Source organism: Apis florea, unplaced genomic scaffold (genome assembly GCF_048593485.1).
Source record: "Apis florea isolate Af1SG1 unplaced genomic scaffold, ASM4859348v1 contig_1630_pilon, whole genome shotgun sequence".
Taxonomy (NCBI): domain Eukaryota; kingdom Metazoa; phylum Arthropoda; class Insecta; order Hymenoptera; family Apidae; genus Apis; species Apis florea.
In genome coordinates this window covers 23,562-167,740 of record NW_028256425.1, presented here as the reverse complement: position 1 = coordinate 167,740, position 144,179 = coordinate 23,562, and the positions used below count along the sequence as shown (strand labels likewise).

The 144,179-nt window shown below is 30.6% G+C and overlaps 4 protein-coding genes and 1 long non-coding RNA gene across 15 annotated transcripts in view; 2 read left to right on the top strand and 3 right to left on the bottom strand.

Moving 5' to 3' along the window:
- Nucleotides 1-2,851, bottom strand: part of LOC116414616 (uncharacterized) — an 8,295-nt gene extending 5,444 nt beyond the window's left edge. For both annotated transcript variants that reach the window (XR_015291865.1, XR_004225148.2), the window contains exons 1-2: nt 2,083-2,851; nt 1,914-2,023 (exon numbers count right to left, since the gene is read on the bottom strand). This is a non-coding gene — a long non-coding RNA (uncharacterized LOC116414616). The remainder of the gene's footprint in view (nt 1-1,913; nt 2,024-2,082) is intronic.
- LOC100867446 (uncharacterized) overlaps nt 1-6,859 on the top strand; it is a 9,997-nt gene extending 3,138 nt beyond the window's left edge. The window contains exons 3-7 of one of the 2 annotated variants that reach the window (XM_086907405.1): nt 1,946-2,262; nt 2,888-4,527; nt 4,599-4,994; nt 5,444-5,829; nt 6,170-6,859. In XM_086907405.1, coding sequence (XP_086763531.1) covers nt 1,946-2,262; nt 2,888-4,527; nt 4,599-4,994; nt 5,444-5,829; nt 6,170-6,520 — 3,090 coding nt within the window. In that variant the 3' untranslated portion in view covers nt 6,521-6,859. Of the gene's footprint in view, nt 1-1,945; nt 2,263-2,887; nt 4,528-4,598; nt 4,995-5,443; nt 5,830-6,166 lie in introns of both variants that reach the window. The other variant, XM_012488316.3, reaches the window with a different exon arrangement.
- Nucleotides 6,860-7,271: 412 nt separating this feature from the next.
- Nucleotides 7,272-9,459, bottom strand: LOC100871336 (co-chaperone protein HGH1 homolog). Of its 3 annotated transcripts, none has more exons than XR_015291863.1 (7): nt 9,193-9,459; nt 8,822-9,050; nt 8,514-8,747; nt 8,144-8,428; nt 7,854-8,015; nt 7,524-7,776; nt 7,272-7,370 (listed from the first exon to the last, which is right to left on the bottom strand). XR_015291863.1 is itself a non-coding variant. In XM_003693373.4 (6 exons), the coding sequence occupies exons 1-6, from the start codon at nt 9,275-9,277 to the stop codon at nt 7,671-7,673; spliced, it is 1,101 nt and encodes a 366-aa protein (XP_003693421.2). In that variant the 5' UTR covers nt 9,278-9,459; the 3' UTR covers nt 7,405-7,670. The 3 variants fall into 3 exon arrangements, 1 of the variants encoding a protein (XP_003693421.2); XR_015291864.1 differs by having other exon boundaries at nt 7,272-7,366; XM_003693373.4 differs by lacking the exon at nt 7,272-7,370 and having other exon boundaries at nt 7,405-7,776.
- Nucleotides 9,460-10,239: 780 nt separating this feature from the next.
- LOC100867095 (calcium-independent phospholipase A2-gamma) lies at nt 10,240-15,357 on the bottom strand. Of its 4 annotated transcripts, none has more exons than XM_086907485.1 (8): nt 15,033-15,357; nt 13,598-14,000; nt 13,139-13,505; nt 12,831-13,043; nt 12,383-12,591; nt 12,087-12,285; nt 11,794-12,000; nt 10,240-11,711 (listed from the first exon to the last, which is right to left on the bottom strand). In XM_086907485.1, the coding sequence occupies exons 2-8, from the start codon at nt 13,904-13,906 to the stop codon at nt 11,458-11,460; spliced, it is 1,758 nt and encodes a 585-aa protein (XP_086763611.1). In that variant the 5' UTR covers nt 13,907-14,000; nt 15,033-15,357; the 3' UTR covers nt 10,240-11,457. The 4 variants fall into 4 exon arrangements, with proteins under 4 accessions (XP_086763611.1, XP_086763606.1, XP_086763593.1 ...); XM_086907480.1 differs by having other exon boundaries at nt 14,985-15,043; XM_086907467.1 differs by lacking the exon at nt 15,033-15,357 and adding an exon at nt 14,647-15,021.
- Nucleotides 15,358-30,466: 15,109 nt separating this feature from the next.
- Nucleotides 30,467-139,442, top strand: LOC100867325 (octopamine receptor beta-1R). Of its 4 annotated transcripts, XM_086907442.1 has the most exons (6): nt 90,460-90,783; nt 91,291-91,359; nt 105,626-106,480; nt 112,439-112,739; nt 132,877-132,988; nt 138,026-139,442. In XM_086907442.1, exons 3-6 carry the CDS (start codon nt 105,854-105,856, stop codon nt 138,234-138,236), a joined length of 1,251 nt encoding a protein of 416 aa, XP_086763568.1. In that variant the 5' UTR covers nt 90,460-90,783; nt 91,291-91,359; nt 105,626-105,853; the 3' UTR covers nt 138,237-139,442. The 4 variants fall into 4 exon arrangements, with proteins under 4 accessions (XP_012343769.2, XP_086763577.1, XP_086763568.1 ...); XM_086907451.1 differs by lacking the exon at nt 91,291-91,359 and having other exon boundaries at nt 90,436-90,783; XM_012488315.3 differs by lacking the exons at nt 90,460-90,783; nt 91,291-91,359; nt 105,626-106,480; nt 112,439-112,739 and adding exons at nt 30,467-31,161; nt 33,523-33,760.
- The last annotated feature ends 4,737 nt before the right edge of the window (nt 139,443-144,179 follow it).

Sequence of the window (144,179 nt, the reverse complement as noted above, 5' to 3'; positions counted from 1 at the left end):
TCGAAGACAAAAGAGCAGATTTTTCTCGGGTATCCGTGGTCCCAACAATTTTTAATCATCACTTTCATTCCATTCACGATTCACGAAGCGTGACTAGGCTGGACTATGTATTCGGAGCACTGAAAAATTCCCCTTCGTTGCCACGAATAGGTATGCGGATTTTTCTTATTGCCCCGCTTTTATGCTCTCTTCTCTTCCGCATCGTTTCGTTGCGCCATCCGCGATGATGCCTCGCCGAGGTCAGATCATCGCCTCAGATCATTGCCTCAACACGATCCACAGAATTATACGATCTTGAAATTGAGAAAGGAATTTCTTCCATAGTTTTAGAATTTATCATCTTTTCTTAGATAACATGATTACTCCAGGTTTGTTAAAAAAAAAGTGCAATCGCATTTCTGGTTTTGAAACGGCGACGAAGCGATAAGGAAAATGGGAAAGTGGGTTTATGGGGGAATTTGTAACATGGAGGAAGAACGAGTTCATGTATGTGTCGATGCGCGGTATACATTTAAGAAAGAAATTTGGATATAAGATCTGGAGAAAGGGAGTACATTGGATCGAAGAGATAGAATGTAATGTAGGATAGACTCAAGCATTATTGAAATAAAATATATACATTTGAAAATAAAATATTTTGCAGTCGTCATTGAAAATAATTTTAATTAAAAATATCGTGATTCCTATTAAAAATCGAGAATTTGAATAGAACGGAGCAATAAGAAAATAAAGTATGATTAAAATGATATATTATCTTATTTTGGCTAAATGTTATTGAAAATAATCATCGTGTATTGGTTCGTTTCAGATATATGATGTACGTAATATATATGATTTCAGATGACAGATATATGATTTTTCTTTAAATTATTTTATATTTTTTTATCAATGTTAAATTTAAACCATATTCGTTCCATCATCCGCAAATGTCTGTTCCAATATGTAAATTAGCTTCGTTGTTACAGTTACGGATAAAGTCTGTTGAACTGGTAAAAAAGTGTGTCACATTGCGTCTTTTAGCGCACTTTAAAAATTCATTTTTTCACTATCTAAATTATCATATATTGAACGATAGATGTTAAAAAATATTCTCTTTCTTAAGAGCCATTAACATTTCTGTCCTTTAGAAATGAATTTTTCAAAAGATATCATAAATGTTCATGATCATGGCACTTAATCAAACGTGTTAATTCTAATTATCATATTTTTCGCTTCTTCCGCGAAATATCTTAAAAATAATATTCGTAAATCTTTATATGTAATTCTAAATGCAAGGATATCTAATTTTTTCGTTAATAATTTTTCATTTCACTTTTAATAAAAACGTGCAACAAACAATTATACGCATCGTGAAACGATTTTACAATGATTCTGCTTATCTCTCATGTTCGATGAAAATTCTTGATAATACCATCGATTCATCTATATAATTTACGCGATATTTATATCTTAATGAACTTTCATTATGCCGCTATTTAAATTCGCGCGCCTCGTTATCTTTTTAATAGATCCATTATCATTTTTCACTGTAATGATATCTGCCTGATACACGATAACCATTATAAGGATAACTAATTTGGTGTTTTTGATAATAGCCATATCATAACATGTAATAACAATAATCATTGCTACATTTTTTAATTCATTGTAATATTTTTAATTCCCCTTTTTTTCTTTTTTACTTTTTTAAACATTTCGTCCGTCTTTTCATTTTAATTTCAACATATAATACGACTAACAAATACATGTATCGATAAATTTGTAAGAAATCATATATTTATACGAAATACTTGTAAAAGTAATATCGTTTATATCGAGATTCTATTTTCAAGTAAGGAACATCGTATGTTTATATTGCTGAGGCTAGAAATGAGACAAATAATATGTAAATATTAAAAAATCTTATCTCTTACTTCAGAAATTATTATTATACTCGTTCGCTCAGGTGAAATACATGGGAGCAGCTCCAGTAGGTGGTCGTGTAGCCAGCGTTCGAGGTCTCCAAGAGCCTTTGCGTCAGCTTCTGGAAAGGATCGACGAATCCGTGAGAGCGGAACTCGAGGTTTCGAGACGAGGGCTTACTTTTCGCATCAATGACGCCTGCGAGAAGAACAACCCCTTTCGCAGAATCGCGGTGTGGAGCGCGTTGAGGCTACGCGGTAAACGCATGCAATCGGGAGAGCTGCATCACGCTTTCTTGCCGTTGGTAGGCGATCACGAGCAGAGCCAGACAGGCGAGGAGAAGCACGCAGACTTGTACAGGTGAGCATCGCGATGGAAAGCGTCTCGAGGAGAAATTAATCGCGCCGTGGTTAACTGTAATTAATTTTTTTCGTGTGTTAGTACGATGACCTTGAGAAGAAGTATAATCGTTTGGAATTATAAAAGTGAGGAGAAATTTTTATATTATTGTTATGGTATTGTTCTATATTTAAAGATATTTTTATTTTTCGTTAATTAACATCAATTAAGCAAATATTTTACATTATATATCGAATAATTGAAATTTGTTTAGAAGACAATAACGTCCATTGAGTTAAACCTAAAATTTGCTACGAAAATGTTTCTTTCATTCATATTTTTATATCGAAACAAATATTTTTATACAATTAACTATAATGTTAATAAAATGATTATTGAGCATTAACTTACTAATGGATCAATAATTGTCCATTAATTATTAAACCGACCATTGATTCGATTATCGACTACCTATCGAATTGACCAAGCACGAACAATCAATTGACCAATGATTAATGGATCGATAACTAATCGTTGACTTGTTATTGATTGATTGATACAATCAATTCAGTAACCAAATGACTAATTAATTCCAAAAAATATTTTGTTCGAGAAAAAGATCGTTCACGAAGTGGATCGTTTCCAGAACAATGCGTGGATTGAAGACGACAGCGGAAAATTATCCACCCATATTCGCTGTAGTAATGCGACGACCAGGTGCGACGAGATTATTAGAATGTCACGCGTTCGCCTGTAAAACGGAAGACGACGCAGTGGCCGCAGCAGCGACCCTCTACAGAGCCCTTCTGGCTGATCTCGATGCGAATCGACGTCGACCAAGGCACGCGAATGGCGTTGGGTGTGTGAGCCTAGCTTCGATAGCCTCCAGTGACAGAAAACCCAGTCTAAGCAGCAGACTCGGGATCAGAACGAACATTTTGCAAGCCGAATCTGTTAAACCGACGCATCCTGTAAGACCTCCACGAACGAAGAAGACCTCGGTGTCCAGCTCGGTAACAGAGGATGAAACGTCGAAACCATCATCCGAATTACAAAAAGCACCGAGAAGGAAGAAAAAGAATTCGGACGTGAAAGCGGAAGATATTTTGGAGGCGCGAGGAAGAAGAAGAGAGACTCCGAAAGAAAAAATGATTCCAGTGGTTCAGAATTTCAATTCTATTCAGAAAAACTTCGATTCGAGGATATCTGAAAAGGAGGAATGGAAAAACTCGAAGAACAAGATATTCGGGACTAAATCGGATTTAATAATGTCAGAAAAAATTGAAGTGGACAATTTTGATAAATCCTCGAGTAAAATTTACGATATTGGAGCTAATGGATTGTACGAGATTGTTTCCAATAGATACGAGATATGTCCTGTGAGTGGAAAAACAGGGAAAAGTGAGAGTTGTAAAAAACAGAGTCCCGACAAGGAATCGGAAAACGTCAAGGAGAAGATGTACGAAAAGACACGTGATTCCTACGAACCGACCACCCCTTCGAAAGATATCTCCAAGAGTCAGGAGACGTGCTCTTCGAATAAATCTGCTAAATCAAACGCTTTGATCCACGACAGGATCGATCCTAAATCAACTTGCAAGAGCGAAGAAAACTCGCTGTACGAACGGGCGAATAAAAGAGGTAGCAAGGAGAGACTGTACGAAGATCATTTCAAAGACGTTGACAAGATATATAGCGTTGCTCAAGAGGAAATTCAGAGTGGTAGAAACAGTAAACTTGAGAGGGGGAAGATAAAAAGTTCCCAGGAAGACATTTTCTTCGGCAGATCTTGTAAAAGCGACTTTTATCAATTGAGTCAGGAAAATTGCGGGGATTCTGTGTCCGTGGAACGAAGAAGATCGAGGGATCAAGAGAGATGTACATCCGGAAGACGGGTGAGCAGAGTGGTCACTATGGACAAGCCTCTGAGGAAACAGTTGAGCGATTCCACGTCGAATCTAGATTTATCGGAGGGTTATAATCAGTCGAGGGTCAGGAAGAGGAGCAGAGCTGGTAGCGAGCCACCCGTTAGCAGATCCGAAGACGCGACCAAGAATGTTCAAGAAGGCAAATTGAAGAGATCTCAAAGCGACATAGACGTGGATCGAGGAGATTTGATGACCAGGGTCGAGTTACCTAGAAGAGGAAGCTTCTTGAATCCTGGAAGCGCTAGGAGGCCTAACAGCATCAAGGGTGGCACTCCTCTGGGATTCACAGAGCTGTTCGACGAGTTTAGAAATCAGGAAGGTCTGACCAGTGTTGACGACATCTTGGCGGCTATTATCGGTAATTATTGTTTGAAAATTCATAACATTGTGTTATCATTTATTTTTGTCTTTTTTGTCTTTTTCATTTAGATCCCGAAGGGATGTCCTTCAACGATTTGAAACCATTGTATAAAGAGTTCTTGTTGAAATTGGCGGCGACATTGACACAGGATGAGTTGTATCAGAGATCAGCGAGCATAATGAGAAGACGTCGAAGACCGCAACGAAGACGATCGAATCGACGAACCTGTTTACTTGGCAGGGCTATCAAGAGGTCGGTGTCGAGGCTTAAAGGTGGACCGACAGAATTCACTTCCGTGATCTTCCCTGCAAAAAGATTGAATGATAGTTTCGGTAGCAGTTCTTCCTGCGATGTCAGAAACAATCATAGAAACCGTGTATTGGCTAACAGGTTGGCGAAGAGAAGGTCTTCTTGGAGAACGAGTAAAAATGGTTGCCACACTACTTCGGAGGACAGCGATACATGTAAACAAATAATTTAATTTTGTTATTTCTTTAAGGAAAATAAGTGTTCCAATAATTGCCATTTTATTCGTATTATTTAAAGATAAAATTTTCTCATTTTGAGAAACAATCGTACACTTAAATTGTATTTACATTTTTTAAAATTTATTTTATCCGTCTATTAAAAGATAGTAAACACACAAATATTTATTATATACATTATTGTATAAGTCTCAATTCTAATTTAATTATTTATCAACTAAATAAAGTGGCAATTCATTGAAAATTATTTTGAACGCTTATATTTTATAGGATAATATGAAAAAAATGTAGATATTTAAAAACAATTTTGAACTCTATGAAAGAGAATTACGTATGAAAAACTTATGGACCTTGAAAATGAATTACGATTTAACGTAGATTCAAAAAAAATGTCACAAAAGATTTATCAAAGTGTTGAAATTCTTCAGGTAGAAGATTAAACAGAAGCGCAGGCGTTGCCGCGAATAGAAGCAGCAGTGGTTACGTGAGTTGCAGCGAGTGCAGCTACGATTCTGAGTCTTGCACCTGCGTATCGGCGGACAAATGTTACTGCTCGTTGTCCAGAAGAATTCCGGAACAGTCTCATGTACCTCCAAACACGGTGGTGTGCTCGTGCGACACCGACAGCTGCTCCGAGAGCAATAAGTGTTACTGCGCCCGACAACCGATTCGTCCGACAATACTGGAACAATTGAGGCAAAGGGGTATCGTGCCCTATGAGAGTACCTTGAGCCGAACTGCAAGTCCAGACAGAGCACGAGCGACGAAGACAGGGAGAGGTCGAACGCCTTCTCAAGGTTTGGATGTACTCAAGGTATATCAAATTATATCAAAATTACATTAAATGTATTAACGTAATTAAATTTTTGTACGAAGAGCTTTAACATACAGCTAGATTTTTTTTATTCGTTTGAAGAAAAGTTTAGATTCGTTAAAATTCAAATTTCAAACGGAAATAATTCAGATGTTTGGAATTTCGAGAAAGAAATCTTGAGAACTTGAAAAATATTACCTACTTTAAACTCGTAAAATTTCAACTACAAAGAATTCGTTTGGATATTTTGATACCTGAAAAAGAAAATGAAATCGATTAATTAAAATTAGATAAAGTAATTGAATTGTAAATTTATATTGTTAATTATATTTTCTAGAAGCAGTCGTCATCAAGCTATGGCAGTTCGAACAATCTCGCCCTGGATTACGATCTTTTCAATCCAGATCGGAAATCTCAACAATCCTCGGACAGTGAAAAGGTGTTAGTCGTTAGTGCCAGAGACATGCAGGGTCGTTTGGTATACGTTGGTGGCGCGGACAGGAATAAGAAATGTCATTCCCATTCTTCCAGTCGATCTGGAGCGCATCACGAAGCCCTTTCCATCAAGAAAAGCGCGGAAATCGCGGCAGTCTTCGGGGCTGATTCGAATAGGATCGGTAGACGAGCTAGTAATGCCTCCAGCATTAAAAGTTCTGTTAGTCTCGAGGCTGGACTAGGATATTTACCATAATGATTCTTAATGTTAATTCTTCCTATTTTGATCTAATCGAAAATATAAAATATTTTTTTAAGTTATCGAAAATTAATAAACTGGTAATTAATAAATGGCAATGATGTAATTTTAAATAGGAAGATGCCAAAGAGAAGTATATAAAAATGAATAATTTATGGAATGAATTTTTTATCTGTATGTATAATTATAAATACATATATAAGTTATTTTTTTATTTTTATTAAGAAAGAAACACCAGTTAGTAAAAAGGTGTAAATATTGTATGACATACTTGACTTAAATGGAAATATATTAGATTATATTTAGAAAGAAATAAATAAAAGATATTAAACTATATATTACAAAAGTGTAAATGCTAGTGATACTATTCTATTTTTATCATTATGAATATTTGTCATTATTAGAAAAATATTTGAAATTATTTGAAACGTGTATCAAACAGCTTTTATATAATTTAATTCAAAAAAATCGATGATGATAAATGCTCCAATATATCGATATTGGACACACACACACACACATATATATATATATAGTTATTAATTAATAACAATACCGTGATTTACATTTAATTCGGAGAAATACATCTGAAATATACCAGTCTTCGTAATGGTATCATATTCTTATTTTTGCGAGACTTGATCTGTGCAAGAATTATTTTGAATCGAATAAATTAAAATCATATCATTGTTCGCATTAAAATGTAAAAAAAATGTAATAAAATAAAATGTAAAAGAAAAGAGAAAAGAAAATATCAACTTACTTTATTATATTTATATGTTATTTATAATAACATGCAAATATTTTACGAGTATCTATTAACTATACTGATTTTCTTCATTTCTTTCTTAATTGTTTGGAATATGTAAAAAAAAAATTAATTTTATTAAAATTTAGTCTATCTTTTTATTTATAATTTATGATTAAAATATGTGATCGATTATTTGTTTGTTCAAATTTTTATCATTCGTCTAATAGTTATATAAGAATTAATACTTACTAACTAAAAAATAAAAACAATCGATACAAGGGAACAGTGCAATATCACGCGCAATCTCGTTTTTTACGAGATAAATTATTTTACATTTATAATATGTACATTTTGTGCAATGTATATGAAATAATTCGTATTATTGTATCAATATCATCATGTACTATTAATAAAGTCTTGATCCATTTTATAAAATTTTTCTGAGTATTTTGTTGGAACCTCTATATCTTTTAGATTATCCAAACCTATTTCTTCTTCGGTTCTAAAATTTACATAACATTTGTTATTATATATGAAATAAAAAAAATTTAAAAGAAGAAAGAATCAAGATCTCAGTACCTAATCAAAATATCTACAACATTTTCACAATTTAACAATGCATTTTTATTTTGCTCCCATTTATGATACTCTCTGAGTATGATGTAAGTATTTTGCGCTCTCAATATTTCTCGGCCCCTTTTCGTTGCACATAATTGAGCTAAAGCTTCCAATAGCATGATCCTAAAAGAAATAAAAAATAAATAAAAAAAAAAATAAAATAAAAAATAAAAAAAAAATAAAATAAAAAATAAAATAAAAAATAAAATAAAAAATAAAATAAAAAATAAAATAAAAAAAAATTTTTATACCTAATATCTAAATCTGGCTCTCTCTGTTTTGTTTCTGATAAGTATTGCAGACTAACTGGTAATTTATCATTATCATCATCATCAAATTCTTCTGGCCCAGCTAGTGGTAATAAAAGATATGATAAAATATCTATTTCAGGATTCAACAACCATTCATGATTTTCTACATCAAAACAACAATTTTTTAAGGTGCCAACAATTCCACCTCGTCTTATTATACTATCTGCATATTCTGTGAAAGGAAGTAATCTCTGAATGACATTACGATCTCTGTCCATTAAGTACCTATGTTGTATAATAAAATTAAGATAAATAAAATTGATAAATAAATAAAAATTAGATAATAAAGAAAGATTAATTGATGATTTACCTTCTTACACGTGGAGATTGACTAAGATTGCTGAAAACAGGTCCTAAATAATGAAGTTTGGCACCAACATTATTATATTGTTTAGCAGTAAATGCTGCCACAATACTATCCCAAGTATAACCACTATTTTCAAAAAGTGTTATAATTCTATCCACTAAATGCAATGGTCTGGTCATATTGGAAAGAATCATACAACACGGATCTGCTAAAATACTTTCTTTGTCCATTATAAATCTATAGAGAAAATTAATAAAAATATTCATAAAAATAAGAAAAATATTATTTGATTTAATTAATGATATGTCTACCTAATACAAACATGAATTAAATTGTAATTATATTTTTCATTCTTTGGTTGAGTTTCTGAAATTAATAAAAATGCACTCGTTCCTAGTTCATCTGCAGTTATATTTATTAAAGCTAGAGTTGCGTCTTTTGAAATTGCAGTAGAAAAATCTTGAGTCAAGGCAATTAATTGTACTAATAAGTCTGGAAGTTTTAATAACAATTCTCGTCCTTCAATGGAACCTGTTATACCTGTAATATGATAATTATCATGATGGAAATTAATAAAATTAAGAGGATAGAAAAAAAATTGAAATTATAAAACATTTTTATAATTTTAATATATTTAATAATTTTTTTTAATAATTTATTATATTTAATAATAAATATTTACTGAGAACATGTTCTAGGGCAGTAGCTTTTAAATCTAATCGTGTATTTGGATTTAAATATTGCAATATTTCTTGAAGAGATTCCATTGTAAATAAATAATTTTTTGTAATCAAAATATATACACGATCACAAATCAATTACACAGTACACAACAAACTGAGATTTTCTAGAAAAAATCTGATTAGAATAACAATTGAGAAATTAACATTATCTTTCTAGCCGTAAATGAAACATACATAGACAAGGAATCAACGCCATCTCCAGAGCCGTAAATGAAACATATATAGACAAGGAGAACAGATAATAAGAGAAGGACAGAGATAGGATAAAAATATTGAAGTCAGCGCCATCTTCAGAGTGCCGCAAACGAAACTCAGAAAGAAAGGACAGAAAATAGTAAGATAAAGACAGAGATAGATTAAGAATTGATCGCTAGCGCCATCTTTGAGTGTTTCTAGAAAGATGATTTTTGAAAAGATACCTATAATACACAAGAGATGGCGCCAGCGATCAATAGATTAAGAATTGACCGCTGGCGCCATCTTTGAATGTTTCTAGGAAGATGATTTTTGAAAAGGTATCTATAATACGCAAGAGATGGCGCCAGCGATCAATAGATTAAGAATTGACCGCTAGCGCCATCTTTGAATGTTTCCAGGAAGATGATTTTTGAAAAGATACCTATAATACACAAGAGATGGCGCTAGCGGTCAATTCTTAATCTATCTGTCTTTATCTTATTATTTTCTGTCCTTTCTTTCTGAGTTTCGTTTGCGGCACTCTGAAGATGGCGCTGACTTCAATATTTTTATCCTATCTCTGTCCTTCTCTTATTATCTGCTCTCCTTGTCTATATATGTTTCATTTACGGCTCTGAAGATGGCGCTGATTCCGATATTTTTATTCTATTTCTATGCTTCTTAAATTTTTAAGATAATATTTAATAAATTTTTATAACATGAAAAAAATTACATATTATGTCTATTCTATATTTTATTTCTATATATACTTTTAACAAATGACAAATTGAAAATTCAATAACACTGAATATGTTTAATTAACTATTTATAATTTATTTTTTTTGGTATTTTTACAATATAACATTTTTTTAAATGAAATTGATAATAATTTAACTAAAATTTTCAAAATTGTATAATGTTTCGAGAATAGAATAATATAAAATAAAATTTAACTATTAAATTATAGATATAATCTATAATATAATATAATTATATAATATAATTATAAGATGTTTTATATATATAACATAATATATAAATTTTCATTTAAAGATTTTATCACATCAATATATTATCATCCATATAATATGACTAGCATTAGAATTAATACATTATACATGAGGTAGAAATTATTTGAATATTTACAAACTTGTTAATTATACAAATTATAAATTAATTGATACAAACTTTTTTTTTTGACATTTGCAATTTATGTTAAAATACGGTGCTACTGTGCTACTGTGCTATTTATAATAAACAATATAATCATTTATGAAAGTTAATTAATGAAGAAAATATAATGTCTTTGTATGCTATTAAATAGAATAAATATTAAATTAAATTAAATTAAAATAAATAATAAAAAATCTTATTAAATTCTTATTTAAGACATTCATTTCAAGCTATGGTTACTAATACATATATTATTTTATGTATATAAATATGCATGTATATATGACTAAATAAAAAATAGTACACATTCATTGATGAACTTTGAAATTATATTTCAAAGTGAAATAAATTAGTTTTTAGCAAAAATTAATATATGTATTTGTATATAATATTGTATATAATGTTTATTCATTATATTAATATCATTAAAGAATAAATAGAATAACAACTATTTTACATATTTTAACTACAAGATTGTTTTAAATATTTTTTCAACAAAGTTGAAGTTTTTATCCTAAAAACTCTTAGTTTTTAGAATGTCAGTAGAAACGCAATTATAATATAATAAAGTATTATTATAAAATAAATTTGTGTCTTAACTATAGTACTATACATACTTTGCACATATCACCGATTTTAAAAATTTTTTAAATTTCAGATAAAAATTCTATATTTGTAATTTATATTTGAATGAAGAATTATCCATTGTCTCCATTGTTTCTTGTTCATTCATATTATTTTGATCATATACTGTAAGTACATCTGATTAATATAAAAAATGTTTAATAATATTTAATCTATTTCTATAGTTTTATATATTGTGGAATGCCTATTAATTTGTCAGATATGATAATTTAAAAGTTTGACATTTTTCTTTGTAATGTAATCCAATCCACAATTTTTTGTTGAAATCTTCTTTTTTGTAATAAAACTTCAGCAGCTTTTTGAAATTTTTCTTCATTTCTACGGATGTACATTTTTGCATCCTGTTCTAATTGACTGATCTTCTCAGGACGTATTTCTACCATTGATAACATCTCCGTCAAATATGGATTAAAACGAAAATAAACATATTCTGGTAAGAGGTCGTTCAACATCGTATGTACAGCTGCACAATGCATCGTTATTAATATTTAAATACATTCAGTATGATGCAATGAAATAAATATTTCAATAAGTAATCCTAATACCTTCTGTATCAGTTGCACTATCTAAAATTTTATAAAATTTTTCTTTCCAACTTGAAATCGCAATTTCCGCCGATTTTTTGCTATTTCCACAAATATGACTCGGCGTTCTTCCAGTTCCAAATGAAACCACGCATTGAATTGGACTATTTGGCCATAATTGTTTAGCTTCATGTAATGCAACTGCACAAGGATTATTTACTAAAATACCTATATAAAATTAAAATATTAGTAAATTATTTATTAAACTTTTAATATTAACATCAATATTATATAAAATTATATAATATCTATACCTCCATCTTGATGAAGATATTCACCACATTTAAATTCTTCAAAATAACTAGGTGCTGCGGCAGATGCTCTAATAGCTTCCCATAATTTATGTTTATGAGATCCTATATATAAACTTTCGACTCTGTGAGGTAAAGTGTAATTTCGAAATACATAAGCCATTACGCGCTCATGATTTACTATAGCAGATATAGCTGAAAACTAAAAAATTTTTGTATTAAAGTTAACAAATATTTAATTTTTAATATTTTCAATATCATCTCAATTATTTTGCTTATAAATAGAAGATAATATATACTTTTGGAGAAGTAGAATCGCGAGCAGTTTTTATAAGAATTTTTTCTCCTAAATGTTCTTGCAATAATTTTTCCCAAAGAGCTGTATCATAATATCCATGGCTCCATACCAAGTTGCTTGTACCTTTTATAGCACTTTGAGTAAATACTTTGGCACTTAGTTCTTTGTATAATTCTGATATCTCATATAATGATTTTCTTTTATGTCCTCCTATAAATAATGTTGTTATTAAAATGTTAAATACAAAATTCTAATAAATTTTATTATTTCATATTATAACTTTTCTTTTATAAATGTTTTTACCTTGAATAAAAATTAAATACGAAACTAATAAAAAAAAAAAAAAGAAAGATTCATAATTTCATCATAGTAAAATAATTAAAATTAAATTATTTACATAATTAACTTTGAAATATTATATATATACAATTATATATACATATACATACCTAAAACAGCAGCAAGAATAGCTCCTGTACTCACACCACATATATAATCAAACATTTCATAAGTTTTTTTACCCGTTAGTTTCTCAAGTTTTTTTAACATTTCTATAACTAATACTCCACGCATACCTCCACCATCAATAGAAAGAATTCTAATACCTCTGCCAGGCAATGGATCAGTATAACCTAATACTGTTAATGCTTCTCTTATAGGTACTGAAATTTCAAAACATTTAAAATGCTAAAAATCTTATTTATACATTTTCTTTCTTTCTTTCTTATTAAAAATTCTTATTTAAATAATTTTATACCTCTTATTTGTTCATCCTTAATTTTTTGTCGAGTTCTAAGCAATATTTTAATTGCTCCTTCCTTAATAGCATAATGTCTAGCTTCTGAATATTGATCAATATGTAATAATAAATCTTCAATTCTCCTCAAACATGAAGCATTTGATTCAGCAGTTGCGATAGCATTCAAAACATGACGTGTTCTAGATGCAATACTGTGTTTTGGTATATTTTTATGAAGATTTATTTTCCATTTTGGTGATACAACTAATCCAGCTGTTTTACTTTGAGCGGAATTAAATATTAGTGCGTTAAGAAATTGAGAAAGAGATTGGGATCCTATTTTAGCTTGAAATTTATTCTCACTTGTAGTATCTTCATGAGTTTGCTGTAAAAGTTATTAAATATAAATAAGAAAATTATTTTTAAAAAAATCATTTGAATCTACATTTTTCATATTATTTAAATTATTGGACTTACTTTTTTACATTCACTAGTATTGGTAGTTAATGTCTTTTCTTCTGAAGTTTCTAATATTACATTTTTTTTTTCTTTTTCACTATTATTACATTTTTCTACATCTGATAGTTTTGTATCATTTATGTTTTTTGAAAATTCAATTGGTGATAACTTTTTCAAAGTATTTATTTGCGAATACGTTACTTTTTGTAAAAAATCTAACCAATTTTTGGATAAAATAATTTGTAAACTTTTGTCATAACCAGATTTATGTAAGAAATCTTTCAATTGCATTAAAAGTTTTGTATGATTTTGCATAGACATTTTCATTTTCCATAAAGAGGCATTTTTAATACGATTTAACAATTTATTTTTATTAACACTTCCACTATAACCTTTACCCGCAGCACTATCTGTCAATTGTCTGAAAATACAAAATACACGTTTATCATTCCATACACTCATTCCATACTTTCACTTTGAAGTAAGAAATCATTAAATTTAAAAAAAATTTTCATTTATCTTATACAAATATTTTATTTCATCTTATAAAAATATAAATAATCTACAACAATATTTAAAATATTATATTATAATTATAATAAATAAGTTTCTATCCAAATACTCTTATATTATATGATTATTTAAATCTAAACGTTTTAATATTTGCTTAATTTCACATCGACTATTCCCGAACAAAGTTTATTCAAAGTGTAACTATTATTAATTCAAACGTAAGCTCAATATATACATATACGTATATGTATGTAATGTTATATTTAACATATGCTTACATATAAATATATTTCGAAATATTTAATTAGAAATTAATTTAGAGATAACTATAAAAAAGGGGCATTATAAGAAAAAAAAGATTATAAAAAAATATATTATTTAATATCTCAACGTTAGTTTTTTGTAAGATTTCATTGAAAATTGAAGAAATCAGTGAAAATTAACATAATATATACGTTTAATTTCTTAAACGGATATAAAAAAATTATTTTTTATCAAAGAATGACATACAAAATTAAGATGATAATAGAATATTTTATTATATTATCGTTTACCTCGATAAAAAGATTAATCTTTGACATTTAATACTTGTATTTCGCGTCATTATTTATTTTATTTTATATTTCTTTTTTCACTTTTTATATTAATATTATAAAATTTTGCGAGATAAATTAATTAAATGAATTATGAAAAATTAGTGACAATTTTTTAAAATGTTTGTAACAGTTTTAGTTTTTAATTGATTTTCACTATATTTTATAGATCATTTAAAGATAATTGTTAAGATTATAATTAAGATAATAATTATAATTAATTTTTTTTTTTTTTCGTCTTTGATTTTTCTTTGTTGTACTCAACACTTGTACTTTTCTTTGTGGTACAAAGTACTTACATAGATACTAAATTATCTCGAACACTAAATACACACTAATCTAAATACCTTTGATTCAGCTTTTATAAAAGAACTGATGACGTAGTTGACAACATTCATTTTGTAAATAAAATCACTGTTCCACCAATGAGATTTGTTGGTAGCTGTGTATAAGATACTACTTTAGTAGGTAATATGATTAGAACAAGTGTTGTATATTAATATTAACTATATTGTTCACATCTTTTGTATTATCATTTTCATTGCATGTAGTAAACATATCAATAATTACATGTATAAAGTTGAAAATAAAGAAAAATAAAAATATTTTTTCTTTTAGGAATGTAAATATTTATATAATATTCTGTTCATTAATTAAAATTTCTTTGTTTATAAGAAGTGTTTTAAATTGTTATTTCTGTATTTGTTTCCTTTGTTATACTATATTTCATTATTATAATGAGAAAAAAAATTATAAATTATTTAATCCTGATACATATACTATATAAATTTTTCTTCTTATATGTGAACATATACACAAAAATTTTGAATCTAAATTTTTTTTAGGTTATATTATATTATTTCTGAAGTATATGATTTATTAACGATATATCATATCAAAGAAAGTATTATAGAACATACACGATAACTTGAAAGTAGACTAACAGTTATGAAATGACTTTAAGAACAAATATAGATAAAGAAATTAAGTAGTGGGAAAAGGACAGAGATAAAATAAAAATTATGAAATCAACGCCATCTTCAGAGTGCCGCAAATGAAACTCACAAAGAAAAGACAGAAGATACTAAGAAAAGGATAGAAATAAAATAAGAATGGATCACTAACGTCATCTATTAAATTCCAAAGATATCTCTTCAAAAACAAGTAAATTAGAAAGGTAAGTTAGAATTAAGAATCGACAATTATCGCCATCTCTTAAGTATTTTTGAATATATCAAATGCTATTGAATTCTGCTCATACTTAATAGATGGCGCTAGTGATCAATTCTTACTCTATCTCTATCTTTCTTCTATTATTTTCTGTCCTTGTGTATTGAGTTTCATTTGCGGCACTCTGAAGATGGCGCTGACTTCAATATTTTTATCCTATCTCTGTCCTTGTCTTACTATTTGCTCTCCTTGTCCCTCTTTACTTTCTTTTGGCGCGGATCACAAGATACGGAATGCCTATTGAACATATTTTCATTATATATATTTTTTTAAATATATATATATAAGAGCATTTCAAGCTCAATGCTTTATAAATTATTTTAATTTTCAAATAAAATATATATTTATTCTTAAATTCAATAGCAGAATATTTTATAAAATTTTTTATTTTAGAAAATTGTTGAAATATAATATTTTAATGTTCAAATATGCAAAAAATATTTATTTCAAGAATTTTATTTTAATAGTACTGAATTGCGATATAAATTCTATTGCAGATTTTATGTAAAAAAATTTTAACTATATTAAGTAACTATGTTAACAAAGACAAACAAATTTTATCAAAATCTATAATTTGACTAGACTGATAGATTGTTTGGTAACACTTTTTTTACTAACAAGATTTTTCAACTTATTTTTCAAGGTCAGCGTTGCAAGCGAGGGTGGACGATGGCAGAAAATGCATCGATTATGCATTCGTGACCCTTATTCCACTCGAAGCAAAGGTGACTTTGCCAATGATGAGGCTAATCGGAAAGAGAAATTTTGCCAGTCATATCGGATCAACTTTGTGCAGAAACTGCATCAAACTTCCTTCGTATTCCGAGGCTGTGGTTATTTAACGTTGGAGATCCATCCGTTTTTCAGTTTATCAATGTAATGAATTTGTAATGAATTTCAAAGCCTTTGCGTGGGATGATAAAAAATTTTCGAAACATGCTCGGATATATTGGAACACGCTAGTACTCATATTTTTAAGAAGATGATTTAAAAAGATGGATTTCTATGAATGTTTAAAGATATTAAAATTGATTCGAAACTATTTTTTTTCTTTTCAATTCTAATTTTGAATTGGAACTGGAAAATCAGATTAATATAATATAAGTTCATTTTTTCTGAAACAAGTTATATGTATGCACAGAAGATATTCATATATATATATATATTCATGAAATATAATAATTCTGAAGGATTGATTGAATTTAAAGATTAAAATAAATAGAAATATTTATACAAAAATTATACTCGTTCATTTAATTTTACTTAGATAAAACGAGATGAAGATGAAATGTGATGGAGATTTTTAATCGCTTCATCTAGAATAAAAATTAAATCGCACAATAAAAAAATATTCATATTATATTATACATCATAATGATAATAAATCATTTGTTATTTGATATGTTTTATTTTCATTAAATTATTATATTTATAATATTCTCGATATATCATTAAAAAAATATCATATCCATCATTTTAATCCATGATTATATTCGTTGAATTTTTATGATCGATGTAGAAATAATTCTCCTACGAAATCTATTATAATAAAATTTTACATTTGTAAACCATTATATATTGTGGAAATATTTCTTTTTTAATTTTATCCTTTACGTTCATATATTCAGCTGATCCAAAAATATTTGATTCACTTTTATTATTCAACAAAGGAATTCTGATTAAAAATTTAATTGACAGAAAAAAAATATACCAAATAAAATAATTCTTTTTTTTTTTTTTTAATAAGAGTTAACACGAGTACAAAGAAAATTAGAAAAATGATGAAAATACGGGTATGATATATTTCTTTTCTTCCAGTTGTGTTTCCCTCCTTAATGATGCATATTTCACACCCAACTATGAAAGCATTCGTGTTTTCTGTCCTAGTTGACCGTTGTTAAGGGGATTATTAGTGGTGTGCAACGTTTAAGCTGAAAATTATAGTCATCTTTGTTTGTGAATCCGAGAGTAATTTTAGCAGAACTTTGTCTTCTGTGTTTGTAACGTGTTCTTTGTTAAATGTGAAATAGACTATTACTACTTTTTTGTTCGAACAAAATGTCATAATGCTTCCTACTTCTGTTTGCAATTATTATACACACAATTCTTATGATCTTCCTTTTAATTTTTCGTTAAATAAATAGAATCTTCATAGAGAATATTTATGTTAATATTCAATATTTATTTATAGATCATTATATTATAAATTTCTATATTTCTATGAAAGAAATCGTATTCATTTCTAAATTTTATAACGAATTATTTATATATTTTCTTCATATTAATTATCACGAAAATTTCTTTCTTTTCTTTTCAGTTTGTTTCCTTTTTTTTTTTTTTTCTTTAAAGTTTGCATTTATTTTTCATAATAATTTTTATCATTTTCTCAAAATTACACACAAAATTATAAATTAATTATATAATATTTTTATATTCAAACTACGTTTATTTTAAAATTGAAAGCAAAAATTTTTAATAAAAGATTTTTATGGAAAGTTAAAAATTTGTTTAACATATTAAAATAACGATAAATCGATATTCATCGATCATGATTTTATAATATTGCAAAATTGTAAACTGATATTTTGATTAAGAAAACATTCTCGATCATTTTGATAGGAAGCACAAGCATATTTCTTCTATAACATGAATTTTAGTATACCATCGCTATGGTTTACTTTCATAAATCGATTTATCGAAACTTGCATGATACTGATTGATAAATTATGCGTGTCATTGAATTCTAATTCATCTGCAAAAAAATGTACAGAATATTTCTTTCAATAGGATGAAATAATATATTGTATTATAATTTGTCAAACAAAATAATAAAATATCGATAAGAAATTAACATTTAAAATTGTTTCGCGTAATATTTTATTTTAATAAGATTCAATTTTTATAACAGTTTTTAAAAAATAAATTAAGTAAAAAATTTTTGTTTAAATTGACAAAATTAAAAATTGTATAACACGAACGAAAGAAAATTAAAATTATGCGTGCTGTATTTCACTGTAGGTAAAAAGTACTTGAAAAAATTTCGAACGAGAAGTTCGAACTTTCATGTTTCGTCGAGAAAGTACAAGGAAGTTTTGAAAATTCCACAGGCGACGACACATTTCTCTGGCGGAAAGAGAAGAGATCGTGGTAAAAGTTTGATGAGCTTGCTACGAAAGTAACTCGTAGTTAGCCTCAGGCCATGGAAGAATAAGTGACAAACTACACGATTTTTATTTAAGAAAAATTCATGGCGAAATTTTGCCATGATGGAATTAAAAAACACTCGTGTAATTATGGATGATTTCTTGTAATAATAATAAATATCATGGATATTACGCGAAATAAAAAAAATCTAAAAATAAAGATAATTTTTAAAAATCAATTGATATCTGTTGTTTTAAGATAAATTTTAAAATATATCGAGTATTATTTATTAGATATTATTGAAGATAAAGTTTTTTATTTTTATATACTTTCATATTTTTGTCTCGTTTTTTCATATGCCGTGTACGAATTGGCAAGTGTCGCAAGTAGTACAAGTTAGTGATTAGTCAGACCGATTTTCCTTTTTTAAAAAGAAATGACAAGTAAAAAACAAAAAAATAACTTTAAATCCTGCACATACGTTCTCTGTTCGTGGAGTTTTAAAATTGTTTCGAAGAAAAGCAGAGACATCATTGAAATTCTTTATTCTTCAAGTGAGCTATATATTTTTCGAGTGATCTTTCATTCTCTATTTTGACTTTGAAATGAATGTTAAAAATAATAAGCAATTAAAAATAAATTATTTGTAGAAATATTTAAATGAATTTTATGTAAATAAAAAAATTAGTTATAATTAATAAAATATTAGTTTTATTTGTTATTTATTATTTATTATATAAATGAAAATTTATTATTTTTGAATTATTTTCGAAACTTTCGATAAAGCAAAATTAAATACAGTAATTACTCTTTATTTAACTGATCATTTAGTTAATTACTCTTTGCATTATTCGATTATTTTGATCAATTTATGATTAATTAAAGTTATTAATTAATCAGTAATTTTATTTGAAATTTAAATAATTAATTATTTTTTATTAATTATTAATTAATTTTTCAATCTATTAATACCCAAAGTGCTCTTTGATGCATTTTATGAGAACGATTCAAAGGTATTAAGAGTACGATGAATCCTCTTCGTAAAGAAGAATAAATAACCGTCGAAAAAAATTTCATTTCTTCAACTTAATTCTAATTGTCTTTCTTCGGATAAATGAGTTGGTTAATTAACAGGATTGATGAGATTTCTTTAGGCGGAAACAATTTTTCACGAATAAAATGTAACTTTATTTAAAACAATTTGTATTATTATTTATTCTAATAAAATGAAGGATTCGTATCAATAATGTGCAAATTTTAATTCTTATATATTTTTTATATATTATGATTTATTAAAAAAAGATTTAGTAATAAGTTTTTCAAAATTCTAGTTCATGTTTATAGAATATTCATGATGATTTTAAACCGTAATAGTACATCTGTCTGTAATAGTAAATCGTTGCTGCGATTTCTGCGTAATTTATTTATAATTTAAATTAGAATATATTTAGAATTAACTTATATTATAATTTTCATATTTGTATTAAACTATTTGAAACTTTGCAATAAATAGGACAACCTTGCATTTCGACAGAGAACCTCGCATTTACTATTCATAGAATTAGAATTTTATGTTAATATAGATGTTATTTTAAGAGAAATATAATATTCGACAACCTCTCGTGTATCAGTAATAAAAAATAAAAAGAATATAATACTTTAAGTATAAAGTGATAGTTCTAATAAGTTCTCGTCGTTATAGGAAAATTTAATTGAAATTGATTTCAGCCGAAATATCGTCGTATTACGGCTGAATTTTCCTGATTTCAACCGAATTTCAATCAAATTAATTAACGATGTAATAAATTAAATCTAATGTATGATCAATTTGATAATGAATATTTAATGTTTTTTCTTGTTAATCACTGTTTCAAAAAAAAAAAAAAAGAAAATGATTGGATCTTAGTTATTAAATTATAAGCTTCCTATTAAATAAGGAAATGTAGCATTTATTTAAATAACTGTAATTTTGTCGAAAATAATGTTGTTTTTAACGAGATTTATTTTGAAGTTGAATGATCATAACTTCTAATACTGCGAGAAAAAAAAAAGTAGAGAATATTCGTAATGCGTAGCTCACGAATTAAACATCAATAAATTTTCAAAAATCTTTTTCCTATTTAAGAAGTTTATTTTATCTTTCTAGGTCATCGACCAAAATAAAGTCGACCAAAATCGATCGAAAAATTAAAAATTTCAACTTTTAATTCACTTTTCGTTGCATCCTTCTCGTTCAACGAACAATATAAATAACATAAATGATTACCAAAACGAATCGAAGTTTACACAATTTTTCATCGATCGAGATCGATCGAGCACGGCATAAGAACTATTGATATTAACGGACGAATCTGATCGCAGGTTGGACGGCGAAAAACATCCAAGGATGAGGGCGAACGTTGCACGAGAACGATTATGTAATCATCGGCGAGAGGGATTGATTTGATCGGAAAAATGGACAGCAGCCGGAAAGGAGAAATGATTCCGGTCGCTTCTGCCAATTAACCTTGCACTTGCCAGTGCGACGCTTATCGTGGCGAAGAGGGTGGCATCCCTTCTTTCTCGCCAGAAACTTGGTGCATCGCACCTGGCGCTCGGAGGGGGTTGTTTTCGACGTCGGTGGCGCCATCCACGGCGGCTGCCCAAATCAATCGGTGTCTTCCCAAAGCGGGCAGTGCGCTCTGACCCGCTGGAACAAGCGGCCGGCCTCGCGCCTCTGATCCGCGATCGCGTTTCTACACGGTGTATGCTCGAAACGATGAATGAAAATATGCCGTCAACCCTCTCCTTGCTCGTCCACGCTTCGGATTTTAACCTGGCCTGCACCAACAACCGATGACCTCGCGTCTATGCGCTTTTTGAAACCAAATTCGCCGATTCGACGATGAATACGTTGAATTCTTCGATGGCACAACACCATGCGCCCTGGACAAAGAGAAATATCGAGACAAAGGGTTGATGTCTCGCTCGAGAGTTCGTTTGTTCGTTTGCTCTAATTGGAAAGGATACACGAGTGCATCCGTAAAGGCTGAGCAGAGCTCGACACGCCGGCGGGAAGGTCAGTTTCCGGTTGAAATGTCCGCGGTGAAAGTGTGTCCAGGGGGAGGTATTAATAGAAAGGGGATGAATTTTGAGGGTGTTGTTTGTTCGTGTTTGTCCAAGATCTTTTTGTGATGTTGACGAGGTGGTTGTTTCGATGTGAATGCTTCTCTCTGCGGAGGTAATGCGGTGTTTATCGGCCAGAGGGTGAGTTTTCAGGGTTAGTTTAAGTGACGATTCTGAGGTGTTTAGGGATCGTACACGTATACATGATTTCTGACTTTCGTGTCGTTGACGATTCCATATCTCTGCGCCAATGATTGTTTGCGAATTGTAGGATCTTCGTTAAAGGGTTGTTTTCAGAATTATTTTGCGTATTAGTATTAAGATTTGTAATTTTATAAAAAATTGATAGAAAAACGTCGTATTTCACCGTGTCGTATTCTTTGTAGAGATTATTTTTAGATTGTTTCAAATATTATTTATTAAAATTATAATATTTTTTAAGAGGACTGAGAGATTAGGGTTTCAATAAAAAAAACTAAATGTTACAAGAGGATAGGTAAAATAATATGCTTTAGAAGAGAATTTAAATTTTGGAAATTATTCTAAGAAATATTCTGCAAGAATCTTAGAAATTTTGTTTTTTCTAAAAAGTTGATAAAACCTATTTTTTTTGTGTGTAAATGAACAAATAATTATTGAAAAAGAATTTAATTTTAGATATAGAATTGAATTTAGAAAAAAATTGCTAATAATATAATATTTTAGTAAGGCTGAATATTTTTCTATAAATTTACAATATACAAAATATAAATTTTCATGGATAATTTCCCGATATTAATCAGCGTGAATATTTATACTTTGTACATTTATTTTAAGCAACAAAGAATTTCTCTGTAATGTATTTAAGGATTTATTTTATTTTAAGATTTCATATTTCAATTTGTTCTGAAATGATATTCTAAAAATCGTTTCTCTTTTAAAAGGATGTTTTAGATAAAATTTATATATTAATATTTAATGTATGTAATAATATTATAATATTTTAAAAAATATATATATATATATTTATTAACAATTTTTACAAATTAATTATTGTTGTTTTATTATTTTCGAATATAAAGCATGATACGAATATTTTCAAAATTTTCAGAATTTTATTTTTCGCTATAAAAATATATATATATATATATTTTTTTTTTGCTCGATTGGAAATGAATAAGTGTTCGAATTTTCCGTTGAAATGAAGGCGAAATTTTTCCTCACCGTTATCGTGCAATTATTAACTTTTTACAACGATATTTGAACTGGCTTTGTACATTCTCTGTTGCCGGAAGCAATTTATGTGTTAACTTCATGACTCATCAATCGATTTTTTAAAAGAGAAATATTTAAAAAATGTTAAAATTTCAGGTATTCCAATAATAGTCAAAGAAAGTAAAAAACTATTATATAAACAAAATAAATTAAATTATTATGCTAAAATTGCTATGATATTAAGGTAGAAAATATTAAAAATATTAAAAATAATATAAATATTAATATAAAATATTCGAAATGAAACATTATTCGTAACAACAATTACATTAAGCAAGCATAATTCTTTTAATTGCTTTCCTTTGTAATTTCTTTGTTATTTAATTTAGAAAATAATGAATAAAATTTAAAAAAATATATTAATATATTTGATATATTTTAGTATCAAACAAATATAAAATGTTTAACGATACAAAAACAATTTTTTTCATTAAAAGAAATAATTATATTGCACGATTCTTCGTATATCATCTTCCGCATTAGAGATTAAATTATTTTCCATCGAAAGATGTTCCGTTGCATTGAGAACATACTTAAGTACATATGTATTTGTAACGCTCATTGTCTCAAGATTTTCCATTGGTAATAATCTGTAACTATTATAGGTTTCGAGGTTAAGTGTAATTGTTTCTCGATTTTTCTCCATATTTATACACGATGAATAATAAAAATCACTGTTATCGCTAAAAAATATTATTCAGCTTTTCTGAAATGAAAATGGACTAGGTTTTCATTAACATTGAGACAAATGTCATTAAGTTAAAGAGAAAAATTTTTTCTTTTCTTTATCATTGTTAAAAAGTATCTTTATTACCGTTTAAAACTTTTATTATTATTATTTAGTATTTTATAAATTGAGAAACAATAGTATGCAATATATATTAATAATTGTATCTAAGTGTTAAATCATATCTTGCTGTAGATTTTAATATATATATATTATAAAGAAGATATAAAATAATACAAGAAGGAAAGAGAGAGAGAGAGAGAGAAAGAGGATATAAGGAGAAGGAAACATCTGTTGTCAGACAGGTTACAATTGGATAAAGAAAATATCTTCTTTTTAATTATTTTCAGAATAGTTAATACCATTATACGTGATTTAATAATTTTATCGTATTTGATTATTATATAAGTCAATTTCTTTTCATTTTAGTATGTTTCATCCTCTCACGTTTTTATTATTTTTCACTATTATTTTATAGGTTATGATGAAACGAGATACAGAGGATAATATAACAGATAAAAGATTGTTTCACTTTGTTTCCACTTCGTTTCAATATAAACTTTAATTATTTAAAGTTAATTTAAAGTACTTAAATATTAATATTAATATTAATGATTAATAAATAAATCTCAATCGACATTTTATATTTACTTTCAGAATTAATCCTTCAAATGTGTCGAAATGTAAATATATAAAATCTTGTAAATGCTTAATTCTTTGCATTCCGTGTACTGCAAGAAGATTAAGAAGATTTATAAAAGAAACGCTACTAACTATACTTCAAGATAATTCATAGTGAGCTTCCACGAACAGTGTATATGTTTAAAAAAAAAAAATGATTAAGAATTAATTCGATCGAAATATAGATTATCCTTAAAATCTTAATAATTACAATCGAAATTATTCGGCTATGTAGATGATAATCGAATTCCGATTATTTTCCGGATATAATCGGAGGAGATATTGGTCACCAGAGATCAACTCTAGTCCAATTAGTAATTGTTCTGGTCCATCGCGTAGCTGGGAGGCGTTACGCTCTCCCACATCGATTGAACACTAGCTGTCATGCTAATTGATCATGGTTATTCGCATCGGATTCTGAATTTTCGTCTACAAATCTTTTTCGCGCGTTATTTCCGTTTGGTGTTGCGTCAAAACACGAAAGAATCGTGTTTATTCAAACGCAAGATGGCCGTTTAGGATAATTGCGATAAGGATAATTGATGAGATTGTTCTTGAGTATTTGTATTTATTGTATCGTTCGTTTAATTGGGAAATGATTGAAGTAATTTTCTTATCTTGTTACGTAAAGTTTTACCTGTTATCTAACAACAAGTATCTATAATACAATAGCACGTTCTCTTGTAAAACTCGTTGTTAAATCGTTGTTTGTATTATGCCAATCGAATTGAAATTCATACTGAAGGTAGATTGAAAATATTTATTTCAAATTATAAAATGTTATCTTACGATGTTTAGAACGAGGATCATTCTTATTAGACTTTTTAGATACATACTTGGATGACATTTTACGCGCAGAAACGATTATGAAATTTGCATAATATTAAATATACATAATGTTATTAAAGTGTTATTAAATACATAGCGTTTTGCATTATATCTTGAAAATTGAAGTCACGCAGAAGCTAACCCGATTAATTTTACCAAGATGAGTTATTTGGCTTCTTCAAAGTTAATAATTAATCGTATATTTTAACACGAAAATTAAATAGATCTTCGTTTAAGTAGAGTTCTGGAAGATTGGTTATGAATTAGCCATTTATAGATAAAAATATATTTTTTATAATTAAAATTGATATATAATTCTACATTTTCAACTTCTCTTTGCAATCTCTTTACCAATCCAATGGAAATATTGATAGTTTCATTCTTAGATTAATAAGAAAATTGGATAATCACTCTATATTTTCAATATATAATTAGTAATTATCTCTGGAAATTACCATTCGTTCGATCTTCTATTTTATTCATACATGTAAATGTATTCGCATTAACGCAAGTGTTAATGACTCGTGCGATTAAGTCGAAAGAAATGTGTGTGTGTGTGTGTGTATAGTTGTATCATAGAACATTCCTATCTTTCTTTTTTCTCAGGATTTTAGTCGTACGATCGTAATTGCGCGAAAAGAAGAATGGAACGATGCAGCTTCATCTATCTTGAGACAAAGAAAACAGAATAAAATGCTGTTTTCGTCTCGCATCGTTTTCGTTCGTGAAAATAAATTGCCTTGAATTCGAATATTGTAAAATTGAAATTGAATTTCCCTAGGTCGATCCTGTTAATTAACGCTCTGTTCACTTCGCCAAATGCGGCTAACCTATTTCTTACTCAAGGAAAAAAAGAGAGAAAAAAGAAGAAAATTTGGGGTTTCGTATACGAACGCGTCCGTTGCATTTGAACGGAGAAATGTCGGCTGTTTTGTTTTCATACCTTTTTCTCCTTTTTCAATTTCGTTTGTCATTTTTCCTTTTCTATCAGTTTCCTTTCTTTTCAAACATTCCGTATTTTCCGCTCGAATATCTCCACTTTTGCTTCGTAAGGAAATATTACCGAAAATTATTTATCGTTTTTGTATTTTTATAATTGAATAACAATTTATATATTATAATTCCTTCTCTTTTGGCGGTGAGTTTTTATGAAAATATTTTATTTCTTATACACATATATGCCACGAGAGAATTAGAATGTTAAATATTCGTTTTAAGTTATCATCTTTAAATATTGAAATAAAATTTGTTTAATTTAAATACTTGAAAATACAATAATTCCATTTCTATTATTTTCTTTTCCAGAAAAAAATTTAATCAACCTAAATACAATCAAAATAATATAATTATTTAAACAACGTTGAAAATGTATTCTAGTATTATTCAAAGGGAAGCAAAATTTGCTGAAAATCGATATATTTCTAGTTCTAATTTCCATCTTCTCAAGTTTCAGCCCCTATTCACTTGTTTTACTTACTAATTCTGCTCTTCATAATACAATTAATCTCGAATAATTACAAGTTAACACATTTAACGAGAATGTAAATTCGTCATGCGAAATTTCTATTCTACGATTAACGCCTTTCATTACAAACGTGTTCAAGAAATGTGAAATTCAAAGCTTTTATTCAATCTTTCGAATCGAACGCCACAATAATTCCAAACCCTTACTTTTCCTCGTGGCCTAGTTTATCATTACTTGACCATTTTCTAGGCCTTGGAGGCCTCGTATCAGTTTCCAGATAACGATTTTTCCTCTTTTGCAAAATTCTCCATCGATCAAAATCTGTAAAAAAAAAAAAAAAAAAATAGAAAAATTAATCCAATCGTATTGGAACGATAAGAAGAAAATTGGTGGAAATTGCGGTGGATGGGCTGGAATCGGACGCGGCCGATGTCCAGTCGGCGGAAATTAGTTCACGGTTGAACATAAACAGGAAGTAGAAAGCGTGGAAAGGTCGAATCGAGACGTGGACACTATAGGCCACGTCTACCGTGAGACGTGGCCGCCGATAAAATTGTTCCACGATCTATCCTGTGCGTTTTATACTTCGAAGAACGTCTATCGATTGACACACATTCCGTCTCCTTTTCTGGCATCCACGTGCTGTGTGGGCGATTTGTTCCGCTCGGTTTCCACGTCCTATCTCTTTTCATCTCGTTTCCTACTGATGGTTACGAGATTGGATTTTTGCTTTTATAAGATGTCGATTAAAAATTTGACCACAGTTACGTATAGGTTTCTTCCTCCATGTCGAGAACTATTTCGGTTCAGGGGTAGAGTTTTCAATTTATGTTCCGTAGAATTCGAAAATTCTACGGATAAAATTCCAAGTTCTAGATAGAGAAAAAAGGGAAAACTTTTAATATCTTTTATCGTAGAAGGATATTTATATAATATGAGATAGGTATAGATGATAACGAAGGATAAGAGAATGGAGGGAGTAAATGATTTTTTAGCGGGGAATCTCATCATGATTCGAAACTCGTTGATACTGGTTCATACATTTTCTTGCTTTTTACATATTCGTGCATGTATTTAACGAAAGTTTATCTCACACGAAATATCTTATGATTTGTTAATAAGACGAATACTTTTTCACAGAGAATACTGTAGAATTTTAAACAAAAATAAACATATTTTTTCTCTCAGTTGAACTTTATAATTATATTAATAAAATTTCAGTAATCTCTCGTTTGATACGAACGTAGATTACTTTCAGTCAGATCGGAGAGTTAATCTCTAGAACATTTGTCACTGGTAATATTAAAATCTTCGTCACGAAACTAAATCTTCTTTACAACATTCTTTTGTTCACGTTAGAAATCTCTTTTGCCGTTTGTATGGAATTTTAAACTTTGCAAAAATAATTGTACAATTACGCAAAAGTGAAAACATTCGATTCAAATCAATGCTATATAAATCTATAATAGTCGAATAATTACCAAGAATTATTGGACAAAATGATTACAATGATGACCGATCGACGACTATTTCTCAACTATTAATCAAACATTAACATATCGGTTGATCATTTATTGATCGCAAAACTGATTGTCAAAATTACGAATTGCATCGTATATTTTTAATATTCATATTTTTTTTAAATAAAAAAGAAAAAAACGAAGGAATTCTTTCTAACCTCACCACCATTAAATAATTATTCGAATATGTTATTAACCCGTTCTCCACGAACGGGTTTTAACACGAACGTTGGACCAACTATGGCGACATCGGTTGTAATTAAAGGTCTGGTGAACAGGGAAGAACAACCCGGAATTCGCCCCTTTCATTGTATTCGCCTCCTCGCCCCACAACGATGCGGAAAAGTATTTCATCGTCGCGCTGCGTAATTCCATCGGCCCTCTTGCAATCTTCTTCGCAAATAGCCCCATCTCGGTGCAATCACTTTTTAACTGGAAACTACGGCCCGACCGGATGGCAAACTTTTTCTTACCATCGTTTCCCCGGAGATACGGTGATCCGTCATCGATGCAATTTGTAACGGAAGTCCGCAAAGGATGAACTTGTCACGGTGTTGAGTGAAACATTTGTTGCGCTCTTGCAACCGTTGCATCCTTTCGAAACGATAGAATTTTTAGTACTCGTGTTTAGACACGAGGAAAGAAATGATAAGAAGAATCTAAAAGATATATTTAGAATATTTAGAGGTAGAAAGATTTTAGAGTGGGATAAAATATTATTTTTTTTATGTGATTGATCGTTGCAATCGTTGCAAGATACGGGGTCAATTTGAGAGGAGATTTCAGAAATCAATAATCGAGTTTGTTTGACGATCGAATGAAAAATATTACGATTATAGTTAATAAAGTTAATCAAAGAACAAATTCAAAACTATCCTATTACTATTTTTTTCATTTTCCAATATGATAATTTAATGGTGTATATAATGAAAACTATAAAAAAATGTTTTTATTTAAATTAGCATAATTAGATTTTAATGAAAATATATTTATCTTAATTATTGTAAATAATAAATTAAATTATTCAAAATTTTGCAAAGGATTCTTTGATAATTTATCAATTGCGCGTATTTTTGAATTGCAGGAACTACGTTTCGAGGCAGAGGTACGAGAAATTAGGCTAATGCTTTCGATAGCCATCGTTTAACTCGATAAACAGACATCGTTCTGGAACACGAGTCGAACAACATCCCAGAGATTGGACTCTAATTTTACAGAGTGTTCTCTAGTGAAATCAAACGTACAACTCGAATAAAAACAATGTTTTCCTTTAATGAATCAACCTGGAAAGACATTTTCTATTAGGAACGTTACTAGGAATCAAAGAAATTTTGCAGAACAAAAGGCATTGGATTCAACAATGGACATTCAACGATCATGCTCAATCGCCACGAATACGCGTCACACATCATCGAGGAGAATCCTCGTTCGTTCAGGCAAATGCGTCGAGACAACCGTTTCTTCTCAAAGAAGGTTCCATTCAAGGAATTCCCAACAATTACCTTCCATACAACATCTAAAAGAATATCTCCAAGAACTGTATCAACATCAACATCATCATCATCATCGTCGTCGTCATCATCATCATCATCATCGTCATCATCATCATCATCAATTACATATTTATCCATCTAAAAACGATCGTACGAATCATCTCATATAAACACTTATATATACCAATCACGAAAAAGTGTAAGAGGCTCGATAAACACACACCTACTTCAAATTCCAACGAACTACTAATCACCAGTTAAGTTAATTCCAAAGTAAGGGAAACAAGTGTGGCGAGAGGGAAGTGTAATGGACGATCAGGCGTGTTCCACAGCCATGATCGAGTAAAAGGGGTGGTGGAGCGGAGCGTTCGTGAACGGTTCATCATGTTGAACGTAATGGCAGCGATGACGACGAGTCTGCCCAGCCGAGTGGATCCCAGCCCTACGTCTTCCAGCAACACGAGCACCCCGTCGAGCACCGCTGCGAACAACGTGACCTCGGTCCCAGTCGAGAATCCCACGGTCGAGAATCTACCAGAGAACGTGAACGTGTTTGTGGTGGTGATCAAAGGCATCGTGATGGGGAGCATAATCACGACAGCGGTGCTGGGCAACGCTCTTGTGATCGCCAGCGTGAGGAGGCACAGAAGGTTGAGAGTGGTGACCAATTGTTACGTGGTGAGCCTTGCGGCCGCCGATCTCCTCGTGGCTATGTGCGCGATGACGTTCAACGCCTCGGCCGAATTGTCGGGCGGCAAATGGTTGTTCGGCCGGTTCATGTGCGACGTGTGGAACTCGTTGGACGTGTACTTCTCCACAGCCTCGATTCTTCATCTCTGCTGCATCAGCGTGGACAGGTATTACGCCATTGTCAGCCCCCTCGAATATACGGTGATCATGAGGCAGGGAACTGTCGGCTGTATGTTGGGCAGCGCGTGGATTTTGCCCGCTTTGATCAGCTTCATACCGATATTCATGGGTTGGTACACCACGCAGGAACATTTGGATTACATGGCGAAGAATCCGGAGGTAAGTTTGACAATACGTTGATATTTTCGATTATATTTATAGATTAGATACGTAGTTGAAGACATTTCTTCGATCGAATATTCATTAATTCATTAATTCGCGATGCTCTTTTTTTTTTCTCAATGATTTATATTTAATTTTAACTTTTATTCGCAAAAACATCACAAGGTATAGAAAGTGGCCATTAATCACGATCTAAACACACAGAATGCTCTCTCTTTCTTAATGTATTCGGAGTTTACTACGTCGAAAGATAATATCGCGTGTTAATTACACGTCAAAGTGACACATTTCGTCAGACGATCTTTCATATGCATTATACAACGTGACTTTCGGTCGACTGGATACCGTAACGTGTCTGCTTAATAAGCGTTCTGACTTGCATACCAAATTATGAATACTGACAATAATTCCTTAGGGATAAGAGGATTTGTACAAGGCTTTTCCTCAATTTGCATACGCGTGCGTTATAGGCAAATCGACCAATCACGTCCTTCACTTGGTCCACATAACTTGCCCTATTGTTTCCTTGATTGGCTAATTTGGTTATGCATAGTAGGTCCGACGCCGAACACCATCGTCAACGTCCCGTTATATAAACTCACAACTTATCATTCCAGAAAATTAAATTTATAATATTATAATGAACGAAATAAATTTAACCGACTGGTTCTTCTTCGCTAATTTGTTGTCCAATAAATTATATTTCTAAAATCTATTATAATTTCGCGTTTGAAAAATTTGAATTGGAAAGAAAATTTAAACGAAGTAACATTTCTCGGTTTGAGAATTATGTTACACGAGTAAAATTATTCATTAATCTAATGGAACGATTCTCGTATGTTTCTGTTCGTGATAAAAACGTCAAGTGTTCGTATCTGTTTCGCCAGTTGGCTAGACAAATCCAATTTAAACTCGACTGTAGTAAAAATAAACTGAAATCGAAGAGTCGATGCTCCATTTGCAGCTGAAGTATTATTGGACGATACAATTGCGGGTATTAAATTGCAATTTCAATTTTTTAACGAATGCTGAATTTTTGTAAATCTTCGCACTCTCGTAGATATCGTTCAACGAGAAGATTCGTCGTCGTCGTCGGTTAATAATTTTATAAAAGTGATCAAATAATCAATCGATTATTTTATTTGTGCGTAAAATAATTACGTAAAGTCAAATTTTTTAACCGAAACATATTTTTTCCGATAAATATATTATTGGAATTTTTAATAAAATTTTAAATGTACGATTGATTTCATTCGTTCGCTTAATTGAAATTGAAAAGTGACGCGTTTCTTTTAATTAACGTTGACTCGCGGCATAAGCTTGACTAGGTTTATTATTACGTGGATTTATGTTTCGAAATGAAGTTTACGTAAGCGCGGGGAAAGGTTTCATCTCATTATGTCGCAGATTTAATATAAATTCCGCATACACGACAAGATTACCATTACGATGAAAATTGAATTAAAAATTTTGCTTAACCCTTGATGAAAATTGGAACTCGATCGAACAATTTTCTATGCCATTAACGTTCATGCGTTCCAACAAATTTGTTGCTATATCGTATACCATATATTTTTGATACACCTAGATTATATAACGGAAATCATTCTATCAAGCAGAGAGAAATTTTATTTTTTCGAGATACACGCATTATCGAAAGATTATTTGATAAAATTTTCTTAACTCGGGTATACAACTACAATAGTCAACTACAAGATCCATCGAAAAGAATGCTCGAAGTAATATATTGCGATTCATAGTTGAATAACTTTTATTTAAAACAAATTTGGACTTGTATGCATATTCTCTTTCAGACATAAACTATTATATTATTAAATTAAAATAAAAAAGAATAAATCTACTCAATGTATACTCTCAATTTGAGAGGTATATCGATAGAATAAGATTTCTATTAAGATTAGACATCTAATATGTTCTCTTAGCTATCAAAATTTTGACATAATTCTAATTAAACCACTTCACACATACTTAACCCAAGTACCCTTTACACACCCTTTACACATCATAAATCAATAATCTCATTTACTTATATAATCACTTACACATTAGCTTCAACAACACAACCGACGCTCCTTAAACATATTTGTCCAACTTTTGCCATAAAAATCTAAATAAATATTTTACACGAATAGCAACACGTACGTACCAATATCGAAAAACACGCGATGGATATTAAGATCTCTTCTAATTCTACTATAGAAACCTCAGGTGTTTCCACCTTGAACATTGCTATCTTGAACCAGCCCTTTGTATTCGATGTAAATCTCGTATCGATCGGAAGATAAATTGTGCAGAGAGCGATGCACGAGATGTTATAGCGTATCCCCATCGTTGCAGATTTGCTCTTTCGTGGTGAACCGGCCATACGCTGTGATCAGCTCGTGCATCTCCTTTTGGATACCTGGCTTGGTGATGATAGTGATGTACTGTAAGATCTACAAGGAGGCGGTCAGACAAAGGAAGGCGCTCAGCAGGACGTCGAGCAACATCGTGCTGAACAGCGTGCACCATCACAGGTCCTCGACCAGGCAACACCATCATCAGCAGATGCTGCTTCAAGCGGCTGCCGAAACCGGTGAGTTTGCACGATTGCACGTAAAACGTTTTAGTTAACTCGTCCCCAGTTCCCGTTTTATTGTTAGAATTAGGTGCATTCTCTGTCGTTTCAAACTCGTTTTATGACGTCTCGTTCAGGAAATCTGTTTCATTTTCTCTTTTCGTTTTGGCCAATGTTCAGATATATCCGTGTTTTGGAAAGTAATAAATTTTATTTAGATAGAGAAACGTGCGTTAAGAATAATAATAGGATTGATAAAAGATTTTTAAAAAATAATTATTAAAAAATAGGAGATTAAACGATAAGAAAATAGAAAATAGAAGAAATAAAAAATAGAAGATTTATTAATTAATATTTGATTGAAGATGTGAAAAATAAATTTTGATAATTTTTAGGTTATACAGAATAAGGATATATTGGTTGTCTTTTCATTTCTTACCTTCTTATTGTTAGAAAGTTTTACACGAGTTTCCGTAGCACGAGCGTAACCATTGTTCTAGTTTTCATAGAATACTTAATACGTTGAAATATTCAAAGTTAAAATTTAAACACCTTTAAAAGGCATTCACTTGGAAAACAAATGACTTTTAAGAATTTTAAAGAGGAATATTTATTAAACCTAAAATGTTAAACTTAAAATGAATCGTGTAAATGCAGAATTATATTACATAAAATATTAGAATAATTTCTTTCAACTTTAATAAAGTAATATTCTTTCGTAATTTCTAATATTGTTACAAACATGATAAATTTCCATTTGTGAATGGGACACGGGAAATTTATGGATGACGTATTCCATCTATCTAGGGACAGTCTAGATAGGTAATGCTTATCCTAATCTTACTATTATACACATGTATCTTACTATATCATTGTTGGATCTCTCTCAGAACACTGAACATCATAAATTTCGATACGATTTATGAAAAAAATATATTTTGTACAAAATACATTTTGCACAAAATTAAAAAATAAAGCAGATGAACATAGAGAAAATTATATAAAGTATATATAAAGTAACCGAACTTTTTAATCACGCGTAAATCACGTGTCAATTACAAGTCGCGAATAAAAGTATCTCGTGCGATCAAGTTCCAGAAGAAGAAGAATAAGAATAGGATTCAATTGAAAAAAAAAAAAAAATAGTATAAGAAATTTCCAAGAGATTCTGGGATGGTTGAATATTGGAAGAAATTTCCAAAAGAGCATGATTTCCGGTTGACGAACAACGTTAACGCGAAATACTTTAAAATCTGGGAGAAGTCGCAGAGACGACAGGAAATTGTATTTTTCTCGGCATTTTCGGCACGAGTCTGTGCACCGTATTATACAATATATAGTTTAACGAGATAAGAGGATTTTGCAGGAGCATTCACCGCTTCTTTTCTCCTTTTTCTAAAATTGCAATGACGGTGCAAGGGCGCATCGTTGAAGAAAATAGCAATCGGGGAAGCGAGTATTAGCGGACATTGAGGAACAAGGCAGAAGACCGCGATGACACGCGATTCGTAAGACGATTAAGCAGTGGAAGAAGGATTATTTCTTGTGTAATCGAGTTGGAAACACGTCGAACAAGAAATTTCATCGGTGTTCTTCGTTTTTTCTTCGGGAAAAAGACACAGAAATATACAGAAATGCTAAAAATTTTTTTTTAATTTGAATTATTTCCTTCTAATAAGTTAAAAGATGTATTTATATTATACTTCAATTATAATTTTTAAATTTTAAATTAAATTTCTATAACTTTATGTGAGAACTTTTGATTCAATTTTTTATAAATATAAATAAAGCATATAATGAATGATAACAAATGGCAAGTTGTCTGAAATTTCCTTTAATTTATTAATATTTTACTACTGTATACAAAATATTCATAGTATAAATAAGATCATGAAAATAGAACGACTCAAAATAAGAAAATGGAAAAACAAAATTGCAGTGAAAGCTTCGTTTTACAACAAAATGTATTTCAATCAAATACACATGCATCTAGCTTATTCCCAATTGGATACGAATAGATAATATATGGAAGACTGTTCTATATGCAAAAATAAATAAAGAATATAATATTTTCTTCAAAGCCTCATTTTTGAGAAAATAACTAAAACATTTGAATGCACATTTGTCTGATCCATCGTTGATTATTTTACTAATAATATATATATATATATTATTAATTGATTAATTGATTATTTAACGTGTTCATTTGTTAACATGTTTTAATTTAATACTTTTCTATCAATTATTTAATCATATTTCGTTGGAAATTAGCCAAATTTATTTGTATTTCATACATTTTTAAATTTAACATTTTTAAAAACAATGCTTTCAATGTAATTTCGTTATTAATTTTCATCCCATTTTGAGTCATAGAATCTTTTTATTTGGAATGATTTTGATCATAACCGCTCAAGAGATAAAAGAATCTTGATATAAAACTATTCTGTTGCTATAAAAGTAAAATATATTTATACGTCTTTGTTATTCTGCAATCTGTTTCGATGTAACGAGAATAAAAATATCGAATTTCCGATAAATACGAGCTTTCGAAATCAATGAAAAATACGCGAATGTTGAAGTTTACAATTGTATTTTGATCGGCAGTCACTGCGGTTTACAATTAAGGGCGCCGATTGAAAGCGGTTAAAACGATTGAACCGATTAAATGGGATTTTGCGGTTTCCTGATAAAGTCGTGGTTTTCGGCTATTTTCATTCGCATGTTGGATGATGATAATCCATTCATTCTAACGATTATAAACGAATGAAAAAAACTGATTGATTTCGAGGATCGTTAAAACGACATTCGAGTTGACATAGATAGGGTTTGTTTGGACAATGCAGCATTCTCGACGAGAAATATTCTCACAAACGTATGATTTTGTCCCTTCCATAATAACGATACTTCAAACTTCATATTCGAGAAAAATATATTTTCATCGTTTATTATTAGTGAAGTTTCGTTTCATGAAAAAAAAACTTGTTCTTTCTTAAAATCATTGAGATGCATTTTTTTTTCTACATAATAATTTAAATATTTAACAACAACAATAATTTTTAACTCAACAAGTCGTATTTAAATATAAAAAAATTATTTGATTATAAATAATAGTTAGTTTTCATTTTGTTACCATTAGATATTAATCGATAATTTAAAGTTTTGTTGCATCAAGAGTTTTCATTTAAGCTAACGACAAGCCTATGAAAGTCGGAAATCATCCAAAATATAGGTGTATTGTACGTATGAATATTGTTTGCGAACGATAAAACGAATGCTTTGTCTTTGTTCAAACCGGAAAGTGAGAGTCGAGTTCTAAACAAGAACGATACAATGGAGCGACGTGAATATATAGCGTGAATATACACTGATCAAACGTGGGTGTTGAAAGGTCAGTCAATCGAAAAAAAGGTATTAATATAACAAGAGTATGACATCGTCAAATGATGCTGCAAAATGTCGTTGAATGGTTTGAATCGTTATATGCTATACTGTGTCATTCTCTATTCTTTTCTTGGAAAAATCTTACTTATTTGTTTATAAATATTTTGTTCGATTATTATAATAATTTTTTTTCTTAAACGAATTAATGTTCGAAACGAAAGAATGTTTCATGTTTGTTAAAAATTCTAATGTGCTATACTCGAAATAGAAGATCCTCGAGAACAAATATAGATATGTATTATCGATTACGCAATCGAAACGTATGAGTTTACAAAGTTCTTGGTGGAATAGTTGCAGATTTCACTGAAAATAATACTTTTTAAGTCACAAACTATCAAATGGATAATCTGTGTAGCAATAATTCTGGAATACATCAATTCTACATCAAATAAAATTGAATTCGATGAGAGTAAATAGAAATTTGCATCTAATCTAAAAAACTAATGAATTTTCAAATTAGTTGGAAATTGAATTTAAAAATTGTCTTAATATTATCTTAATCTCAAGTATTTTATATTCTTTTCTAACGTCACAGTTGATTTCTTAAAATTGATTCTTTATTAAAAAATTTAACTTTTGAATATTATTTCGAAAACTACAAATTTAATTTTAAATAATAAAGTACTTAAATTGTTTGGATTTTGGTTCACGATAAATTCTGCTAAACGAAATGATTGATCGACACGAATTTCGTAAATCGAAGAAACGTCAGTGAAACGTCATCGTGACGCATTTCAGGAAAAAGGAGGAAGTGGTTTAAATGACAAACAATAAACACAAGTTTGCTCGATTCTGTATCGTCTTTAATGACCCGTCATTAATATGTAACACCACGGTACGTGTCGGAAATTTACGAGCGCGCCTGTTCAACTGCAGTTGCAACGAAATTACGAATCGACTGCAAGTCACCCTCCTCTTTCCCCGGTGCGCAGAGGACTCGTCGGTCAGCCGACCTTGACCCTCAAACGTATCCTGTCATCGCTGCAATTTTATTCTGGTAAAGACTGAAATTATAGTGAAAATTATTATAGCAGTGAAGAGATTGAAGATAGAAAATAACGATAGTTCAATTTTCAATTTTTTCCAAAGATCTTCGAATTTTATCGTTGAACATTTGAATCGGTTTACACGTTAAACAAAATTAATGGAAAATATTTTGTTATCGTACAATTATTTGAATTAATGTTTAGCTCAAAATAGTATCAAATAATACGTGTGATAAGAATGGATTTTGAAAAAGGTTGTAAGATATTCTTCGAAAGAATAAACTATCTCTACTCTATGTTTCGATATTTTTGTTTTTAAGTTTCTATAGAATTTCATATAGCAAATTTAAATTTTTAACTTAAACTTTAAATTTTGTATTTTAAACTTATAACAAAGATGATTAAATCAAAAAGAATATATATAATATATATGATGAATAAAATGAAATAATTTACATTCAAATAATTTAAATTTTCGTAAGAACGTTTAAAGAATTCTGTCGATTATGCAAACTAGATTTGATCTAGAGCGACTCGAAGCCGTCGCTAATCTCAACTGGAGGGCGTCAGTAGTAACGGATCGCATAGATCAGCCATAAGATTTCCTGTGTCTCGACCAATGACCTTGACCTAGCACGATCCCGCATCATCGTCGGTATTCGAGGTGAATGGTGGTTAGCAGATCGAAAACGAAGGGGTGGGTGGCCGTGGAAGGTCAGGGTGACAGTTACCGACGTATTTTTATTCTTGGAACATTGCTAGTGCAGTTTTATCGCTGAGAAGTTGTTTTCGGTTACATAAACAAGGAAATTTCCAGACTGCACGACGACAAAGAAAAGTGGCTCGTTATATTCTTACACGAGAGCAGCAATTAGTTGTTTCAAAGTTAATTCTGAAGAGTTTGTAAAAATTCATTTGAAGAGAATGCAATATTGTTTTATTTTTTATTTCTAGGTTTTTATTTTTATCTTGTTTTATTCGTATTACGAATGCGTGTTATATAACTTTGTCTAAATTTTTTATTAAACACAAAATAAACGATGAATTTTAATTAAATTGCGCGATTAATATTCAAAGATAATAAAGTTTTTATATTTGTTACCGAGGAACTATATATTTATACGTTTAATATGGATATTAATTCCACCATTAAATTACCATATTAATCTATGTAATAAATTGAAAGTATTTTTTTTTTCTTCTTTTTTTTTTTTTTATGTATTTCTTGAATGATATATAAAAGTTTGAAAATACAATTTCATAGAATTTTCCATAAATAGTATCATTTCATTTATTTTAACAACGATGTGAAATTAAATTAAATTTATACGTTTAAAGTGAATGCAACATACAGAAAAGATAAGCTTGATCTATGTTCATTAAATAATTTGAAGCGAATATATTTAAATGAAAACAATTCGAAATAATAGAAACTAGAACAAATTTATTTATTAATTTTATGGAAAATGAAGAACGAATTATTGTCTTTGGAGAAACAAAATTTTAAGCAATCTTTCTAATTCTTGAATGTTGAAATTATAACAAAGAAAATGGACACAGATACGGATTTCCGCAACAATTAACACTCTCAGTGGCGGACGTTGATAAATTATGGTTGAACCGCCTCGAGAGAGTGGCATTGTTGGATTATTCATACGTTTTAACAACAAATTGGTTATTTCTACGTGATTCGTCATTGTTCCAAATCTTGCTCGAGAGTATACACTGTTCTCATCTGGATCATTTTTCAAGACTTCAGTTTCTCATCCATTCCACTAATTAAAAAAAAAGTTTAATAAAATATAATATATCATTTATTACACGTAATAAAACAACAACATTCGTTTGTTTCTCTTTTCAATTTGTTATTCAAGAAAACGATGTTATTAATATTTTGATTATTTGCATAATTGAAATCGAGAATTCAATTTATTAATTGTATTTTATGTTAAAATTGTATGTTATGAAATAATAAAGTAAAAAATACATAAAAGATAACTTGATAAAATTTTATCGATAGTTTCAATGTGTCAGAGATTTGAATTTGTCGCCATTCTCGGATACTATTTTTGTACTATAATTCATTTTTGTATTATAGTTGCTTTTATGTTTCTAGTCACTCGCAATTTTTTTTTTTTTTTTACTGATTTTGATTTTGAAATTAAGGAGAATTTCGATATTTCTTCAGGAAGCAAATAACGAATTGAACGAATGATATAATTACACTTATACCATGCATTTTAAACTACACACTTGGTACTTCGTAGATGATTGGATGATATATCCTTATGTTTCCTCATCTATAAGAAGCTTAACAATATTTAGATTAGCTCTATATTATTATTATAATTTCATGTTAAAATATGTTAATAATATTATTTATGAAGCTTTATATTATTATATGTCATTAGTAACACAATTAATATAATTCGTTTCATCATAATTATATATAATTAGAAATGTTGCGTACATATTATTACAAAATATTAGGTACAATATTATTATTTGAATAATTGCTCAACTTGATAATTAAACGTGAATGTTGAAAGCCAAAAGTATTATTCTTATAAGATTATCCTTATAATATACAAACGATATCACGTTTTTCGTTTCTTCAATCTTCTCATTTCGATAACGAGTACAATTTCGATATGAAATCGTACTTTTTCAAACGATCAAGATCAGATTCTACACTTACGACTTCTATCCCTATTGGTTGCATAACAAATAGGATTAACGTAGGCCATTAGAGGACGCTCACGAAATTTACGGTGGAATGTTTTCAAATATGTATGTATATCGCTTTATACTCGAATTGACAAGTAGGACGATCGATATTCGACGGAGATGCATCCTCTCCTCCACTGCAATTTCTCTTGCACTCATGTCAAATTCGTGAAATCATGCACGGATATCTATTTAACGATCTATTTTTATACGCTTATTGTACTATATACTATAGAGAATTTTTATACGTATATATCGTCCGATTATTATAATAATTGCGCGTGATTAGAAGGAAGGAGAAAAAAAAAAATTATCGTTACGTCGATGTTTTCTCGATTATAAGATGTTTGTCGTTTCAAAAATTTAAAAATCTTCAAATATAGAATTTTCATTGTAAAATCTCCAGTTCTCCAGTTCAAATCTCTTCGGCGACGTTTATTAGAAAATTGTTTAAAATTCGAATTCGTATAATTCGTGGGTGAATTGAAAATTTTGTTCACATCACGTACAACGGGTAAAAGAATCGAACGGTTGCATTTTATCACAGATGCGTACGTGACTTCAATTCTCCTGATTCTTGATTCGATTCTCGTTCTAGTCCTCGGAATCATTCGATACTTTCAATATTTGCACTAATCATTCCCTTTAAATCGGTAATATTGATTGCTTGCCAACAACGATGGAATATAATCAATACTACTATTGCAATCAAGTTTTGAAGATTCGAAATTAAGAAATTTTCCAATCTTTCTGCAGATTTGCTCATTTTCAATAATTTAATTAATGAAAATAAATTTCCAGGAAATTGGATCATTGAATTTGAAGCGTCTAGTTATACGATTATGAAACAAAGATTAATATCAACGTTTCAATTTTAATTTCTTTATTTACTCGTTTCTATTTTAAATCGTTAAAATAAGCAAACTTAAAAATCTTTTTAATAATATTTATCGTTTATGTAATTTAAAAATGCGATACAAGATTGCATTTTGCATTTCTTAAAATAATAAAATGACAGAAATATTGAATCAATTTTATGCGTGACGATGAAGCTTGAACATATAAATAGAAGAAACTTTATATAACTGGTCTATCAATCAATCGATCATATATCACTTGCTGAAGATCAATTTGGTGAGTAACGTTTGAGATAAGATCATACAAGATTAATTCGTGTCTTACCCTCGATAAATTCTTTCCATTCCATTACAATTCTCTCATAGTACGTTATATTTCCATTTTCTCATTTTCCTCGTATTCCTTCTTTCCATGACCAAATATATTCGCGATAAAAATAATCAATCGGTAAAGAATTAGTTCGTCCGATCCAACACCAATAAAATCGAATTTTAAAACCAGAGAATTCTCCAGAGAAAATTCAAAAGATCGAAAATTCTCATCGAACGTGGTTCGTAAGAAAGCACGAAATCGGTATCATTCCCTTTATTGACTATCTAGAACGTTTCTTCGTGCCACGATACTATTATTGTTATCATTAGAATGAAACAGTTTTCCCCGATAACTGAATCGGACATTGGTAAATAAATTATTAACAAGACGTTCCGTAAGTGAATTAAACGTTGCTTCTATCCGGGATCCTTTAATCCGATTAAAATCTTGAAAACACGTGGATGTATTTTTAATCGACGTAAAAGTGACGTTTTATCGATTCTACGTGTCAATCTATATTGAATTTATAATGTATTAAGGTTACGATAGATTTATATAAAAAGTTAATAAAATTCTAGTTTTAATTATAATTTTTATTTACATTTATATTTTATTTGTATTACGATTTTTTACTCTTTTTCTTTTTTTCTTTTCAAAAACATGGAAATATATTGTTATAAGTATAATTCATACAAGAATCTTTAATCTAATATTTTAATCTATTTTGTATTATGATACTATTTTATAATATTTTAATAATTTTCGACTTAAAATTGCTATCATTCTTGAGTTAATTATGTATAATAAATCAATAAATATACAATTAAAATTTAATATTGCATCTAATTCAACTTTTTATTTATCGAAAGAAAATGATTTCTGTTTTTTCTCATCAGAATATTTGTCGCGAAAAATTTGTTTTTAATATAATTTTTTTCTAAGAAAAGGAAGTGAATTTTTTTAATACCCTATATATAGAGTGTGATAATGTGATTATATCAGAATAAATAAATGTTAAAAAATGTTTGGTAAATGAAAATAACAGCGGTTCCTCGAGAGAATTTTAATCTCAAAGGTTTAGTCTGAGATTACGCTAAAGAGGAAAACGAGAGAAGCTTATTAGTAGTGATGGGATTAACTTTAACATGCACTTGTAAATCCAACCAAATCCCACGCAAAAGATTCATTTTATGAACTTCGAATCTCAAAATGAATAGTTGCAAATTTCGAAAATCTACTTATGAATATTTCGCTATTGAGATGAATCAAATTTCTTTTTTTTTTTCAGAAATCCTATAATGTAGTCTTTCCAATTTTATTAAAATAATATTTGATTTTCAATATAAATTCATTAAAAACAAAAATATACACACATTTACAAGCAAAATAATACTATTTTACGAGACACTTTAATATAGAACTAGATCATGCATGAGAATTACAATAATTTACTTTCAAAGATAATCGATTTTAAATGAATTTCTAGAAATTATTCGATCTTTCATTTTCGAATTTCAATTTTATTTAGAAGTACTCATATGGGATACGAATCTATAACATTTTTCATATCTACGTAAAAATATCTTTTTTTTTTTAAATTTTTTTTTAGATATTTATAAAGTATCCGAATATCTGGAAATTTGGTCTGACAATGTTCAAATCTACTCGCGATATGTTTAGTTCCATCGCTACTTATTGCGATGAAAAGCGCGAACGCGCAAGTCCACGAATACATATACGACTTTGGACCTTGCCACCACTTTTGCCATCGACTTGAAGATTCGTATCTTAATCGTCGTTTTTTACAAGCATGCAACGTCGGTTCGAGCAAGCTCGACCTTAAGCTCTTCTTGAGTTAGTGGTGTAGTTGCACGATATCGAGAGGATAATGATTCGAAATCTTTCGTATCCCGATCAAAGATGAATCTAATGCGAGTTGAAGAAATCGAATCGAGAAGAAAAATGATGGAGATTTACTCCAACTTACTCGAAAATACGATTAAACGCGATTTTATTTTTTAATTTTTTATATAATTCGAAAATTTAATCAATTATTGATAATTATTTTCCAATCATTGATATTTTGATAAATGAGATCTATTAATTATTTCAACCTTGGAAATAATACAATTGATTATTTATGTTTAAATTTTCCATATAATTACGCTATAAATTTGTAATTTTTAACTTTAAATTTTATTTTTAGTTTTGAACAAGATTATTAAGTAAAGGAAGTTACTTAAGAGAAATAATTAAATAAGATTATATATAAAGTGAAAGAAAAAATATAATCAAAAAGATTTTAAATAAAATTCCTTCAACCTCTATCCCGCTAATAATTTGAATGAAATTTAAAATTTAAATTTTCTAATTTTTTAAATTCGAGAAGATTCATGTAATGCTTATTCCAATATTCTTCTCTATAATAATTAATTAAATTCAGAAATAAAATTCGTTAAATTTGTTCCTTATACTATTCAATAATCAAATTAAAAATATTTTTTTAAAGTAATTAACGTAAAAACTATCTTTCCACTCAATCCGTTCATACGCGATCAATTTTCATCGGTCAAAAGCAAATTGAAAAAGATAGACGTCAGAATAAATGAAATAGAATCGCCGAATAATTCACCTTGACCATCATACTCTTAATAAATGAATCGAACTTGACCCGAAAAAAAAAAAAAGAAAAAAAAGAAATAATGGAAATTTGATTCAAGAAACGAATCGAGATCCGAAAGTAGTTCGCCATAACAATCGCTTAACTTAATCGAATCGAACATTTTCTGACGTTGTTTAACTTGGTTAAGTGGCACAGTGGGATATGTTAGAACAGAAGTCTATTGAATTCGGCTCGATCGGAAGAGATCGGTTTCTGCCACTTTTACACGTTTCCAAGGAAGTTCGATCGGCTTAGCTCGACCTCCAGACTCTTTGGCGCTATCGTACGATATACGATTCATAAATAATGAACACTGTAGGTACGAGTAAATAATCAAATATTTCGTTGTCACAGATTTTTTAATCGAATTATTTAGAGATCAGGAATCGTTGAAAATGGAAATTCAATTGTTCAAACTTTTTTCGTTTGTTTATTCAAATAAATTTTTTTCTTTTTTATTTTAATCAAAATTAATATCGAATTTTAAAATTATAGAATTTTTTACGATCATTGAAATATAGTTTATAAATATTGAAAAAAATTTGAGTTTTCTCTCTTCGTAAAAGATAGTCCGCGTAAATATTCTACATGGACAAATTTAAATTATTTCTATAAATTATAATTGATAAATTTTTTAAAATTTACTTTTAATCAAATTAAATAATTAAATAATTCCTAAATTCAAATACAAATTAACTTTTGCATTCACATTTTAAAAATAGACAAGAAATCTTTTTTTCATTGAGAAATGTTCAATCATGTTATAAAAGAGTATTCGTTACAATGTAGCATCCATTCTTGCTTAATATGGAAATTACACTTTACTTCTTCTATTACTACAGAAGACAACCATTGTGGCTACTTGTTGTGCAATTATTGTCAGATATTCCGTATTCTGATTCATAAACTCGAACTTGACCATTAGCTATCTTTACACCTGTACACGTATTTCTACAATTGCCGATACATGCAGCTACTTTCGCATCTCAAAATATTAGCATAAATACAATGCGACTGATCACACATGCGATGGAATCACCGACCAATGCTTCCTGTTTATTACAACAAATCAATTTACACAGATGAAGCGAACGTATAATATTCGTTACTACAAATAATAGATCGTTCTCTCTCTTTTCACAAACTACAGAGTTCAAAGTGTCTGTGAAATACTGGATTAATTTAGAGATTTGTAAGGTTTATTTGAAGATTTGCGTGATTTATAATATAGAAAGCCTAAAAGAATTTTTGCTTTAATGATTCGAGCAAAAAAATTTATCGAAAATAGAATAAATTTGGATTGCAAAATTGGAATTGGATAATATACAATTTTATTTCTTAATTGATTTTTTGTAATCAATTATTAAAAGTAATCAAGATAATCGTATACAAAATTCAATAAATAATAATTCAAGAATGTATTTCTTTCTTTTTATTTTTGCGTTAATATTTGTTTGGGAAGTAACTCGGAAATGTTGTTTTAAAGATATAGTAATAAACACCAGTCAACATGATAGAATCGTTGCATTCGAAAATAGGGTAGTTGTACGATAAAGTAGTTGCTTTTGTGTAGCAATTCGCGGTTAATCAATCGATTAACCGATTTACAATGAACTCCAGCAAATTAGTTAAATGCAGTACAGAGACGTATTGTAATTCATTTTCAAGGAACGTTTGCTTGGACAAAACACCACCACATTGACACGATTGAAACAATCGAATTTCAAGCTTGTTAATGTTTTGGAATTGGAAATGAGGAATAAATTGCTCGTTTGGGAATTCGACGTGAATTCACCTAAATGAAGACAATTGAAGACAATTAAATCAATAGTTTTAAGACTAAAGTTAATAGTTGTATCATCGAATTTTTCGATTTTTTTTTATTCGTTATAATTGTTATTCTCAATATAAGCAAAAATTTAAAGAAACAGGCCAATATAATATTTGATGGAAATTTGATCCTTTTTTTTATGAAAAATCAGTGATCTAGATTTAATCGCTCAGGGTTAAAACCGAGTTAATCTCCTCTGAAAACTCCTGCACGTTGGAAAAAGTCACTGCTTTGCTTTTATTCCCCTTTTCAGTACCGCGTTTTCGTAAAAAAAAAAAAAAACTCGAGTTAATATCACCGTTTCAGTAAGTTTCGTTACAAAAAAAAAAAAAAAAAAAAGGATGAAATTAACGTCTCTGTATAATCGACCTTCATTTCAAACTAGATCCTCCATGCGACGTATTGAGCACTTAATAATTTTAATCGTATTTTATAGCATGTTGGTACATAAATATTTCCGAAGCAATTAAAGAAGTTTCTCAAAATCTCATTTTAAAGTTTCTACTTCTCTACTTATTGATTTAATTAACCTTCATAATACTAAAGGTATTAAAGAGGGTACAGGTGTAGCAGGCATCGTGTTGTTACAATTTTGAAAATATATTTTTATATAATTCTTCCACATTGATATGATGAGAAGTTTAAACGTTAATATCTTTGAATTAAATAAAATTAAATAAAATGAAAAATTTGAATACAGAAAGATCAGGTTTGAACAATATTTCCTGTGTGAATGCGAAGAATATAGATGGAGAAATGCAAGACATATGCATACGATTTTACAAATCATTGTAAAAATAGCATGTTTAGTAATAATAATGAGAACAAAAAAATGAAGTACAATATAATATTGTAATTGTAACAATACTTAATGTCACATTATTCAGAAAAGTTAAAAATACTCTATTTATATATCACATCTGAAGATACACGTTATATAAATAAAATTTTTCTTAAACGGAGCCATTCCTCCATCGAGAGAAAATGTTCGTTTAAAAATTCAAGATCTAATTGAAACGATGAACATTATTGCTTCGATTCGACCTCGATTGTATCTGATGGACGAAAGAAAAGTAATTTCCTTTACGTGTCACCATGCTAAACGATCTTAAAAGCGTTTCGCATAAAGTTGTTCGCGTAATCGACCTATCGATCGAATCTTCGAGTATCGTTCCGTTTGAATGGACCGAAATTGGAGGAACAATCGGGCTCGTCGTCGAATCCTTGATGCGATTAAAGATGATCGATCGATGTCCACGTTTCACGATTCTCATAGGTATTTCACCATTGTCGTTGCGTTTTTATCAATGTTTAAATTGTGAAAATGAGAATAATAATCGATCGTTGCGAACAATCGTTTATTATTGTATATTTGTCACGAACGTTTTGTCAGGAATAAAAACAAAAGATATATTATTGTTTCGTTTAAAAAAGCAGAATATTGACTTTTACGTTTTATAACTTTCTACGAATTTATCTGCGAATTATTGAGATTAGATTATATACGCTCTTTGAAACCAAGCATATTTGGTTTAGAATTTTTTCTCTATTATAAAAAACAAACGATTTATTCAGGTGACCTGTTTTAGATGCTTCAACCTGTGTACTACAGAGTGGGCCGTAATTCATTCGTACAAACGGGGTCAGAGAGATTCTATAGTTCAAAAACAACGATATTACGTTAGAGATTTCATTATTGAGAAAATCGAATTTAATTTATAAATTCGAAAATTTATAGATTATACACACGAATTTAATTAATTCTTTAATTAAGTGAAATAGTCAACAATTTATCAGACGCACGTGCACTAAGTGAATTTTCAAATTCTATTTTCTCAAAAAGAACCTTTGAGAAAGAAAAATCTTATTCTTTTATTTACTTAATTTTGCATGTAATATATCCTGATTATTTAATTGGAATCATTTTAAATAGTTTTAAATAGTATATAATAGTATATCATTATATTTTACAACAAAGCCTCCAACGTAATTGTGTCTTCTTCATTTTTGTCTTACTTCAAATAATGATAAAAAAAAAGAAAATAATAATACTATCTCCTGAATCGCATGAATTATAAACTAATCTACAGATTTACATAACAATTAATTACCACGTTTCAATTTCCATATAAAACTGCAATCTCGACGAGGGATTTAAGGTATTCACGAATTACAATTACCATCGTCCACATTGAATCGATCGTACATTTACTGGAATATGCGTTAAGATCGAAGACAAAAGCCGTTAAATGGATCGTGCATCGTTATTCTTTCTTACAAAGGGAATCGTTACACAATATTTTTCTTTATTAATAACATCCCTCGCAATTTGCAAATCCATACTTCAACGATTCGTGATAACAGTCGAAACTTCACTCGTGTTTATTATTTCAAAAGCAAGATTGAGTTTCATGGAGAAAAAAAAAAAAAAAATAAGATCGATATTTCGTTCCATCGAAGTCGCCCTTGCGGAGTACAAATTTCAAAGTCGCTGGAATTTTATCACGAACGAGCCAATTGTATTTCGGGTGTATCATTTTTTGGAATTTGTTCTTTCGAATACCAGAAATGAACTCGAAGCACAGTTGTTGAATGGGGAACTGATCACCGGTATCCTTCGAATGCTATGACTTCGTTCGACACCTTCTAGAAAGATATATGAACTGATCAAGAGACTCGCTTTTCCGAAGACCACGCACGGAATGTTTCGTAGAAATCTGACGAAATTACGGATGATTTGTGTGGAAAGAACCAGCGATGATTGTGATTTGTCGAGGTGGAAAAGTATTGAAAATATAAATTGAAGATATCTATGTTAAATTTAAAAATATCGATATATCTTAGTTTAAAAGGAAATTTAAAAAAAAAATATTAAAGTCGAAAACGTGAACGACTTTGGATATTGCAAAAATGTGCTTAAACTCGAAGGACCGTCTATCACCATAGAAACTGTATAATCGTTCTCTAAGTGAACGAATGGTGATACTTTAACTTTTTCCTAACTGTGTGATTCTAACTGTATTTTGATGTAAACTGTATCGTCGCTGAAATCTATCTCAGTTCTATATCTATTCTAATTCGACTGCAAGACTGTGAGTCTTGGTTTTTCTTTCAATACTTGCACACAGAGAGGGGTTGGATCAATCATCACGTTGGAAGGCGGTTTCGAAGGATGGGTGAAGTTGCGTGAAAGCGCGTGAGAGTTAGGACCTTCGATTCCACGGTGGTCCATCGCCTGGTGTGCAAATGTGATTTGTAAAGTGGCCGTTGCTGTGGTGTCTTTGCTTAAATCAAGATCTGGAGAGAGTTACGAAAACCATGTCCGCTCATAAATTACTGTTAGGCAATTGGAAGTATTCGAAATAGTGTTGAAAATAAAGGGCCAGACCATTTCACAACTCCTGTCCTTAACAATTACACACGAGTGAGTAAACCTTTGAACGAAATTTTTGCATTTTAGCAGCAGAGGAAAAAGAAATTTTACACGCTTGAGAGTAAGAAGTTTTCGTAAAATTGTTCTTCCAATATTTTTAAACATATTCGTATATCTCGAGGAAAAACCAATTTAAAGTAAAAAAAAAAAAAAAAAGAAAAAAAATCAACTTTTAAAGAAACAAGAATAATAAAATAAACTTGTTATTTTCGTATCCACCGTATGATAAAATCCACTCGATCATTCTATCACTCGTTTCTTAAACTTTTTCATCCGTATGAAATAACATCGAATAACACTTTCATTCACTGGCGGACAGATATGTATCGTTTCGACACTTGAAAACGACAAACGGACGTATCGTATAGTAAAAATAGATAAAAATCAGAGATATTTCCATTCGAGATATATCCTCTTCGACTCGGGTCATGTCACGCGCGTGTTTCTCAACCGTGAAAAGAAAACGAGAGCTAGAGTGTCTACGTGGGTCATCGTTCAAAAGCAACCCTGAACGAGAAACTTGGACGGACACGGAGGACGAGTCTCAGCAGTGGAGGGCAATCGAGATTACGTCGCTTTGTCGATCGATTGTACGGATGCAAGAATCATACGCGATGACTAGAAGCGCGGAACGAACGAGAAAGATGAAGATAGGGCACTCTAGAAGATTATTTCTCGATAACATACGTCTTTCTAATCGTAACCTGGTTTCAAATTTATGGGGCGTCGGCCCAATGGTAGTCACGTTCCACTGTGAAATAAATTTTCGCGAATACCGATGAAACGCAAAGTTTCCGGAAAATTTTCGATCCGCTTTTAATCACGGAGATTGCCAGTTGAAGATTGTTAATTTTTATCGATGGTAGCCCTGGGTATGGTAAATGGAATTAGAGATCGAAATTGAATTGGATATCGTCAACTGTTCTACTGAAAATTCTCATTTCGATCAATTCTCTCGAATAGTTTTTCCATCTCTTAGTTTACGTAAAAAGAAGATGGACATTTTTTTGTTCGAATAATAGTAGCGAGTTTTGGCGACAAATTTGTATTGTTAAAAAAATTGATTATTTTTAATTTTAATAAAAATGATTAATAAGTTTCTCTTTACTTTCATTTGTTTTATTTGTTCACTTTTTAAAAAAGTATATTTTATAAAAGTGATGGCATTGAACGAGATAAAGATATCTGTAAATGGAAAAAAGTAATCAAACAAAATAATATTGGTATTAAATTTATAGTTCGGGATATTCTAAAAAATAATTATATCTTAATTTGAAATTAAGGAAAATTAAGGAAGATTTTGAATATTTAATAAACTAACAAAATGTAATAAAAAATATTTAACAGTGGGAAAATAAGATTTAATTAATCTTCTAAATTCTAAAAGAAAAATCTAAATTCATTCGTAATCATTAATGTCACGTAACGTAAAGCGTAATAGTAGTACGAGTCAATGAATCATCGCACCGTATCAAATATATTTCTAGAATATTCAACAAGTTAATTTTCCTTTTCATTCCATCTAAATTATAAATCATTTATCTTATCAAATATATATACGTAATATTTCCGCAATGGAAAATATAGAATTTTATTTCCTTTTTAAATAGAGTTCGATTGAAAAATATTGTCGAGTCTTATTTTATCTCGATACGTGTATTTATTATTATCCTTCGTTCATTTATTTATACGTTGCTCAAAATTTCTTCGATTTAAGGATATCTCCTAATTTTGAGAGAAAAGTATCGAACCATAGATTCGATGACGCAAAATAACTAACTCGTGGCGACTTTTTTTCACATGTCAAATGCCACGATCCAGAAAAATTGAATGCTTTTGCGGTCGTCGGACAGTTTTGCGTGACATGTACGTTCATGCGTAACATGCGAAATAGTTATGCAAAAAAGTTTTGTAGTTTTTCGAAAATCGAAAAAGCGGAAATTATAACGTTTATAAATCTTTTATATATATATTGTCTTTTTGTAATCGTAAAGTTTTCATTCGAATGAGCTACAAAATAATAATCAAAAGAATCTTAAACAAAAATAAAAAAATTGATATTAAATCAGAATTTTCAAATATTATTTGTAAATTGTAATCAAAATTGCGAATTATAATCATAAATTCATATAAATTTTCCTTTTCTTGTATCCAATATACAAAAAAATTTACATAAAATAAATTTAATAGATTGAATGTGCATAAAAGATTTAGTCTATAATTCATAGACTATTTTAAATTAAATAGTTAAATCATTCTCAAGTTACACGATATAAACTTTCATAATTCGCGTTATACGGTCAATAGCATTCCAATTAATTTAAAAGACTATCATTGTCGTAAAATTGAACGTAATAACTACTTTTAATTGTGTATTTATACCAATTTTATTAAATGTTTCCGCGCATTACGTTTAATCGAGAAATACACGATTCGAGCAGAAATCTCATTAATTTATCGGATTAATAATCGATGATCCTGATTGGAAGAATTAAACAAGATAATAGTACTATTCGTGTTTTTTCTTCATATTTTAAATTTAATGTATTTTATGAAATTAGATATTATGAATTTATCATAATTGTTTCAAAAACTCCGTATCTCACTATAAATTCAATTTTTAAAAATTTTTAAAAATTTGACGATGATCATATCTGTTCAATCAATCTATAAAGATAAAATATTTATAATAACCATGGAAAGTAAAATATTAAAGATTCCTTATTTTCTCATCACTGTATAATAAATTCTTCAACGATCACGTTGTAGTGATCCCTCTTTTTTTTTTCAATTAAATGAAAGGGAATGAGTTGAAGGACATCAAGCAAAAATCTACATTCACTTCTACATCCATATTGCACATAATTTACAGACGCGAGGCTCGTAGGATTGCGAAGAGTGAAAAGCCTTCTTTCACCGGAAATCGTGCGAAATGATCGAGAAAATAGACTTCTACCTTGTGAATAAAATTGATTTTTCAATCCTTGGTGCGTTATTTTCTATTACGTATTCCTATCCGTAACTGTAATTGATCCTTGAATTCGTTCTCTCGATATCTGTATTTCTCTATATATTCGATATTGCAAATCGAACAAACGTTTTATCTCTGTTAGAGCATGAAAGTTGACTTTTTCAAAGTATTCCATATCCGGTTGCCCGCATTTTTCGAATAATTTCATGGATTGTATTACGTGGAACAATATTTGCTTTCATGGTGAATTTTCGTTTTTCCTTTTTTGTTTTTTTTTCTTTTTTCCCTTTTTTTTTTTTTGTTTGTCGAACTTGTTATGTTCGAGCAAAATGATGAATATTTCACATACGAAGTTTGAATTTTTTCGTCGTTCATCGAAACGAAAATTCTATGTATTTCGCTTCCTCATCTCTTTTTTGTTTCATTTTATTCAAGCAATTTCACTTAACTTAACGAGAACATCGGTGTTCTATGCGTTTGAAATGTTATGTGTTTTAAACTATTGTCTAAGAAAACAAAAAAATGGGTTTCTGTTATATTTTGTTACATTCAAAACTTATTCTTTTGCGATAAACGCATTTTTATTTTTTATCAGTAATATTATCTATAATATAATAATCTTTGTAATTAAAATTGATTGAGATGAACAATTTTAGTTATCTATATTAATGATTACCATATCATATTAATAATTGCCAATATATCATATGTACAATTGTTGCATCAATGAATAATATAACATAATTTTGAATTGTGTGTATGTATGTATATATATATATATACAATATAATTAATCAGATTTTGATATAATTTTCATCTAGCCTTACATTATGGATTATCTTAAATTAATTATCTTAAATTATACACTGTAATTTATACAGTGGCATTACATATTAATAATTGATATATATATATAAGTATCTTCAATTATTATCTCTGAATTTTTATTGGATTTTTTTATAACTATGTATAACTATTTGTAACTATATATAGGTATAATAACAAAAAATAATATACAATTTTAAATATGTATATTTTTATCGCATATTTCAAGTGAAAATGAAAATACCTTTAAAGTGTACGTTCAAATATATGTATATTCAATATTTAATCTTTTTAGCAACGAATGTTTTCAGTGATACTGAATTAAACACGTTTTTTATTTCCAATATACAATATAAATATATAGAAAAAATTTATTAACGGTAAATTTGAAAATATAATATAATACGTAATTTTAACACGAAATATAAATATTTTAAATCTGATTTAACTTTTACGACTTTTTCTTTTATTCTAGAATCGTAGAAGAAATATTATTTTCGAAAGATTGGAGAAAATAAAATAAAAGTAAATATTATTTCCTTTTAGATTTCGATTAATTTGTCCCTCGTTTAAACCGATTAATCGATCGCATTAGTCTGTTCTAATTCAAAATGCTACTCGATACTAGATATAAGAACAAAATTCTTTATTATTTTCCTATATTTTATAAAAGGAAAAAAAAAAGTTATTTTTATAAGAATAAAAATGGACCGTTCAAAGAATTTGGATTCATAAATCGAAAGAAAGAACGCAAAGGAAAGCAAAGGTTATTGGATAAGGTTAGGAATATCTTTTCATGTAAACTTCTTTCAAATATCACGTACGAAAGTTACGAGGTCGGCCATTTTTCAACCGAAAGGATCCATCGGTTTTATTGTTTTTACGGCAAATAGCCTGTCGACGTAGGATGCGGTTAATAATGGATTTCCAATTTTCCACCCATAGGTCGTGCCATCTTTCGTTATTGACCGACATCTCTCCTCTTCATCGAGCCAGTCGATGTTACGGAAAAGATTGAAAATCAAAATATCGCCGATTGCACAGCTTTCATCCCTGCGGTCAATCACCATGATTAATCATCCACGATAGACCGACAATTTTCATGCATCATTGCTCCTCTTCGTTATCATCCCGTAATTTCTTCTTTTAATTATCATTAAATTTTCGTTTCTTTTGTGATATTCGTTCGATCACTCTTTCTTTTCTTCTTTCTTCATTGGTATAATAATAATCTGATAAATTTAATCAAGTCGTTGGATCATAAATTGATTATATTTGTTTGCAGCGATATGATTAAGCATAAGATGATTTAGATTCGATAGAAATTGTAATTATAAGAAAATTTCTGATCGAAAGAATGTATGTGTCTAAAATATTGATAATTAATAAATAATTAATTCACGAAAGATATCATTCACCGATCTTGATGATATTTTTAAAATGTTGCCAAGATTATAGCTCTGAATTATCTGTCGTAATAAGCAACAATCGTCGAATAAAATTTTTATAGCAATACGATGATATATGATATAAAACAAATATTTATTGTATTTAATTGTATATAATTTGAACTTGATGAAATTTGTAATTAATAAAATGACATGAAAGATCCATAAAGATGATATAAAGTAATTTTAAATTTCTAATGTGCAACGTATTAAACATTTATTCGATCTATAATAAAAATCGTAAAGATAAAAAAATTTGAAAGAACAGTTTCTGCTGTTTTACGACGAGAAAAATAATTTTATAAAAAAAGAAAAAAAACGAAGATATTTTTATATCTTTTAAGGATTTCTTTTTAACGATTAAGCTTCGAAGATCGAACTTCGATGTTAAAGAAAAATATCAAAATATTAGATGACAATTTGAACGTTTTCTCCTTGTCACTTTTCACTATCAGTTAAAACGTGTAATAATCGTATTTTTATTGCACGTTTACTGCTTTCAGCTGCATTTAGGATCGCTATAAATTGCATTTACCGCAACGCGTTATTTTTACTACCAATTTGTCGTTTTATGGTAGCGAATTATTATCTGGCGTTCCCTGATTTATAACGTAATCTACTAACAGTTCTTTCTTCTCGAGTTACCTCTACGTGCTTCCTTAAAGGATGCTTAACTTCTTTTTTACATACCTTTACATACATTCTTAATCTCACAAAGAATGGTGTTAAACAAGAAAAGTTTTTCTAGAATTTTTTGAATTTGTTTCATTATTAAATTAGATATTTAAATTGTACTATATTGTTATAATCTTCATGGTAATAGTTACAACAAAATATTGTTAAGCATGAAAAGTTTTCTATTATTTCAATTTGTTTTTAAATATCGTAGAAACAAATCTTACAGATGAAATTTATTATGGATTTTTCTAAGAGCAAACTAAGTAATATGCTCTTGTTGACAAAATCTCTCACTATGATTTTAATCACATAAATGATGATACATCAATGTAAGCGACAAGTTCAAACATTCTTCGATCTCTCGCAAAAATAACAAATAAATTATTAGGTTTTATAAGAAAATATAACATTGTCGATTATCAGATTTTGAAATAATCCGTATAATAGAAATTTAATTTTTTAAAATAATTATTTTATCTCTGTTCTATTCTATTGTTCATTTTAAAATTTAATATTTGGTTTATATGATGTAGCGATATACACATTTTATCTAATATTATTCCAATATTATTTTCTATTATATTTCAAGAAAAAAACAATTATCCAAAACAATTATTCATCTTATTTATTTATTTCTGTTTCATCTAAATCCCTCCAATCTCATTCAACAATCGCTTTCCTGTTGTTCCCTGATCAAAATTGACCAATATGAAACTTTACGCGTCAATTTTTGTCACATCTAACGATGTCCAACTGATTGCCTATAAAACTTTCCCCCAGTGTCAAGTTCAATCGATTGCGGAGCGTTTGGCAAGACGGTCAGCCAAGTTGGAAAAATTTACTCGCTGCTCTTAGCTTCGTACACAGTCGTTATCCTGGCAATCATCTCGCGAAATACCGACGATCTCCAAAATTTATCGTTATTACTTTCGAAACTAGGAAAACACACAACGATTCATCCTTTCTTTTGCCAGATGGCCAGATCTCGTGTGTCAAGGGTACGATAATAATCCTTCGATAATAATTCTGAAACCATATCAAGAGTCAGATTATAGATGGTGCAAAATTTTAAGACTCCGATATACCTGAACCTGATAATCTTTGAACGATTTACGAGGTTACATATAACGAGGAGAAATTCGTATCCGACTTTGGATTTCGAAGAAAATGTACGCCCGTGAGAATTAGTGAACACCAGCCTTGAAAAGAAAGTTTTGAACAATTCTTCTTAATGAAACTTATCTGTCTTTGGATTAATGCGACTTCTTACTTATCGTTAGTATCGAACTTCGTTGAAATCGAATTTATGCTTTTAATATTTTTCTTAATATTTTTCTTCGTTGCGATTGTACCAAACGATTTCTAATATTTTCTTTCTAAACATTTTTAATGTCTATCTCTTCTTATTAGATATAGATATTTATACGTTTATTTCTTCCGGTGTAATGTAACAATTTCAACAAGACTTTTGATACTGATTTTTTAATTTTAGTGAAACGAACGATATTGCGTGGATTAGAAAAAAATAAATCGATCAAGACGATTCATTATCAACGATAATGGTCTAATTACGAACTTTTATATATAAGTTCACGTAAACTGTTCTAATATAAGGAATCACGTTCTTAATTATTAAAGAAATCGAGTGTCGACGAAAATTAATCCTCTTAATTATACATAGCAAAATAACATCGATAAAAGTATTATAATAATCTCAACTCGTTCGAAAGATTCGTTCGAAAGAGATCCACTTGTATCCCCATTTCGTATAAAAATACATCACAACTGCAACACCAACCTCGTTCGTCTCGTTAATTTTTATTTCAATCACTTCAATTATCAATGTAAACCATCCATCGATTCATAAACTCTAATTAAACTTCGCTAATCTTCTTTCGAATTACGAATCCATTTCATCGTTCTCAATAACGCCACCGCGATTTAACCGGGCAAATGGTGGAAGAAAAGAAAGTAAAAAAGCAAAAAAGAAGAAGGAAATAAAGGAGAAAAAGGAGGGGGAAGAATATATCAACATTTTTTCACGATTTCCCGTTGCAACGCGCGGCAATGCAACGAAATCGTTCCATTCAACATAGAGACGTTACGTGTGCACAATACGATACAAGTCGGATTCGAAGCGTACCGTTCTCGTATCGAAAAAAAGCGTCCATATGAATTTTGGTCGCGTATCAGTGGTCGAGGTGTTCTGCTTTTGCTGAACGCGTGATCCAACTTAAATATATCGATATCGATGACGATTCGACACGCGTTGTAGTTTATCGCTTGCGCGAAACGCCCCACGATAAAAACTGCTTTAAATCGGCCGCACTTTTCCTTGTTTTCGAACACGCTCCGCGTGACAGCTGTACGTGTCTCGTTCGGACCAGAGGTCGATATATTGCTTCTGGGGAAAATAGATATGAAACGAAAGGGAATTGAAATTTTTTCCCAAGCTGCACCCTAACGCATACCGTTAAATTTTCTCTTTTTCTCCTTTTCACCAAGGATATTTGATTTGAACGAGATTTTTAGAAGAAGAGTAATTTTTCGATCGCTAAAATGTCGTGATGGAAAAGACGAAAGATTGTAATATAGTTTATTATATAGATAAGAATATTAAATAAAATAAATTCAATCAATTAATTTTTTAGATAGATAGGTAAGTGGAAGAACAGTCATTTTTCTCGTATTTCGTTATTTAAATATATTACATTTTATCTCAGACTACACACACTTCTTTATGATAATATTTCATATTTCAACATTTTCTTGAAAAAATCTATACCGAATACCGAAGAAGAAGAATTCAATATCCGATATTCTTTTCTTTGAGAGGGGGAAAAGAAAAAATTAACACTCAACCCAAACGATACGACCTAGTATCTGTTATACAGGAACAATCAACGCAATGTACGATCATCGTTGAATCGATAGAAACATCAAAGCGTTATTCACGAATTCAAATCGCGATCGCATTAACCCTTAATTCACCCCTCCTTTTATTTTTCTTCCCCTTTTCCTCGTGGCGTGGAATGCAACTGGGTCACGGGCTGAAAATATCGATATTCCATAATCTGGTAAGTGAAAAGGCTTCGCGTCTACGTTAACCGTGCACACGGTTGAAAGCTTTCCCGCCACCTTTTGCTCGAAACCTCGACCGTCCTTGGATCGAGCCGCCGGTATTTGTCGTTCCACGTTCACGGCCAAAGATCGCCGACTCTCGAGTGCATCTCGAAAACACTCGGATACGCTTCCTCGAGATCCTATCCATTCTCTCGGATGGATAATCGTCAAGCCTGCGCGAATCGCGATAAATCTCGTTTACGTCGAATCATTTCGGGAGAGGAGATCGCCAAGGATCGAGAAGATGTCGAAACATGAGGTTTAAATCGTGGCAAGTTTGGTTTATGTCGATTTATTTCGAAAACGAGATTGTGACGAGTCGAAAAGAGAATGGTTCTTGAATTAGAAATGACGTATAAAAATATGGCTCGCGATTTAGAAGTGACACGTAGAAATGTGAAACGTAAATCACGGTAGTGAAGTGATGATTAATCTTGAATTGTTTCACAAGTGAAATGGTCGAGTCGAAAAAGCAATCAATTTATACTTAAAAAACGACGTATTATATTTTATTATATTATTATATTATTTCCTTTTTTATTATTGTTGGTTTTAAATTAATCTGCTCTCAATGAATGCAAAATATAATTTAGAAAGATTTCGTTAATACAGGGACATTTTATCATTCTGATTGGTATTTTCATAAATAAATTATATATATATATATTTTCTCGAAAACAATAATTTCGATGCTATTTATATATCTCTCGAAGCAAATTTTATACAATACGAAATTTGATTTATTTATAAAGCATATATATCGAGAAAAGCATATTTGGTTAAAAGCTTTGATATATAGTATTTGAAAAAGATAAATGTCATCTCGTATGCCAAAAATTGGTCGAAAGCATGCCAAGCCTTAGCCAAGTAATAATAACTAATGGATGAGATTGGATCCATATTTATCGTATTAACTTTTTTCCTTTTTACATATATTTTTGAGCTGTGTAAAGCATTTTATAAGAAAAAGAATTAATATTTGTAGAGATTGTATTTGTTTGATTCTATATAAATTATAATCTTATTTTGTTCGTTTTTTATATTATTAGCTACAATTGTTTCACATACATTACACGACATTGAAACAATAATTTTAATTCTTTTATTACGTAAAGAATTATTTCGGATAAGTGGTGGACCAAATATCGAGAGAATACAAAATTTTCGTTAAAATAAAAAAAAAAATGAAAGGAGAATTTTAATAAAAATTATTTAAAATTTCGAATGAATTATTATTCAATGTAGAAGAATATAGACAAATAAACGATAAATAATTTTTTTACATTTTTCCAGAAATGATTTTTAACGATATCTGGTCTAAGCGTCATAATTTATTGCATGGAAGAATACTTATCTGAATGTAAAAGTATGATATCTGAATGTAAAGATGATATAAAGCAAACTTTAATCGCGCGAATTTCCACTGATTTTAGACGAGAAATTTATGTAATAGGAAGATAAATTAAAAAAGAATTCTAATTAGTTTTTCTTCGAGTTATCTTTCTATTATCTTTTCTTTGCATCGAAGAAAATAAAGAATTGGGATTAAAATATTTTTAGAAAATCTCTGAAATTACGAGAATTCCTTCCTTTATATAGAATAATTTGAAAGGGAAATCGTTGAAATTTTGAAAGAGATATATGATGCGTACAAAATGTGAAACGAAAAGGATAATTAACGAGTGAAATGGAATTAGTGTAATTTTACGACATGCAATTGTACGAATGAACGAAAAAATAAATGTAAGGATATCGTGAAAAAGAAAAAGAAAGAGTGTTTAAATGTAAATGTAACTAAAACAAAATTAATAAAATTAAATACACTCGAGGAAAATAATTAGGAAATATATAAGAACCATGAATGGAAACTTGAATGGAGATAAAATTCATTTATTTCCAATTAAAATCGATATATTTTTATTCAAGTAGATTTTTAAATATTTCTATTTCATCAATATTATTGGATTACATACATATTTGTATAAATTTTCATTAAATTCAGGAATTTCCGATTAGCTGAATTTCCCAATGTCCAACACTTTCCTGACCTACTGTATGTACATGTATTTATTCCATAACAAACTTTCTAGTATGTTTTATGGTTATAAATATAAAAAAAAAAAATAAACATTGTTGTCGTTATACAAATATTGATCGTTTCGAGTTTTATTAAAAGTGATAATCAAAATCGTGATAAATCAAAAACTGCAAAAAGGATAACACTTTTCAATACCAAAAAATCAAATAACTAAATTTTCATATATGGAAATTTTTTAAATAAAAAATATATCAAACGAGAATTAATAAACTTGTACAAAGAGCTATAATATTTATCGAAAAAAAAAATGAGAGACAAAAATGATTGAAGAAAACGTATCAATGAAGGAATTATAAGAAAAATGATAAATAAATTTATAAAAATAAATATACGTAATGTTACTTATAGAAAAAATACAAAGAAAAATGAAACTAATAAATGTCAAATCTCAAGATAACGATGCAGTAGTTGGAAACACTTGTTACAAAATCAGTGGTGGGAAATTAATAGAAATAAAAGGGATACCAATACATAGTCGTGCACTTGTTTTTTCTGGAACGAATCCCTCGATAATATGTATGAAATCCTTGACCTCCTCTTTTGCATTTCTCCCTCCTACGCACAGCCTTGGGGGAAAAAATCCAAAAGAAGATGTTACAATAACGCTCGCCCATCAATCTCGGTGTAAATTTTTTTAATACGTCATCGTTTCTCATCCTTTAACTCGAATTACGTCAATCGATTGATTCTCGCATTTATATTTACTCCACGAATTTAATTAATTGCAAGTTTATTCGCGTACATTAGACTAACAATATTTTCCCCCCAATTTCTTAATTATATTCTTAATTACGTACAAGATAAAAATAATTTAAAAAAATCGAGAAATTCAAATATGAAATATTTCGTTTTATCAATACATTAATTCTCTTTTCTTTTTTCACATTAATTCGTATTTCGTTGTTAAATTACATCGGATTTAAAACAGAATTCATTTCTAACAATATCGCTGCAAGAGATATTGATTCAAAGTAGCATTAATCGATAATTTTATCTCCATTGTTACATTCAATTATATTCAAAATCTCGCAAAGAAGCATCTCTCGCAAAATTAAGATCTTCCATCATCCTTTTCTCATCCTTCCTTTCCACTCAAACATCGAATGATCAAAAGATTCAACGAATGGATTCAAGTATGCTCGTGAGTTTCGGTCAAGTATCCGGCCAAAATTCCTCGAGATAGACCATTAAACGACAGGATGGATCCTCGACGCGATTTTTCAACTTTCAAAAAGATCATTCTTCTTATTCTGGTTTGGATACAGCTCTCTCTCTCTCTCTCTCTCTCTCTCTCTCTCTCTCTCTCTCTCTCTCTCTCTCTCTTGGACATAGTTATAAGTTATAAACGGTGGTGGCCTACGCGAATGTCAGCCAGACACTATTTCGAATCGAATCGGGACCAGTCGTTTCTCTCCTCGATATCGACGAACAAGAGGGGTTGGAACGGGTGGAATAGAGGTCAGGATATTCGTGCAGGCTCGAAAAGCGATTGTAAAACGCTCATAAAGACCGTAACCTCCTCGTCGTTTTACGAACTTCGCTCTTCTACCAATCATTCACGCCAAACGTGATCGTAATTTCAATATTTTTTTTCCTTTTTTTTTTTTTTTTTTTTATTACTCTCATTATACACCTTTTTTATACTCCCATTTCTTGCTTATTTTTCATACTAGATTTTTCATACTTGATGTGTCATATGCTTAATAATTTTCTCGTAATATTTGTGATTTATTTATTCGCGACGATGAAATTAAAACTCGGTAATTAAAGTATTACCGAGAATTCCAGGGAGATTGTGATAATTTTAATTATCCGAGAAAAGTATACAGAGAACATGAAATAATATATATTATTTAAAATAGAATATATAGGTAAATTTTGCTTTTATTTCTATATCGTTTATTAGATTTGATGAACTTAACTTTTTAATCGTGGGATTTTTCAAAGTTATAAAAAAGATTTCAAAATTAAATATCGCCAAAGGAAATATTTTTATTTCGTTTTTTACGTCTTGCGGAAAAGACAAATATCACATTCAACGGACTATCGTATGAAAGTAATATTAAAACTATTTTTCAGTATGATATATCACGAAATATGGCTTCATATATAAACCAATACAATTTTCGCAGCAAGTTCTTTTTTTTACTTTTTTCTATTTTCCTTTTTTGTCTTTTTGAGCAGCACACGAAATATCTTTCGTACCTCTCTCTTTTGATTGAATTAAAATTCAATTGAGAGATAAAATGTCGTGCTACGTTATATCTCCGTTATCATTATTACTCGAACGCGTATATGTCCTAAACAAGGATTTATCTTTTATATCAGATGCGTTATTCCATAATACATTGTTACGCATTTGTTACGAGAAATTCCAATATTTGTAAAAGATATAGTCGATGAAACAATTCCATATATTCAAATACAAAGTAAAACGATTCAATTTGGGAGAAACATTGGTTTGCTATTGTTCAAATACTCCAGAGACTCGAGGCGGCACGATAATCGTGGAAATTAACAAAATACAATGCGATTTGTCGGATTGTGACTGGAGGATTGATCGTCGGAATTCAGTAAAGTAGAATCTCAATTAGAATCTTCTATTAATAGAACGATCGATTATCGAAACGTCGTTTAAAGGAAAATTCGATATCATAACTTCGATCAACCGAAACATTGCTGTGTGATTGTTTAAAAAGTAAGGAAAATCTCGTGCCAAGAATTATTTTTTCATTCCTTCTTTTGTTTCTTTGATTTATTGTCTATTAATGTGAAATTGTCAGTAATGTGAAATTATTAAATAGATTAAATAGATTATAACATAACGAAGCTATGTATAATTGAATTAATTTTTTAAAATATTGAAAAGTATTTTCACAAAATTCACATTATCGTTGCGATAATCGTATTAATTACAAATTATTCAATCTAACTGAATATAATACAAACTAAATCTAAATAACAACTCAAAGTTACAAGAGTATAATTTGATTTGCTTTATAATCATCATTGATATCGATTATCGATACTATAAAATTACGATACGATAATTTATCGATGAAATTTGAATCGATAAATTAATTTAATTCACGAGATGTACATTATATTTCGTTCATGTGAATATAATGCAAAACATATGTATTATACATACGAAATAAAAAATATATTTTTAGAATCTAATCACGAATAAACATATTTTTGTTCAGATTTCATTTTTATAAATATTCATGGTCTAATAATGAAACAAAGACGTCAATGGAATCTTGAAATTTTTCATATTTTCATATTTTTCAAACGAATGTGTATTACGATGTTAGTAAAACGAAAGGATAACTAAAGACAGTTATTCGTGAGTATCTCGAAAAATATTGAATATCTAACCCTGTAATGGAATATTTATGCAAATTAAACGACGAAATCTAGTCGTTTTAAAATTTAAACTAAATTGGTGACTCAAAAGTGATGCACTCTCCTCGGTAACGATTTTATACAGTGTTATATGTATGTATACACGAGGATTGCAAAACGTTCTTCCATCCCATGAAAGGGATTTCGAAGGGAAACACTTGATAAAATGATGTTCGTGGTTATAACTCGTAGTAAACGTTATTTATTCCGTGGATTTTTTCTTGATTGAGAGAATGAAGAATGGGATGGATATGATATTTCGTTCGGAAAATTTATGCAAAGTGCTTTGGGGTTAAAAAGGATCATTGAACGAGTAATGTGACGATTCTAAGAAACAATATTTTTCTGAAGGAGATCCTCTGCTGTCATATATCATATATCATATAATATATGCTATCATATATTTTATTGTATATATTGGACATTTTATATTGAACACATAATACCTTTTTTTCACTTTCAAAATCGACAAATCTCAATTCTTCCATAGTTTAAAAAAATTTTCCAATAATAATTTCGTTTTTTCCATTTCCTTGATAATTTATAATTTTCAAAAAAGATTCATAACTTTTCAAACTTGCAACAATTCTTGCTTAACTTTATTCTCCATTTTCCATGAAAAATCATAATCAATGAAATTATAAAAATTCGCTTCGAATTTACGAACGAGGCTTTCTTCCTGAGAAGGATCGTAAAATTTCCTTTTCTAATTCTTTTACGCATTCTCTTTTCTACTCAAAAACTAAAGGGCCGACTATAACTTGGTGGTGATCCCGCACATTCTGCTTTCCATAAAACCGGTCTATGCCTCGTGCCATCCAACACTTCTCCCCCTTTCACCCTTCGAATTCACTTCCTCACGGTCGCGCGAGGGAATGTCGTGCTTCGCATAGCCTGTCGTGTTTCGTTCGGCCATTCGACGTGGTCGATTAATCGTATCGTATGGACAGTTTCATCGGGGAAAATTGACGACGAGGACAGTGAGTTTATTGATTATTTCGTGGTTAAAGAAATAACAAGCGAAATTAGATGATCATTGAACGAAAATGGATAAATCTGATATTTAAACTTTCAAACTTGAAATCGAAATTTTATGAGATATCGAAACTCTTGAAATTTTTTTTTTCACCCCCTCTGAAAAGTATCTATTGGATTATGATAAATAATGAATAATAAAAACTTTTCAAGTTTCGAAAAGTGTTTTATCATTATCGTTAGAATGAAAATACAAACGTATAAATATTTCAGGAGTATCGCCTATATCTATTTTACCATCATTATTTTATTAAAAAAAGCAGACAACTTTACACAAAAATAAAGTTGAAACAAAATAAGGAAAAGATAATGCGAAAGTATCAGAATTATTCATTAACGAATATCGATGAACAATTTAAAATCTTGGGAAAATCATGAATCGTAAGATACTATGGAAAAATTATAGGATGGAATGGATAGTAAGATGAAAGTGAAAGGATAGGTGAAAAATGGCGAAGGTGGATGCATTTTGCATGATTTCGTGAACGCCCATCGTTTGACCTCGTTTACAATCTTTCAGGATAATGAACACCTTTCGACCTGGCAAATTGCGGTGACGCATAAATAAGACAGACAGTTACACGTGTAATTGGAAAACAGCCCTTTCGTGGAATGTCGCCATTCAGGGTCAGTCTAAAAATAAAATTGTAAGTCTCTATTAGAAACGATATTAAAATATTTACACTTTTTGATTTCTCTTTACATTTTATCTTTATACACGTGTCGATAATTCTAAGACTTTTTATTTTTTTCTTTGCATTTTTTATTTATCCTCGTTTCCCTAAATTATTCGCTGAGTTGTGTATTTATTATTTGGGATTATTGTGGGAAATATAGGACACAAGGTGAATAAAGCGTGCAAACGACAATCCTTTTAAGAATAAAATATTACATAGGCAATAATAAAGGGCAGAAAGAGTGTCTTAAACCGCGAAGGAAAGCGAAAAGTGGGTAAGTGTTTGCGGCTAAGTTTGAAATTTAAAATAATCCCGTTTCTTCCACTTCGCGGCGCTAAGGGTCTGTTGTCGAGGTGAACCCTCATTAAAATTCACGAAATGTAGAATTTCTTTAATGATTTGCTCGGGCAGATTTGTCACTTCCTTTTTAGCGATAGATGTTGAAGAACGAAAATTCGCAACACGTTAAGCAGCGTACTTTTCTTTGAAATTATTGAAAATCATGTATTTAACCTGGACTTTTTTATCAATTTTTATATATTTTATTATATTCCTCTACATTTTAGAAAATGAAAAAATTACAGGATAAAAAATTTTAAATGATTTTTAAAGAACGAGATGAATTAATTTTTCTAATTTGATATATATCGAAAACGTTTCAAAATCATGGTTTTCAAAATCTAAATTAAGACTTCGATTATATTACTTAAACTTCTAAAAATCTTTAAATATAGCATAAATGTAAGAAGCGTGAAAATATTAAATTTGAATCCGATGAAAAAACAAATATATAAAAATAAATAAATAAATAAATTAATCTTTTTTTTAGCAAAGAGAAAATACTGAAAAAAATCCAAGTTAGACATGCAGTTAATAACTTCAATGCCAACACGCGAGCATGGAAATGTCACAAGATATTAGATAAGAAATATTTTAAAAAATAACGATAATATTTTACAATAACTGTATCTTTTCCAGAATTTCTACCGATTAAATATTTTTATTTTATATATACCAGCATTTTTGTGATTATATATTATTTAAAAATTATTTTCAAAATTATTTCTAACGAATTTAACTAAAAAACTTTTTACCAAGAACATCACTGTTTTATGATCCACTCCTTTTACCGATCTACATAGACCTAATAATAATAATAAAATAATTAAAAAAATTAAGAAAAATCGTCGATGAATAAGTGATCTTATTCTTACCGATATTATCCAAATCGATCGAATAGAATTTTATATCTTGATTGCTAATAAAGAAAAGGTATAAAAAAAAAAAAAAAAAAAAAAAAATTCTTTCATTCTATTGGATACACTCGACTCGACACGAATCCAAACAAAACAACTCAATCCCCTAATCTTATATTCCGTCACGTAAAATTTTCACGTGGTTGACAGGAATACAATTGGAAAATCTATACGTCCCCCCTCGATCGTTGCCTCGTGTACGCGTTGCACAACCTTTGCAAGAACTATTTGAACGTTGGCGCATTAATTGTTGGGCCGCAACGGGTGCTCGCGTATGACCTAATTTCGAACACGTTCATCTCGACCTAGAGTTCTCTCCGCCGTTGATCCACCTACACTGGATTCTGGAGCTCGTGGCTCTGGCACAGCCACGAGACCGTGGACTTTGGACCGATGCCAATGGCCTTATTACACAATTCGGTTCCTCGATAGTCAGATATCCTCTCTAGAGTTCTAGGTTTTCTGCTGAACTTGATCCAGCCCCTCTTTTCCCTCTTTCCTTTGTCCTCTTTCCAATCTCTTCCCCTACTTGATATTGCACGTGTCATCTATAGTCAATATCTCGCGGAATTGTGTTGTCGTCCAATGCGATTTCCAACGCGATTCTTATATATATATTAACAATTTTTTTCATTTTCCGTTAATCGTCAATCCAATTGCGTAATCGATTTTACGTAAATCAATTTCCTTCCAATTATCGTCATCATATTTGTTCCATCCAATGAAATAATGTTTTATGTTTTACAATGATTTATCGACACTGTGATTTTCTAATATTTTGAATACAATCGCATGAATACGATTGTAGAAAAGAATTTAGAAGTCACGTGAATTATCGTACGGCACAATGTTTCTCATACAATTGTACTTCTCTCGACTAGTTTTGTATCAAATTTTTTTCCACTCGCCACGATCAATACCACCTCCAACCACGAATAAACACTGCAGCAATTTTGAATCGGCGAAACGGGTCACCAAATAATCTCACCACTGACTGGACAACACGTTTCGATGAATTAACCGACATTCATCACGGTGGGGATCTCATTCACGGAAACACAAGCGATACCGACTTTATCCACTGGATTAGATCCAAGTTATATTCGTTTACCACCATCGTATGTCATTGTGTGGCATAATCCAAAAGGTTGAAAGGTTCGCGAGAAAGGCGATGTATGTAAGTACATGTTTCCTCAATATTTCGAAAGATCCGCCGGAAGAAATTTCCTAATAATTTTCACGGTTGGGAATCTGGCTTGGCGAGAGCCAAGAAAGAAAACCAATATGTAAAGTGAAAGGAGAAAATGGAAAAGTTTTCGAAGAAAGGTTGAAATTGCCTGCAGACTTTATCGACTCCTTCGTGTTCTTAGCGAGCGAGCTCTCCAATTCTAATGGAGGAAATGCGAAATTCTCTTATTGTTCTTCATCAAAGAGTATTTGATCAAATCCGTATTTGAATATTTTTTTTTTTTTTTTGTTTAAATTAGGAAATAAAGAAAGTGATGGTGTGGTGGTTATGTAGAAAAAAATATACCTCATTGATTCAATGGATCCAATAATCGTTGTCGAATCAATGTTTCGAGCGATTGAAAATGAAGAAATAAGAATGGGAGAAAAAGAATTAGTATTATCCAAGTTTTCTAAACTTGTATTAGATATTTTAATTTATTATTGTTTGCTTTAATATTATTGTATATTCTCTTTGGTTATTCTACAATTAAAAAATCGATGGTAAAAATATGGGAGATGTGTGTGATAATGGGAGATGGAGAAATCAATTTCTCCCCTTCAATTACTATATAATGTTATTAGTAATTCAAACATTTGTTCATTTCGCTTATTCCAGAACTAGAAAATCGATTATTGAAGAGATAGAACAATAATGGGGAATAGAGAAATTTCTTGGTGATGTTGATATTACGACATTGATATTATTACAATTCGAATATTTTTATTACCGATTATTTTGATGTTAAAAATCCTATGGTCAAAGAAATAATAAAACTGATAAGGAAAAATAGATTTTTTTTTTTTTCCTTTGTTTCGTATCACTTGATATTATCGCATATACATTTATTATATATATTTCTCTCTGGTTATTTTAATATTACAGAACAGTTATTAATTGCAGAATAAGTTATTAATTATTGATAAAATTTTCTAGAAATGTTCAATATCTTTCCATTTTTAGGGAAAGGAAATGTTGATAAAAATAAGAGCTTTAAGATTTATTCTCAATAAAAAGGAAAAAGGTAGTAATTAATTTATTAAATTTCACGTTGAAGCTATAGAAAAATTTAATACTGTTTTTACCTGATTAAATTACCATCATCGCGGTACATTTTTTAAAACCATATCGATTCACATTATATTCATATATCAATTTATATTTTAAATGCTTCTATGAAAATAAAATTTTATAATGTTTATATCTAATAAAAGAATTCATTTATATGATAATAATTTTCATAATTTTATTAACTTTATTTCTGTACTTATTTTGTATAATTTTGTACAATTTGAATAATGTTTCAGAAATAACGATAATATCTACATTAATTATAAAATATAAAATATAAAATAAAAAATAATAATAGAGATTTAAATTTTTATTAAACATGTATAAATTATATTAAATTTATTAATAATAATTAATTAAATTTATCTGTAATTTAGATAAATATTCGTATTAGTTTCCTTTTAATTGTATTTAATTGATCAATTCCATTAAAAATTATATCATTGATTCCATCTGATAGGACATCCTACGATAGGAATCGATCAGAAAAATTGCAAAGATCACTCCTCGACGTTTTTGTAATCTTGAAAACGAAATTCACGTATAAGATGATATATAAAAAAAAAGAATAATGTTCTTTCATTCCGTATACTTTAAGGGCGAACACGAAGATCGTTATCAGAAATAATCCTTTTATACAAAAAAAAACGTTTGTTATTTCGATGACAAATGGTATCAATGCAAATTGGAAACGCCATCCAATGCTTGCGAATTTGAGGCGATTATTTATTGTTATTACGGTTTCATCCGCGGTTTCATCCGTACACAGCTGCCAAGCGTGTTCAGCACCGTGAAATTCACGATGGAAGGAACGACTTTAACCTTGAACCTTCGCTACTCAGAATTTTCGAACGATATCCTGTTTGCTGTCTCCATTCGCCAAACTACAAATACTTAATCGTGGAATAAATAGAATAAACTTGAAGAAGAATACACTCAAAGTTATTATAATGTTATATAACTCTGAAGCCATTATGAATTATGAACGATAGAATGAAATCTTGAACTTTGATTGGATTATCCTCAATCGGTAATTATTGGATCATGGATGTTTATGCAAATTCGTATTTGTATGAATATGAAAAGAGATTTTTAAAAATTATACTTTAGATTTAAATATAATAATCGATTTAAAAAAAGAATCGTGATACAAGGATGACGATTGCTGTTAAGAAGTAAATCATGATATTCGTAATGTTATGAACGGAAGAGAAGAAAGAGAGAGATTAATAAGAAAATGTTGGAAAGATCTCGAAAGTGGAAACAAAGGGAGGACAACGCAAAAAGATTAAATGAAGGAAAGAAAAAGAGCAAAGGAAGAAAGAGATTACGATATAATAAGAAGATAGAAAGTATTATATAAGAATGAAAATACAACAGTAGACAAAAGTAATAAAAGAGAACGTATTAAGAGATACAATTGTTTATAAATACAAACAGAATAATTCTAAAAAGACTTCGATCAAAACTTTTGTTTCTCAAATGCACGAGCATTTAAGAAACTTCGTAATCAATTATTTCAAAAATCGTATCAAAAATTTTCATCCTACATTTTCCACTTACTTTTTCACGAAAAATCTTGTACCACGACTTTAAATATATGTACGATAATATTATATTGTTATAACATCTTGATTCTTAATTACAATAAATTCTGATTTTCTGAATTCCACGCTTAATATCACGATACCATTGAAATCATTTTATCAATTAATCGATCCACGATCATAATAATTAATATAAGTTGTATTAATCATCTCGTCATTATCCACCAGTTATTTCGATGGATAAGTTTACCAGAAATACGAGTCATACGGAACAACATGGCTTGCAGTGAACATCCGATACTCTTCGTGTCACAATCTGCTTAGTATCTGTAATTACGTGACGGAACTCTAATACATATTGTCTGTATATTCCGTGTAACGTATATCTATAATGCAATTCTAGTAATATACGTACAATCAAATTATAACTGTGCACTAAGTGCGTTGCTCGATTCACCGATCCTTGTCACAAATATTGACATCTTCGGTGTTTAACAAGCAAGCATCTTGATTGCGCGTCCGCAACGCGCTTCTCCGATCGCACGATTTAATACGTCTTATCGTTTCGTTTCGTTTTGATTCGTGATTTTCAAACAAGATCGACGAACATTGCAATACTGATTGAAACATTTAAATAATCATTATTAATTACGATAAGTTGATAATAAACACTCGTATCAACTCGTATAACTATATTTCTATATTTATACGAATTTGCTGTATCGATATTTCGAATGGATTATTTCGATATTTGATTGACTAAAAAAATTTTAATATCATAATATTTACAATTTAAATGATTTTAAAACTGGATATAAAAATAAATCAAAGCGAATATTACTCTCTCTTTACCTGTTAATTTTTACTTCCAACATTTTAAAAACTAATAATCCCTAACTAAACTAATACGATAATAACTTCTTTTCATATTCATATTAATTCGATCGTTAAACTCTTCACCTTTCGTAATCGGCTATCGACGAATCGCAGAAAATGCGAAAATGTAAATTTTCCTTCAACGTTCAATATTATCTCGTTGAAAACAGGTTCATTACCGTGCCATTCTCCCTTAACAAAGCAAAGATTCTTACCGCCGTTGTGCGAGCAAATTCTTCGTTCAATAGCGAATCAAAGAAAGATGGAGGCGAGACAGAGGCGGAGAACGGAGAGAATAGGACGGCTGGAATAGGATACATTCCGCAGTGGCGCAAAGCTCGCGTCGCATAGAAAGAAAGTTTTGAAAGGGTGGTTTTCTTTCACCCCTCCCCTCCCCCCAACACTAGAACCCGACCAAATAACTTTTCTATTTTGCTTTCATCGCGATACCCAGTTATCAGCCACCATCTATACGATATTTTCGAAAATCCACCGGTTATCCGCGCCTCTTCGTTACGGCTCGTGGAAAATGTACCATACTTCCTTCCAATTTCCCTCCACGTATTTTCCTTCCAGAATGTTCTTTCACTTTCTACTTTTCTCTCAAGCTTGCAAAGTGGAAGACGTATTTATTTTCCTTTCCAACTTTGGGAAATGGCGAAAAAGTAGTTTCGTCGCAGTAGTTCGATTATTTTAACTTTCGTTTCGTGTTATCGCGAAACTTTGTTTACATATTTTCTGTGGCAATCGTGCGAATTTAAACGTTTAAAAAATATATATATATATATATAAAACGTAATATTTTCTTTCTAGAGGAATCTTATTTCCTCTTTATATCCATATAGTATACACTATCTCGATCCGTAATGATGTGTCTATACCGGATAGAGTTGTTCACGAGCTGTTTGCAAATAAGAAAAGTATCGTATTAGGGATAGCCCGTAGCTATAACTGCTGCTCTATTTTTTTTTTTTTTTTTTTTTAAAGAATCTAATGTTTTCTTAACATATAGTATATATAGTCTTGATCCGTAATGCTGTGTCTACACTGGATAAACCTATTTGCAAGTACAACAAAAATATCGTATCCGCGTTAGAGTTGGCGAATAGCTCTATCCATTATAGAGCGTGTACACACAGACGCAGCATTAAATTCAGCGTTAAGATCAACAAAAAACACGTCAAAATATGTTCGAACCGTTTATTATTCGCAGACGAGTTCTCTGCAATAAATGTTTGAAGTTCATACCGTCGGCAATCATGTTTCGCGAGTTGTTTATTTTCGCTCTATTCCGATCTATAAAAGAGGAAAGTATTAGAGAACGGTGATGAATAATAATTTTGAACGTTTGTAAGAACAGAAAGGTTCACGATTCTGAGCAGAGATTCTCCTTCTCAGAATCGTAAAAGATTACGATAATTCGCGCACTTTTTGCAATTTTCAATCGCTATAAATTCTATAGTTGTGATAAATGAAATCTAAGTACGAAATTTCTCGTTGAACCAAAGATTTACGCAAGGAAAAATCATCACGAAAGTTTTGTCGTTGAAAAACGTTTGTGTACAGGAATCTTCGTGTACGAGGAGTTGGAGCAATCAAATTTAGATTCCCGATGACCGCAATCAACTTGGAATCTCAGTTGATCAGTTCGAATTAGTTCGCGATACACGGTCACTGTGGTCTTCCATTTGCGGATTCCGCGTTAACTAGGATATCAACTATCAGCCATTTCCAATAACAAGATTTATATCGATAGTGGAATATCGACAATATTCTGTAACGTGGAAAAAAAAAAAATCAAAAGCGAAAATTCAAAATCGTCACGGAATCGATTTTTACATTTTCGCGCGAATTTCATTTTGCAGAAAAATTGCAACTCTCGTTTTTTTTCTTCTTCCTTTTTTTCTTTTTTTTTTTTTTTCTCCCGTTTAAAATTGTAGTTTGCGAATATTTTGTAGGCTTTCAATATTTTTCAGTAAGGAAAATTTTTACGTGGAATTACAATTTAGAAATATTGCGTCAAATGTAATTTCTTTTTCTCTTTCTCTTTTTTTTTTTTTTCCCTCTCTATGGAATACATTTTTGAAGCTAAAATTGAAGAGAAATTCGAAACGAATTGCTTTGAAGTTTAGCAAAATTTTAAAATTTAAATATTTCCGCATATTAAATTATATCTTTATAGATTTGTATCTCGCTATATAAATTCATTTTGTTCGATAAGTAAAAACTGAATCTTTCAAAACGAAGAGCTTTCTTTCTATCGTTTGTTCGTAGTATTGTGATAAAATGATAGTATTCCAACTGAATGTTCGAAAGATAGGTCTTCATTGTCTTTTATTACGTATACTTCAAACTTTCATGCAAGATGTTGTTTGTTCGTCGAAAAAGAAGGTTATTTACTCCATTTCGATTTGATTCTTCTATATTTCTTTCCATCTCTGTTATGAAAAATATTGCGAATCTCTTTTATGACTGTTAAAATTTTATACACATCTCATATACACGATTGAAATGTTAAATCTTCAAATATAGTAAAAAAAGCTGTTCGCTGCTCTTCGTGTTTATCGTAAAAGTGCATTTAACCCCAAAGTTAATGGATGAACATTATTTTTTTTCTTTTCACGAATAAGAGAAATATCCAAAATCATCATTAACAATCCAAAGAATTAACACGGGAATTAAAAAAAATTCACGAATGTTAAATCATCAAGTTATTAAAGCGCAAAGATAAAGAAAAAAATTCTAGAGGACTTTTTCACGAATGGCGAAAAAGAAAAAAAGAAAAGAAAAAGAAAAGAAATTGGAAAAGAATCCCGGCCTCTTTCAAAATACACGTGCACACCGATCGATGAGGAATGAGTCAGCCGTGCTCTTTCCTACATAGGTAAATAGGTTAGCGGCATTGAGCGTGCGCCTTTAAGGTTGCTTTGCTCTTCCTTACGAGCCGCTTAGCGAATCGATAGTGGGAGAAAGCGAAATGTCCCGAACGAAAATGATAAATCTGCGCTTGCAGCGATCGGCCGAAACCGCCACCCTCTTTGCCTCTCGTTACCCAATTCGTTAAGGGTTGATTTCTGAGAGAAGTTTCGTTTGTTTGGGTGGTGAAGCCAGGCTATTATTTCGTTTCTCTATCACGATGTTTTTGTTTCTATATCAGTTGGTTGTGGTGGAAACGTGTTCTTGATCCATATTTAATTACATGGTAATAAGGACGATAGTATTCACGAGCAAAAGTTTATTGATGAAAATAATGTTAATGTGTGAAGGTAATGATGAAGAATAAAGTTTGTGATCATTAGCGGAAGATTTAGTATGTTGGGAATGTTGTCAATGGTATCGATGTTGATAATTTAAGTTTTGTGATACGAATACAATTTGATGAGATACGATAAAAAGTAATGTACGTACAGTATTACATTGTACTGTATTACTTTTTTTAACGAAATAACAAATAGATATAATAAGTCTTGTATTCTGATTACAGAAAATATTGGGGATATCGTATAATAATTCGATTACAATCACCTTGTTACAGTTTTTCTTTACGGTAATTTATTTTAAATATGAAAAGTTTGCAATGTATAATTTATTGGTCAGAAGTGATTTAGTAATAAATAAGCTTTGGAGGAACAAAAAGCAACGCCACAACGGGAATTTGAATATTCATAATAATATCGGAATCTATCTAGCATCTTCGGAATAAATATTCAAAAGTTTTAATTAATAATAATCCTGTGTTTATTTGAATAGTATTTAAATGAAAGTGAAACAGATACAAATTATAACGTCATTATTCCGAATGAAATGAATTCTTCTTCAAAGTTTCAATATTTTTTAAATATTATAATCTTATGATACAGAACAAAACTTTAAATATGTAAAATGTCAAATTCCTTATTAGCTTGCTGAAATATTCTCGGACGAAGTTGTTTCACAAAGATTTAAAAATTTCATACGTAAATCCATATTGGTGAACAATGACCCATAACACGAATACGATTAATATATAAAAATACCAGCCTCATTAACACCAAGTTAACGTTAATATCAACTCGCCTTTGAGAAAACAACTATAGCTGTAAATCATTGAAATAGAATTCCTGCTGGACATGATTTACATGCAAATTATTAAACAATGATAATTCCAATATTGATCACCAATTGTATATATATATATATTGTACATGAAGAGAGAAAAATATAATTTAAATTATAAATTATAAATATAATTTTGAACGAGTTCGATCAACGAGTCGCGCATCAAAAATATGGGGACGAAAGAGGTAAGAAAGTTTAGAGAAATTAGCTCGCATGAAACACGAAAGGAATGGAAAACGGTGTGCACAACCTTGCAAGTTTATAATTAGAAATTCCCAACACGATTGCAAATCGTGCATAGTTACAATCTACTCCAGAGTAGGGTATATCATCGGCTGAGCGGAAGTTGGCCAAAATTAGCCAAACGGCACGATGAATTACGTAACGTCGCGTCTATTATTAGAACTTCGATGTTTAATCAAAGGTTTAGGGAGGCGTGCATAGTACACATACACACACACACACATATATATTTAACAAATGTTATTTTGATTATCGCTTAAGTAGCAGATAACGAAACTCTCGAACAATGAGCCTATTATATTTTGATTTTTACACGACTTTTGCTTTAATCGATCCATAATTAATTAAAAAAAAAATCGATAAGTCTTAAAAGATATTTTTGTGCGAGGTTTTCGAGAAATACCGTCGAGACTTTACGTATTTCTTCGTAATTTCAAGCCACCGATTTTTTAAATTTTTTGATTTCGATGCTATATCTCGAATAATATTTTTGAAAAATGGACATTTTGTGTATCAGGAATGTTTGTTTAACCTATAGAATCGATCCTCCAAAAGTTCCATGAGCGTATAAACATCGTGTATAGCTAGTTAACACAAATAAACGACCATTTAAAGAAATAACCTTTGCACAAGTTTTCGATTGCAGAATTAACGAGAATCGCCCACATCGAATCCTAAATTGACAACTCGATTCAAAAATAAAATCTTGTTGCATAACGTGAAATATAGAAATGGACAAATACCCGTCAACAAGTAAATTGCAAAGTAAATTGCAAGATGAAGTTGTTCCACGGATAAACTGCACGATAAAATTACATTTTGAGACAAAATCTGTTTATTCTATGGATGTTCGCGTTCGAGTGAGATATTTTGATCATCGCGTAAATTATGGAAAATATCGAAAAAAAAAAAAAAAAGAAAAGAAAGAAATGGATTAAAAGTTCTTCATTCTTTTAGTTTGAATGGTATTTTTATCCTCGTTATCGATCTAGGGAATTACGAGATCACATTGTACTTAATGAGCAGTTCTGGCGTATTAGTTCTGAACATTGATTCTGTCGTTCATCGATTGGTTTCTAATTACGCGTTTCAATGATTCGATCAAACAAGATTCGATTGGACGAGTAATAGAAGGATACATTGTCAATTCTAGTACGAATTGATCCATCAAAGTTAAATCCATAATAATATTATCTATCTAGGATACATAATTATTAAGATCAAATTATTTAACTTATCAATTCGTATGAACAAACGAATAAATTTCGTTGATAATTTTTAATCTTTAATCTTTGATTTCGTACGTAGTATTCATTTGTATAATTGACATCTGTTAATCTTTGAATTCATATTTAATAATAATATTTTTATTTTTATACCTTATATTTGCATATTAAATTCCAATCTATTAAAATATTTATCCCAGTGCATTAAAGCATTGCGAAAAGAAAGGAATAATGAAAAAGGAAATCATTCATTTCTAGCCCTATTATCTATAATATATAGATAAAATATAAGTAAATATAAGTAAAACTGTTTAATAGCTTTAGATATTTCACGGAATAAGAACAAAGATTGGAACAAAAACGCATTTTATACGATATTTGTAGAAAAAGAAATTATCAAGAAATAGAAATCCCAAATTTCATAACAATATATAGTATTGCCATCAATAATGAAAGAATCAATAACGATTTTAACAATCAAAATCGCTCGATCTGTGGCTTGATCTCGGAATATTTAATTTCAAACATTTAGATAGGACAACCATTATTATTGGTAATATTGGATAATTATTGATTTTTTCCAATCATTACACGCAAAATCAATTTATAGAACGATGAGAAAACTATCCGGAAATTTTCGACAGCTACTCTATGTTTTACGAATCTGGCATGAATCGTGGCGCGATCCATCATCTATACGCCATTAACTTTCGTTCATCCGTTCGAAGACAGAGATCAGTGAATCGTGTATCGAGCATAATTTCGGCCGGTTTGAAGTGTATTGTGATCTGGAGTCTATCAGTCGAGAGGAATATTAGCGCAATTTATCGGATCATCATTATCCAGTGATCAGCACGCATACACGATTCTCTGTACACATTATTTGCGCCCAAAAGCCCTCTAATACCTGATTGTTTCGTCAAAGCAGCGATCATACACGGCCGTCCTTGTTTCGTGAAACGGAATTTGTAACGGAATGTATCGACGATAAAAAATAAAAGGGATTAAATGGTACAGGTGTTGAGCTTCTTCTTCTTTTTACAAATATTAATAATAAGTGAAATTTCGTTTAAATTTTCGCTGAATTCTATTAATGGAAAATATATTTAATTGTTGTTTAAATTGTTTTAGTCGGGAATCGAACGAAACTTAATTGTTAACTGTTTTGGAAAGTTAACAATTATTTTATCTATAAATCATTTAATTTCGCTTAGTCTAACAAAAATTTGAACCGCTTAAAATTTAATAAAACAAACCTCGACCTTATATGCTTTTGCATATAAAACTTTTGTGAATCGATCCATTTATGAATATATTAATACGTATCTTTTTGTATAGCGAAGAAATGTTATTGTAGTCACCTCACAAATATTAGAGTTTGTCTCTCGAGTCATATGATGTTTCATATGATATCACAGATAAATAGAGGTATAAATGGAACAACGTCATCATATCAAATTTAATGAAATTAAATAATTTTAAAACACTCGTGCAACGATTTAATTTCATACTTATTAATTAATCAATTAATAACGATACTCCACTTTTATTTATTTATTTTTATTTTTTTCATACGTGAAAATAAAAGAAAAATCTCTGAAACGATTGAAATTATGAAAAACTAAGGATCAAATAAAATTCTTAAGAGTTATAATTAATTATGAAATAAGAGTCATCATTATTTTTCCCGTTTCAAAGAAACAATCGTAGAATGAAGTGTAATTATCGAAACATTTATTCCGTGTATTTTTGCACAGGTGAAAAATTTTTATTTTATCGGGAGTAGAATAAAATAATTAAACGGAAGCGTTTGTGTTTTGAAAAAGTTAAGAATGAAAGCGGATTTCTCGTTATTAATATAAATATGTAAATTTATATCGTACTTCCGTTTTCGTTACGAAGGGTGGTTTTAAAAAAAATTTATATTTAACAAAAGTAAGATAAATGTTGTAAATATGAAATGGAGTCTGGTTTCTATAGGAATGTGCAGTTTTCTCCTATAATATGGAACGATTTAAATTTAATTTTTTAAAACGCGATAAAACGAATAATTGAACATTATGAGAATTTTTTCATCGAACAAATAGGAGGGTTAAAAAAAAAAAAAAAGAAAGAAGAAAAAGAAAAGAAATTGAAGCGAAATAATAATTAATCGATAAATTTAAACATCAAACTTAACTCAAAGCAAATGCAATATCTTTTATTTAATCGTAGATATGACAAAAGCTTCATATGGAATGAAAGGAAACACTATTCGGCCACTTGTTTTATCCCCCCTTCATCCAATTTTGTCGACCTAAAATATATTTCTGTCTTCTCGACCTTTTGCTTTCTGATAAAAAATACAAAATCCTTTGCTTTTAATTTTTAAAAGAGTCTAGTATTACCGAAAAAAATTCTATTAATTTTTAATTTCGAAATATCATCTACATTGCTTTATTTATTTATTTATTTATTTTGTTTTATTTCCATTTCCTTACGAATTTAACTTATCTATTTTAATCTATGTATATTTAATCCAAATCGTGTGCTTATTTAAGCAGTATAAATACAGCACGGTATCTATAAATATATAATAAATACGACATACTTAAAAGTTCAAATCTTGCAATTAGATCTATCTTCCTATATATATATTTGTGTTAAACTAACAATATTCGCCAAATCATTCGAGCATTGTTCATCAGCATCGCGTTAATCTACGTCAAACTATTTACCGTTAACGAAAATATTTTTAACCGAGATTAAAAAAAATCTAAACGAGAACATTACTCCACTTTCGAGACTTTATACGTGACGTGTTCATCTTAGTCCACGATTTGATCACAACACTTTTCCACGATCGTGAAATTCACGTTATTATGTAGGTAGATTTCTCGATCGTAAGAGAAATTCACGGAAATCCATTCGTGCGAAATATTCGATAAAGCTTTGTAACAAAAAGTACAATGGACGCGGTCATAAATAAAATAAATTTCTATGGATATTTCCACGAGGATATATATATTATATCCATTGCGTGTGGTGAGAACATGTGCATTTTATAACTGGAAAACTGCATTTTCGCGAGGCTGATGCGATATTGGGATCGCTACATTTCTTACTTTCTGTCTGCTCGATTATTTATGGAAGCATGCTCGTTATTTATGACGGTCCTGACAGACGTTGCTTCGAGGATTATGCACAATTTTTCTGATTTTACAATATACCTCGTTGACGTTCAATTTAAATATGTCCACGATTTTATAATCCTTTTTTAATAATCCTCAATATAGTTTGATAAAAAAAACAGTAATAATATTATTATTCCTCGTGGTATGAACAATCATAAAATTTAAATTAATAACAGGTAAAATTATATAGAGTGTTAATTATTTGTAAAATACCGTTGGAGATTTTAGAGATTAAAAACAATTGATCTTTATTTATTGAGTTGGAAGTAATTTAAGTTCGTTTTAGAAGAAGCGAGACGAGAACAGAGGGCAACAATAATGCAAGGAAATTAGAAATAGAATCTCGTTCTATTTCCATTTCCCTTCATTTAATGCAAATTTCAATTGGTTATAATTTAATAAATAAGTTTTAACCGATATTTTTACGTATTAATTTTTATTTGTCTATAGAATAGATTCTTGAAAGATATTCTTAATATAATATATATTAACACTGTATATAAAAATATACTTTTAAACAAATTATACGATTGTTTTTATTACTTTTAACGAATTAATAACGCGAAAGAATAAAATTATTTGTGAAAGATATTTTTTTGTGTAGCTGAAAAATTCATAGAAATAAAAAGAGATTTATGTATTTAAGTTGAATGTCCAGTGGCCGGAACGGATGTTGAAGCTTCTATGACAGGATTAATTTTAACTTTTAATTGCCTTTTTTTCGTCTCTTTTACGAGAAGATACATTTATTACACCGATAGAGATTAAAAATCTACATAAGTATTTAAGTATTCACAAAGAAATTTCATCTCTAAATGTTTTGTATTTTTCATTTTTTTCATTTTATTTTCTACTTTTCAGATTTAATAAATCATACCCTAGCCATATATTCTTCTTTAATAATTCAAAACAATTATTTTTCGTTTCGTTTCTTTTTATTGCGATGCTTTTCATATCCCACTTTATAATTTTCATTCTCTTCAAATATTTTTTAAAATGAAAAAAAACGAAAGAGAAGATATTAATTGTTATTCAATCACTTGCATTTTTTACTTCTAATTTTTTACTTCATTTTTAACTTTTCGAAAATTCGAAAACTTATTAATGACCATGTATGGCAAATCGAAACAACCAAAATATTCATCTATTTTCTAACTTTTAACGAACCTAACTTGAACATAATAGAACAATTCTAAAACTTTCTAATGCATCTACCAATTTTCCTCCAATTAAAAGTTGCACACGTTGAATAATTTCCTTTTTTTCCTTTCTTTTTTCCACCACTATTCATTATCTATTAAAAATTCTTTCAACTATTACAACATGCTATACTATAACTCGAAGATAAAGTATCTTTTCTCGAATGCTTTATCTATTTTTTTTTTTTTAGTAAAAAACGAAAGAGCTTTAAAAGAAAATAGAATAAAAGGTACAAAGGTTATCGCGAATAAAGTGTAAAAAGGGTGAAAACGAGACAAGAGAGTTCGCGACTTATCGATTGACATACAGATGAACTTGACACAGTAAGCACAAGGATAGATGGATGATCGAGGAGCGATGAATATCAGGAAAAAGTGATAATCAGTGATGACCTTCGCTTACATTACACGAAGAATTTGCTCTTCATATGTGCTAAATATTTTGATAGATATATGATGAATAGTAGAGTGTAAATCCATTTTTAAAAAAGCTTCTACTTAAATCTCGAAAGAAGTATTTCTCGCAAGAAGATAATGCATTGATTATTTAAAAATATATCGCTCTCAATGTGATAAAGGAGATAATTAGAAATTAATTCTGAGAGAGCAACTTATGAAAATTAGTGAAAATAGATTTGAATTTTTCATAATTTATGTACGATGATAATGAAAAAATTACTTGTTAAATTTTGGAAAAAGTATTTAATGTTTTTCCGCAAATTCCCTGAAACATTACAATTATGTTAATAAATATTTGGGAAATATATCAGAAGATTTATAACTTTTCTTTATTTAATTTTTATTTCAATATTAATATTTAAATATGTTTTTTTGTTGCAATTGTTTTGATAAAATAATGTGAATATAAATTTGAATACGAGAATTTGTTTGTTGCAATATTATTATTTTATTTATTTTTGTATCGTTGATCGATTTATTATCGATATTTCGAGTATTAATATCTGAACAAATTTTTTTAGGGTTTAAGAGTTCAAGTTTTAAAATTTTTAAAATCCAATAAACATTTTCGTGTTTCATAACTTATTTATTTACACACGAACGTTTAAATATTCATACGCTTATTGAATATGAAAATGTTTGAAAATGTTTCGAAAATAGTAAAATCACGAAGTCTTTTATTTTTATGTTTAAAAATCTCATATTCTTTCAATTTTTCAATTTTGTTATTCATATTATAACACGTTATATTGTAATAATAAATTTTTACAAATATCTTGATGATCACTTCATTCTATTCTTCTGTCTCTTCCAAGATTTTCAAACAAATATCTATTAAACTTTGAAATTTCAAACCTCAAACTCTTTTATTTTCTTCAACTTTTACAAACTTACTTTAGTTTGTAGCCAAGATTTCCAATCGTGTTAAAGATTGATAATACGATAAACAAATTTCAAGAAAATTAATAAATAAAGATCGGATGCCTATCGATATAGCAAACCAGTTTATCTGACGTGTCTCATTTCCAATTATACTTCCAAACCATCCCTTTTCATTCGAAAAATATCAACTTGACCGAGTTCGATTGCACACTTTCTCTTGACCTGATCCAGCATTGCTTTTCAAGCCGTGTTCGTAATATAAGTGGTGTAGATTATCCGAATGAAAAACGATCCCTGCAAATTGTACATTACACCATATCAGAAAATAAATTGAATTATAAAAATCTTTTGGCTTATTCCTTTTCTTTTTTACATTATTTTATGTATAATTTTACGTAATTTAACAAATGTATTAATGTACGTACAGATTGTTAATATATTCGTAGGACAGTCTTCTCTGGAGAGTCTATTCTAGTTGGTTGAGACTTATTTATTAAGTTATAAGCAATTTAAGTTTGCATTGAAGAAGATGACTCTGTCACTTCACTCTATCTCTAGTTTCATCTAACGCAAACTTAAGCTGTTTATAACTCAATAAATAAGTTATTCCAACCACAGATCCACGGATATATTATCATCTTTTGTAAGCATCTTTCTGCATATCACCTCTGCATCATATATTTGTTTATTCAAATTATTTTCCATAAACGCACAATAACACTTGTATATTAAACATTTGTCGTATTAATAAATATTCTTCTTCGACGATAAATACAAGAAACATCATATGATTATATTCGATCCGTAAATAATATCACAATATTACAAATATTCATCAAAGTATTCGAGTTCTCAAAATAGAATACATTTCGTTCATTATCTTGGTACATAAATTTCTTGAAATTCTCGTAATAAACGCCTTATCTCGGATACAATTCAGTTTCCACTTTACAAGAGCCACGATCAAGCTTCCTTCGAGCGGTTCCTTTAATTCTTTCTTTCTTTCTTTTTTTTTTTAATTCTCAAATGGAATAATCTGGTTCGTTTGATCTCCTCAGAGGTTGAATTCGTTCCAGTTGCACGCGCAGACAATTCGAATCGATCGTTCTCATTGTCAGTGTTATCGTGGCCGTATTAATCAAGGATACCTTCGCGGATCTTGTCTTGCATTCATTGTCTCCGTAAAAGTGGCATCGTTATCTCGTGCTGGTACTCGTGAGTGATGCTCCACTTTCTCACGCTTTTGTCTCGAAGAAATTATTAACCACGTCCGATTGACCACGTGTTATGATTTTTTCCACCTGTCTTGTGACGATATTGTTCAGCAATAAGTTTTGTTGTATATAATGTTACATCGTTATATCATATATGTATTTTCAAGCGTGACTGTTAGTTTTCATCCTGTTAATTTTTATTCCTTCGATATAATTATTGAAAAGATATACGAAGAATGGAAGAGAAGAATACGCTATTGAAGTTTTTGATCGACACTATATTTCCACTATTATTAGGCTAAAAATTAGGATCGTATTTAATTTAACACGTTTCACGTTTTTAAAGTCAAAATTAAAAGAAGAAGGAAAAGCATCGAAGATTTAAAGAACAACGTTTCTTACGAATATTTAAATAACGAAAAAAAAAAAAAAAAGAAACAAGATAGAAAATTCCTGGGTTTCAATCCCACTTTCCAATTTCTGCCCGAACGAAATAAAAAGCGAAAGAGAAGATAGAAAGTTGGTCCATCGTGAGAAACTTGTTACCGGTAGAAACATCGTGGCGAACAATGGGTGCAATTAAAAACTTCTCCTATTCAGAAGTTGGAGCCGGGTGTGTGGTCTATTACAGAATCGGGTTATACTACATAAGAAAAAGTTTCCACCCGTGCAAGCAGTGCATCTCCAAGACTTTTCCTCCCGGTTGATCCCGCCGAGAGTTACGACACTTCCGACGCATTGGACAACCTGAAGGCAACTTGTACTACTTGAGCGAACTTCCAACTTGAGAAGAAAAGGTTTTCAACTTTTTCTTTTTTTTTCTTCCTTTTTTTTTTTCTTTTCTTTTTTTTTCCAGTTGATTTCAGGCCGAGAGTTACAACTTCCATCCAATTTTTTATTGTCTTCTATCGAATTTTCACGCCCAAGCAACGTTTCTTCTCCCTTTTAGTAGAACGAAGTAAAGTTTAGCAGCTGCGTTGAAACTGAGTTATATCACTTGTAATGAATATTCATTGATTATCAATAAGAAGTATGGAAGTTAGATACACGATATGGCCGATTGAATTTTCTTATATTCTTCGATGGATGTTTCGAAATATTCTTTTCTTTTTTATCTGTTTATTTTAGCAGTTTAAAATAAAAAATTATCTTCAATCATTTCTTCATTACTTAATCACTTTTTATTAAATTTTATCATTTATCAGATAATATATATATATATATTTTTTTTAATAGTACAAATTTAAGAATAATAAGTTTAGTAAAACTTACATTATTTGCTACTACTTGCTATTACATATTACATCTGATTGGCAAACATTTCTGATAAAATATCTACAAAACTTTTCTAATCGACTCGTAAAATGAGAGATTCTCGGACTTATCCGTCTGGTCTAATATAGGAGTTATATCTCTTGGACAAAGTTCTTTTTCTAAGAATATAATACATTTAGAAGAGTCTCTCGATCGATTCAATTGCGATTCACCATTCGAACAGACTCGATCTAAAATTCTTTCAACAAGTAACCAATCTGAAAGGCTTTTTCTCGGCCAATTTCATGAATATTGCAGAATTCGATCGTATGCATGTCTGTCGATATTGTGTCTGTTATGATATAAAGCAATTCCATTTTGAAAATTCTGTTTTATGAACTACAACGAATAATATTGTTATTATTTGTATCAGTTTTTCTTAGACCTATATGTATAATTTAGAAAATATATTGCAATATATCTAATTTATTTATTATAAGTTTGCCAAGTATTTTGGATTCATTCACAAGCATCGATACAGAACCAGCCAGCTTGTCTCACTACAGTGCGATCCGAGTGCAGATTAAGAGGAATTTGGAATTCTCTCAAAGTCCAATCGCTCACACTAATCAAAGTCATAAAAATACGTTTGTTTTATGTCTTCCAAATATGCATCTGTCCTCTGATAGAATCATTTCTTTATTGCACTCTAAGAAGTAAGAAAGAAAGGTAAAATTATAAGTGTCCGACATTCGATTGACTTGTTTCACTTTGGTTAAAGATTATGATTCGTTCGCTATCGACGTATCATTAATTCAAGTGAAATATCGATGTTTCTTTTTAAAAAATTTATATTTCTTTTTAATCTATAATAATATAAAATAATGATTATACTGTAATAATAGTATAATATGTTGTAAATAATATTATATACACGTACAATATTATACGATATGAAAAAGTTACGTGTTCAAATATATCTTATATGTTAAAAATTTTATTCTCTTCTCCCTTTTCGTATCATTCAATTTCAATCCTAGCTTTTATAATTAATTATAATTGTTTGCAATTATTATAGATATTTAGATCTTAGATCAAAGTAAAAGATCAATTATTTATTAATGCATATTTTTTTTTAAAAATATTTATCTTGCATATTCATTTTTATTTTCTATAATTATGAATATATTTTATTAAATCTATGATGAATCTTCTTCGATGTGCTCGTTTAATTAAATTTCATTCGATAGAAATATTTATCAGGATTTTTTGTTATAAAGGATACTTGTCAAAATATCCTTGATCAATTAGATTCATCGAGAACCATTTCAGATTCATTTTTCTTTCAGAAGGACATCTCGGTTAAAGAAAACATAGAAAATTTCGATAAATATCCATTTCCACTAAAAACTAGGTCAATCGTTTGTACAATCGTATGCACTATTTTCGCATTAAAACATTTATAAAATGCTAGTATGACTCGAATTTCCTGCAACCCTCCATCTCAAAATGTCGATTCCATTTCTACTCTGTTTTAAAATATATCTTATATAAAAGATTCGTGAAAATTAATATTTGAAATATATCACAATTTTCTTCTGCATTTCTATTTCTGTTGATTACAAAATCTTAGTACAATTGCTACATTTCCTTATTTTATATATCTTTAAAAAAATGTCTATTACGAAAATATTTGTACACGTACGAATTCATTGAATTAGATTTAAACGAAGAATATTTCTTTAGTCGAGAGATAAATAGTATTTTCAAACAATTAATATACTATGTGCACAAAAGATTTCAGATATGTAAGTGCGAACTATTTCATACACACGAACCTCCGTTAATCCTCTTAAATGTTAAGAGCATTTTATTAATTGCTGCTTACTTTTGTTCGATTATGTTAATCTATTATCTATATAAATCAAATTAAACCAAATCTTTTGATCGTATTAAATACGTATAAATTTGTTATAAAAATTCGTTCCTTCTAAAATCTGTCAATTTTCTTATTATATATTCGTGTTATATCAAACAAAATAGAAAAATATAAATTTTTTTCATCCTTGAATTGTATCGTTGTGTCAAAAAAATTAAATCACTAAGATCATTTTAGATTTTTATGATACAATTATTAAGATGAATAAATTAACGCGATGTATATTTTTTCTTCGTGATTTAATTAAAATTCTGCGACTCTTTTCATTATTATATACGCGTTTCGTAAGTTTTCTTTTATAATTATAAAACAAAACTTATAAGAAAGATCTTCTATCTTCGTCAGCTATCTTCCTCTGTCTCCATATAGCTTCATCCGACTCAAACTTAAATTACTTACTTAAATAACTTAATAAATAAGCCTCAACGAGGTATATTAACTTTCGTGTTTGTTCTGGCCTCTATAATCAACTCTTCAAAGATAATCCACGAATATATTAATAATCCATATTACGTTTGTTCACGATTCTTCGATGGGAAGAACTATTTTTGTATTTTTACAATTCTTGTATCTTTCATGAAATAACATATCACATTATTTGTGGCAAAACGTTCTATCACCGACCAATTTTACGTCGTCGAACATTTACAGATCCATCATCTACATCCAATACAACGATTAAACGTTTCGGCAAAAAAATCTTCTCCAAACCCGTTAACAACCCTTAAAAGTAAACTCGCGATAAATAGGTGGACGAGGTCGATACCCGGTTTATGGCACGAGTAATAAAATGTGGAGACCACGTGTCGCGCAAGCCGGGGAACGAGACGGAATTTTCGACGTCTAAATGGTACGTTACTCCCATGGGTAGACGCGATCGGTTTCTCGATACGTTCTTATTCCCTTTGGTCGTCAAGGAAATGATTGTCGTACGGCGAATGTCGTCGTCGAAAAGTAACAACAACAATCCCAACTCTCGTGGAAAATACGAGCTACGAAAGGGGAGGATATACTCTGATAAAGGGAGAACTATCGTCTTAAAATCGTTCGAATCACGACAATTCGAATGACGTCTGGCCAATGTTTGTAAAATGAACTGATAGTTTTTTTTTTTTTTTTTTTTTAATTCTTCTATAATATAAATCTGTAAGCAGATTTATTATAGAATTAATTAATTAATTTGTGTCAAGGTTGAATTGTGCTATTTATATTTTATTTATGTTAGCCAACTTTTTATAATGTCGGTATATTTTTATACAAAAAAAAATGCGTGGGAATAAATAATTTCCTTCTACTCTTTTCTTTTCCCATTTATACGATTATATAGTTTTATTTATAACTAAATAATCATATATGTTAATGTAATAATATATACGTTAAATATAAAATATAAAACGTTTTGAATAACATTAGCTAACAACAAAAGACTATACTATTATGAACAAAGCTTTATTTAGTGAAAACACTAACTATCGATATTTCACTATTATCATAATCAATTGTTTCATCGGTTTGTTTACGAATCATTAAAATGAAAATTGTTTGAAATCATTCAACTTCAAGTGGCAACGTTATTGCGCATTGGAATCTATGCCATCGATGAAGCATCATTTTCTTTGAACTCGATGTTGGAACCAGTAAACGCTTGATCGATCAATTCTCATTAATCACACGTTATTATTTGCTGGCATTAAATTATTCGACAGGAATTAATTACACAATTACGCAAAGCTTATACGCTCTTAATGGGATTAGTATCCTTTATTTATATCGATTCGATATATTTGCAATTTCGAACAAATTGATACAACGATTTTCAATGTTTTTTTAAATACCTTAAATGCAATGTATATAAATCTATATTAACTTTCTATTTGAGAAAAATAAATAAAAATAATCGTTTAAAATTTATCAATTATTGAATACAAAATTGATTTAATCTACACGAAATGCATAAATTTATACGTAAAAAATACGATATACTTTCCTACGTTTCTTAACGTATCGTCAACCATTCAATTCATCATTTTGCAAATAAATAAATAGAAAATTCTCTGAGAACATTAATAGAAAGAATCCCTCATAATTTCAATTAACAAAAAATTATTAGAATAACGAATAACTTAATTAAATAACAAAACAATTAAATATATAAGAAAAATTTTGTTCTAAAAGAAGAGATATTTTCATACTCTATATATTCTTTATACGTATCCAATAGCAACGATAACAAGGATATCATCAAGCAACAGATAACAGATATCACCAAAAATGTCCATGATTCAAAGAGGATGCAGAGGTCTTAAAAGAAACTTAAAGGAGAGCTCATAACGACACGCTGGTGAATAGACGGAGCGTGGTGGTTAGAAAAAGAGGGAAAAAGCAAAGAGAGTGGAAGAGAGAGAGAGAGAGAAAGAGAGAGAGGGAGAGAGAGAGAATGGGAGGCCGCGAGAGAGAAAGACGCGGCGAGCACGAGGGGAGAGGTCCGGCGGCGCCTGTGCACGTCGCGACGCTCAGTCTACCGGCGTCGTCCGTGAAACATGAACGGTCCGAGTCGTTACTTTGCCGGTTAAAGTCGCGTGGATCTCGTGCCTGTTGGAAATTCGCCTCGAGTGTCGTTTCCTCGATTCGTTTCTATTTCGCGCGAGTCCGTGCTCGATAAAAAGTAAAAAATTCGAAACGATGGTGACAGTTTGCGAGGAACGAGAAGAGCTCACAAATTGTTTTTCAAAAAGTGATTTGAAACTAGTGTGTTGAAAATATAGGTTTCACGAAAGAAATTTTGCCAAATTTCGGATTCTACGATTTCATATATATTTTGATTTTCCAATGGGAGTTAAAGTTGGGTCCAAGTTTGAGCGAGGTGAAGTTTGAGAGAGGAACGAATAATACGTTTGGAATAATACGTGTGAATCGAGCGTTGAAAGTTTCGAGCGTGGAAAATAGAAAATATGCGGGCAATGTAGAAAATTTTCGAGGCTCAAAACAATTTTGATCTCGCCGGAGAGGTAGAATTAATTCCAATATTCGGTTTAAAATTTTACACGAATTGCTCGTAACAATTATGAGTTTGAGTCTAATGAAATTTTAACGAAAATTTTCTACAAAAAGAAATGAAATTATCGTAATTATTAATTAATGTTATCGATGGAAAGTGGACAAAGGATATACAACTCCATATCGCTCGTTAACAATACGATCTCTATTCTTGCTTCACAACATTTTTCTAAGTTTTTCAAATTTTCATATATTTCAATTGGCAGTGTAACGAAAGAAATATAATTCGTGAATTTAAACAAAAAAAAAAAGAATCATTTTATAAATATGAAAACGAAATCATAAACGGTGAAAACTCCTTGTTTCTCTTAAGGGGCGAATTTTTCACGAACGAAAATGAAATCCTTACGACGAAGAGTTTATATAAAAAGCGAATAAAGCGGTAAAAGTCTTTGAAATTATTTTTATCAACACAGCGCTTGCGTTGCTCCAACTCCTATCTTCTTTTTTTTCTCCACGACATTGATCTAAATTAATCTATTTTGCCGTCGAAAATTCGTGTTTCACAAAACGTTGTCGAAAGCAAACTGTTCGAAATCGTTTTTAAAATCCTCTTTTTAAATTCTATTTTTAATTTTCAAAAAAGTGGAACGCGTGACGGATGTGCGATACCTTTGCATTCCTATCTATCCAATACGAGAAAAGATATTTCGATGAAATGGGAAGAAAATTAAGAAAAGTATCTCTTGAAACTGAACAGCAAATAGAAAAATATCTTATTCGTAATTCATTATTATCGGTCATTATATCATCGGTCACGCAACAAACTTTCTGCATTCTATTTCCTATATTTAAATACTCGAGCTGTACAATAGCGTATGTAATTTCAACAGCGTTCCTCCCATTTTTCTACTCGACTATAAGCATTGTAACTAGTTCACGATTCGTAACGGTGAACTGGTAAAACTAAGGAAATCGTTCGTGGCGGAGGATCCATTCCGGAAATAATAACCAGTTTCGCAGTGTTTCTTCCCGTTTTCATTACATTTTCGCTCGTGGCGCACAATATTTCCCGCATGGGAAAGCATCTCGTATACGATAGAGCGGTTCGTATACCAGACAATGCATTTCCGCGGCATAAAGCAAGAGAAAATTTTGCCGATGCGAGCGGATAATAAAAGCGGTCGTTTGTCCCGCTCGATTCATGGAGAAAAATTCTTGGAGAAATTCACGGATCTTCTCTGCGATCGTATTCGAGTGTTTGTGAATTCGAATTTCTTTCTAAGATTTCTATGCCAATTTTTTGATTCTTCTGCAAATCTTAGAAATTCGAACGACTTTGATGATAAATCTTGGGGAATGCGCGATATCCATCGGAAGTTATACGATGATGAAAGAACTCTCGATGCTTCAAAAATCGTATCAAAAGTAGACAACGCAAAAGTGATCCAATGCGAAGAATAATTTCGTTATCAGGTGTCGAATTTCAAGTTTCTATTTAAATTTTCCAATTTTTAAGAGATCTCTTCTAAATTTTTAAAAACCTTCGATTACCGAAGAAAGAAAAAATTTATTATTTCTCTTCTCCATTTTTCATCCGTGAAAATTTCTCGCTGAATTTTTTATTGAAAAACCTTTTATCCCATCTCGAAGGAAGAATGGACTTTTTTTTTAATTATTTTTTAATTACACTCGAAAATATCGTTTCAACTTCAGTACTCGAGGAAAAATAACATTTTGTTGGAATTCAGCCGAGAAACGTGTTCATTTCGCGCCCCGTACGAGAAGCAAACGCGAAAGTTATAACTCGATGAAGAATGTTGCGTTCTATACAGACATGTAGCCAGACAGGTTGTGCAAGCTTAATAACCAACAACGCGCAAGATAACCGACCCTCTTCCCGAATACACGGGGGGGGAACGCGATATTACGCGGTGTAAAAGAAACATCTCTTCATCTTGTGCGCCATTTTAAACTCTATATCTACACTAGTTTCAAAAAAAAAAAAAAAAAAATTTGTAAATACAAGCGTTATCGTTTCAGTTTGAAAAAGAAATTTTATATCATAACTTTTCTTTAATTCTATTCGAAAAGAATCACGATAAAAACCTTCTCTTTCCTTCTTTCTCTCGTCTTTTTTCTTTTCTCGTTTTTGATAACGAAGAAAAATTTCATATCAGGAAAATATATCGATGGAAGATAACGTTACTTATTACTAAAATGTTCGATACTTTCGATATTATATCAAATTGTGAATGAAGTATGAATAAATAATTTTGATACGGATGAAAGTATATTATATTTTTAAATTTAGATTACGTTTTATTCACGGTCACTAATATTATGTGTATTAATTGTTATTGTTAGACACTATTATGACGTCAACGAGAATATTATATTACGTGACATTATACTTTATGTAAATTATTGACATTATATCATGACACGAGTAAGAATACATTATTTTCACGCGTTGGTGTCTATACGCGTTATATATTATTTAAATATGTATTATTAATTAACAATATTATGATTTTATTATTTATTCGCGTATATTATTATTGTAACCGTATTATATTTTAACATTCTTGATATAAAGGAAAATATTTTGTTCTCCGCGAGAAAAGAAAATACCAATAGTTATTTCCTTTTTCTTTATTTACATAATTATTCTCTCGTTTCGAATACGTAAATGCAATCTTTTCGTAAAGTGAACACGTGTTGTTTTATTTCTTATTCGCAGTTTCGATTCGAATAAAATAAGAAAAAAATTAATCAAAAAATGTTGCAACAACGCAACAACTAAATTCGAAAGTTTCAAAAATAAATTTAAAAATAAAAAAATACCGATACGATAAATTAGATTAAATGTTGCGAGAAACGCGTTAAAAACCTTTTCGGTGGAATAACTATGAATTTTTACTTGTTTTTGAAAAACAAGTAAAGTAGTTGAACAACCAAGAAAAAATAAAACGTATAAAAAAAAAATTGTTGATCAAACGCAATATACAAAATTCATTAAAAATAGTTTTTGAGATGTGAAATATTAATACAAATATCAAATGCATGAAAATATTAAATCGATTTATCTTCATCAAAAAAACATTCACAAAATAATAGATATATAATTTCTTCGTATACCTTCATGAACAGAAATATTAATACGCTCAATATGGAAATCGACTCACCCAGTGTATCGAGAAAAAGATGCTTTTAATTAATAAACTTGATACACATATCGAATCTGTCCTTCAATTTTTTTTCTTAATTTAAACGTAGAATAAATGAATAAATTTGCAATCATTTCAAATTAAAAATAAGCAAAAAATACATTTCTATATTTTATTGAGAATTGAAGCATACTTAATAAATTCATCCCCATCTAACGTGTTGTTAAAAAAAAAAAATACATATATACGCGTAAAAAAGAATATTTCATCGCAATTTTGTGAAAAATAATGATTAAATATTTTTTTCGTTGTTCGATCGAAACAATGTAAGATGCAAAACATTTTCCACGATCTACGATCCTCCAGTTAACCATACGTCACGTTTGACAATTATGTAAACCGTTCATTGTTTTTCCACAAGTTCGCTCTGTTTGATCGTGAACAAGGACGCGTGCAAAGACGCGGGATTAGTACGTAATTCATTGATAGACAGGAACTGGCACGCGTACGTAAGAGGTCTTATCGAGAAAATAGATCCGCGCCGCTCGAACTGGTTAACCTTTTTTATTGGCCCGACTCCGCGAGTGCGTTTCATTAACAGCGAACGCTCGCACCGGAATTGCCTTGGAAACCGTTATTACGATTCGAGCCTTCCGGGTGTAAAGCTGTGAATTTATTTCACACTCACGAATCACTCTCGATCACCATTTTTCCTAGCGGATACTCGAAAACCGATTCTACTCTTATCGCGAGAAGTGACACGCGAGAGTCACTTTCAAATCGAATCTTCTTGGCATTTTCTTTTAGGTCGCGTTAGGTAGAAATTCTCGATCGAACTTGAAAAAAAGATTCGCATCCCTTTCGTTGCAAGCAAACTTGAGAATTTTCGAAAAATTTATTCATTTTTTCATTTTAATCGTTAAAAGTCTTGGTAATCGAAGAAGTAAATTATTGTGTTTTCAAACGTTGCATCGATGCATCAATGAACGAATATGGGTGTTATTGATGTTTCTCTGTATTTATCTTTGTATTTGAAAATTGTATTTGGATCACTTTTCCATTTAAAATTTTAATTAAATAAAGAAAAGAATAAAGATTTTCGACGCTTTTTACTTTTCATTAATTTCATTTTATCTCCTTACATTTTAAAATCTATAGATCTATAGATTTAATTAGAAATCCGCCGTGTAATTCGCCAAAAATTGCAAAAAACTGGAAACATGCTGTATAGCGTTGATCGTGGAAATTGTTGTTCTGTTGATCCGAGCATCGAAAGATTCATACCGACCCTTTATAGGTGTCTAAGATCGTCGTCCGTGCTAAAAGCTTTTTGGTCGGATGATGTTTGGGTGAAGGAGCAATTTGAGTTTGCGTTTGGGAGTTTCCAAGGGAACAACGATATTTGGTTAATTGAACGATGCTGCTGGGAGATAATTGAACTTTGTGTTTTTGTCGAGGCTAAAGGTGACTGCATGCTCACCCAAGATAATTTCGGTCTGTGATGCTCGATTAAAACTTTGTAAATCGATATTTATTATAGTTTCGATGGTCTTTTCGAATCGTCAGTTTTTAGATCTGGGAAACAATTTTTTCATTTAACCTAATAATTTAATCTAACTAATCAATTTTTAATCTCTCGAAACTAAATCATTCGTTCAATTTTCAATCGTTCTGAAATTATAGTTCGAAGATGTGTATTTTACAAAATTTCACAAAAATTTCTCAAGATATGAAATAAATGGTATAACAGATAATTGTAATATAATATCACGAATCATGGAATAATTGACGAGTCGAAAGGGATATTAATCGTCGTTTATATCTTGGAAAAGCATTTTAATTTGTGCAAAAATTAAAACATCTTATGTTTATCCGATTCATTTGACGAGTCAATTACTCGTTATTTAAGGAGAGACAAGTTTATTCTTCGAAAGAATCGTAAGTAATTGCGATTACATAAATGTTTCTAATGCACGACCGACTATTTTTATCATTCTTCTGAATATTTCGAATCCCAATTGAAATGTTATTTCAGATCTTACGGAAAAACGTTATCCAACAATGGCCTTTATATAATTACGTTCCTTTTCCCAACAATCAATTATGGTTAACGCGATTGTTATTCCATCTTTTTACTTACAAAAAAAAAAAAACAAATAAATTTCAAATATTTCATCTCACAGTGATCTCACAGAATGATTTCCAAAAATGTAAAGAATCTGGATGTTGGATCGAGATCGATCACACAGGCGAAAATATGCGATTCTTTCACATAGAATTCCATGCTTATCCGTCTAGATTCACCCATCGTCACGAACAATTTGCATACGCAAACGTCCACCGACTGTTGGCATTCGATCGCGGCCACCATGTCGTCTCTATGAATATTGCAGTATGTAAATGCATCCCTCTTGAACTTGCTCCATTTTGTGTCACCGCTATTTTCTCTTTCTGCCTCGTCACCTTAGCCTCCTCTTAGCATCAACACTTATCTCAATTTTTCAATCTTGGATGCGGTACTTATTCTCGTGACACAAGATAAATTCGAAATCAACGCTTGCTCCAATTCTTCGCGTCGAAGTTAAAGTTAATGAGATTTCACGTACGATAATTCACAGTTTATCGCATTAGGAAATCCATGTAGGAAATATTTTCTTCATCTATTTAGAAGATTCAAATTACACATTTATTCGACATTTTTTCTTTTATTTATAAACATTTTTGTGATGATACTTTGAACATATTTTGATATTTTAAAAAAAATTCAATACCAACTCCATTGTTATCACACTATGGTTGAACAAATTCAATAGTTCGAGTTTCCAAAAATTATAGGAATATGCGGAATATTTTTCAATTTTATATTCGTAATTAATTCTTCGTAATATCTTAATACATAGATACAGATATTCTTGAATCTATTTTGTCCATCTCTTTAATGTTTTAAAAGTATCCAAAAGGATCTCTCGTATCGAGAGATCGATATTCGCACAATTACAAGTTTCGAGTTGATCAACTTTTTGATTTTAATGAAATAATCCTCGATATTATTCGCGATGAATCGTGAGAATGAGAAACGAAGAGAACAATCGATGTATTTATCTTGTAAGTAGCGTTTGTTGAGAAATTGATCGACATTTACTCGGCTGATTGCTCGATACGTAAGCTCGCAATAGGATGACACGTTCCACCAGGAAATTATCTGTCCGCGCTGAATTAGTTGGTCACATATTTCACTTCGCCTAAAGACGCGCGAATAGAAGTTTCATTTCTGCATTCAGTTTATCATTATCGAATTTGATATAATTGATTATTTAAGTATTTTATCCATTATCCATTAAATTATTCTTTCGACATTTCATTTTCAAACTTATAATTCGCAGAAATAGATTTACTACTTGTTCAAAATATTAAATAAGAAGGAAAAAATGTGATCCAATCTCAATAATTAATCACACAGTATCCTCTTCTTTTCATTTATCATGATCCGAAGATAAAAACTGTCTTCAAAACTTTATAAACTTCGTTACAAATATCGTGGCAATACTCGAGTTTTATTGATCGATGAGAAAAGGCGAAAATTGATTTATTATCGACAGCGAGTACACTCTTCATTCGCTCCATCTTCATCGTTTATATCCTCTTCAGGATTTAGGAGAATAAAATAAACTTTCGTTTTATCGTGTTTCGATGTATACCATATATTGTATCGTCTTATTTTTATTTGAAACTTCTTAAAAAGGAAATACCACTTGTAAAGAAGAAAGAAAATTTTCGTATTTGTATCGTCATATAATTTATACGAATAAATTCATCGATAATAACAATAGATGATTACAAAATAATCTTCTAGAAACGTCAATCCACTATCTTCTAGATTTTTATTTCGTTCGACTCTATTTTCCACTCGTTTTAAAAATGTTGCTCTTATCTTGGAGCGTGACCATAAACCGTGGACATTTTATCGTTCTTCCGTTCTTTCCAGATCAAGTTTCGCGACAAACGATTCGAGAAATATGGATCGTTTGCTCGAATATTACTCGGCCGTTCTTTCCATTCGTTTTTCCTTCTTCAATCTTATCATCGCTAGTTTCGGTCGTGTTTCAAACTGACTGCTTACTGACACACCTAATACGTTTTCGATTAACTTATCGCCGATTAATCCAACAGTCGGGTTAACTGTCTTCCAGCGCGAGGAAATCGATATATCGGATATGCGCAATATCAGTAAATTTATATTACGTATACACGGTGTTAATATATTCATGAAAATACTTTCCAAGAATTTATTCTGGAGGCCGAAGTAGCCACAAAAGTTGGTGTAAAAAAAAAAAAAAAAAATGAAATTGGAATTTACGAAACGAAGCCGGACATAAATAGAATTAATAAAACAATTTTATCTCCGATATTCTTCTCTTGCTTTCTTTAAAAAATGTAAATTTAAATCGTTCGTAAATAAGTTCCAATCATTATTTTTATTTTACAGTTTGAAAAATTTCCAAGTGAAATTGACTATTTTCCAATTAAATCGAATAACCGTTCGTATCATCGATTATCATCATAGACATCATCGTATATATGGAGGAAATTAGAAAAGAAATTTATCGAAAAGATCGATTCTTTGGATTCAACTTCGTTAAGTCCAATCAATGAGAAGCGTGTTCGGTGTGTTTTTGTAATTTGTATGGAAATGTGGGAAGATAAATTAGATTCCATCGATTTAGTTTTACAATTATTTTTTCAAGTTATGAAAATAATTACAAATGGCAGAAATGATTAGTAATAATAATGAAAAAAAAAATTAAAATTATAATCGTTAGATATTTATATTTCATACAGAAGAATAATATTTTGACTGTCAATCTCGTTTAATTTACATTTGACTTGGAAAATGAAAAGATTTTGAAAATATTGTCTTTTTTATGTTCTTCTCATTTGATTTTTCATATTTTCCTAGCCTTTGAAAGATCCTTAATGATTTTTCCAATAGATTTTTACATTTTACGTAACAAAATAACGTCTATGGAATAATTTAGACTTAGACAAGAACGCAATGTCTCGGAAAATGACACTTTGTTTCTTTGAAAATAAAAGAAATCACTGAACAATGAGATTTTTAAAGATGTTTTCACAGCTGCATTTTAATGCGTGTCGCGTGATGCTTGTTTCATTTCGTGTTAGTCCAGATCGAGAAAAACGAATCTTGTGTGAATCGATTGTCTTTGAAGGAATGTTAAGCTCCGTACATACTGATGAGAGGAATTATATTCTGTAAAATTCTTCAAAATTTCTTGAATTTTTCTTCGAAGTGATCTCAACTGTTTTGAAAAATTCTTCTTTCGAGGAAAAACCACAGTTCGAAATAATTATAACTCGATTTTTCGTGAAAATTTTGTTTAGAAGAGTTTACATAACTTAACTCAAGGTAATAATTCAATTCGAGATAAATGGAATTACATTATCATAAAATTTTTATAAAATTTCAAATAATTAAATTCTGTTCGTTCGTGCGTTGTTTCGAGATTAAACGACAAACTCAAGGTATATCCTTTTCCGTATTGTCGAATTATTTCTAGAAAAAACTATCCTCGCATAAATCATCTGTTATTCTTGCATTAATTTTTTCCTCTCATTTTTCCTCTATAATTTCTTAACACCTCCACATTTTATTCGAGCACATATTCCGTATTTAAAAAATTGCAATTTCTCCAAAAAATGTTTGCAATTCCTCTTATATATCATCTCTTCTGTCATCGTATATTCCGTTCGAAAGTTTCGCGAGTCGAAAAATGTAACAGCAATCAGGATCTATCCGAATAACAATATGAAAAGGGAAAGGCTGACCCTGGTTTCTTTTTATAAGAGATCACGTAACGTCTGTGACGAGTCGTCTCTTCTCGACACGGGGACGCGATTTATGAAAGCCAACCTTCGTAACCGAGCCGATTACGACGAAACGATTTTCCTTTCGTTTTCGTCTCGTTGCTCGTATGCTCGTGACACTCGTCATGCGGGTACCATCGTGTCACGGCAATCGATCACAGTTGATCGGATTGTACCATTCTCTCGAAACGAGAGTAGAAATATCTTTAAATAACAGAGTCGGTATGATATAACAAATATTCCTGTCTTTTCATTTTGCACGAGCAGTGATTTCGACGAGTTGTTTCTTTTATGATGAAAAAAATTCTTTGTTGGTCGACGATGAATAATTTGTACGAGCAATCTTTACATCGAATAATTCAAGATGCGTTTGAAAAGAATTTTGAAGAATTTAAAAACGTGCAAAGGTTTTCCATCGAACGAAACAATAACAATTGGTTAATTTCTCTCTCTCTCTCTCTCTCTCTCTCTCTCTCTCTCTCTCTCTCCCCTCTCTCTCTCTCTCTCTCTCTCCACTACTTATTTCACGATCCTATTGTCTTCGTTAACAGCACTTGATATCGTAGACGTGGTTCAAGAGAGATATCGAGCAGACTGGTAATGATTTCGAGAGTCGATGTAAACCAGTATTCCAATATTTCGAAGCGCTTTCGAGGATCATGCTCATCAACGATAACCGCAACTGAAATTTACAAGGATCGTTCAAGTCTTGTCCAAGTTTAAACGATGAGGATCTTTGATGAGGATCGAAGAATTTCTTTGAATATCGAGGCCATTTTTGTTTTCGGATCTGCTTACTTCCTCGCATTAGCGATTCAATTCGAACCGAGAAACTCATTCGTCCAATATTAATTTCCTTTTACTCTTTTAGCTTTGTTTATTCATTTTTATCTTCTATTCAAATTACTGACGATAATTATTCCTTTCATTTTCAATCAATTATTACTTTATTTTAAACTCGAGTGTATTTCGTTCGAATCGTTGCTTTTTTACTTATTCCATTATCTACCTTTTATTTCGTTTCCGTTTTCTATTTTTATTCCGCGATGCATGGATATTTTGGTGTATCTCGTTCCATCTTGTAATTCACGTTTCTCTGATATTTCTATTTCATCATTTTTGTCCTATTTTTTTTATCTTTTGTTCATACTATCCTTTTTCTATCTTTTTCCTTTTCAAAATGAATTCCTCCCAATCGTCCGTTTTATTACTTTCTATTTCGATTTTTGTTTTTGCCTTATACTCGCTATTCTCACTTCGATTTGCTTCTACTTCGTTTCTATCCCGTATTTTTCTTACTTTTGAACCATTGATAACAATGCTCGACTGAAAATTATTAATTTTCCTGTATAATCATAAAAGTAAAACGTAATTAAAAGCGATTCGAATTATTATGTTACGTCGTATATCAAACTGCATCTGACTCTAATTAAACAATTAGAGGGAGAGGTAATATTTTTGAAGAATCTTATTGAAAGTTTCACACAATGTTTCAAAATGTCAAGATACGAAGATGCTAGACATTTGCGAGCAATAAAAAATTTCGAAATTCCGGCATTTAACATCTGTCCAAGACAGAAAAATTACTTATAATTCGATAGTTTGACGATCTCATTTATGACGATTCAGTCGACAAAAGTTTAAGAGCGATTAACGCAAAGTCGTGCATCACAGCGACGAGTAATTTTTATTCCATCGTAATTTAACCACCGATTAACTTTAAAAGAAAACAATTTATCTTTTTTTATTTAGAGGACGTAGATTAGAATATTGAAGCTTAACAATTGAAAGTTTTTAAATTACAGCCGTGAACATGAATATAATATGAGGCAGTTTTATTGAAAAAATCGTTAATGAAACATCTCAAGCTAGTCGGCTTGACGACTAACATCGATACGTACAACAAGATTCGAAGTAACGAGTGCTCCGTTTCTTTATTTCATAATGAGCAAGATAAAAAAGAAAGCTTGTTTGAAAAGATGTGATCCAGATGTGATCAAAAACGTTGGAAAACGGGATCATTTGAAAGTTAACGAAGCTTTTATTTTTTTTATTCGATTATTATCTAATTTAATTAGCTTTGTCCCAGTTGCTTTTAATTATAAATCTTGGATCGTGCGTTGAAAGATTTCGTTGCTTCATAGAGATTGTTTAATCTTTTAAATAAAAAGATTTAACCAAACACACAATTTTTTTTAAATTACTCAGTACATACAATTAATACGTTAATACGTTGATACATTTGTATTCATTTCGAAGACACGTTCAGAATCGGTTTTCCAAACATGTCTCGCGAATATATTAACACGTGCGGTATACACATACAGTTATAAATAGTGCTGCTAACAATAACAGAAATAATCTCTTGATTGAAAGAATCTTATATTACTTAGCCTTTTGTCTAATAATAGAAAGTTACAATTAATACAAAGTTTTCCTTTTCTTCTTCTTTTTTTTTTTTCCTTTTTAACTTACAATTCAACAATGCGAATAATATGATTCAAATGTCAATTTGATAATTGAATCACCAAAATATAAATTACACGTTATTGAATTGCTGATAAATAATTGGTAATTACCGCTTTAATTTATCATCATTGCGTACGTATCATTAATTCAACGAAAGCGTTGATTACTAATTATTACTTTCAGAAAGGTAAATTCAAAGCAAACAAGAAATCTTAATGAAAAAATAATTGTCTATGTGATGTATAAATATAAAAAGGGCAGATCTCTGTCAGAATATCCAAAAATATCCAACAAAATCAGTGAAATTCGTTTAGTTCCCTTTGTACGATAATTATTGCAATTCGAGAGAGATACAAGGAATAAAACTTGCAACCAATAATAAACGAAATTTATATTATATCACATTGACAATCAGCAAGATAATCACTGCGTCTGTTGATGTAATAATAATAATAATTCCAATTAGCACGTGAATTTGAAGTAACAGTCTTAACGAGAACTTTGACCCCTTTCCACCAAGAAAAAATTAAAATTAGAGAAGATTAATAGAAGCTTAATAGAATTAAAAGCTAACTATGCAGAAGGAAAAGAAGAAGGAAAACTTTTTACAAATTCATTTTTGTAAGATACGTATTTGATAAATTCCACGCGTGTAATCATAATAAGTGCTCGATTATTATTTATTAGAAATATTAATATTAACGATATAACAATAAACCGATACTTATTTATTGTTAAATAAATTTTTATCGATATTTAATAAATATATGTTACGCAATATCTTTGTGAATATGTATCTTCCTTTGTCTCTTTCCGCTATTGCATTATAACACGTTGTACAATTAATTACTCCGAGTAAATATTCTTCGTAATAATAATTTTAATCGAATTTAAGATATTCCAACATATCCATGGTATAACTTCTTTCTCAAATCGATTCATTAATATCAAAAAATCATTTATTGTTTCAACAATATTACGGAATACTATTATTATCTTATCGCAATTATACGAATATCAAAAAATACGTATTCTATACGTATGCATCATTATAGAGTAAAATTAGAAATCTTCAAATATAACAACGTCTGTTATATACACGACACGTTACGCATCGAATCACGATACCTTTAATTTATTCGATTTCACAGTTTCCAAGGTAAACGTTTTTCAGAAAAAGATAAAAAAAAAAAAAAAAAAAAACACCCATTATTGTTCATTGTCGACAAGTTTCTATCAAACGCATCACACGCAGGAAATCGAGCCAGTCCCCGATATCCACGTCGACCATGTGCCTATTCACATTTCCGCCGGAACTACGGCATTTCGGGTGCCATTAATTACGCCCATTGAGGCTTCGCATCTCGAACGTCCCTTTCTCACGTATCATCATGTCTCTCGTACGATGACATGATCTTCCATCTTTGTCTGATTCAATATTATCGCGCTGTTATTATTATTATTATTAATCGAGTTACAGATACTCGATAGCACGCATATGATATTTATTTAAAAATTGAGAAAGTTATATACATAATTTTTCAAGATTTTTAAATTTGTTGTATTACACTGCGACAACAAATTTTTTTCACCTTTTCTTCCGTGTTCGATCAGAGGACTGCAAATATTAATTATATCGTAAAAAATAGAAGGAAAATTGGTTAAGGATTGGTTAAGGACTTCTTCTTTATCGATGTTCACGTAACGATAAATAACAAGATTACATTCGTTTCCAGGTGACAAGTCCTAAGAGCGATTTTGCGTTTGACACCTGGGTATTATGAAGTTATTCGCTATAGTCGTTATAGTCGGTTATAGGTAATAGGTGGAGGATTTCGCGAGGTGAAAACTGTCTTTTCCATAGCGTGACAGGTGGTTTGAGGTGGCAGTGTTCCGGACGAACTGTGCCAGACACGTCGGATGACGAGAAATTAGATTGTTCGGGGATAGAATATTTGCGGTTAGACTTACAGTAAACGTGGTAAGCGATAAGCTGAACTCGAGGGAATTCATTTGGGACAGGAGCACAAGTTACTTTGAACGGAGTATGGGTTGTAATTGAGCAACTACAGGTGGCGCTGTACTCGAATTATTGCGTTAGGTTATCGTCTGTCCACGACTTGTCTCCTCCGCTTCTTCTTCTTCTTCTTCTTCTTCGAAAGAATTATTCGAAGCAAAATCGAAATTTAACTTAATTTAATAAATGTTTAAATTAATTTATATTTAACGAATTTAATTTTATCACTTTATTTGTCCACGATACGAAGAATCGACACAAAATTGTTGACGACTGTAGAATTCTTGAAATTTCTTATTATTTAGTAAATGAAAACGTTTACCAATCGATGCAAATGCGACGAACAATGTATCGATGTATCGATATATCTGGTAATAATTTTTACAATATATAGAATCTAATCGCGAGAAATTTACATTAGAAAGTCAACGTTCTAAAAATATACTCGTCGTACATTTAGGAAATTAAGTTCTCTAAATTTCAAAAAAGCGAGTAATAAATTAATCGCATTATCGCATCGATTCCTCACAAAGGTTAAATACGATACGTCAAATATGCAGAGAAAAGAAACGAATTCTCTCTCTGAGCAGCGTAATTCTTGCAGCGCGAGTACATTTAGCGAGATCGGGTCATTGGTTGTTTGCGTTTTACTTGGAATACCTGAGAGCAAGACGTTTTTCGAGCAAGCTAAATATGCACACAACTCGTCTCACCCGTGCGCTCCAGCTGTTTGTTTTAACGTTAAAGTATATCCCGTCTCTCTGAACAGGAGGAACGTTTACGAGGGAAGTTTACTCACGCGCATTCGTCTATTGTACAGCCTCCAGCCATTTCTTTTCTTCCTTTTTTTTTTTTTTTTTTTGCGTGCAATTCTCTTGGGAGGGGAGAGGAAAAAAAAATCGACGAACGTTTATACGGAACGAAGCATGGAAATTTCAGTTCGAAAGAGATTTGGAGATTCTTTTTTTTTTTTTTTAAATCGTGACACGTGATAAACATTTGATAACGTTTTGCACGATTTTCGAACGATTTGGCGTATTCGTTCGAGAAAATTTACGAAACATATTACAAATACTCGATAACATCCATTATCTTTTTTTTTTTAATTCCATCCCCGTGACACCAGAATCTTTTTTAACAATTTTAATCTGAAAACAACGATCCAAAAGTCTGTCCTCACGAGGTGGATCGAATTGTTGGAAATCTGCACGAGTCTCGGTAAATCCTTGGAAGAGAGCAGGATGCAGGTCGATACGCATCCATCCGTTTCCCGACGCCCGTCGTCCTCCATCCCCGTGAAGAATTCCAACACCGTGTTCACGCCCGACTGCCTCGAACAGACTTCACCCTGAACGATTTCCCGGCGTGTAACATGGTCACAGCCGGTTCGTGTTGGAATGGAAGTCAGTGAGCCATCGGACGAGGACGTGGACCGATCGATAGGCAGGCTCACCACCACTTCCGGCATCGAGCGCCTCTCACACTCGCTCAACTCGACCGTCCACGACACGTTACCCGTTCCAGGGGACATTTATCAACCGATCAACGTCGTTTGGACGGCTATCAAAGGCGTGGTGATCATCGGTATCATCGTGACCGCGCTCATAGGGAACGCTTTGGTGATCGCCAGCGTGAGAAGGCACCGGAAGCTGCGCGTGCCGACCAATCGTTACGTGGTCAGCCTGGCCGCTGCCGACTTCCTCGTCGCGGTCTGCGCCATGTCTTTCAACGCGTCCGTCGAGCTGACCGGCCGATGGATGTTCGGCAGGATCATGTGCGACGTGTGGTGCTCGTTGGACGTCTACTTCTCCACAGCCTCGATCCTCCATCTCTGCTGCATCAGCGTGGACAGGTATTACGCCATCGTCAGGCCGTTGGAGTATCCCGCCATCATGAAGAGGCTCACCGTCACCTGTATGCTGGCCAGTGCATGGCTGCTCCCCGCTTTCATCAGTTTCATTCCCATTTTTATGGGGTGGTACGCCACGGACGAGCATCTCGACCAGTTGGACAATGATTCTCAGGTAGAGAGACAGGTTGGAACGATTCAAGAGAGTATCGTTGTTCGGGGACAACCGCTTCTCTTCTTTCTTTATTTTGTGGCTACACGGCGTTTGATTATTCTTCTTGATTAATTTTTATCAAACGAAACGTGGCATCGTTCGTGCCAATTTTTCGGCACCGATTCTACGTTGATTGGAAAAGAAAGAGGGGAAAAAAAAAAAAAAAAGATCGAAGATTTTTCTCGAGGTTTTTTTTTTTCTTTTTTTTGAAATTCTGATCGCGATCAGAAAATTTGGAATTGGATTTTCTCTTTGAAATTGTCTTGCGACGAAGATAGAAGAAAATACGGGTATTGGTTGGACGGAATGGTGGAGGATTATATCGAGAACGAACGATGACGAGAAAGAAGAAAAGAATCTTTTCTCGAAGATTATTCATTTTTACGATGAATTCTTTTATTTGATTTATCGGTTTGTTAGTTTGATGCTAGACCATCGTACTTATTTCCTCTTGTTCGTCTTCCTTTCTTCCCGGAGGAAGCGCATTTACGCGAAGATATTCCGAAGATGGAAAGCCACGATTCGCTCGAGATAACGTACTGCTGCCAGTTTCCCGAGGATGCTTCCCCGAGCGAATATTAAAGCCAAGTTTTTCAGAGCGTGACAATTCTAAGTTTCAACCACTGATTGAAAATCCCAATTTTTATATCGATTCAAAAAGAAAAATATCTTTCTTCTATAATTCGATTTTTATACTCTCCTTGCCGCCATTTTAAAGATTTGATATAAATCTTTTTGTCATTTACAATAGTAGGTAAAAAAAAAAAAATTATTAAACCGTTTAAAGTAGAAATAACAACAACAAGAAACAAAAAGAATACCATAATATAACAAACAATTCGTATATAATTATATTTCCTTCGATTTCTGCAATTACTTTAAAAGTTGTGTTTTTACTTATCCGAGGCATTTTGTTACAATTCTTTTTTTTAATTTTTACCAACAGATCTAATTGGTGTCGATGCTTTGTGAACCGTAGCAACGTTCGTAAATTGCGACGATTTCTCGGTACGCTGCATATCAAATTAATGAGAAACAGCTGATTACATAAGTAGTTCATGGTTATTAAAACGTAAAAATAACCGTTGATTCGATTTAACGCCGGCTACGACTTGCATTTGAGAGAAACGATTTAAAATTGCACCAAATTGAAAAATATACAAGTCTCCGAGTATTTAAAGAATTTAAATCTGAACGAAAAATTTCGAGACAGTCAAATTGCGCTACTTAAAAACCTACCTTGTTTTCTTTTTCTTCTTTTTATTAAAGTTTCATTAAAATATTCCTGGATGAAGAAAATTTTCAAAAAAATTTCTAAACATTTCAAACGATTCAATAAGACTTTGTAAATTCAGATATTCTAATATTACAGTATTTACGTTATATAATATTTCAATTCCGTTCGAAGAGTGAACGACGATTTATTTTCCTTTCTTCGATCACCGAATAAATTCGATCTCGTTACGTTCGTTGCGTCGAGGATAATCCCTCGAATTTGTAATTCGAACGCGTTTCTCCGCGTTAACCTCGTAGATGGGGAAACGGACGGATAAGTGGCGTTCAATTTACTCGTCGTTGCTGTTAATAGAATATTTCATCGGATATTTACACTCGAGCCGTGCAAGACAAGATTTCTATCCAAGAAAAATCGAACGTGGATCGAGGGAACGCGAAGGAAGCGGCGAGGAAGATGAACGATTTTCGAAATTTGCATACAGATATGATTTGCCGTCTCGCCTCTTATCCGACCCTATACTATAAACGGAAACTCGGAATTAATAGCTTCGATAATTCTCCAACGGCCGTGCGTTGCGTTTCTCTTACTAAAACGCCATTGTTATCGAGTTTTATTCCTTCTGTTCTAGATCGCCGATAAACTTTGTTATTTTTATTTTACTCCTTCGATTGTTCGACGATCCGAATCGTTATAGAAAGTTGGCAATAAATTAAGATCCGAATAAAAATTTGTTTTCGTCTTCACAAAAGTTCCTCGTAATTCTTTTAAGTATACGAACGAACATACTACTATTCGTATCGAATATTATAAAAATATTATATAGCATCGCGTATGATGAATGTTTTTTGACATTGACAACTATTTTTAATCAAAGAAAAATTAATAGATGGAATTCTTAAAAATTTGCTTGGAGATGATGAAAAAAAAAAAAATGGCCATTTGAGCGAATCAAAAATTTGATTTCTGAACTTTAGATCTTTCGTTCCGGTATAAAATTGCTTCTAAAATTTCTCGAATCGTTTAAGTACTTTTCAAGCATAATTGACGATTAAAACGAAAGCTCTTAAGAGAATTTCCGTATTAATTTATTATTATTCTTCGGAACAATGGAAATCTGAATCTCTGTCGAGTGTAGCAGGTAAAAGTACGACGGAAACAAGACACAACTGATTTAAGCAAACACCAAACTATTCGAATCACCCGCTTACGTTTCCTCGGTATTCATGACAAGAAGGCAGAACGTTTTATTACACGATGCTTCTTGTTCGAACAGAGCCAACATGTTCCCAGCCACATTCTCTTATATTATAATCTTATATTATATCCGATCGTACAAAATCGCATTGATTTTGTCGAATGTCTCTTAACCTACGTTACACCTGTGGACGAGAACGAGCACGGTCTCTTATTCCCATTATTATAATTTAACAAAGTTGCAACAAGAATGAAAACCACGACCAAAGAAACGGTAAATTTATTATTTTTCGAGTACGGTGAAGATGCGAGTTTCGAGCATAATCTTATTACTCGGCTAATAAAGTCGGACGTGAATTTCACCCGTTTCCTAATTTTCGGTGCCCCGCCAAGTCGAGGTCGCGTTATTACGTAATTCAACATGGCGAGTTACGTTTTCATGAAAATTTGTTGAAAAATAATTGTTGTTCGTTGAAATTTTTATTATTTTAATTATATTCAAGACGTTAATAATCTATATGAAATTTTTTTATATTATTTATATATAGATTTATTGGTTAAAAATTTTATAGTTCTTTTAACGATTTTCGATTATGAAAGATTTGGATATTTACGATATTCAAGAAACATAAGGAGAAATTTTGAATGTTGAAAATTTAAAATATAGTAATATAGGGACGATAAATGTATTTTTAAGAATTTTTTTGAACAAAGTAAATAATTCTTTAAATATTTTCTTTATAGTTTATTTTTCGTATTTTCAATGTCTATTTTTAAAGTTTCTTTATTATATTTCCGCGTGTAGCTCTCTCTCTCTCTCTCTCTCTTTCTAACTTCTAACTATTTAAATATTACATTATTCCTATTAATACTTCCTTTATTTTTAACTATTTCTTAACTACTCGTATATTCGTAACTTCTCAGCTTATAATTCTTATCCTTAAATCGACCGTTTATTTTTGTTCTCGCTGCTTTCATTATTAGTTCTCACTCCTTTTATTTTCAATTTTCTTACTGCAGTAATGGATCTTGATTCTTCCACCCACGTTTACCACCTTATCTTTAATTTCTTTCTTACCATTTACTCCTTTTATTTTATCTCCAATTTTCTCCTTCTCATTTTCAATCTTCTTACTTCTCTTTAATCTTATACTTTCGTTTCTTTTAATCTTATCGGTATTCGTTTCTTCTTAAACCTTTTTTTGTGATTTCCAATTACTTTTTATTGCAATTATTTCTTGCGCGATTTTTAAAACGGATAAAAATTTCTTCCTCAGCGATCAGCGATATCGAAATCTTATTTCTATCGTCGTTTCATTATTCATTCAAATCTTTTATTTATCCATTTCTAAAATTTCTTCATTTATTTTCGTTCGTAATATTACGACAAATAACTCTAAATATAAAATACGCAATATTAACAATAAATTAAGATCATTTATTAAATGCAATGCACGTTAAACTTTATTCTCAAATATGTGAAGTCACAGTTAAATAAGTTCCCGATTAATCGTGATCTAGTGGAAAATATCGGCGAGAAAAGGAGCAATATGGCATGACGAAATATATTGTTTCGATAATACACCTGGTACAATGAACGATTCGAACAATGGACGTTCCGTTAATCGAAATTCTGCCGAGACTTCCACTTTCATATTTCTCTGTCCTCCAACAATAATAATTCTTTCGTGCTTTCGAAATTTATGCGATTATAATGCTTTCTATAGATTCCATTGATTAAAAAACCATTGCGTTATATATATATCGATATCCTTTCTCCTATATTTTTCCATAACTACGTTTATTTTTAAACAAATAGAGGTTTCGTTTAAAATTTAAACAAAATTCTTCTCTTCTTTCTCTTTTTTCTCTTTCCTTTAAAAACATATGTAAAAATAAAATATTATCATTTTATATTTTAAGATAATATTGTACATTGTATTATATTGTAGATTAGATAAGAACATAGAATGGCAAGAATAAAAAACGATTAAATTAAATTTATTTAAGTAAGTGGATCGAAAGTTGTACAAGTTGGGATAAAATGTTAGAAGAAAAAAATTAATGAGATCGAAAAATCAAGAGTTCTCGAACAACTTTGGATCAAAGTTTTAAACGTCTAAGAATTAATGATGAAGTTAGGAGAGGAAAACTCGTGATGATGAAATATAAATAAAAAAAAACATCAAGTAAACATTGAAAAGGATTAATCTCAAATTATCCTCGATTAAAAATGAAAACCTTAATTTAATTTTAAAAAAAACTGTTTCATTCAACTTTTTTATATTAAAAAAAAAAAAAAAGAACTCTGTATGAATAAATTTAAAACAATACGAATCGAGAAGAAGAAGATAAAATATGAAATTTATTGAGAATTTTTTAATCACTGTGTAAAGTGAAAAAATTTAGCCAAAATTAAAATACTACGAAAATCCAATTAGAACTATTAGAATTAAAGATCAAATCGTAATTGATTAAAATCTTAAGAAAAATATGATCCAACCAATATTTATTACAATTTGAACATCAGAATTTTCAATCCAATTAGAGAAAAACTCGAAAGCGACAGATAACAGAGAATATCCGAAACGGAACAAGCGAAGAGGAAGGTTTTAATAAAAAAAAAAAAAAAAAATTATCTCTTTGAAGAATCTTCAATTGATCTCAAAGAAAAAATGTATCTATCTCAAAATCTTTTCCAATGTAGAGTAATTATGAGAGAGAGATGGCGTGCACGTCGATACTTTTTAACAGAAAATATTTTTTAATATTAAATATTGTTGATAAATCATTTTGTATTATTATTTCAATTAAAATAAAGTTTCCATATGTAGACATCGGTTTAAAAAATAACTCGGGATAAAAATTTTCTTTTTCAACCAGAAATATCTCAATTTATAGAGAATAATACCGTAGTCCAAGAAACTTTTAATTTTCAATTTAAACTTGTATTTTATTTAACAAATTAGTGAAAGTAAAGTTAGAAATTATTTTTAAAATTTTTTAAATTCGTGAAATAAAAACACTAGCACAAGATAAAACATTAGCGAAATATTATTAAAGTTTCACAATTTGTTTTCATAACTTCTATGATAATAAAAAAATAAACACGAGGTACAAATATTAAAGCAAAAGACAATAGATTTACCTCGAAAAATGACAGAAACTTTAAAAAATAATAAAAGAAATATTTCCAATATAAGAAAACAAACGACTTAAAGAACGCGAAACATTATTATCTTATTACTATTTTATACTCTCTACTCTTGAAGTATCAAAAAAAAAAAAAAAAAAAAAAAATGCCTGGATCTCTCTCATAATTAGTAATTATTAATTACCCTCCTCCCCCAAAAAAGTATTATTACGATTCTTAAATCCGATAATAAAAATAAAACAAAAAGAAAAAAAAACAAGTGTAGTTACAAAATAATACATTCTCCTCGATCGTTCCAAGGAGAAAGTATTGAACGCACATGTCGGTGAATCAGATATGCACGTTCGAGGTGAACCCACCGTACGCTGTGATTAGTTCCTCGGTCTCCTTCTGGATCCCCGGTCTCGTGATGATCGTCATGTACTGCAAGATCTACAAGGAGGCTGTTCGACAAAAAGAGGCGCTTAGCCGTGCCTCGAGCAATACCGTCCTAAATAGTGTTCACTTGCATCGGGCGTCCACCTCGAGGCATCATTCCAGGGCGTCCCATCAATTGTTGCTGCATCCGAGCGACGCGAGTGACTTTGGCAGACCTATGTCGTATAGAACCGCGGCCGAGTTAAACGTGGAGAACGGTGAGTGAACCATCTAATTAGCGGCGAGTCGTTTCTCAAGCCATGATTCCTAAAGTCCTATATATATATATATATATTTTGAGAAACGTGTCGCCATGCATCATGATTCAACCGATGGATTTAAATCAATAGATTACAACACATTATTAGATTACACAATGTGAAATGTGTAAATTATTGATGTATGTAATTAAGGACTTTGCGATGATTCTTAAATAGTTTTGAAGGCAAAGTTTCTTGTAGCGATAAATATGAGATGTAGTCTTGAGAATCGATTCTTCTCGATTTCTACATAATTATTAAATATTTAAAGATTCGACATCGATTCGAATTATTTTGTCGTGATATAAAATTTAATATTACGTACTTGTAGAGCACATATATATTGATATCAGATGTCCTGCGGTGAATTGTATATTATATTTAATAATATGAACGAGATATATTATTAGTTTTGCAATCATTTTTTTAATAAATTGGTTGGATTTTAAGAAATAAAATTTACTGGCCACAAACTTGTTCGATATGTTTAAGAAATTGTTAAAGTGTAAAGTTATTTAAGTATATTAACGGCATTTATTGTGTCGAATAGAGTTGGATAAAATTAAAATTTAAATTTATTTAATTTTTTATATCCAATTATGAAAACATACGCGTTCAAGAGTTAAAATAATAATGTATTGATATCTCCTGTTCATTAGCAATTGAATTATTATCATCCTTGAGATCAAAGATTGCATACCAGAGAGAATGTGAGGTCAAATTCCATAAAATAAGTTTCTCAATAAATCATGTCGTTCTCGAGAAATCATGATTTAAACATATCATGATTTGTATACGCAATAAATAAACTTTTTCCCACTTATTCTTTTCCAACTACTCGAACCTCTCTAGTAATTAATAAATTGGCACGTAATCATTGCTAATTCCAACATCCGAAATAGCGTCACCAGCGACCACATCTTAACCCATCTATTTCTTCCACGGTTCCATCTTCGTTTATTTTTATCCAATAAACCCGCTCTTTCCTGGTTCGTTGAAACTCGATACTCTGGTCGTCTTGCATCGTGAATCCGTGTTATTTATCGAGGACCGTGAACAACGTCGGCGTTGTTTGCTTCGACCTTGTCGCCGTCAATCGTACGAATTCCCACATTTTCTGCATGTCGCTTTAAACGTTCTCGCTCTACGCTTTTGTTATTTCCTTGTATCGTATTCCAAAGCAGTTTTCGACATATTTATCAGATTTTAAAATATTTTTTTTTTTTTTCTTAAATTCAAACGACAATTATAACATTGCATTTGAGAATTTTCTGACAATTCACTCGGTTAAAATTAAGTCATTAGGTCTACTGAAACGAATACTCTCTCGATTTTAGTTCTCTACTCTTTTCTATGCGAAATCAGTTGTTAGATTGTAAATTAAAGATCTAAATGTTACGAATAATTGGATGAATTGTGCAATTCCGTGTGAAAATTAAGAATTTTTCCAATTTTTTCTAAATAAATTTTTCAACAAACAACAAGTTTCTCAACGGGGTCACAGCTTAACGTATGTATTTGCGATAATATTGTCGCAATCGCTTTCAGGACCACGACGACTGGACGTTCTGGAGCTTTCGTATTTTTAGATCTCGAAGTGCTCGTTCTTTTTGCGGGCGTTTATTAAGTAGACACTCGCGGCTTGAAAGAAGCAGAAAACAAACAATCCTTCGCACTTGTAAGATCACTCCATCATCTGCGTCATCAAAATTATTTCTGTGACATTATTACTGCTCTACTGTATTTTTATATTTTTACAATAAAATTATTTCCATGTAAAAAGTAACAATATTTCTTGATGTAATCACGGGAAATTTAATATAAAACTATTATTCATAGATAATTCCATGTGCGATTCTGATTAATTCCTTATCATTTATATTCCAAAATCTATATTTATTCGATCTTTTTCTCCAGATCATCGTTTTACAATCGATCGAATTATCAAACGTGCATTGCTCGTCAATTTTTTGATTGACGAATTAAAATACAAGTCTACAACATAAGAATGGATGATTTCAGAAAATTCATTGTATAAATCCATTAGTTCGAATTCACTATTACGTGCCAAACATTTTATTTTAACACGATAACTTATATTTCTTTATTACCACACTTATTAACTAGATTAAGTCAAATTTTACGACAACGGAATTATATATCACGAATCGAATGAATCTTCGTAGCTTTTTTCTCAAAGTAATCACAAAAATCTTTCAGATTCGAATGTTTTACGGGATCGAAATCTTATATTTCCCTTTTGACAAAATAATTTTCGGATGGAAAAATGAAAAGGTTGAGACGCTTTTGATATAGAATGGAAATCGTTCGAGAAGGAACGAGAATGATTTTGGTATGCACAGTGCAAAAAGGATAAGGCCGCAACTTTCGCCACGAATCGCGCTGTAATAATACATTCCACCGCTACCAATTATTGCTCGGCCAAAAATGAGGTACGATTGATGTCGAAATTACTCGGGATTGCGTGTAATTTTTCCGTCATTTTTTCTGATAATTTTGATCGTTACACGTAGATATTGGAAAATATAAATACAAATATAAAAATTACCCTCTTTTACAATGTTGACGGTTTTAATTTTTTAATGAACAGATATTATTTCTCGTGAATTATTGTTCATTCGATTTATTGCCAGTTTATTCATGGAAATTTTTAATATATTTATAAAAATGAAAATATTTAACACGCGAGATACAAAGATTTTTCTATCTCATCAAAATCTTTTACTTAAATTTCGAATGTTGAGATTTATTTTGTTCAATTATTTGAAAGTAAAACTCTAAAATTTGTAAATACAAATTTTTCCTTTTGTAAATGAAAACAAAAATTTTAAATTTGAAAATAGATTTTTTTATATTTCAAAAATTATCATTTAAAGTATTTTTTTTTTTTTTTTTAGTATTACAGAAAAAAATATGGAAATATCTAATTTAAAAATGCAAAAAAGTATCGGATCTTTAAAATCGAAAAAAATTTGCTTCTCGATTTAAATTTTCCCTGAAGAGAAAGAAGAGAAAAAAGAGAAGAAAAAAGAAAAAAAAATTCATTAAAATTATAATATAAATCTGTATAATTAAATGTTTTAATTATTAATTTTTTTAATTAGAATTATTAATTTCTTTTTTTTTTTTCGTTTCAAACCACGTTTTTCAGATTTCTCTATACTTTAAAAAAAAAAAAAAAATACCAGAATTTTTATCTCCTAAATCTAATCTCTACATATTCACCATTGGTATGATCAAAAATAGAATTTTCAAACCAACTTTATCTCAAATCTTTAAATCATTTATTAAATAGGCGAACTACTATTTAATGCATTGCATTGTGTTTTTCGTGTAAAAAACGATACATGCTGGATTCAAGGAGAAACTCGAATCTCAATGAGAATCGAATTGTCTCGCAAGGTGCCAATCATTATAATGGAAATAAATAACGCCCTCGGCCTGTGTAATAGTTGGATTGTTTTTCAACGAGCTGTTACGATTTCGAAATCATTCGCAATCGAATTCAGAATGAAGAGCATCTTTCTTTGTTAAATCATAAATTGCCAAAATTATGGTATTATCTAAAAATATTTCTTCTTCATAAATGTCATATTACCGTTGTATTTATGCGATCAATAATTTTCAAGTTTGTATATTTTCGTATGCAAATCTCGATTCATCATAATCAAATTTGCTCTGCATCAACATTTGTCTTAACCAACACTTAATACTATGTTTGAGTGACGTTTCCTTGATTCGAAAATTTGGACAATCTGGCTTCTACATATCGCGAGTTGAAAATTGATCGACACGAGTTTATTGCCAAAATTTCTATGATTTTCTGCTTGAAAATCTATTATTTATTCGTGTAAACGAGTATATACATGTTACGAGTATATATATATAAATTTCTTTAAATTTTGATTTTTTAATATTTCGTTCAATTTTTCGTTTAATATTTCGACGAAAGATTTCTTGTACGATCGATGCTCTTACATGAACTTTGTTTTAAAATAATTCATTTAATATTATTACTTTATAAATAATTTTAACGTTTATTTGCAATTATTAATTCCAAATTGTGAATTAATCTGGATAAATCTCAGAGATTCAGAAGAGTTTAAGTGTCACGATATTAGAAGGACAAAGTTCAAACAAACATTTGAAGATTTGAAGAATTCGAATATCGAACTTCAAAATGCACTTGAATCTAAATCCAAAATTTCTAAAGAGATAGATAATTTCTTTTTTAAAATGTAGTTAAATGGCTACTAATAAAAATAGGAATATCGATGAAGATTTTCTCTTAAGAGATTTTTATAGTTTATATATTAAATGAATCGCATAATCTGTGTCCAACTAAGCTTGAAAGGGTTGAAATTTAAAATGATTATAATAGATCGTCTATATTTCTTTTTTTTTTTTTTTTTTTTTAAGTTCTTGAGGTCACCTTCACAGCTTTTAATAGATGTATAATTTTCTTATTATTTGAAAATATCAAGATTGATAAGTATCATTAAATGTATTATAATCTTTCCCCATTAAAATTAAAATAATCTTGAAAATTGAAAATAACGAAAAGAGAATGAATTTCTACTTAAATATAAAATATCGTAATAAAACATACTAAACTGTCATTTATTTGCTGCTTGTCATTCGAATATTATCTGCATTGAGTATAAGCCAAAAAATATTTTTTTCCTATCGTGACGTATCGTAACGTTTAAATTATTAAATTTGTACTAGAAAGAAATTATTAAATCTACAATTATTCAATCAAAATTAGAAAAGATTCGTTTATTTTTAAAACGGTAAAATAACCGTTGATCGCATAACGATTCGAAGGCACACATTGAGGTCAATTTTAAGAACTGACGGATTATGCGGAGCAATTTCAAATTACTTTAATTCACCGAGAGATCTCTTATCGTAATCTCATCCTTTCAACCCATTATCTCGTACTCCTCAAAGGAGAAATTTCATTTAAGATCTCCACCGTGCTGTTAACCGTTCGAATCATATTTTTCCCCTTCAATCTCCTTCACCTATTTTGAGTAACGAGATGTCCGTCGTAATTTCATAAATCCCGCGTAATGAACGTCTATTTGTTGGATCTTCGTTTTAACCGGGTATCCCTGAAAGTATCGGTTTAACATAGTCGCATAAAATGAAATTTCTCAGCTGAAAGCATTTAACGCGAGGCACGTCATCAGCCTAAGTGTCGTTTTTAACCCATGCCATATATCCAACAGATGAAAATTTTGTCTCGATGTCGTCGATGCATTTACTAAATGCGTTTCGCTTAAAATAAACGCGCCTACGAGATCCGCCGTGTAATGAAACGTATCATTTGTTATTTTTCCAAATAAAATGTCCGAAATGTCCGTGCATACATTATTCCAACGACGCGCCGTTTATTTGCGTGAATTCGTCTTAAACGCTGTCGAAGATGATCAACGCTTCGATCGAGAGACTTGACAATATCATTTTTGCCGATTTATCGCGGTTCAGATTAACTAGAACACGTGTAAAAAAAAAAAAATGATCTCTTAGAATCTCATCTCTCTATTCGATAGTGGACATAGTTAGGTTATGTTGCACGTCATCACGTGCTCGTTCCGCCATTGTTGTAACCTTTGACCGATATTACACGTGTATTCCGTTATCTCTCTTGTTATCTCTTGTTATCTCTGGTAATATTTAAAGCGGTGACGTATCGTTGTCGAGCAACAAATTGAAAATACTACGTTGTATAAATACGTGGACGATGACAGCAAATGCATTTCGCGCAAACGGTCGCCATGATGGAGAACAGCCAGACAGAAACGTTGCCAAGAGCTTGCAAATTTGACATTTCGTGACCATGAGGTTCCAATCGTGTCATGCAAATCTTCCGCTTGCATATTTAATTTGTGGTTCGTACGTTTGTGAAAACATGAATGTTAATAGAAAGAATTTCTTCCCCTACGTGGAATGCTTTATTACTTATGAATACGAGATATGGAAATGTTAAAGATGGACGTTATACGTTTGTGGGAAATTGTGGATATTAATGAAAACACCTATTATTATTACATAGGGTATAAGATACAAGTCTTATAACTCGCGAATAGTTATACACTTATAAAAAGATTTATTCGCAAATCTTATAACGGAAGGATACGAAGAACATATTTTTGGACGATGAGTTTGAATCTTTGATTTTTCGTTTGCACTTGCCCATGAATCTCTTGTTCGAGACGATCAAGCCTAATTTTTATTAAAAAAACTAAGTTATACTTCAAGATTGTTATTGCATTATTTCGAAAGAAGAACGAAAGCGATTGAAATTACAATTTGAACAAAATAATTAATTTTTAATTAATAATTTGGTTTTTGATTTCAGAAAATAATATTTTTCTTCTCGTGAATATAAATAATTTTTGATTAAAAAATTTGGACAAATTCGAAACAGATTAGAAAAATTTATTCATTTCACGAGAATTCTTAATTTCCTTATTCTTCGTCAACATCGATTTCGTTCTTTCCTTCCTTTCTAATATAGACATTTATTCTATTCCACGTTACCAAAGTCTATAGAAGTCTACGTAAGTCTATAGAAGTTTATTTAAATCTATTGGCCCTGTTTCTTCTTCGGATTTTCCATTAAATTATAAATCTTTTCACAATTTTGAAGATTTATAATTTAATTGCATCTCGTGTTTTAATTTTTTTACATACTTTCAAGTACAAAATATTTCATTTCATGATATTTTTATAATAAATTTTGCAACAAAGCTACGCTAAAATAAAATCACGATAAAATAAAAAAATAAACAATTCTCGTATATTACTATCTTGTATTTCTACCATCATTTTTTTTCTCGCGCTACAATGAATCGATCATTATCCCTAATCTTAATCGAGTCGTTCATGGAAATGTCATATCAAAACAAAGCGAATCTTTGTTTACCGATTACATCGTTTCCGCAACAATTGTAAGCACGTTCATCTTTTTCTCGCGTAGTAGATTTTTACAAGGCGGAGAGCCTATTTAAAAACTGACCCAGAAAGGATCGTACAAAGGCGAGTTGTACGCGAGACCTTCGTCGTCTCGAAAGAAGGCGGAGGAGAAAAGATGGTCTTAACTGTTTCGCGAGATTTGACTCGAAACGATCACTTTTTATTCGGAATCAACGGATTCGAGAAATCTTGGCCAACGATTCGAAAAAATTTACTCGCGAAAATGTTGGAAAGTAATATTCGATGGAGCTTTGAATTCTTCGCGAGTCGTTCCTCTACACGTAAAAATTTGTTCGAAAAATTTGAGAGAATTTGCGCTTTTCCTTTTTTCTGAAGTTGCTTACGTATCAATCGAAAGGTTTATTACAAGATTTCTTTCAAATTTTTACTTAAAATAATTTATATTTTAATTCCTTTTCTTCGATGACATTATTCTTAATATTCTTATTTCATAAATTGATCGATTTTGTTAAATTGTTAAATTGTTAGAATCTGAAACTGATTAAATCGGAAAAATGAAAATGGAAAAGCAACAACGTATGGAAAAACGGAGACGCGTAATATAATTTTCATTATTTCATCCGCATCGATGATGAGCGTCTCAAGGACTATTTACCATTTCCCTCGCGTAGAATAATATAAGTCAAGGTGCACTGACCTATTCCCCGGATGAACTTTGCCATCCGCTTTTTCTTCGTTCCAGTCCCTCGCATCGTCGCGTCACGTCGCCGAGATCTCCAACACCGCAAGAAAAATATTTCTTTTCTCGTCTTCCTTTGTTTCCCCACCCTTCTCATCACCTTTTCACCCTCCGCTTTTTTTATTTCATCTTAGCCCGCGGCTCAAAAGCGAACGTGCCAGGTTATTGAAATCGCGTGAAAAGTTTTTATTGCAACGGAAGCTAGTCTGATTAGGCACGATTAAACGGTGGAATCGATCGGTGAAACGATTAATATTCATTTTTTGGTAACTTGGTGACGAAAACTGTAAATTGATTGGCAAAAATATGATATTGGTGGTAAAAGTCTACGTACTTGTTTCGTCTCTTTTTGAAAAATTGAAGAATTTATATTAAAAAAAAAGTGTTTAACGAATTGTTATAAATATTTAATTTATTAAGAACAGTGGAGAAGATCGATAATCGATTCTACGTTACCCAATCTCATTTTATCCAATATTTCAAGAAATCTAACAATCTAACACTGAAATATAAATAATACAAAGTGATACCAATATTTTCAAGCTCTAACTCGTAAAACCCTCCCAAATAAATACGATCCAATTATCTAGGATCCTCGTCGTATCCACTTCGCGAGGAAACGATCAGAGAAAATCTGCAGTTTCGATACCTCATTATACATACGAAGATCGACCACCAAAACAAGCATTTTCCCCCACTCCATCGCGGGCATTCCTCGTCATCCATAGCAAAATTCCTCGAGTTTCTCGAATAATTAGAACATTTCCTCGGGTAAGCAACAGGGCGAGCGTGAAAGAACTCGGAAGACGAAAGAACGCCGGGTCTTTCCGTTTGAAAAGCGGCGTCTGGCCGAAGCGAAAAGATGGGTCTGAAGAAGGTTCTAGGAACGCAGGAGGGGGGCGAGAGAAGTGGCGAGAAAGGCGGTGGAAGGGGGAAAAGGAAGGAGAGTGGAAGGGTGGAAAGGGGTGCGTGGCGTTGGCAGAGGCTTGATCTCTCGCAGGCTGAGGTAGGGTAGGTCAGTGAACGCGGTTCCAACACCCCGGGACACCCTTCGCTCGATATCTGGAAACGACGGCTGCAAACTTGACGGAAAGAAGGGGTAGAAACTGCAACTGGATGAATTGGAAATGGTTCCAATCGTTTCTATTTCTACGATCTTGTTTCCAGTTAGAAGAGGATGAATGTAAAGAAGAAAGGATATATCGTGGATGCTTGGATTTTGATTTAGAGCCAAGTTTAGAGTCGAATGCGTGTTGCTTGTAATATGCCGATCTATTTAACATTACTAGGATTCTATTTGAACGATTCGAGGGAATTTAGTGTCTCTCGTTCTTTTTGTCAATATTAGAACGAGAATTTTTAGTGTCAAAGTGCATTGAGATTTAATTTACGCGTCCGAATAAATTTTTAGTTATTTCATCGGTATCGTTAGAGAGAATTGGAACGAATAAAATAAAACGCTGTGTTCTAATTTTTCTATAACGTCTCTTTGTACGAGACTCCAGCTAATTTATACGTCTCGATAATAATCGAATACTCGTGTGATCTCAGGGGTTGTTGCGGTCGAGAGAAACGATCTCGAATGGTGGGTCGCTTAGTGATTGTAAGGGATGCTCCTTTCAATGTGAGCAATACGAGATTAGGGGAGGCTCTGAAGTGTATCTTCCTTGGGGTTGAACAAGATTCCACTTAATCTACCGAAGTTATCATATTTTCAATAAATTTGGAACAAAACGATGTATCGTGTTTCCTCTACGAGGTCTTCGAATTCGTCATTTTTACTCCTATAAATAATTTCGATCATTTTTCCCATATCGAAAATATCTAAACATAAAAATCACAAAAGTTTTCTTCTTAATTTTTAAATTCTAATCGAATTATCATTCTCCCTAACACTATTACAATTTTTTTTTTTTTTTTTACAAGGCCAACAAACGTTTCAATAGCTACAATATTTAAAAAAAAGAGACGTATCTTGTTATTCTTGGAAATAATCAATTATCCCAGCAAATAATAAATCGAGGTCCATTTCTAAATCTTCTATATTCCGTTGGCGAAGAAAAAGGGACCGAAGAAATATCTTGGGGGACACTTAGGTATCGTCCAAAATCTGAGCTCGTGCGAACGAGGGAAACGTAGATATAAATCTCTGAAATCTCTCCAAGGCATTTCCTTGTATTTTGTCGGGAAAATGAAGGTCATCGAGATAAAAATAGATAAAGAGATAAAGGCGAATAGAAACTAACGGAGACGTTCGTTGGTATCGATCCGATCGGATCCAGCGAAATCGTTGCGAGATAAGACCTCGTTTTTAGAGAGGGCGGGCATGCGAATGGTCGATTCCGTTCGAGCATCATCGCGAAGAATATTGATAAAAGGAGACGAGAAGATGGTAAATGAACGATAGGCTGCATCCATCCAGGCTGGCTGATTCCAACGAAAGAAACCATCATCAGACCAGCTGCTGCCGTACTCGCGAGATGGAAAATTTTAAGGAAACGATGACAGAGCTGTCTTATCTATCAAGGTTAGATCGAATTTGCACGATGTATAGGGGCTTCTTGGAAAAGGAGCTCCATTTCTTGTAAATTAAATAGTCCGGGGTTTCGATGAATTTAAGAATTGGGTCGTTATAAGATATACCGTTAGCGAAGACCTTTCCATGTTTCTTTATCGGATAAGGATTTAGCTCGAAATAGCGCGACTTTAAGATCCACTCGATATGGACACGTTTTCGCATACGCATTATCGCGTAGTACAACGTCTGTCATTTCCGATATAGAGATATATATTTTATTAAATACATTCATATCGATCGTGAACCGACTTTGAAACATATTTTAATTAATCTTGTTTATTCTTATTTTAGAAATAACGTAATATTGTTTTATCCTAAGATTTGTATATGTTTTAAATAATTTCTTATTCGAGATAATTTAAGAAAACGTACTATTAACAATAGTTTCACGCTCAAAGTATTTTTAAATTCTTCTTTAAATTTCAAATCTTTCGTTTTCCAATTGTAGACCAATGTTAAAACGCACTTAATTTCGATCTTTTCAATCGATAATTTGAGCAAGACAACCATTTTTTTTCTCGTAACGAAATAAAGGAACGTAGATAATTCAAAGCGTAGAGAACCAACCCTCGCAACGAGGGCGTAAAATCCTCAATTGTATTCCAATCCCTTGTACAAAACGTGGAGAATGTTTAAACAAAATTGGCGTAATAAACGCGATTTTCATTTATATCTGCTACTTTTGTTGTTGAACGGGAATTCAACGTCGTTTCAGATGAAATCATAAATATCGTTGATAAAAGCAATTTCATTGGATCTAGGAATCCCAATTTTCGACTTTCCGCTATTTCCACAAAATTCTCGTTTCCCGTTATTTATCGACTCGTATTAATCGTAAACGATAAAAAAAAACCGTAGAATTAGAGAAGAATTTTTGTATAAATAAATAAATTTGATAATTACTTATATCCGTTTTCCTCTCCAAACGAGAATTTCCTACTAATATAATATTCTTAGAATATGTATATATATAATAATACATTTTTAATATCGTAACTCGCGAAGCTAATAATCCTAACCCTTCTTCAAACTAATTTACCGAAAGTTCAAAGTATCGTGTTTATATTATATTACAACTGGAAAATAATCGTAATTGACAAATTTCGATTATCAAATTATCGCGAAGAACTAGCTATCCACACGAGTTCAACATCCGTTCCTCGAAATATCTCATCGCACAAGAAAAAAAACCTGTAATAAAAATCTGCGATATTTTTCCCCTCAATACCAATAACGGTTAATTAGGGAAATGGGAGGGCAATTTCTCTCCATCGATTTTTCATTTTCTCGGGATGATCGAGCGATCTTTGTCCCGGATAAAAGATTTGCAGCAGCAAAGAGGATCGACGTGACCCGGAAAAACGAATCGGTCGATTCCTCACCGGGATGGCAGTCGCGTCTTTAATAACAAACGCGGCGAGAAAAAAAATGGCATTAATTCCCAGCGTCCGATGTAATTTATCGCGCGACAAACGACGCGGAAAGAAAAGGATAGTCCTTTTCTCTCCTCCGCCGAGAAGATTGATTCGATATAGGAGGCCCTCTCGTTTCTTCTTCTTTTCACTTGAAGCAAAGTGAAAAGAGAAGAAGGGGAAAAAGCGAGACGAAGCTTATTAAGCTTCCGGGACCTTAAGGATTTGAATAGAAGTCATCAAAGATTTTATTAACCGGGATTTTACGCGCTAATGTAATATCCCCCTCTCCCCCCGCTTAGTCTTAGAATGAAAAGACTTCTTTTCTATTCTTTCTTTCTTATTTTTATTTTTTTTTTTTCAGAGTCGCGATTTTAATAAGTTTGTTAACGAGCGAAACACGTTTTGACAAAGAAAGAGGAATCTTCGGGGAAAGATGAAAGAAATTGTTGTTGAAAGAGACTCGTCAGCTCTCTCGTGTTAGGATCTCGTGGATGAATCTATTTAAATCTGTCTTTCTAAGAAGGCGTTGGTTTATTTCAATTTCATGTTAACCTGTTCTCAAAATTGAAATTATATCGTAATATTTTTCCCCGTTGAAGAATAATCGCAAAGAATAATTATCTCCATACTTCGAATCAGGTTCAATTCGTAACAATAAAGGAATTTTTCCAACAACAAGTGTAATTATTATAAATTCTATAAAAAAAAAATTATTCGTTAGAGAAGCAATTCGGTTTATCCTCGAACGATAGAGCCTCCAAGTTTACAAGTGTTACTCTATAGAACTTGAAACTTTATAACACGGAACCATGATATCCGATTTAACCCACTTCCAAACTCTATAAGAACCATGCCATAGAATCCTTAAACTTCCTGACTCGTGGAAACGTTGGATATGCATTTCGAACTTGGCGATTCCACACGAGTTGTCGATCCAACACTTTCGGCTCTCGAAACTAATTAATTTATGTAATCAAGAATTTTACAACTTTCGAAGAAGAATTCGTCGAATTAAAGAGAAATCGATGTAAATTCATCGAGTACCAGATTTTCTGAGTTTCGAAAGAAACGATCGACCGGGTGCAATCTTTAATTTTTGAAAAAATATCCACAATTTTTCGCGTAAGTGATAAATTCTTTTTTTGAACTAACAAGCTGCAACAATGAGAATCTCTTTTACGAGACTAATAAGCGTTCCGAAGAAACTTTACATTCCACTTAAGAAACTCTATTTGCGATGGAATCTCGTAAATCTAGTAACTCTAATTTGCAAGCAACACACACAACATTCCGATCGACCCAATAATTTACTTTATCTTTCCATCAATTGAGATATCAAAATCTCCAACATCTGTCTTCTTCGCTCGGTAATTACGCGAGAAGCACGGCAATTAACGTTGCAACAACGAAATTACAACGTTCCCTCCAAAATCCAATTAAGCATCACAAGCAAACGCGATGTAACTCGCAGCTACGATTCGTTTCTCGTTAGAATGTAATCGTTCGTTAAAAGAGGACGCGTCCTAAAGTCTGAAACGTCTTCTCTTGCTTCGATAAAGGCGCATCGGGTACGAGGAGGCATCGGAACATCGAGATACATTCGATCTCGCTGAATATAACATTTCGACAATGGCGAAAGCGCATTGAATTCACTGTTCTCCGTTTGCCCCCACCAACCGATCCAACAATGAGAATCTTGCCGGTAATACCAAGTAGCTACACGTTTCGAATGTGCAACGCGCAGTAATTTCAAACATTGATTTTATAAATTAGCATCTCGAGAAACTGATAATTATTAAAAAGCGTATAATTCATTTTGCAAACGGTTAGATCGAAAGAAAGTATATCCAAGAAAGAAGGATTCAATCTTCTCGATAATCATTTCCTCGAATGAAACGAAAATATTTTTTTAATATCCAAATCTCGATCGGGAAAATAAATTTAATCGCGCGATTCCAACTTGAAACTTACCTCAAATTTTATTAAAAGAAGATTATTTTTGAAAATAACAATGAGCGCGAATAATAATTGTCGATATTGTTCGTAAAATGAATTTTTCGTTCTCGTTAAAACAGCCTGATATCACCGCGATCGCGTCGTAATTTTACCGGGAAAGCAGCGATCTTCGAGAGAGGAAGGTAAATTGGAAAATAATATTTGTAACAGACTAATGACGATGATAAAAACGATAAAATTACATTAGAGAAATACTATTGGATAATATCACGCACGTAGTTATCAACAATTAAGGGCGTACGAGTGTTTGCGCAATTGAACGTGTTCACGCGCGTAGCGAAACAAAAGCGGAATACGTATAATTCTCGTTTAACGAGGGCCGCGTATTACTCGAAAGTGGGACACCGTTGTTTCCTTAAACTCACGCCCGTGTATCCGTGCTGGCGAAATTTCCCCATGGCGTTAACATTGCGATTACGAGGACAACTGGACGATTGAATCGTTTTTGTGTCGGCATCGAAATGGTTCCAGTCACCTGCTGCCTTGTAATGCACTCCAAGTACGTGGTAATTGAATCGAAAATAGCGACCATTAAATTCCCATCGCGAATTCATATGAATTCGAACCATCATTTTCTTGCGATATCGAGCCGGATCGTGCTCGATATTCTTTCTTTCTTTCTTTCTTTCTTTTTTTTTTTTTTTGAATTCGTATCATCCTACGAAATTTGAATCTACATGCATGATTATCGAAATTGGAAAATCTGGATTTATGAATAATTAAGAAAATTTAATATGGTTCGTTTGAAAAGTAGTAGCATAGATTTTTTAAGTTCTTACATAAAGACAATACGAATGATATAATTTATCAACATATATATTTGAATACTTTTAAACCTTTATATCGCGTTTCCAAATTAGTATTTAAATTCGAATTATTTAAAAAAAAAAAATAATACTTTACACGCAAAAAAGTTATTAGTTAAAGGATTACGCGATGGTCTGAAAAAGTTGTTGAAAAGTTGGTATGATTGAGGATAGAAAGAAGCAACAAATTTCCGAGGAAGGGGATCAATCCATTAAATTCAACATGCAAGAACAATAGCAGAAGTTGATCTGCAAAACAATTTTCCCTGTCCCACCACTCGCAATGGTTTCAACGATGCCTTTCATTACTGTTAAAAAGTTTTATATTCGAGGATTCGCTTTTTCCGTTTGTTCGCGCAAGCTCGTGGAACACGATTAAAAACGTCCCTGAGTTTTATCGATGAGAAGTTTAAACAAATTGACAAGAGTTCGTTTCTCCAGCTACAACGCGCCAATCCAATTTCACCATGGTGAATTTTTCACAACGTTTGAAAACGTTTGCTTAACAGGGACGTCTCTGGTTACAGCATCGCGTTTTAATTGCCTTTGAGATTTAATTTAGAAAAAAAAAAAAAAAATTCTTATATTAAATTATTCGAATACAGCTCTAATTGGTAAAATGAAATGGTGCGCGTTTTCTACGAATGTTGACGAGAAGTTAGAAAATTTTAAAACCGATCGAATTTTCGCTATTAATAACGCGACGATTGATAATTCGTTGGTACGCGATATTATTTCATAGAGGATATCGATTCTTCTGAAATTCTTTTGTATTCAACGAAGGTATGGTTGTTACAAAGAACGATTAATAAATATAGGCCGAATTTCAATTCCATCATGAATTTTCATTTTCATATCCCGTATTCCATTATTTTTCAAAGTTCGAACCGTATAAATTCGTCGACGTGTTGACGATAGAACGACGAGTAATTGCGTGTGTACATTTAAATCGGCCATGCCACGAGGTTGAAGCTTCCTGCATCTTGATAGACGAGCGCATCGATCGTACGAAAACGGAGAGAAGCCGGTGAGCATCGACCAACCAACCTAAATCCAGCTCACTGCGCTCGAGCACGCCAACTTTACAGCTTTCGCCTTTCAGACGCGACCGATTTCTCGTTCTCGAGTTATACGTTATCTAAATATCTGCTCGAACACCATCCTGTCGAAATTAATTCGTTATCTTTCGCAAAGAGCGAAAATATTTAGGGACAAGTTTCGTTTTACGATTTGATTCCTTTGTTTCGTTCCATTCTTTGTGGAATGAAAGTTTAACTTTAGGACAAGTTAGGGAAATAAATTCGTGCGATGAAAAGATTTTGATCCATGTCTCCAAAGTTGTTCTCAACTTTTACAAATTTATCGAGGTTTGTCACTAGATGCAATTTAGACACGTTTCATTGTTCGTCGAGTCTTTTTTTTTTAAGAATATAATAAACGAAATTCCATTTAAAAAGTATATTATTTTTCATAATTGTATAGTTATTTCGATAAATCGTATTTCTTATCTCTTTTGACTTTAAATTTCATGTCCTTATATAATTTAATAAATGAAGCTGAATCGAATTTGTCGTTAAAAGAGCTGAATTTTACATTAAAAAACGAAATTCATATTCGTGAATGAGGAATAACGAAATTGTATGCAAAATTTGCAAAGAACACTTTTTTAGTCGAAATGGAAATATTTCACGATTCGTTGAAAAATAACGTTACATTATTCGAATATATTATTTTTACGTGAAATATTTTTATTGTTTCGTAAAATAAACTTGCTCGTAAACTTGTGTATAAATCGTACGTAAAATTAAACGAAACAATCTATAAAGAAGTTAGAAAATCAAATTTAAACATTATGAATTAAATTTTGAAAAGCCATTGTTGGCAATACGATGATAGTATTATCATTTACAATTATCGAAAATAAAATAAAAAAAAACGCGTGTATAAATGCGAAATTATTCTTTAAAAATTTTTACCAGAAAACATGGATAAAAGAGAACGTAATGTAAAAGATGAAATTACTTTATTCAAATATTCAAATAATATTGTGAAAAAAAATGCATCAGAAAAAATTCTCGGATAACTTGTACAAGAGAGAGAGGATAAAGTTAAAAAACGATTTTATTTCTATAACAGTTCCATGTCTCTGTTATATTATACCGCAACACTTTGTTCGTTTATTCTCCATCATGATTCACGCATCATAAACTCTCACGGTTTAATGTGTCAACTCGTTATATTTGGACACAGCTTTCCAAATATATTTCACGTCAATGAATAGAAGAAGACGATATAATAATATAACGATACGAGCAATATGGAAAATTCATTCATCGTCTGTTAAAATTCATTCATCGTCTGTTAAAATTCAAAGAATGAAAAGTTAAAAATGAACGAATTCGAATTTAATCTTTAAATTTTCGAATCCAAAACATTGTAAAATTTGCTTGAATTTCTAAAAATAATATTAATATTAATTCTAGAATTAATTTAAAATATCACTATTTGTGATTAAAAATATATAAATATTCCATATGATTTGAAAATTTAGATTATTCATCTTTAATATTATTCGTTCTTTTCCTTGTTCTTTTTCTTTTTTACTTACTAATTTTATTATTATAATTCAGATTCACGTTCTAATATTTAAATTGGAAAAAAATGGAAAAGCAATAAAGGTATAAAACAGGAAAACTTGATGGAATATAATTTTACAAATTAAGAGGAAAATTGATTATTCGTGAAAGGAGATCTTGCAATCTGATCGGTAACAAAGATGAGGAAGTAAAAATTAAATCAAGAAGAAAAGTTGTGTCCAGAGCTAATGAGGTAATATATCTGGGCCAAGTTTAATTACAAACCATCCAGTAGCAAGAATGTAAAAATAATAATACAAAAATATGAAGAAAAAAATATATGAAAAACAAATCGAAAGAAATTTATTTTCTTTTGATGAATATTTAATTATACAAAAGTGCCTAATTTATATTTTCCCTTACTGTAGAAAGTTTTTTATCCGATGAAATTATTATAAATTGAATATCTAAAATTTCGTTTTTCATCTTTTTTTTTTTTAATAAAAATTATTTGCATTATATCGAATTTTGATATTTATACTAACGTACGTGTAAAATCTCAAAAACTATAATTATTCTTATTGAATGAATTTCACATATTGTTGCATTTCATTTAAAAAACTTTCTAAAATATAATTTCATAGTAATTTAATCTAATATCATTTTCAATTATAATAAATTTCACTTTATTTCCTAGAAATTTGTTCTGTACAATTTCAACTTTTGTTTTGTACGAAAAGAGTAATATAAATACAAAGAATTTACGTCAACTTGGATAAATACATATTTTTAAACTGGAAAATGTCGAAAATATCGAAAATAAGAAAGAAAAAACGAGAATATATACTAATTAGTGAAAAAATACGAATCGCACAAAGATAATCGTTGCACAAAATAATAAAATGCAAACTACGTTTTATAATATTTGCTAAATGAATGAAATTCACGTCATAATTAACAAGTATTTAAACAAACACCAGTATCATTGCTTTAACGCGCGAATATATTAATTTTATCGCTCACGTTGATGCATCTCTCGGTTACATATATCGACATGTCTTTATTAACATTCTCATATTGAATGAATAAATGAGCAAACGTTTGCACGATGACTTAACTAAAAATCAAAATACGTAAATATTGCGATATAATTGTAACAATTGACCCTAGACTCATTGTTAATAAAATTAAAAGAAAGAAAATAAGATTATTTATCAAGTGATTCTCTATTACTTCTTCGCTCTATTCTGCAATATCAATACTTTTATTATTTTCAAATTTAGTTATTGAAAACGCAATTTTCCAAGGTTTTGAAATCATCTAGAATTCATTCAAATTCTCTCTTTATAAATTATTCATTTTATTATCAAAGTTAAAATCGAAATTCAAGTTATTACAATCATGATTTCTAGAATCTTTTCGAAATGTAAATACAAAAATTATTCAAGATCGTTAGAAAATTAGAAATGCGTTTTTTTTTTTTTTGAGAAAAGAGAAAGAGAAAAATAGTAAATTAATAGTAAAAATGAAATTGAAATTACTTATCGATACAATTCGTGCGTGATACACGATTGCCATTCTCGCGATTAATTAATAAACCCGCGAACCCGCGTTCATCCCAATCGAACAATGAATGATAACGAAAAGATCTCGTTAAAAAACGATCGTGCCTGCCTCGAATATTTATATTACGCGAACGAAATCGATGGTTAAACGTGGAAAATTTTTGTTCGTTTATCGATCAAATATTTTCTTAACTGAAGATAAAAAGAATAATTAGAAAGAATAATTAATAAAAATATTTCTATACTTGTATATATTAGCTATAATATATTGTTTAGATGTAATGTTTGAAAATTGACTAGAAAATTAAAATTTTTTCTCTTACAAGAAATTGAATAATAAACAATTGTTAATAAGAAAATTAAATGTTTCTTGATATTTAATACTTGTATATTTTAATGAAATATTACGAACCGATATTGATGTACAGCGATGAAAAGAATAGATTGAAATATGCGATGAAATAATTCACGATATCAAAATTTCGTGATATTAAACAACAATTAACGTGTACTTTGAAATTTCAATGAATTTTTGAACAAGAACGGGAAATTTTCACTCCATTAGTTTCTTTGTTATAAAATTCTCTATCAGCTTTGCTATCTATGAAACTCTTTATTGGTATATCATTATTATATTTATGTATTTATAAATGAAAATTTACTATTTTCTCTTTATTATATAACACTTTATCCTTAATGAATGATGAATATTATAATACTCAGATAATAATGGATACATTGTTTCAAACGTAATTATATCGTTCTTCTTCGAATATATAAAATTTATCTAAAAATTTTTAAACCATCGATGCACTCTGTTAATTTTAAAACAAAGAAATTAATGCAGCTTTTCATGCCAAAATTGGTAATCTTTCGCGTAACATTGCATACTTTTCTCAAATATTTAAAGTTTCAAAGATTCACGAGTGCATGTCTCGAAACGAAGTTGAAACTTTTTGAAATAATAACACAGCTTTCAAAGTCAAAATTGGCAGTGTTTCGCATAACATTGCGTGCCTTTTCTCAAGTCTGTCTAAAATTTCGAAATCATCGATATATTTCTGCAATCTTAAAACGAAGCTGAAGGTCTTTGAAACGCTAACACAGCTTTTTATGTCAAAAACGATGATCTTACGTAACGATGCGGCGTCTTTCCTCGTGTAAAAAGATTGCAACTTTTTTTGAATTAAACGATTGCAACTTTTCCGTGTTAAAATTTCCTTTTAGAATTAAAGTTGGGAAATTTTTTTACTAATTTTATATCGTATATTTTTTCACATTATTTAATCACGATAATATGACTATTCATGAATCTGACATTTTGCTTTCAACACTTTCAAAAGATCTGATATTTTATATCAGAATTATCTTCAGTCTTTTAATTTTGAAAGTAAATTACATTATCGTTAATAATGTAAATTTATGATTTTTCAGGCACTTCGATACGACAACAAACGAAGAGTTGGAGAGCCGAGCACAAAGCTGCGAGGACGCTCGGAATAATAATGGGCGCATTCCTTCTTTGTTGGCTGCCATTTTTCCTTTGGTAAGCACCAACGAGTCAGTACTTTAATAATGACTCTAATTTTCCAACAACTATTCCTTTATGTTCATTATTTTGAATTACTATTTTTATTACAAATTACGATTACTTTTGTTTCGATTTAATTGACAAAATATCTATTATCCAAAACGAGATATATTTCGCGGAAAATACTATAATTAACTATAATTAAGCGATCGAGTGAATTTTCTCGAAATTCGAATCTAATCGAACATTTGTATTTTTATATTTGATAATATAATCGATTGAAAAGTTGTTAAACGCGCAATCAAATTATCTTTAAATAAAATCTCTTCTTCAAAAACGACATTTTTTTTTTCCGATATATTTATACCATCACTAATAATCGACTATATTATTCCAATATCTTTCACGTAAACGCGAGAAGATTCAAGATGTACCAAGAAGTTTAACAACGGAAGAAAAAAAAGAAAGAAAAGAAAATAGAGCAAAATATCGCATTTGAGAAAAAAGTACGATCACACAATTTATCCTTTTATTTTTTTAATTTCAAAAAAGAAAAAGATTCAGTCTATTACAACTGTCCGAATTATACTATTTCTTTTTGGTGTGGAAAGTTTATTCTACACACAAATATACATTTCCATAATATTCTGCTTACTTCCACCCTTTCGCTAGAATCCCTTTATAAGACCAAGACGGAAAAATCCCGGATTCGCGTACGAACGAGTTTTGCCAGCTGCAAGCTGTTCGCCGGGCTTTCGTTTCATCGACGAACAAGTTTCCAGAGTCGGTGAATACTCGCGAAAGTCGAGCCAACCGCATGTATTATTAATGCAAACCCGAACCGCGTGTATCAAGTTTATCGCGAGTTTTACTCATCTCCTCGCGTCGAATCTAACTATTTGCTTGACTAAGCGATGCGATTGCGCCCGTTTTCCCCGAGAAATATCGTTTCTTAGCGATGGGAATAATAAGGAAACCATCGATCGTGAATATTTCAAAATTTTCGACCAAGAAATGCACACACCTTTTTATCGAATACATTATGCATTCTCGCCCAGTGAAATTTCTTCGATTTATCGTGGATCCTCTTTAATAATTAATCCTATTTTGTTGGAGAAAAGTCACGAGAAGAAACTTTCCCCTATCGTAAATTTTAAATTCTTTTAAAGAGGATAAAATTTTTTTTGGAGAATAAGCGGTTGCTTAAAATTTTCCACTTTGAATTATATATTCTTGTCAAACACGTTGAATAAATAATGCAAATACATATTGCACAATGTTCTCTCGAATCCAGAAGAGACTGTAAAGTTTGCAAGTTTCGTTTTAAAAGTAATATAAACATGGAAACTTTGATCGAAGTTTGTTTTTATAAATTTCTTTTGAACGAACCGCAATTACTTGAACGTACAACTAAGTACAGGATAGTCTTCGATATTATATAAATATAAAAACTAATATATCGTAACACTTTAACGAAGTTTAAAACATCTAAAAAAACTCTAAATTTTGAATACTGAATATTTTTAAAATGTTCACGAAATCACGTGGAAATTACATTGCTCGAAATATATAATATTTCAAAAAGTGCGTTCCAACTTTTGTTTGTCCAAAAGCGAATATTTGGCATTAACATATATTCCATGTTAATATAAATTGTCCTTTTCATCAAGAACACTTTCCGAGGATTAATTCAAAAGTAATATTCTGAATAAAAAAAAAAAAGAAAAAAATAGCGTCTATTAACAATAAATAACACCCATATTTCCAACTACTGTGCAGAAAATATTTATTTTAAAGATGACACATTTCGAAATATGCCATGGTCCACAAACCTCAGCCCAATACCATGCCGAGTTAATCGAGCTGTACGAGCTTATGATTTATGACGGTCATCGTATGTGCCGCGAATCCACGATAATGTTCGTCACACACTTATAAATTTTTTTCAAAATTTTACGTATAGCTATTATTTTTGCTCGATATCGTGAAATGTTCACTATTGAAAATTTGTATTTCTTATCGGTTTCATTCAATTCGGCAAATTAAAAACTATAGATACGTGACAATAAATGCTACACGTTGTGTAATATTATCTTACAAATTTCTGATTTCAACGAAACGTTCGTGTTATAAATATTTTTCTTTTCGCGATTTAACGATAGTTGCAACTAAAAAAAAAAAAAAAAAAATACTATAATTTAGAATAACAATCGTCGAGATAGTTTTTAAACAATTTAGAAATTGAACGATTAATAAAGATAACATTTGACTTATAATTTTTCAGTTGTTTCAATGCCTTTTGTTTCATGCGTTCCTTGAAAAGGAACTTCTTTTACGCAATTACTAAATTTGTTCGTGGAAATGATACTTATTCTTTAATTATTTCATTGCTCTAATTATTTTTTTCCGGGAAATATTCCATAATTCCTTAAATGTTTCAATGTTATATTATTAATTTACAGAGAGACAACTCGATTGTTTTTTTTTTTTTTTAATTCATCTTTCATTTATTCGTGGATCAAATACACGATTGTTTAATCCGTTCAATTGTTTATTTCTCAATAAAGATTCACGATTCCTCGATTATTTCATTGCTTCATTTTTATAGGAGAATCTGCTGCTCATTGTCTCTCATTGTTTAATTATTCTTTTTGTTTAATCTTTCACTTAATTATCTGTTTTTTCTTTTTTTTTGGTTGGAAATTTTAAACGATCTTTATTTACCGTAGATTATCCAAATCTAAATCTCTTTTTTTATATTTATGACATTTTTTATTTAATTTGAATAATCTATACACTTAAACGCGTATACAATAAGAGAAGAGAACAAAGTTCTTTTATGCCATTCTCAATTTTCTACTAACATTTAATAACATTTAATAACTTTGTTATTTTAACTTTGTTTTGAAAATAACTCTTTTCGAATGGAACGAACTTGGAAGAAATTTGATCTTGTTACACGTTTGTTAAATTACAGTTTATAAAACAGACGAAATTTAAAGAAGAAACTCGGCAAGAGACTCGACGGTAAGATTAATCTCTTCTACTTGATAAACGAAATGAAAATCTTGAACAAGAAGCAAAAATTGTAATCGATCATCATAATCGACCAATTTGGCCACACGCGCTATTATATTATATTTATTATACTCGCATATTCGATATGACGTATTATAAAAACGAATAGAATCTGTACAAATTATCAAGAAACTTTCTCATAAGGATAAGGGTGATTGCTCGTTACACCGATCTTAATAAACAATGAAGAATTACATTCAAAGTTTCGTGAATTTATTTCCAAGATGAATGGGACTATCATCAAACTGTAATCAATCTTAAAGATGGAGCAAGAAGCTGAGCAAAACGTAATAATTTTGTTTCTGAAGTCATTTGGCTCCAATTCGTACTTCGACGTTTATTTCAACTGTAAATTCAACGTGGCCAATAATTTTCATTTATAAACATTAAGTATTAAATATTATACGAATTTAATATAGCGCAAAAAGTTTCTACTTTTTACTTTTTGCCATGTAAAAATTAATTTCAAGTTTGTGAAATTATTAAGAAAAACGAGAACCGATTAACAACATGCTGCCGAAAAAATGCGAGTGATTCCAAAAATAAATTTCACGAGAATAAAATTTGGAACGAGATAAAGATAGAATTGTTTCATTTTAATATATTTATTAATAATATTTTGTCACGACGCATCATCGATTTAACTGGCCATCTTTAACTTCTTTCTTTTATCAATAATCAATAATTTTATATGCGTATAATTTTATTTCTGACAGCTATATAATTTCGAATCATTCGTTACTCATCTTTGGAATGATATTTGAATTTGAGTTTTTCAATCTTATTTCTTCGACTACAGAAAATTAATTCGAGGGAAATTTCTTTAGATGGAAGATATTACGATAAATAAAAATATAAATTGCGTATGATGTTAAATTATACAAAAATTAAATTGTTTACAACGAAACATTAAATTAATAGATTTCAAAGTAGTAACAGAATGAAATTTACCTACGATGATGTTCTGTCGTTAGTCATGAAAAAATTAAATCCCCGATACAAAAATATTCCCTAATAAAACTAATTCTATCTTTATCTTTTCAACTTAAAAATACTGATTAAATCCTTGTTTCGTATTTGATAAAAAATTGTTTAAAATTTTCACGAAATTACAATCTCTTGATATAACCACATATACTACAACACAAGCTCGGATAATCTTTATAAAAATAATACTTTTATAAATAAAGGAAGAAATCTCGTTTCATTGTCAATTTTTAAAACATTACCCCACGCGAAGAAGCGAATCCATTCTAATCCGAGCATCCGCGAGAACATCAGACAACTTTTTACGGGAGCAATGAATTCTCATTTATCCCGTCAGAACAACGTTTCGAGTTTGTGGACAATTTTTTAATTAAAATGACAGAACGTGACCAGGCAACGTTTCTTCGAATCAGTCTCCATTTTTTGGCCTATGGCGCATCCCTCGAAATAAATTTAAAAGATTGCCTTTCGTATCGTGAAAATTCGACACGAAATATGATATAGCAACAAAAAGACAAAAAGACAAAAACAATAGAAAACAAAGAGAATGGCAATTTCTAGGTGAAAAGTGTTATGCTGCTATCTTTTCTCTTTTTTTTTTTGCATATGATCAACGTGATGGGATTGCGAATTATTAAACTTATTAACACATTCGATGAACCATCAAAAATTAAAAAAAACGAATATCGATCGTTCGATAAGTAAAAGATTATCAATTACAAACTTATCAAAAATGCTATGATAATATACGCAAAAAAAAAAAAAAATTTAAATATCTAAAAAAAAATTCTTTCTTTCTTCGTCTACAATATAAAAAAATCCTAAATCTTCCATCCTCGGAATTCTAAATTCGCATCATCGAACGAATTAATTTACCATAAACATTTATTGAAATAAATATTCGATATTAGAAAAAGAAGAAAAAGAAGAAAATTTTAATTTTACTATGCTCCTAAAATCCTCCATCAATCCTCTTTTCTTTTCCAGGTATCTAACCACGTCCTTGTGCGGCGAGGCCTGCTACTGTCCAGACACGGTGGTGTCCGTCCTATTCTGGATAGGTTACTTCAACAGCGCCCTGAACCCGCTTATCTACGCGTACTTCAACCGCGACTTCCGCGAGGCCTTTAAGGACACGCTGAAGAGCGCCCTCCCCTGTTGCGCCAGCTGTTGGAAAACACCCTCGCAATTCGTCTAGCGAGAAAAGCCCCCGTGAATAATCGCGTCGAGCAAACTGTTTCTTGCGATCCATTGGGAATATCGGTATCTGCTCGTATTCGCCCGATCATTCGTCCAACTCGATTTGGAAAATATCGTAAAAATAAACCGTCGTTGCCTGTCGAGTTCGTTTGTTGCAATTGGGATTCGATTCGATTCTATAAACGAAACACGGTGTAATTAAGGATGTAATTAAGGATAATGGAGAATCTTTTATAACGTATGGAGTTTTGTACGATGGGGAGGAGATTTGAGATGTTAAAGATTGTTAACACGTATAACGAAAAATAAGATTCTGTTGTTGTCCCGTTAAAATTCGTGCACGTATGAATTGACAAATAAAATCGAATCTAAATATATCCACTGCGAATCCAATAACGCGAAAATTCAATGCAATTCGATTAAATTATTCTCCATCGATATTATTATATTTCTTTATTAGATAATACTTGATAATTGTCCATCATAGATTGTTTTATATATATGTTATTTTATACATGATCATATGGCTAGAAATCGATTTTTAAAATCATAGCATGGATATGATTTCAAATAAATAAATTAACAAATAGAATGTCTACCTAGAAGAAAATCTTATCGTCAAAGAAGGAAATAAAGAATAGCTTGAAAAATTACCGAATATTCGCGAAAATATTCTATAATGTTAGTTTTATGTTGGATATCTATCTGATTTCGTTAGGAATTATGTTTTAGAAGGAAGAGAAATAGGATACATTTATAGTGGCTATATAACGTATAAAAGTTTTAATGTTTTCCGGCATAGATAGATAAATATTGTCGCTTTAGTAAAATTCAAAAGTTGGAACAGTTTGTTTCTGTATTTTATTGCTTTTGGACAAACATTTTTCTTTTATCCCTTGATAAATAAATATCTGCATTGCTCTACTTTTAGTTTAAATATTCGAAATAATTTTCACGAGAATTATCATAAAAATATTTTAAGATAAATATCTTATGCATATTCATATATTTCACACGCTCAATATTATTATGTCTAGCCACTTTTTTTTTTTTCTTTTAATATTCTAATCTTTCAAAAAAATCTGAAAATATTCCAAGCATATTTAAAAAAAATTTACGGTCGAGTCAAATTTTTATCGCAGAATTTTAAAATTTGTGTCAATAAAAAGCGTCAAATGTTGAAAACTTTCAAAAAAAAAAAAAAAAAAAATAAAAATTCTGAAAAAAATTCAACGACAAAATTTTACCATTAATGATTTATTCAGTTTGATCACGCTCTTGTAGTTTCATTCAAGATACAAAACTAACATTATAATTGTATTATAATTCCAACTTTTTGTTCTAGTTAAATATTCGATGCCTTATATTGAAAAATTTACCATTTATGCTAAATTATTAAAGAAAAATTTTTAAATTCACAAATCTATTTTGTCGTAAAAAAAAAAACAAACAAACGAACGAACAACTATCTAATTTATTTTTAAAAATTATTAACTAAATATTACATTTAAAACTGCCTTCGAGTCGATACGAATTTTTTGAATGTAAAAATAGAAGAACGATTATCTAAAATTTCTTCGCCGAAAATATTCAATTTGATCATATCACACGTGCACGATTTATTTATTTTTTAAACTTGATACGAGCATTCGTTCGAATTTTGTCGCATATTTATTATTACCAACGCTTTGATAATTTCAATTTATCAAATTTTTTATTTCTTCTCATCCTAAAGTTTTGGCTGTACAGCGATTGAAAATCAATCGTCACTAGTCTTTGATGTGTTCGAGAAATATTCGCAAACTTTGTGATAACTATCCAACAACTCGAGTGCAACAAAATCAATTGATCCGTATTGAGCTTTATATTCGCCAACACTGGCTGTTCTCGTCGATAAAATTGATCAAGATCGAGCTGCCGTCTCGGTTGGACGATCTATCAATGCCGCGTTAATTAATCAGGAAATCCGGGGCCGTTTGAACATTGTCAAACGTTCAACGCGCCAACAACGAGTGCAACGTGTTGTATTTCAGACTGATATTCGTGCATTTCTCGACTCGAATCGAGCTTATTCTAGATACTTTTCGCCTGTGGATCGCAATCAGCTTCCTCGTTACGCTCGCTTTCCTCGAATTCACGAAATTCTCCATTTAATAGATACGCGGGAATTTTGCGGATTATTGAATCCACGAAGCGAAATTACAGCGAAACGTTCGAATACCGTTTGACACTTTAATTTTATCATTATACGTTGTAATATACGATAATATTATAACTATAATTATAACGTGATTTAACGCGATTTAACGCGTTACAGAATCGACCAAGGCACCGTTTCATTCTCAATATAAATTATTTATTCGGACGGAGAATAAAAAATACTTTTTGCTATCGCGCTTTTGATATCTCCTTTCTTAAACAAAATTTTGTTTAATAAAATACAAAGGTTTAAAAAAAAATAACGATATTAAATTTCAAAGTGCCACCACCATCATTCGAATAATGAATTCGAAAATAATTAAAATTTTTCAATTTTCTTAGAATCTATCGTTATCTATTAATGGTTGCAAAACATATGTACCGTCCTCGCTCGAATTGAAATTCCTCTCCATTTCCGTGTCGAAATGTTTTACGACTTTAGGAAACGGAATCTCTCGCCTCTTGGGTTCAATGGCACGTATTAAAGGGGATTCGAAGGATTCGACGCGCAACCGGAAGCTCGTAAACGAATTCGCTGGTTAGGCGAACGACGCGGTCATCAACAGTAAGCGGAAACGAGGGGAGAATGACAAGTATTCTTCTACATGTCTTTTGCCGGCACGCAACGAAATTGCAAATTTTGACGATTGATCACGTGCCGGAAAGGCATCGCCCCCTAAACCTTTATGGGATGGGCCAGTTAAATTGGGATCTTGCACGCTCTTCATTTGTCAATTATAGTTCACCGCTTCTCTTTATAATCTACTACAGCAGATTTCAAGAATTATCTCACTTTGAAACCCCTGTTTTTTTTTTTATTCTGTTCGTAATTATTTTAAAGAAGAAATTTAACATATTTTTACGTTTTTTGATGCGATTTCAAAGGGAATGTTTAAAAATTAAATTCTCGTATTGCTTGTGACATATTCAAGTTTTTTCTTTCTCCTTTCTTTCTCGAAATACAAACATTTCACAGATTTGTGTATCAAATGAAATTGTCTTCCAAAAATGATGTGATTTTTGAAAGTGATGCATCAACTTTTAATTCTATAATCACGAGATATTTTGTATGAATTGTTAAAAATAATTTCAAATGTTAAATTGTGTTTCGCCGATCTCGAATTAATCGGATATAGAGGGCAAATCGGAATGTGCAGGATTCTTAAATACGCGTTCACTTTGTAAATAAATTGTCAGTCTTAAACGTAGGTTAAAAGCAAACAGTGCTATCTAGATGTAATTAGACAAGAACAAAAGCTGTATTACCTGTAATGCGATACTTATTAAAAATGAGATTGTTGCGAAAAAAGGAAGCGTTGTGTTAAAATAAAGAGAGGAAGAAAAAAAAAAGGAAAAAAAAGACAGACGATCACGCTGCTCACCTTCCGATGATTTCGAAACAGTTTGAAATTAGATCCATCCAACCAAGCCGATGTTGGTGGACAAATTGTACAAACAAAATTCATTGATCTTTATTTTATTTATAAACGAATATTGTAAAACAATAAGTCCGTATATCAATTTTACAATTATTTTTCTTTCGTTAAAAATCTATATTTTAATATCATTCCAATATATCTATATATATATATATAGAATGTTTATAAAAATATGAAACATTTTTGCAAAGTGGATATCGATAAGATTCATGCAACATATGTACATTAACGAGTTATGTTTTACGTTTGAGTTAGATAAAGTGAGGTAAATACCGAATACAATTCGTTAACTAAACTTAACACGTATAAACTATTTTCGCCATTTTGATATTTAGAATCCAAGTTTTCAAAGGTGAATTTTGCATAATTTTGATATAAAACTTCACAATTGAATTTGTTTATATTTAACAATTTATAAAATCACACTGTTTCTCACTCACTTAATTTAAACTCAAACTCTCTCTCTTGATCGCTCGATTTGTTTACGCCCTTTAAGATTCGATATAAAGAAACTTATTTCATTTCACGATATTTTTTCAAAAAAAATATAATAAAAATAAATCAAAAAAGAAAAAAAAAAGTATCAACGATTTGTTACCAACAACGGCAAAACTATGTAACGAAAAGTTGAACCGCAACCTAAAAACGATCATCCGTGGAGCAATTTAGACACGATATGCGGGATCAAGTTTTTCGCTTGGTTCCGCATCAAGCGTCACGCCCACCATTTTCTTTCGTGGAGAATAGCGAGTCGAGTTTTTTTTTAGAACAAGAGGAACGAGAGGAAATGGTAAAGGAGAGGAAGGAAAAAGAAAAATCGCGAACGCTTCACTTTTTATTCGTACGGCCTATTGTACGCGTCTAGACTGTATAAATGTACCATAGCAATAATTATTAACGAGAACTGTAAATATATTTGGCGACGAATAAGTATTTCTCGCGAGTGGAAACGATGTGTCGAGTGTGCGATCGCTGTTTTTCTAAGTGACCACGATCATCGCGTGTCATTTCGTGTGCGGCGTGTGTGTTACATGTTGCTTACGTGTACACAATCCACCCTTTGATCAACGTCCCTAAGGGCGATTCATTAATTATTATTATTATCACCGTCATCGTCATTATATCATTATCACCGTTGCCATCGTCCGATAATCGAGCTGATCGAATAGATTCCCGGTGAAATAATTTGTAGAAATAATAGATTTTTTGACCGTCGAGAGGAAAACCTGAATGGTTTTTCGTGTGTCAGTGACAGCTGTCCGAATAAATTTTCAACCGTGGCCAGTGCAAAAACTCTCTCTGTGGAATCGGTGCATGCGTGATTAATCGATGCCACGCTAAAGTCTCGATTAATGATTGCGCACGATTGCGAATTGAAATACGACGTTTGTACACAACAAAGTTGTTGGATAAAGTCTAACTACTGGAAAAATGGAAATAGAGAAATAACGCAATATTCCGTGGTATTGCATTGTTTGCACAAGTTCGTCTCACAATTGAAAACGAAGCTTGGCTCCTTGTTCTTTTGTCTCTATTTTAATTTTATTTTAATTTATTTATTAAGATTGTTGAATCTTAATATCGTATTTTTTACTAAATTATTCTAAAAAGTTTAATCAATGACATTTTAAACGTGTTTTCTTTCTTTTTTCAATGACACATTTAAACGTAGAAATTGTTGGCTTCACCCGATGGAACGCTGTCACTGACCCAACTAAATATCATCGGTCGCTTCTCGTTTCGCTCGAATTTCCGATTAATCCTATCTGTTCGAATTTTCCGATAATAATAACACACACCTACAACGGCAATCGTTTCGATATCGATATTGACCGAAAACGGTAATATTGGAACAGGAATTATATTTCGGAACAATTATCAGTGGAACGCATCATCGATGCTATTCTACATGACATACTAAAAATTGCTGTTACACGAATACAAAAGTTGTGTCCGTTGGTTCTTTCAATGGTAAAAAAAAAAAAAGAAAAAATCCAATTCAATTTTCGCATCTATCGATCAATTTTTCAATAATACTCGAATATTTTGTGTAACATAGATTTTATGTAACATATTATTATTATTATATCTATCGAAAATAATTTTGAAACTTTTAAAAGATTGTATTTTCTGTTTGGTTCAATATGGTGTAATTAATTACAAAAAAAAAAAAAAAAAAAAATTGATGGAAATTGTTCGAAAGGTGAAAAATGGAAATAATCTGGAAATTTCGAGCGAATCGGAGAAACTTAGAGGAGGATTTAGTTTACTGGCAGCCACTAATCGAATGACAAGCTTTTATT

Coding starts and splice junctions, on each gene's coding strand:
- LOC100867095 (XM_086907467.1), bottom strand. CDS start 14,696: ATGACGCGAAATACAAGTATTAAATGTCAAAGATTAATCTTTTTATCG. Junction 13,506..13,597: donor ATACTAGTGAATGTAAAAAA/GTAAGTCCAATA, acceptor TAACTTTTACAG/CAAACTCATGAAGATACTAC. Junction 12,286..12,382: donor GCGATTCTACTTCTCCAAAA/GTATATATTATC, acceptor AAAATTTTTTAG/TTTTCAGCTATATCTGCTAT.
- LOC100867325 (XM_086907451.1), top strand. CDS start 105,854: ATGGAAGTCAGTGAGCCATCGGACGAGGACGTGGACCGATCGATAGGC. Junction 112,740..132,876: donor CGAGTTAAACGTGGAGAACG/GTGAGTGAACCA, acceptor ATGATTTTTCAG/GCACTTCGATACGACAACAA. Junction 132,989..138,025: donor TGGCTGCCATTTTTCCTTTG/GTAAGCACCAAC, acceptor TTTCTTTTCCAG/GTATCTAACCACGTCCTTGT.
- LOC100871336 (XM_003693373.4), bottom strand. CDS start 9,277: ATGGAATCTCTTCAAGAAATATTGCAATATTTAAATCCAAATACACGA. Junction 9,051..9,192: donor TGCCCTAGAACATGTTCTCA/GTAAATATTTAT, acceptor ATCATATTACAG/GTATAACAGGTTCCATTGAA. Junction 8,429..8,513: donor CAATCTCCACGTGTAAGAAG/GTAAATCATCAA, acceptor TATACAACATAG/GTACTTAATGGACAGAGATC.